Raw genomic sequence first — 144,179 nt, 5'->3', positions numbered from 1 at the left:
TGGCGAGGAGCTCCGGGTTCTACTGCAGGTACAAGACAAGCTTCACCTTCAACTCCTCCTGTAACACACACACACGTCATGTTAGAAACTTAGGGGATAGTGGTTTAAGGTTAAGGGGCAAAGTTGACAGTAAGGGATAATGGTAGGGTGTAGGGAAAAACTAATATGTCACCTTTCTGTCCAGGAACTTGGAGTGCATCTACATGTCCTCCTCCCTCACCAGATGCCTCTTCTCAAAAACTGGCTTATCATCCCTCACCTCTGACACACAACAAACATACACATGGACATGTAAATAGGGGACTATTCCTAATAGTATGTGTGTTTGTGTGTGTATCTGTGTATGTGTGTACCTGTTTGTATTTGGGGCGGGAGCAGCAGGAGCCTCATGGTGACGGAAGAGCACACTTGCATTTGGCTGGCCCAAAACAGGAACAGGATATGATATCACATGGAGAAAGAGACGGCAGGAGCAGTGGTGCCCTGTATGTCCTGGGTGTCTCTGGTGTAGGCCAGGTTACTGTAAAAGCACTATTTAACTAGGCAAGTCAGTTAAGAACAAATTCTTATTTACAATGACAGCCTACACTGGCCAAACCTGGACGACGCTGGGACGATTGTGTGCCGCCCTATGGGACTCCTAATCACGGCCGGTTGTGATACAAACTGGATGTAACTGCTGATATAAAATAAAATGCCATATATAATTGTGCTTGATTGATTGATTGTATAAGTAGAAGTGATGTCCTCTTACCCATCAGGTAGCAAGTGGCAGCAGTGTACAACTCTGAGTCCACTGTCTTCTCCTCCCCAAACACCTCCACCACCTCCACTCCCACTGTCTGCCATCTGCACCTCAGCTCCCTCTGACCACAGACCACACAACATGGTCAAGACATGGTCAAATCAAACGTAACCTCATGTCCTGTCTATTGCGCACAAATGTGGCCTTACTGGGAGTGACCATAGAATTCTATTGGGATATACTGAGTAAAGTATTTGTCATCAATACATTTTAGCCAATCACACAACTGCGTGGTGTGCCTCTGTGCTTGTGGGGTGCTAGCGTACAGGGGAGCGTTAGGGGGAAGGTGTTGTGGGAGATGATTGTTTGGTAGATTAAGCCATTTCATGTTTTGATGGATTTAATGAATTGATATATGTTGGGAGTATACATGATTATATACCCAGGACATCACGGCAGCAAAGTTATCCAAACCATATCATTACTTTCATTTATAACTTTATTCTTACTATTTTATGGGGGCATCACATCAGAGCCAAAGCAAAGTAGCAGTTACTGAAATTATTATACTCAAGGATGAAGTTCTTAACAGAAATACATTTTTTTAAATAGAACATATACAAGACATGAAACAATACGTTATTTTATTCGCACCAACTGACATAACTGTAACTCTTGCAATTACCACAAAATCAAATAAAATCTATTTATATAGCCCTTCGTACATCAGTTGATATCTCAAAGTGCTGTACAGAAACCCAGCCTAAAACCCCAAACAGCAAGCAATGCAGGTGTAGAAGCACGGTGGCTAGGAAAATCTCCCTAGAAAGGCCAAAACTTAGGAAGAAACCTAGAGAGGAACCAGGCTATGTGGGGTGGCCAGTCCTCTCCTGGCTGTGCCGGGTGGAGATTATAACAGAACATGGCCAAGATGTTCAAATGTTCATAAATGACCAGCATGGTCAAATAATAATAACAGGCAGAACAGTTGAAACTGGAGCAGCAGCACGGCCAGGTGGACTGGGGACAGCAAGGAGTCATCATGCCAGGTAGTTCTGAGGCATGGTCCTAGGGCTCAGGTCCTCCGAGAGAGAGAAAGAAAGAGAGAATTTAGAGAGAGCATACTTAAATTCACACATGACACCCGATAGGACAGGAGAAGTACTCCAGATATAACAAACTGACCCTAGCCCCCCGACACATAAACTACTGCAGCATAAATACTGGAGGCTGAGACAGGAGGGGTCAGGAGACACTGTGGCCCCATCCGATGATACCCCCGGACAGGGCCAAACAGGAAGGATATAACCCCACCCACTTTGCCAAAGCACAGCCCCCACACCACTAGAGGGATATCTTCAACCACCAACTTACCATCCTGAGACAAGGCCGAGTATAGCCCACAAAGATCTCCAGCCACGGCACAACCCAAGGGGGGGCGCAAACCCAGACAGGAAGATCACATCAGTGACTCAACCCACTCAAGTGACGCACCCCTCCTAGGGACGGCATGAAAGAGCACCAGTAAGCCAGTGACTCAGCCCCTGTAATAGGGTTAATAAGGCAATTACCAAATAACAGAGTTGATTGGAATTAGTTTTACTTTCAGTACAGTACACAGTAAAAAGAGTATCACAAAATACAATACATCCATGGAAACATGAATATTTGATGATCTCGAGGGCCTCTGTCCATACTAGTGACAAGTGATAACCAGAAGAGTATTGATCTCAGTCAAGTGCCTGTGAGAGGAAGCTAATAGACTATTGAGACGCAGCTACAGTGTGTGTCCTCACTGTGAGGAGGTGTTGAAAGTGCTCCCCGAAGTTCGGTTGAGCCCTTGGGGGCAAACATAAGACGTCGCTTATTAGTTTTTGTAGTAACAGGAACTGCAAGAAGTCGGCCACGATGGCGAGGAGCTCCGGGTTCTACTGCAGGTACAAGACAAGCTCCACCTTCAACTCCTCCTTTAACACACACACACGTCATGTTAGAAACGTTAAGGGTTAGTGGTTTAAGGTTAAGGGGCAAAGGTGATAGTAAGGGATAATGGTAGGGTGTAGGGAAAACAAATATGTCACCTTTCTGTCCAGGAACTTGGAGTGCATCTGCATGTCCTCCCACACCAGACGCCTCTACTCAAACACTGGCTTATCATCTCTCAACTCTGACACACAACAAACATACACACAAACATGTAAATAGGGGAACATTCCTAATAGTGTTTGTGTGTGTGTGTGTGTATCTGTGTACCTTTGTATTTGGGGCGGGAGCAGCATGAGCCTCATGTTGACGGGAGAGCACACCTGCATTCGGCTGGCCCTAAACAGGAACAGGATACAACATTACACAGAGAGAAAGAGATGCCAGGAGCAGTGGTGCCCTGTATGTCCTGGGTTTCTCTGGTGTAGGCCGGGTTACTGTAAAGGTTCTTTGTGATAACTGCTGAAAATAAAATGCCATATATAATTGTACTTGATTAAATGATTTATTGATTGTATAAGTGATGTCCACTTACCGGTCAGGTGAGAAGTAGCAGTGATGTCCTCTTACCCTTCAGGTAGGAAGTAGCAGTGATGTCCTCTTACCCGTCAGGTGAGACGTAGCAGTGATGTCCTCTTACCCGTCAGGTGAGAAGTAACAGTGATGTCCTCTTACCCGTCAGGTGAGAAGTAACAGTGATGTCCTCTTACCCGTCAGGTGAGAAGTAACAGTTATGTCCTCTTACCCGTCAGGTGAGAAGTAACAGTGATGTCCTCTTACCCGTCAGGTGAGAAGTAACAGTGATGTCCTCTTACCCGTCAGGTGAGAAGTAACAGTGATGTCCTCTTACCCGTCAGGTGAGAAGTAGCAGTGATGTCCTCTTACCGGTCAGGTAGGAAGTAGCAGTGATGTCCACTTACCGGGCAGGTAGGAAGTAGCAGTGATGTCCTCTTACCGGTCAGGTGAGAAGTAGCAGTGATGTCCTCTTACCCGTCAAGTGAGAAGTAACAGTGATGTCCTCGTACCCGTCAGGTAGGAAGTAGCAGTGATGTCCTCTTACCCGTCAAGGAAGGAAGTAGCAGTGATGTCCTCTTACCCGTCAGGTGAGAAGTAACAGTGATGTCCTCTTACCCGTCAGGTGAGAAGTAACAGTGATGTCCTCTTACCCGTCAGGTAGGAAGTAGCAGTGATGTCCTCTTACCCGTCAGGTAGGAAGTAGCAGTGATGTCCTCTTACCCGTCAGGTAGGAAGTAGCAGTGATGTCCTCTTACCCGTCAGGTAGGAAGTAGCAGTGATGTCCTCTTACCGGTCAGGTGAGAAGTAGCAGTGATGTCCTCTTACCCGTCAGGTGAGAAGTAGCAGTGATGTCCTCTTACCCGTCAGGTGAGAAGTAGCAGTGATGTCCTCTTACCCGTCAGGTGAGAAGTAACAGTGATGTCCACTTACCCGTCAGGTGGGAAGTAGCAGTGATGTCCACTTACCGGTCAGGTGAGAAGTAGCAGTGATGTCCACTTACCGGTCAGGTGAGAAGTAGCAGTGATGTCCACTTACCGGTCAGGTGGGAAGTAGCAGTGATGTCCACTTACCGGTCAGGTGGGAAGTAACAGTGATGTCCACTTACCCGTCAGGTGGGAAGTAGCAGTGATATCCTCTTACCGGTCAGGTGAGAAGTAGCAGTGATGTCCTCTTATCCGTCAGGTGAGAGGTAGCAGTGATGTCCTCTTACCCGTCAGGTGAGAAGTAGCAGTGATGTCCTCTTACCCGTCAGGTGAGAAGTAGCAGTGATGTCCACTTACCGGTCAGGTGAGAAGTAGCAGTGATGTCCTCTTACCCGTCAGGTGAGAAGTAGCAGTGATGTCCTCTTACCCGTCAGGTGAGAAGTAGCAGTGATGTCCTCTTACCGGTCAGGTGGGAAGTAGCAGTGATGTCCTCTTACCGGTCAGGTGGGAAGTAGCAGTGATGTCCTCTTACCCGTCAGGTGGGAAGTAGCAGTGATGTCCTCTTACCCGTCAGGTGAGAAGTAGCAGTGATGTCCTCTTACCCGTCAGGTGAGAAGTAGCAGTGATGTCCTCTTACCCGTCAGGTGAGAAGTAGCAGTGATGTCCGCTTACCCGTCAGGTGAGAAGTAGCAGTGATGTCCTCTTACCCGTCAGGTGAGAAGTAGCAGTGATGTCCTCTTACCCGTCAGGTAGGAAGTAGCAGTGATGTCCTCTTACCCGTCAGGTAGGAAGTAGCAGTGATGTCCTCTTACCCGTCAGGTAGGAAGTAGCAGTGATGTCCTCTTACCCGTCAGGTGAGAAGTAGCAGTGATTTCCTCTTATCCGTCAGGTGGGAAGTAGCAGTGATATCCTCTTACCGGTCAGGTGGGAAGTAACAGTGATGTCCTCTTACCGGTCAGGTGGGAAGTAGCAGTGATGTCCTCTTACCCGTCAGGTGAGAAGTAGCAGTGATGTCCTCTTATCCGTCAGGTGAGAAGTAGCAGTGATGTCCTCTTACCCGTCAGGTGAGAAGTAACAGTGATGTCCTCTTACCCGTCAGGTGAGAAGTAGCAGTGATGTCCACTTACCGGTCAGGTGAGAAGTAGCAGTGATGTCCACTTACCCATCAGGTGGGAAGTAGCAGTGATGTCCTCTTACCCGTCAGGTGGGAAGTAACAGTGATGTCCTCTTACCGGTCAGGTGGGAAGTAGCAGTGATGTCCTCTTACCCGTCAGGTGAGAAGTAGCAGTGATGTCCTCTTACCCGTCAGGTGAGAAGTAGCAGTGATGTCCTCTTACCCGTCAGGTGAGAAGTAACAGTGATGTCCACTTACCGGTCAGGTGAGAAGTAGCAGTGATGTCCACTTACCGGTCAGGTGAGAAGTAGCAGTGATGTCCACTTACCCGTCAGGTGGGAAGTAACAGTGATGTCCTCTTACCGGTGAGGTGGGAAGTAGCAGTGATGTCCTCTTACCCGTCAGGTGAGAAGTAGCAGTGATGTCCTCTTACCCGTCAGGTGAGAAGTAGCAGTGATGTCCTCTTACCCGTCAGGTGAGAAGTAGCAGTGATGTCCTCTTACCCGTCAGGTGAGAAGTAGCAGTGATGTCCTCTTATCCGTCAGGTGAGAAGTAGCAGTGATGTCCTCTTACCCGTCAGGTGAGAAGTAGCAGTGATGTCCTCTTACCCGTCAGGTGAGAAGTAGCAGTGATGTCCACTTACCGGTCAGGTGAGAAGTAGCAGTGATGTCCTCTTACCCGTCAGGTGAGAAGTAGCAGTGATGTCCTCTTACCCGTCAGGTGGGAAGTAGCAGTGATGTCCACTTACCGGTCAGGTGAGAAGTAGCAGTGATGTCCACTTACCGGTCAGGTGAGAAGTAGCAGTGATGTCCTCTTACCCGTCAGGTGAGAAGTAGCAGTGATGTCCTCTTACCCGTCAGGTGAGAAGTAGCAGTGATGTCCTCTTACCCGTCAGGTGAGAAGTAACAGTGATGTCCACTTACCCGTCAGGTGGGAAGTAGCAGTGATGTCCACTTACCGGTCAGGTGAGAAGTAGCAGTGATGTCCACTTACCGGTCAGGTGAGAAGTAGCAGTGATGTCCACTTACCGGTCAGGTGAGAAGTAGCAGTGATGTCCACTTACCGGTCAGGTGGGAAGTAACAGTGATGTCCACTTACCCGTCAGGTGGGAAGTAGCAGTGATGTCCTCTTACCGGTCAGGTGGGAAGTAACAGTGATGTCCTCTTACCGGTCAGGTGGGAAGTAGCAGTGATGTCCTCTTACCCGTCAGGTGAGAAGTAGCAGTGATGTCCTCTTATCCGTCAGGTGAGAAGTAGCAGTGATGTCCTCTTACCCGTCAGGTGAGAAGTAGCAGTGATGTCCACTTACCGGTCAGGTGAGAAGTAGCAGTGATGTCCACTTACCCGTCAGGTGGGAAGTAGCAGTGATGTCCACTTACCCGTCAGGTGGGAAGTAGCAGTGATGTCCTCTTACCCGTCAGGTGGGAAGTAACAGTGATGTCCTCTTACCGGTCAGGTGAGAAGTAGCAGTGATGTCCACTTACCCGTCAGGTAGGAAGTAGCAGTGATGTCCTCTTACCCGTCAGGTGGGAAGTAACAGTGATGTCCTCTTACCGGTGAGTTGGGAAGTAGCAGTGATGTCCTCTTACCCGTCAGGTGAGAAGTAGCAGTGATGTCCTCTTACCCGTCAGGTGAGAAGTAGCAGTGATGTCCTCTTACCCGTCAGGTGAGAAGTAGCAGTGATGTCCTCTTACCCGTCAGGTGAGAAGTAGCAGTGATGTCCTCTTACCCGTCAGGTGAGAAGTAGCAGTGATGTCCTCTTACCCGTCAGGTGAGAAGTAGCAGTGATGTCCTCTTACCCGTCAGGTGAGAAGTAGCAGTGATGTCCTCTTACCCGTCAGGTGAGAAGTAGCAGTGATGTCCTCTTACCCGTCAGGTGAGAAGTAGCAGTGATGTCCACTTACCGGTCAGGTGAGAAGTAGCAGTGATGTCCACTTACCCGTCAGGTGGGAAGTAGCAGTGATGTCCTCTTACCCGTCAGGTGGGAAGTAACAGTGATGTCCTCTTACCGGTCAGGTGGGAAGTAGCAGTGATGTCCTCTTACCCGTCAGGTGAGAAGTAGCAGTGATGTCCTCTTACCCGTCAGGTGAGAAGTAGCAGTGATGTCCTCTTACCCGTCAGGTGAGAAGTAACAGTGATGTCCACTTACCGGTCAGGTGAGAAGTAGCAGTGATGTCCACTTACCGGTCAGGTGAGAAGTAGCAGTGATGTCCACTTACCCGTCAGGTAGGAAGTAGCAGTGATGTCCTCTTACCCGTCAGGTGGGAAGTAACAGTGATGTCCTCTTACCGGTGAGGTGGGAAGTAGCAGTGATGTCCTCTTACCCGTCAGGTGAGAAGTAGCAGTGATGTCCTCTTACCCGTCAGGTGAGAAGTAGCAGTGATGTCCTCTTACCCGTCAGGTGAGAAGTAGCAGTGATGTCCTCTTACCCGTCAGGTGAGAAGTAGCAGTGATGTCCTCTTATCCGTCAGGTGAGAAGTAGCAGTGATGTCCTCTTACCCGTCAGGTGAGAAGTAGCAGTGATGTCCTCTTACCCGTCAGGTGGGAAGTAGCAGTGATGTCCTCTTACCCGTCAGGTGAGAAGTAGCAGTGATGTCCTCTTACCCGTCAGGTGAGAAGTAGCAGTGATGTCCTCTTACCGGTCAGGTGGGAAGTAGCAGTGATGTCCTCTTACCGGTCAGGTGGGAAGTAGCAGTGATGTCCTCTTACCGGTCAGGTGGGAAGTAGCAGTGATGTCCTCTTACCCGTCAGGTGAGAAGTAGCAGTGATGTCCTCTTACCCGTCAGGTGAGAAGTAGCAGTGATGTCCTCTTACCCGTCAGGTGAGAAGTAGCAGTGATGTCCTCTTACCCGTCAGGTGAGAAGTAGCAGTGATGTCCTCTTACCCGTCAGGTGAGAAGTAGCAGTGATGTCCTCTTACGCGTCAGGTAGGAAGTAACAGTGATGTCCTCCTACCCGTCAGGTGAGAAGTAACAGTGATGTCCTCCTACCCGTCAGGTAGGAAGTAGCAGTGATGTCCTCTTACCCGTCAGGTGAGAAGTAGCAGTGATGTCCTCTTACCCGTCAGGTGAGAAGTAGCAGTGATGTCCTCTTACCCGTCAGGTGAGAAGTAGCAGTGATGTCCTCTTACCCGTCAGGTGAGAAGTAGCAGTGATGTCCTCTTACCCGTCAGGTGAGAAGTAGCAGTGATGTCCTCTTACCCGTCAGGTGAGAAGTAGCAGTGATGTCCTCTTACCCGTCAGGTGAGAAGTAGCAGTGATGTCCTCTTACCCGTCAGGTGAGAAGTAGCAGTGATGTCCTCTTACCCGTCAGGTAGGAAGTAGCAGTGATGTCCTCTTACCCGTCAGGTGAGAAATAACAGTGATGTCCTCTTACCCGTCAGGTGAGAAGTACCAGTGATGTCCTCCTACCCGTCAGGTAGGAAGTAGCAGTGATGTCCTCTTACCCGTCAGGTGGGAAGTAACAGTGATGTCAACTTACCGGTCAAGTGAGAAGTAGCACTGATGTCCACTTACCGGTCAGGTGAGAAGTAGCAGTGATATCCACTTACCCGTCAGGTAGGAAGTAGCAGTGATGTCCTCTTACCGGTCAGGTGGGAAGTAGCACTGCCAAGTGGCTGGCTTGTCCTCTACTGACTCCAATGTCCTCTCCAAACACCTCCACCACCTCCACTCCCACTGTCTGCACGCCAGCTCCCTCTGACCACAGATAGACCATACATTAACCACACAACAGGGTCAATACACGGTCACACCAAACAGAACCTTGTCCAGGTTATCGTGCATAACACATGTAAGCCTGGGATATCAACCACTCCATGTTGGCCTTACTGGGAGTGACCATAGATATCTATGGGACTTACTGAGTAAAGTATTTGTCATCAATACATTTTTGCCAATCACACAACTGCGAGGCGTGCCTCTGTGCTTGTGGGGTGCTAGCGTACAGGGGAGCGTTAGGGGGAAGGTGTTGTGGGAGATGATTGTTTGGTAGATTAAGCCATTTCATGTTTTGATGGATTTAATGAATTGATATGTGTTTGGAGTATACATTATAATATACCTAGGAAATCACGGCAGCAAAGTTATCCAAACCATATCATTACTTTCATTTATAACTTTATTCTTACTATTTTATGGGGGCATCACATCAGAGCCAAAGCATTTCTTAACAGAAATAAAGCATGGAAAATATACAAGTTATGAAATAATACATTTTATTTTATTGACATCAACTGACATAATTGTAACTCTTGCAATTGCCATAGCAACAGAGTTTATTGGAATTCGTTTCAGTTTAGCTCATACAAACAAAAACAGTAGCATAAACAAAAACATAATCACTAAATAAAATACAAAACATCCATTAAAACAATCATGTTTAATGATCTCAAGGGCCTCTGTACATACTAGTGACAAGTGATAACAAGAACAGTATTTTCCTAAGTAAAATGCCTGTGAGAGGAAGCTAATAGACTATTGATATGCAGCCAGAATGTGTGTCCTCAAGGTAAAAATAAAATAAAATGTTATTTGTCACATACACATGGTTAGCAGATGTTAATACGAGTGTAGCGAAATGCTTGTGCTTCTAGTTCCGGCAATGCAGTAATATCCAACGAGTAATCTAACCTAACAATTACACAACAACTACCTTATACACAGAAGTGTAAAGGAATGACTAAGAATATGTACCTAAAAAAATATCTGAATGAGTGATGGTATAGAACGGCATAGGCAAGATGCAGTAGATGGTATAGAGTACAGTATATACATATGAGATGAGTAATGTAGGGTATGTAAACATTATATGAAGTGGCATTGTTTAAAGTGGCTAGTGATACATTTATTACATACATTTTTCCATTATTAAAGTGGCTCGAGTTGAGTAGGTATGTTGGCAGCAACCACTCAATGTTAGTGATGGCTGTTTAATTGTCACGTTCTGACCTTTATTTCCTTTGTTTTGTCATTATTTAGTATGGTCAGGGCGTGAATTGGGTGGGCAGTCTATGTTTATTTTTCTATGTTTTGGGGTATTTCTATGTTTCGGCCTAGTATGGTTCTCAATCAGAGGCAGGTGTCATTAGTTGTCTCTGATTGAGAATCATACTTAGGTAGCCTGGATTTCACTGTGTGTTTGTGGGTGATTGTTCCTGTCTCTGTCTTTGCACCAGATAGGACTGTTTAGGTTTTTCCATGTTTATTGTTTTGTAGTGTTCATGTGTACATTTACGTATTAAAAGAACCATGGACACTTACCACGCCGCGTATTGGTCCTCTGATCCTTTTCGCCTCTCCTCTTCAGATGAAGAAGGCGATATGAGGCAGCACGGCAGTGCGACAGGTACGAGAGGCAGCCCCACACAGACGAGGTGTGGTACTAAGCCAGGTAGCAGACCGGAGCTCACTCCTCGTGCTTATTATAAGCAGCGCATTACTGGTCAGGCACCGTGTTATGCGGTTAAGCGCACGGTGTCGCCAGTACGTGCCCATAGCCCGGTGCGCTATAGGGCAGCCCCCCGAAAGTGCCATGCGAGTGTGGGCATCGAGCCAGGGCGTATGGTGCCTGCTCAGCGGGTCTGGTCACCGGTGCGCAGTTTTGGTCCAGGGTATCCTGCGCCGGCTCTGCGTACTGTGTCTCCGGGGCGCTGGGAGGGTGCAGTGCGTCCTCTGCCTGCGCTCCGCTCATGCCGGGCAAATGTGGGAGTGGAGCCTAAGGGAGAGGTGCTTGTAGTAAGCACTAGATCTCCCGTGCTTACCCACAGCCTGGTTCAACCTGTGCCTGCACTCTGGAGGGTCCGGGCTAGAGTAGTTGTCCAGCCTGGGGAAGTGGTGCCAAGGTTGCGCACCAGAGCTCCAGTGCTCCCCCACAGCCCGGTCCTTCAGGTGCCTCCTCCTAACACCAAGCCTCCTGAAGGTCTCCCCAGCCTGGTGGTTCCTGTGGCAGCCCCACGCACCAGGCTGTCTCTCTGTCTCCTCCCTGCAGGTGGTCCCGCCTGTCCGCGCTGCTGCCGGAGTCTCCCGCCTGTCCCGGCGCTGCTGCCGGAGTCTCCCGCCTGTCCGGCGCTGCTGCCGGAGTCTCCCGCCTGTCCGGCGCTGCTGCCGGAGTCTCCCGCCTGTCCGGCGCTGCTGCCGGAGTCTCCCGCCTGTCCGGCGCTGCTCCCGGAGTCTCCCGCCTGTCCGGCGCTGCGGCCAAAGCTCCTCAGCCCAGAGGCGCCAGAGCCCCTCAGCCCAGATCCCCTCAGCCCAGAGGCGCCAGATCCCCTGCCCCTCTGTCCCGAGCTTCCGCCCCTCTGTCCAGAGCTTCCGCCCCTCTGTCCAGAGCTTCCGCCCCTCTGTCCAGAGCTTCCGCCCCTCTGTCCAGAGCCAGAGCTTCCGCCCCTCTGTCCAGAGCCAGAGCTTCCGCCCCTCTGTCCAGAGCCAGAGCTTCCGCCCCTCTGTCCAGAGCCAGAGCTTCTGCCCCTCTGTCCAGAGCCAGAGCTTCTGCCCCTCTGTCCAGAGCCAGAGCTTCTGCCCCTCTGTCCAGAGCCAGAGCTTCTGCCCCTCTGTCCAGAGCCAGAGCTTCTGCCCCTCTGTCCAGAGCCAGAGCTTCTGCCCCTCTGTCTAGTGGGGTCATTGAGAAGGGTGGCCATGGTTAGAAAGCCACGGAGGCGGACAATAAAGCGGACTAAGACAATGGTGAAGTGGGGTCCGCGTCCCGTGCCAGAGCCGCCACCGCGGACAGACGCCCACCCAGACCCTCCCCTATAGGTTAAGGTTTTGCGGCCGGAGTCCGCACCTTTGGGGGGGGTGCTGTCACATTTCTGACCTTTTTTCCTTTGTTTTGTCATTATTTAGTATGGTCAGGGCGTGAATTGGGTGGGCAGTCTATGTTTGTTTTTCTATGTTTTGGGGTATTTCTATGTTTCGGCCTAGTATGGTTCTCAGAGGCAGGTGTCATTAGTTGTCTCTGATTGAGAATCATACTTAGGTAGGCTGGGTTTCACTGTGTGTTTGTGGGTGATTGTTCCTGTCTCTGTCTTTGCACCAGATAGGACTGTTTAGGTTTTCCATGTTTATTGTTTTGTAGTGTTCTTGTGTACATTTACGTATTAAAAGATCCATGGACACTTACCACGCCGCATATTGGTCCTCTGATCCTTTTCGCCTCTCCTCTTCAGATGAAGAGGAGGACGACCGTGACATTAACAGTCTGATGGCCTTGAGATAGAAGCTGTTTTTCAGTCTCTCGGTCCCTGCTTTGATGCACCTGTACTGACCTCGCCTTCTGGATGATAGCGGGGTGAACAGGCAGTGGCTCAGGTGGTTGTTGTCCTTGATGATCTTTTTGGCCTTCCTGTGATATCGGGTGGTATATGTGTCTTGGAGGGCAGGTAGTTTGACCCCGGTGATGCATTGTGCAGACCTCACTACCCTCTGGAGAGCCTTACAGTTGTGGGCGGAGCAGTTGCCATACCAGGCGGTGATACAGCCCGACAGGTTGCAACCCTTGCTCGGATTTCGTCTACCTTGTTGTCATGAGACTGGGCATTGGCGAGTAGTATGTTAGGGAGTAGTATACTCAGGAGCGGTGCGCGATGTGCCCGTCTCTGGAGCCTGACCAGAAGACCGCTCCGTCTGCCCCTTCTACGGCGTCGTTGTTTTGGGTCGCCGGCTGGGATCCGGTCCATTGTCCTGGGTGGTGGGCAAAACAGACGATCCGCTTCGGGAAAGTCGTATTCCTGGTCGTAATGTTGGTGAGTTGACGTTGCTCTTATAGCCAATAGTTCCTCCCTACAGTATGTAATAAAACATAAGATTTCCTGGGCTAACAATGTAAGAAATAACACAAAAAATAAAATACTGCATTGTTTCCCTAAGAACGCGAAGCGAGGCGGCCATCTCTGTCGGCGCCAGAAGTAACAGTTGAGGGGGTGTTGAAGATGCCCCCAGGGTAACTAATGTTACTTGTTGGTGGCCCTTATTATAGCTAACCTGGCGAAGGCTAGCTTGCTAGCTGGTGTAATTGTCAGGTAATATTAGTCACACAGCTTTTACTTTGAAAACTGCTAGCCCATGTATCATGTTGCAGCCCCTCTTCTCCACGCCCACACAGTCTCTGTTGATTATTCATTATTGTGGAAGAAATTAGAAAAACGAATTCAAGCAGTGGAAATAGTTATCCATCGGTTTAAGTTCAGATATCAGTTGAACAACCATTACACAGATCAAATGAGTTAGCTATTTAATCTAACATGCTCAGGGAATGCATGATGGATATTTTGATGTGCAACCCTGTTTATTGACCAAAAATCCGCTATAACTGGGCAAACTAACTAGCAGGAAATAACAACAAATGTGCACACGTGTCGACATGTCTTTTTTCTGAAGCCCCAATGACTCTTGAGTCTTGAAGAAGTCTGTCTAATGTCTTAGACAGCTAGAAAAATGCTAGTTTTGTTTTAAAAGAAAATGGCTGAGATGACTCAAACACTGTAACTAGATAGCAAGCCCTTCTTGGTGACAATGTTATTGGGGTGTGGGAATGTTACATTCATCTTTTAATTGAATTTGGTGGTTACTACTGGCTTCAGATAGCAAGAGAAACTGTCTGCCATGTATGATATTCGGAGTGACGTCATACACCCAAGAAGCCTCAACCAATCACGTGACAGTTAATGACTTTGCCTCCTTAAAGGAAATTCGCAACCGGATATGCAAAAACCCTGTCTCCCAAAAATGGATGTCAAGGGAAAATAAATTATCTAAGAAATATAAAAAAGTGAATTGCTAATAGTTTCCTTGTTCTTTTAAGATATCAATGCCAAACGTAACATGGTTCATCATGGTAATGTCTTTGATTACCCTAAAAAGTTAAGTCCATAAGCCAATGGACAGGTAAAATCAGATTTCTCAATAATTCAGCCATCTCTTAACCCAAAAAATGTGACGGAGATGACTACAGTATTTCCGTTATATTGTGCTGCTGCTTAGTTGTTGCCACTGTGGAAATACATCTTTTTTTTAAATGAACATCAAATAATACTTGAGGCATGTCATGTGCGTGTGCCAGTGCGAGTCAGGCCGTTGCCAGAAGAGAGACAGGAGAGAGCACGAGGTAGCGGACCCAGTACCACGAGGGGGCAAAAGGGGGCTTAGCCTCCTCAGGTGAAACTTGTGCCCCCTCAGTTTTAATTCTATGTCCCTATATACAAATACCAAAAAAAGTTCAAATGATTGAGTGACAGTTTGGAGAAGAATCTGTATCTCTGCTGCGCTGTACGAGCACAATGGACCGAGCATGCCACAGTGTCTGTAGGGGGGCTATGGAAAGCCATTGGGGTGGTTAGGTATGACTCCTTTGAGTTTGATTTTGATTTATAAGGGCGGGGGCAAGTTTACAGTTGAAGCTCTTTCCATCAACTCTGCCTCACGTCCCACCACTACAGAGTTTAGTTAGGTTCTTAGCTAGCTGTAAAAAGCATTCGTGTTTTTAGCCTTAGCCTGAAGGGTAGGCCATCATTGTAAATACAAAATTGTTCTTAACGGACTTTCCTAGTTAATTAAATAAAGGTTAAATAAAAATATGAAATTGCTAGCTTGTACCAGCTAATCTGCCACTTCCAGAAGGAGAGCGATGAGCAGCAGCCTCAAACCACAGAGGCTAGCAGAGCCTACCCACCCTTCCACAAGCACAGCCAGGATAATCGCTCCACAGCATTTACATTTACGTCATTTAGCAGACGCTCTTATCCAGAGCGACTTACAAATTGGTGCGTTCACCTTATGACATCCAGTGGAACAGCCACTTTACAATAGTGCATCTAAATCTTTTAAGGGGGGGGGGTGAGAAGGATTACTTTATCCTATCCTAGGTATTCCTTAAAGAGGTGGGGTTTCAGGTGTCTCCGGAAGGTGGTGATTGACTCCGCTGTCCTGGCGTCGTGAGGGAGTTTGTTCCACCATTGGGGGGCCAGAGCAGCGAACAGTTTTGACTGGGCTGAGCGGGAACTGAACTTCCTCAGTGGTAGGGAGGCGAGCAGGCCAGAGGTGGATGAACGCAGTGCCCTTGTTTGGGTGTAGGGCCTGATCAGAGCCTGGAGGTACTGAGGTGCCGTTCCCCTCACAGCTCCGTAGGCAAGCACCATGGTCTTGTAGCGGATGCGAGCTTCAACTGGAAGCCAGTGGAGGGAGCGGAGGAGCGGGGTGACGTGAGAGAACTTGGGAAGGTTGAACACCAGACGGGCTGCGGCGTTCTGGATGAGTTGTAGGGGTTTAATGGCACAGGCAGGGAGCCCAGCCAACAGCAAGTTGCAGTAATCCAGACGGGAGATGACAAGTGCCTGGATTAGGACCTGCGCCGCTTCCTGTGTGAGGCAGGGTCGTACTCTGCGGATGTTGTAGAGCATGAACCTACAGGAACGGGCCACCGCCTTGATGTTAGCTGAGAACGACAGGGTGTTGTCCAGGGTCACGCTAAGCGTGGGCCGCGCCGGAGATGCCCAACTCGGAGAGGGTGGAGAGGAGGATCTGATGGTTCACAGTATCGAAGGCAGCTGATAGGTCTAGAAGGATGAGAGCAGAGGAGAGAGAGTTAGCTTTAGCAGTGCGGAGCGCCTCCGTGATACAGAGAAGAGCAGTCTCAGTTGAATGACTAGTCTTGAAACCTGACTGATTTGGATCAAGAAGGTCATTCTGAGAGAGATAGCGGGAGAGCTGGCCAAGGACGGCACGTTCAAGAGTTTTGGAGAGAAAAGAAAGAAGGGATACTGGTCTGTAGTTGTTGACATCGGAGGGATCGGGTGTAGGTTTTTTCAGAAGGGGTGCAACTCTCGCTCTCTTGAAGACGGAAGGGACGTAGCCAGCGGTCAGGGATGAGTTGATGAGCGAGGTGAGGTAAGGGAGAAGGTCTCCGGAAATGGTCTGGAGAAGAGAGGAGGGGTTAGGGTCAAGCGGGCAGGTTGTTGGGCGGCCGGCCGTCACAAGACGCGAGATTTCATCTGGAGAGAGAGGGGAGAAAGAGGTCAGAGCACAGGGTAGGGCAGTGTGAGCAGAACCAGCGGTGTCGTTTGACTTAGCAACGAGGATCGGATGTCGTCGACCTTCTTTTCAAAATGGTTGACGAAGTCATCTGCAGAGAGGGAGGAGGGGGGGAGGGGAGGAGGATTCAGGAGGGAGGAGAAGGTGGCAAAGAGCTTCCTAGGGTTAGAGGCAGATGCTTGGAATTTAGAGTGGAAGAAAGTGGCTTTAGCAGCAGAGACAGAAGAGGAAAATGTAGAGAGGAGGGAGTGAAAGGATGCCAGGTCCGCAGGGAGGCGAGTTTTCCTCCATTTCCGCTCGGCTGCCCGGAGCCTTGTTCTGTGAGCTCGCAATGAGTCGTCGAGCCACGGAGCGGGAGGGGAGGACCGAGCCGGCCTGGAGGATAGGGGACATAGAGAGTCAAAGGATGCAGAAAGGGAGGAGAGGAGGCAGAATCAGGAGATAGGTTGGAGAAGGTTTGAGCAGAGGGAAGAGATGATAGGATGGAAGAGGAGAGAGTAGCGGGGGAGAGAGAGCGAAGGTTGGGACGGCGCGATACCATCCGAGTAGGGGCAGTGTGGGAAGTGTTGGATGAGAGCGAGAGGGAAAAGGATACAAGGTAGTGGTCGGAGACTTGGAGGGGAGTTGTAATGAGGTTAGTGGAAGAACAGCATCTAGTAAAGATGAGGTCGAGCGTATTGCCTGCCTTGTGAGTAGGGGGGGAAGGTGAGAGGGTGAGGTCAAAAGAGGAGAGGAGTGGAAAGAAGGAGGCAGATAGGAATGAGTCAAAGGTAGACGTGGGGAGGTTAAAGTCGCCCAGCACTGTGAGGTGTGAGCCGTCCTCAGGAAAGGAGCTTATCAAGGCATCAAGCTCATTGATGAACTCTCCGAGGGAACCTGGAGGGCGATAAATGATAAGGATGTTAAGCTTGAAAGGGCTGGTAACTGTGACAGCATGGAATTCAAAGGAGGCGATAGACAGATGGGTAAGGGGAGAAAGAGAGAATGACCACTTGGGAGAGATGAGGATCCCGGTGCCACCACCCCGCTGACCAGAAGCTCTCGGGGTGTGCGAGAACACGTGGGCAGACGAAGAGAGAGCAGTAGGAGTAGCAGTGTTGTCTGTGGTGACACCCCTGGGTATAGCTACATATCGGTATGTTTCATCATAGAAATAGATGCATTCTATTATGGTTTTCTTGGTCGTTGGTTTTGGTTGTAAATAGAACTGTAAGTATTGGAAATGTGTTTATGGTAGGCTGGCATTGCTTAATTGATTACGTGGGTGAAATTTGATCCACAGAAGTGTATTGAGCCATATCACAACTTGTTGCTCTATTCAGGAGCAGCATGGTTTTCCTATAAGTGGGCCTATAGGCCTATTTGTTTGTCAAGACGGCTGCATCTCAGTAGTAGTTTGTAGGCGGTTTTGGTTATTTGGATCTCCATTTGCCTTTTATTTACTGCGTTTATTTACTGTTAATGTAACTAGCCTAATAATAGATTGTGTCCTGCCTTTATCCATCAGATATTGTTTACTAGGCCTACTTGATACCACTGTTTTGTTCTGTTAGCATTCATTCGTTTGCATTCGCAGTTGTGTCGGTATTCTAAGCCAAACTGCTATTCAGTATTTTTGTTTGCATGCATGAATAACTAGGTTACCACATTCAGCATTTAGTTTGTGTTTTTTTGGTAAAACAGATGTGTGTACGGCTGCATTCACATAGTGTAAATCACCTATTGCAAACAGCCTAAATATCTTGTAGCCTATATTCATTACCTAAATAGCCTTGCTTTAGTGTGTAGGGTGCTGGCCATTGTGTGGATACAGTAAACTTGAGATAGGCTACAGATTTCGTACCAACCTGTCACTTCAAAACACTCAACCAATGGTCTCAGGGTCTCTGCACTTGAACTTAATGTTTGTGATATAGCGTGATATAAGCAGAATTCAATATTATGCCAATGCAAGAACCCTCCAAAATTGTGCCCAATCACCAATTTCAACTGCCCCCTTAGTCACTTTATCTTGGCGCCTGGTCTGCAAGGTAGCCTATACAATTTGATAGATGACAACACTAACAAGAGGTGGGACGATGAACCAAAAATGACCTCCTCTTACCTCATATGAAAGCAATTTTGCTTACATCGGTAATTTCAGTGATTAGGCTACTGTAACGGCTTTCTTGTGGAGAAGGAGAGTCGGACCAAAACGCAGCGTGATGATGATTCATGATTTTTTAATGTAGGAAAAAACTATACATGAAGAAACTACAAAATAATGAAATGTGAAAAACCAAAACAGCCCTATCTGGTGAAAACACAAAGACAGGAACAATCACCCACAAAACTCAAAGAATATGGCTGAATAAATATGGTTCCCAATCAGAGACAACGATAAACACCTGCCTCTGATTGAGAACCACTCCAGACAGACATAGACTTTGCTAGATACCCCCACTAAGCCACACACCCAATACCTAACAAAACCCCAAGACAAAACACACCACAATAAACCCATGTCACACCCCGGCCTGACCAAATAAATAAAGACAAACAGAATATACTTTGACCAGGGCGTGACAGCTACAGAACATTCCTGTCGATTTTTTGGTTCTAAAACCATTATTTGGTCAACAGTAATGTACACTAACCTGCTTACTATAATGAAAGTATCTGCTCTGTCTAGCAGAGTATGTGTTTGAGATGATGCACCAGCGGAACAGAGTGGAGCGTGCCATTTGAGGTGAATACATCAAGCAGCCTATAGGCCTACCAATGGAACATATGTGTTGGACATTTAATTTACTGTTAGATCAATTGCATGGCTATCTAACAACAATATCACATTCAGAGTTAGCAATCTAGCTGTGTTTTGAGTTCCTACTTCCTCAGGTGGTAAATTATGTAGCATATAGGCTAGGACAATATACACAATAAACATGAAGGCCAATTCATCTCTAAAGAGCCAAAAAGATACCCAATTATTCTGGAATCTATTTTGACATGTTGCAAATCAAAATGTCCATCATGCATTCCCTGAACATTTTAGATGAAATAACTAACTTCTTTTATGTCTTACTTGGCACTGAAAAAAGTCAGTCTCGAGTCCTTTTGCTTAGCTACCTTTCTTCGAAGTATAGCCATTTGATACATGATTCACTGAATGAGTGCATTATTTTATTAGACGTTTTGGTTGTAGGCTATAGCCTTAGGTGAAAGAGACACCCTAAAAATACAACTTTTGCCAAAATGGGCTCATTTCTGGAGGAATATTATAAGGTGTGTGGTGTGTGCAGTCCTCAACATTTGTATTAAATTGTATTCCAAGTTGCATTAAAAAGGTCTTAAAAGGTCTTAAATTCAACTTGAAGTTACCTGCAGATACCCTGGCAAGGGGAAAAACATATTTAAGAATAACAATCTTCGCTGTGAACCCCTAATCAGAAAACGTACCTACATTCAGTGTTCAACAGTGTTGGGGTCAATTCCATTTAAATTGCAGTTAAATCAGAAAGAAAACCCATTTCCAAATTAAAAGTATGGAAGAGAATTGACTGGAATTTAAATGTAATTGACCTCAACCCTGGTGTCCAAGGGCATCTCCATCCGACTCAGGTAGGGCAAATTGAGAGAAACCGTAAGTACCCGTGGTAAGGACTGTTCAACGTTGGTCTGACCAATCAAAATATATACTTCAAGATTGTTTTGATCACTCGGACTGGGATATGTTCCGGGTTGCATCTGAGAATAACATTAACGTATATACTGACTCGGGGATTGAGTTCACCAGGAAGTGCATAGACGATGTTGTTCCCACTGTGACGATTACAACGTATCCAAACCAAAAACTGTGGATAGAGCAAAACTGAAAGCGCGAACCACCACATTTAACCATGGAAATGTGACTGGGAACATGGATGAGCACAAATAGTCCAGCTATGCTCTCCGTAAAGCAATCAAACAGGCAAAATGTCAGTGCAGAGACAAAGTGGAGTCGCAATTCAATGACTCAGACACGAGACACATGTGGCAGGGATTCCAGACAATCACAGATTATAAAGGGAACATCAGCCTTGCTCCCGGACAAGCTAAACACCTTCTTCACCTGCTTCAAGGGAAACACAGTCACGATGACTGTGAGCTCTCATTCTCCGTGGCCGACATGAGTAAGACATTTAAGCATGTCAACCCTCGCAAGGCTGCCAGCCCAGACGGCATCCCTAGCCTCGTCCTCAGAGCATGTACAGACCAGCTGGTTGGAGTGTTTATGGGCATATTCAATCTCTCCCTATCCCAATCTGTTGTGTCCACTTGCTTCAAAATGTCCACCGTTGTTCCTGTACCCAGAAAGCAAAGGTAACTTAACTAAATGACTATCGCCCCGTAGCACTCCCTTCTGTCATTATGAAGTGCTTTGAGAGGCTAGTTAAGGGTCATATCACCTCCACCTTACCTTACCTGACACCCTAGACCCACTACAATTTGCATACCGCCACAACAGATGCATGGATGACGCCATCACCATTGCACTGCACACTGCCCTATCCCATCTGGGCAAGAGGAATACTTATGTAAGAAAGTTGTTCATCGACTACAGCTCAGCCTTCAACACCATATAGTGCCCTCCAAGCTCATCACTAAGCTCGAGGCCCTGGGTCTGAACCCCACTCTGTGCAACTGGGTCCTAGACTTCCTGAAGGATCGACCCCAGGTGGTGAAGGTAGGCAACAACACCTACGCTACGCTGATTCTCGACACAGGTGCTTGCTCAGCCCACCTTAGAAACTGCTGCCTTATGTACATAGTCATTGAACACTGGTCACTTCAATAATGTTTACATAATGTTGTACCCACTTCATATGTATACTGAACAAAAATAGAACTGCAACATATAAAGACTTCATCCTATATTCCATGAGCTGAGGAGTATTTCTGTCTTTAATAAAGCCCTTTTTGTGGGGGAAATTAATTCTGATTGGCTGGGCCTGGCTCCCCAATTGGTGAGCCTGGCTCCCAAGTGGGTGGGCCTATGCTCTCCCACTGCGCCCCCCTGCCCAGTCATCTGAAATCCATACATTAGGGCCTAATGAATTTATTTCAATTGACCGATTTCCTTATATAAACTGTAACTCAGGCTCATCCTATACAGTATATAGTAACTACTGCTGTACACACCTTGTCTATTCGTATACTGTCCATAATGTCTATACCCACCATCATATAAATACTGTATAGATTTATATTCCGGACTCTGACATTGCTCGTTCTAATATTTCCAAATTCCTTTATTTTGGGGATTTGCCTGTTAGGTTTTACTGCACTGTTGGAGCTAAGAAAATATGTTACGTGAACAATACAATTTATTCGATAGACACTCCCACTCAGACTAAACCATAGAGCAGCAACACATATGTTTATCTTTTCAATATCCATCTCATATACTGTATGTTTAATCCATAAAATACATAAAAGTATGTATAAATTGGATCTCTGTGACAATATATTTTTGAAATTAATAATAATAAAATACTACATTGTTTGTCATTGCATCGCCCTCAACCTCATTGACCTCCATTCTTCATACTGAGTCAAGGAAAGTACCCAACTCATTCTCTCTCCATAGTTCATTGTTAGGTTTAGCTATAAGGATGGCAGATTCCAGTAACTTTCCCTAAATTCCCCAGTTTTCCAGAAATCCTGGTTGGAGGCTTCTGGATTTCCTGCTAATTCAGGGAATCCTCCAACCAGAAGTACTGGAAAACCTGAGAATATTTGGACATTTTGCAACCCTACCTGTACAGCATATTGACCATAGGATATTGACCCATTCATTTGTGTGTTTTGTCTACCTTTGTAAGTGGAGTGAATTATTAATTGGCAATGAACATTAAATGATTCAGTTAACCACACACACATGATGCACACACATCCCACACACATGATACACATCCCACACACACCCTCACACCTTAAGTAGAAAAGAGAAATTACTATCAACAAGAACCCGTTTCTAGGTAATGGCAGTGTCATGTTATGGTTGCTAATTTAAAATGTTCTTCAGGTGTGTCCTCTCCTGGCTCAAAGCCATATCTCCTCCCAACTTACTCTCTGCTGCAGGCTACATACAAGACAGACTGGCAGATGCTCAAACAAACAGATTAGTTCTCTGTATTAGGTTTGTTGATTGTATCCAGTATCCTAAATATGGAGGTGACACTGTAGTTCTAAGAAGGTGGAAGAAGACACAAAGATTAAATTTGAATATAACAAGTTGAAAGGTTTATTGCTGGCTGTATATTCATCAAAAAAGCAGCATATAAAGCATTACAAGTTGGCTTTAAGTAAAGTGTTATCACAATTTTTTATGCACACAAAGAGATGGATCCTTGCTTAATCTTCAAAAGGACCTTTCTAGAATGTCTTCAGTCAAACCGATCAAGGTGCCACAAAACTAACAGACAGACAGACAAAATGATACACACACACACACAACGTTGAAGAGAAAATATGTAAAGTATTTGATAAAAGTGGAACAGTTTCTTCTGTAATTTTTGGTCAGTAAAAAGTAATCTATGGTAACTTTGGAAATGAATTATTGAATAACTATATTTGTCACGTTCTGACCTTTATTTCCTGTGTTTTGTATTTAGTTAGTATGGTCAGGGCGTGAGTTGGGTGGGCAGTCTATGTTTGTTTTTCTAGGTTTTGGGTATTTCTATGTTTCGGCCTAGTATGGTTCTCAATCAGAGGCAGGTGTCATTAGTTGTCTCTGATTGAGAATCATACTTAGGTAGCCTGGGTTTCACTGTGTGTTTGTGGGTGATTGTTCCTGTCTCTGTGTTTGCAGCAGATAGGACTGTTTTTGGTTTTCCACATTTATTGGTTTGTTAGTTATTTCATGTCTAGTTCCTTTATTAAAGAACATGAATAACCACCACGCTGCATTTTGGTCCGCTTCTCCTTCAGATGAAGAAAACCGTTACAATATTTATATACACTACCGTTCAAAAGTTTGGGGTCACTTAGGAATGTCCTTGTTTTTGAAAGAAAAGCAACTTTTTTGTCCATTAACATAACATTTATCAGAAATGCAGTGTAGACATTGTTAATGTTGTAAATGACTATTGTAGCTGGAAACTGCTGATTTAAAAAAAAAAGGAATATCTACATAGGTGTACAGAGGCCCATTATCAACAACCATCACTCCTGTGTTCCAATGGCACGTTGTGTTAGCTAATCCAAGTTTATCATTTTAAAAGGCTAATTGATAAATAGAAAATCCTTTTGCAATTATGTTAGCACAGCTGAAAACTATAGTATATGTATATTTTATATCTTTGTCCATATTGTCCATTTGTTTCGAATGTATAGGCCATATGGTTCAAAAGAAAATAGCCTAATAATGAAAAAGCATCTAATTAACAATGGCATTATTATCAATTAACTCCGGCAATTTGAAAGGTGGTCTTGAGGAAGCCCTTCAAGACACTGGGCCTGCAACAAACTTCGGGCTGCGGTCTAGGCCAAGGTGGGGTGGATGAAGATTTTGAAATCTGGGCCATCACATTACCCTTTGAGGGGTGTTGATCAGAGTCCTGCACTGATCGAGTCTTCGACACCGGAAATACAGAAGTTGCGGGAGGAGAAGTTGGGCAGAGCGCTGCAGCGGGAAGCAGGTCTTTGGCTATGAGTGGAAATAAGAGATGAAAGAAAGAATTGGCAGACAATAGTTGTTGTTCGACAAAGAGCAGTCAAAACTGGGCGCCCTAATCTTAGACGGAGAGGTGAGCAGCTCGTGTAGCCTGGTCTTATAGACTAGACGTAGCATAGTAAAAATAACTCAAATTAGTATGATACAGGGGAACAACTTTCACTCGGGACGGGGGACTTAACCCCTCCACAATCTGAAATTGCATTTTTGTCCCAGCTCCAGTTTTATCATTACACTGGGGTACAAAAATAGGTATTGTGTGCTTTAGGACCATGCGGATACTTCAGAGCAGTTGGGTAGCTGTTCGGCGGTTTGGGTAGCTGTCGGCTGGATTTAGGACTGTGCGGACACCAGAGAGTGTGCGGATAAGCTGTGTGAAGGCAAAGCTGGCTTATAGGACTTTCACGGGAGAGATGAATAGAGGCAGGTGCAGTCTGTGTTGTGATTTTTCTCAGAGTTGTAAAAGCAAGCAGAGCAGAAGCTGGCTACTTTTTATTTGACTGATAAAAGGTAACTACTGTTTGACTTCAGAGGAAAAATTCACAGTGCTGAGCTAATAGTGTAGCTAACTGAACTGTAACATTAGTTAATGTTTCACAGTAGCTACTTTAGCTAGTAGCTACCACAGCCAGTTCAGCTCTAGCCTCTAGCTGTCTCAGTATCTGTCAGGTAGCAGTATCTAACTGCTGTCTTGTGAATGGAAATGTTTTGTAGCCTTTGTTTTGTCCCATTTCAACAGAAGTAAATGAACTTGGCTAGTTTTCACCAGTTGATGTACCATTAGAGCTAGCCAAAAGTTGGCTAACGTCAGCTAGCAAGCTCGCTAACTTTATCTATTATTTTTGCCCTAATTACACTAGACCTGAATCAAATGATGAAACCAGTTGCCAAATGATTAAAGACTGTTGTTTTTAAATTTTCTGACAGCACAATGTGAGTTTTTTTCATTAGAGCCAGTATAGCCAGTATAATTCCCTACTTTTCTCACTGACACAGCATTAACAGCTCTACAGGCTTCACTGTCATGACTCATTGTGCATAATCAGTACACACTACACAACACAATGCTCATCATGTCTTAGCAGCATTAGATGGTGACAGGTGTCCCAGCAGGGTCGGACAGCCAGGGAAGACCAGTTTACAGAGCTCAGGTGAGTTTTGCAGTGTATTGTAACAATCAGTGAATAGATAAAAAGTTCAATTTAGAGTTGATAGGTAGGTCTATAGTAGCTACATGACAGCAGCTTAAAGCTTCAGTCTGGGATCTGGTCATTTCAATTATTGAATCATTGATTATAGTCTTGGATAATGTAATGTACACCAAGAAGTGCAGCTTTAGGGCATTTTCATCCATATCGGGTGAACTGTTTAGAAATTACAGCACTTTTTGTACGCAGTCCCCTCATTTTAGGGGAGCAAAAGTATTGGGACGAATTCACCTGTATGTCTAAAGTAGTAGAAAGTAAACTAATTGGTCCCACATTCATAGAACCCAATGACCACATCAAGCTTGTTACTCTACACATTTGTTGGATATATTTAGTGTTTGTTTAGGTTGTGTTTCAGATTATTTTGTGTCCAATAGAAATAAATGTATGATACATTTGTTTGTTTCATTTTGGTGTGACTTTATTGTAAGTAAGAATATAATATGTTTCTAAACACTTCTACATTAATGATTACAGATAATCCTGAATGAATCATGAATAATGATGAGTGAGAAAGTTGCAGACGTACAAATATCATAACTCCAAGACATGCTAACCTCTCACCATTACAATAACAGTTTGGGGGGCATTTTGGGGGGATATGATTTTTGTGCGTCTATAAATTTCTCACTCATCAATATTCACAATTCATTCAGGATTATCCATAGTTATGGTAGTATCCACATTCATGTAGATGTGTTTAGAAACATATTCTATTCTTATTTACAATAAAGGTTGTACATCTCAATTGTCAGTAGAAACCACATTTGTTAAAGCAAGTCAGCCATATCAGCTATGTTTTTTTAAAGGCAGTTAATGAGGCTGAATGAACTGTTTCGCTGCCAGACAAGGATCTGCTGATAGCCAGGTGTAGCAGTGGGACTGCTGTTGATAATCTGCTGTTGGGACAGCTTTATGTAGGCCCTAACAGTTTGTGGGCACTGTTTGTCACCCTTAGAGTGCAATGTATTGTTTAGTGGCTTTGCTGGCATGCATCCCACTTATAATTGTTTTGCCCAACCAAGATTTACATGCTAAAATCACAACTGGATGAGGTCAGACACCTGGCAGTGTGGTGCCAGAAAAACAACCTCTCTCTCAACGTGTGCAAGACAACGGAGCTGATCGTGGACTACAGGAAAAGGAGGGCCGAACACGCTCCCATTCACATCGACAAGGCTGTAGCGGAGTGGGTCGAGATCTTCAAGTTCTTTGGTGTCCACATCACCAACAAAAAATCATGGTCCTAACACACCAAGACAGTCGTGAAGAGGGCACGACAATGCCTGTTCCTCCTCTGGAGACTGAAAAGATTTGGCATGGGTCCCCAAATCCTCATATAGTTAGAGCATCTTGACTGGTTGCATCAAATCAAATCAAATGTATTTGTCACATACACATGGTTAGCATCACCGCCTGGTATGGCAACTGCTCGGCATCTGACCGTAAGGCACTACAGAGGGGAGGGCGTACGGCCCAGTACATCACTGGGGCCAAGCTTTCTGCCATCCAGGACCTCTATACTAGGCGGTACCAGAGGAAGGCCCAAAACATTGTCAAAGACTCCAGCCACCCAAAGCATAGACTGTTCTCTCTGCTACTGCACAGTAAGCGGAACCGGGGTGCCAAGTCTAGGTCCAAAAGGCTCCTTAACAGCTTCTACCCCCAAGCCATAAGACCCCAACCCCACCCTTTTTTTACTGTCACATGCACCAGATAGGTGCAGTGAAATGTAGGCTGACCCAGTAAAACAACACATTATACTACTATGCCTGACCCTGTAAAACAATACATTATACTACTATGGCTGACCCTGTAAAATGTGACTACAGTCCCTGGTTCGAATTCAGGCTGAATCACATCCGGCTGTGATTGTAAATGACTTAAATGTAAATGTAATTGGGAGCCCCATAGGGCGGCGCACAATTGGCCTAGCGTCGTCCGGGTTTGGCCGGGGTAGGCCGTCATTGTAAATAAGAATTTGTTCTTAGCTGACTTGCCTAGTTAAATAAAGGTGAAATAAAAAAAATAATAAAAATGAAAAACAACACATACTACTATGGCTGACCCTGTAAAACAACACATTATTCTACTATGGCTGTAAAACAATACATTATACTCCAATGGCTCACTCACTTCCAAGATGGCATAGCAGTCAGACGTCTTTGTCTTGTCTCGTCCCATGTGTATATATCTTTTTCTTCGCGTTATTTTTAATATTTTTCCTAAACCTTAACTTCAAAATACTCTCCTGCAACCTGCCTCACCCAATGTGGTGTGGATTTGTTTTTTCCCCCCTAAAGTATTTATATTTACCGCCGAACTGGAATACCTCAACTGACGCTAGCTAGCTACCAGCTATCAGTCAGCTAACCACTGCTAGCGGTCATCAGCTAACCTTTAGCTCGGAAAGCTCTCACCAGTTCGTACAACGCGTTTCAAACCAGAGCATACCGGACCTATTTTTCTCTCCATATCCCCGAATTCCTACCACAAACTCTGGATCATCACAGCTAGCTAACCGCAACCAGGGTTGACTACTCCTGGCTAACATTTCCGTCCCATTTCTAGCACCAACTAGCCTGGGGATAGCCCATTCTAGAACCATCTCCCGGCTCACGCCTGGGCTACAATATCCGGACCCCTTCTACTGCCGGTATGGGGCACGGAAACCCGCCAATCCTCTACGACTGGAATACCGACATAATCTGCCCGAGGATTCCAACAGGCCCCTCAGGCGCGACGCCCACTGAAGGCCCATTCTGCTTACCTGCTAGCTACCTAGACCTACTTGGAACCCTACTAATTCCACGACTGGTCTATCGGCGTTACCTCACGAAGAGGCAAAAACAGACTTACCCCCATCGCGACGTCCCCCAAAGGCTAACTTGCTAGCCCCGGTCTACTAACTGCTAGCCCCTGCTAACTGCTTGCTTGCTAACCCGGTCTGCTAACTGCTAACTTGTTTAGCCCTGGCCTACTAACTGTTAGCGTGTTAGCCCCGGCCTGGTAACTGTCTGAATCGCCGTGTTCCCAGTCAGCCCAACCACTCACTGGACCCATATGTTCACTTGGCTACGCATGCCTCTCTCTAATGTCAATATGCCTCATCCATTACGGTCCTGGTTAGTGATTACTGTCTTATTTTACTGTAGAGCCTCTAGCCCTGCTCAATATGCCTTAACCAACCATGTTGTTCCACCTCCTACATTTGTGATGACATCACCTGGTTTAAACGTCTCTAGAGACTATATCTCTCTCATCATTACTCAATACCTAGGTTTACCTCCAATGTACTCACATCCTACTTTACCTTTGTCTGTACACTATGCCTTTAATCTATACTATCGTGCCCAGAAACCTGCTCCTTTTACTGAACGTGCTAGACGGCCTGTTTGTATAGCATTTAGCCGTACCCTTATCCTACTTCTCCTCTGTTCTTCTGGTGATGTAGAGGTTAATCTAGGTCCTGCAGTGCCTAGCTCCACTCCTACTCCCCAGGTGCTCTCATTTGTTGACTTAGGTAACCGAAAAAGCCTTGTTTTCATGCATGTTAACATTAGAAGCCTACATTAGAAGCCTTCCTCACCATCTTAAATAAGCATGCCCCATTCAAAAGAAATTGAACTAGGAATATATATAGTCCTTGGTTCACTCCAGACTTGTCTGCCCTTGACCAGCACAAAAACATCCTGTGGCGTTCTGCATTAGCATCGAATAGCCCCCGTGATATGCAACCTTTCAGGGAAGCAGCTCACAGATCACTGCACCTGTACATAGCCCATCTATCTACCTACCTCATCCCCATACAGTATTTATTTATTTATCTTGCTCCTTTGCACCCCAGTATCTCTACTTGCACATGAATCTTCTGCACATCTACCATTCCAATGTTTAATTGCTTTATTGTAATTACTTTGCCACCATGGCCTATTTATTGCCTTAACGCCCTTATCTTACCTCATTTGCACTCACTGTATATAGACTTTTTGTCTTCTTTTGTTCTACTGTATTATTGACTATGTTTTGTTTATTCCATGTGTAACTCTGTGTTGTATGTGTCGAATTGCTATGCTTAATCTTGGCCAGGTCGCTGTTGTAAATGAGAACTTGTTCTCAACTAGCCTACCTGGTTAAATAAAGGTGAAATAAAAAAAAATAAAAAAATGGCTGACCCTGTAAACCAACACATTATTCTACTATGGCTGACCCTGTAAAACAACACATTATTCTACTATGGCTGACCCTGTAAAACAACACATTATTCTACTATGGCTGACCCTGTATAACAACACATTATTCTACTATGGCTGACCATGTAAAACAACACATTATTCTACTATGGCTGACCCTGTAAAACAACACATTATTCTACTATGGCTGACCCTGTATAACAACACATTATTCTACTATGGCTGACCCTGTAAAACAACACATTATTCTACTATGGCTGACCCTGTATAACAACACATTATTCTACTATGGCTGACCCTGTAAAACAACACATTATTCTACTATGGCTGACCCTGTATAACAACATATTATTCTACTATGGCTGACCCTGTAAAACAACACATTGTTCTACTATGGCTGACCCTGTATAACAACACATTATTCTACTATGGCTGACCCTGTATAACAACACATTATTCTACTATGGCTGACCCTGTAAAACAACACATTATTCTACTATGGCTGACCCTGTAAAACAACACATTATTCTACTATGGCTGACCCTGTAAAACAACACATTATTCTACTATGGCTGACCCTGTATAACAACACATTATTCTACTATGGCTGACCCTGTATAACAACACATTATTCTACTATGGCTGACCCTGTAAAACAACACATTATTCTACTATGGCTGACCCTGTAAAACAACACATTATTCTACTATGGCTGACCCTGTAAAACAACACATTATTCTACTATGGCTGACCCTGTAAAACAACACATTATTCTACTATGGCTGACCCTGTAAAACAACACATTATTCTACTATGGCTGACCCTGTATAACAACACATTGTTCTACTATGGCTGACCCTGTAAAACAACACATTATTCTACTATGGCTGACCCTGTAAAACAACACATTATTCTACTATGGCTGACCCTGTATAACAACACATTATTCTACTATGGCTGACCCTGTAAAACAACACATTATTCTACTATGGCTGACCCTGTAAAACAACACATTATTCTACTATGGCTGACCCTGTAAAACAACACATTATTCTACTATGGCTGACCCTGTAAAACAACACATTATTCTACTATGGCTGACCCTGTAAAACAACACATTATTCTACTATGGCTGACCCTGTAAAACAACACATTATTCTACTATGGCTGACCCTGTAAAACAACACATTATTCTACTATGGCTGACCCTGTAAAACAACACATTATTCTACTATGGCTGACCCTGTATAACAACACATTATTCTACTATGGCTAACCCTGTAAAACAACACATTATTCTACTATGGCTGACCCTGTAAAACAACACATTGTTCTACTATGGCTGACCCTGTATAACAACACATTATTCTACTATGGCTGACCCTGTAAAACAACACATTATTCTACTATGGCTGACCCTGTATAACAACATATTATTCTACTATGGCTGACCCTGTAAAACAACACATTGTTCTACTATGGCTGACCCTGTATAACAACACATTATTCTACTATGGCTGACCCTGTATAACAACACATTATTCTACTATGGCTGACCCTGTAAAACAACACATTATTCTACTATGGCTGACCCTGTAAAACAACACATTATTCTACTATGGCTGACCCTGTAAAACAACACATTATTCTACTATGGCTGACCCTGTAAAACAACACATTATTCTACTATGGCTGACCCTGTAAAACAACACATTATTCTACTATGGCTGACCCTGTAAAACAACACATTATTCTACTATGGCTGACCCTGTATAACAACACATTGTTCTACTATGGCTGACCCTGTAAAACAACACATTATTCTACTATGGCTGACCCTGTAAAACAACACATTATTCTACTATGGCTGACCCTGTATAACAACACATTATTCTACTATGGCTGACCCTGTAAAACAACACATTATTCTACTATGGCTGACCCTGTATAACAACATATTATTCTACTATGGCTGACCCTGTAAAACAACACATTGTTCTACTATGGCTGACCCTGTATAACAACACATTATTCTACTATGGCTGACCCTGTATAACAACACATTATTCTACTATGGCTGACCCTGTAAAACAACACATTATTCTACTATGGCTGACCCTGTAAAACAACACATTATTCTACTATGGCTGACCCTGTAAAACAACAGATTATTCTACTATGGCTGACCCTGTAAAACAACACATTATTCTACTATGGCTGACCCTGTAAAACAACACATTATTCTACTATGGCTGACCCTGTATAACAACACATTATTCTACTATGGCTAACCCTGTAAAACAACACATTATTCTACTATGGCTGACCCTGTAAAACAACACATTGTTCTACTATGGCTGACTCTGTATAACAACACATTATTCTACTATGGCTGACCCTGTAAAACAACACATTATTCTACTATGGCTGACCCTGTAAAACAACACATTGTTCTACTATGGCTGACCCTGTATAACAACACATTGTTCTACTATGGCTGACCCTGTATAACAACACATTATTCTACTATGGCTGACCCTGTATAACAACACATTATTCTACTATGGCTGACCCTGTATAACAACACATTATTCTACTATGGCTGACCCTGTATAACAACACATTATTCTACTATGGCTGACCCTGTAAAACAACACATTATTCTACTATGGCTGACCCTGTAAAACAACACATTATTCTACTAACGCTGACCCTGTATAACAACATATTATTCTACTATGGCTGACCCTGTATAACAACACATTATTCTACTATGGCTGACCCTGTATAACAACACATTATTCTACTATGGCTGACCCTGTAAAACAACACATTATACTACTACTTTTATTATTACTATCTATATTTCTCCTATAATCCCTGCCTTGTTTCATTCTGAAATATAAAGAATAAATGTTTGTTTGATTTTAGGCCCTCTAATCCCCATTCCCTGTTTGTGACTCTAATTCTGTAGCCTATCACATTAGTACATCATTATGCAATCACAATCTCTACTATTCATTCATCCTGTACATTCAATTGCTTTACTCGGGTTATGTAAACAAAAAAATGCCTGAATATATATATAGTTGATGTTTTTTACTGATAGATTGATGCCTTCATTGTGAGTGGATGTGATGTCCAGAAAGGTATCTAAGAGTGTTTGGATTTACTGGTTGCTTTCTCGTATTTTCCTGTTTTGTTTTGGGCCCATCTGTATTTCATTTTTTTCTCTCCCCAATTTCATGGTATCCAATTGGTAGTTACAGTCTTGTCTCATCGCTGCAACTCCCGTACGGAGAGGCAAATGTCGAGAGCCGTGTGTTCTCCTAAACACAACCCAACCCCGCACTGCTTCTTGACACAATGTCCACTAAACCCGGAAGCCGGCCGCACCAATGTGTCGGAGGAGACACGGTACACCTGGCGACCGTGTCAGCATGCACTGCGCCCAGGCCCGCCACAGGAGTCGCTAGTGCGCGATGGGACAAGGACATCCTTGCCGGCTGAACCCTCCCCTAACCCGGACGACGCTGTGCCAGTTGTGCGCCGCCCCATGGATCTCCCGGTCGCGGCCAGCTGCGATAGAACCTGGACCCGAACCCAGAATCTCTAGTGGCACAGCTTTAGACCACTGCGCCACTCGGGAAGCCTTTACCCTGGTTATTTCTAAATAAATATCTACAGTCTCCAGGAATGCATTTCCTTGTCATTTTAAGAATTTAATTGCCTCAGAATTATAAATTAACTGTAGTTATAATTGTAACTATTTTATAGTTTCCTGCTGATTTGTAGCAAGTGGTTCCCCATGGATGATGTCATAGTAATAGGTGTACACAGAATTAGAGTTACAGTTGAAGTCGGAAGTTTACATACACCTTAGCCAACTACATTTAAACTCAGTTTCACAATTCCTGACATTTAATCCTCGTAAACCTTCCCTGTCTTAGGTCTGTTAGGATAACCACTTTATTTTAAGAATGTGAAATGTCACAATAATAGTAGAGGGTGATTTTTTTCAGCTTTTATTTCTTTCATCACATTTCCAGTGGGTCAGAAGTTTACATACACTCAATTAGTATTTGGTAGCATTGCCTTTAAATTGTTTAACTTGGGTCAAACATTTCGGGAAGCCTCCCACAAGCTTCTCACAATAAGTTGGGTGAATTTTGGCCCATTCCTCCTGACAGAGCTGGTGTAACTAAGTCAGGTTTGTAGGCCTCCTTGCTCACACACACACTTTGTCTGTTCTGCAAACACATTTTATATAGGATTGAGGCCAGGGCTTTGTGATGGCCAGTCCAATACCATGACGTTGTTGTCCTTAAGGCATTTACCACAACTTTGGAAGCATGCTTGGGTTCATTGTCCATTTGGAACACTCATTTGCGACCAAGCTTTAACTTCATGACTGATGTCTTGAGATGTTGCTTCAATATATCCACATAATTTTCCTTCTTCAAGATGCCATCTATTTTGTGACGTGCACCAGTCCCTCCTGCAGCAAAGCACCCCCACGACATGATGCTGCCACCTCCGTGCTTGACGGTTGGGATGGTGTTCTTCGGCTTGCAAGCCTCCCTCTTTTTCCTCCAAACATAATGATGGTCATTATAGCCAAACAGTTCTATTTTTGTTTCATCAGACCAGAGGACAATTCTCCAAAAAGTACGATCTTTGTCCCCTTGTGCAGTTGCAAACCGTAGTCTGGCTTTTTTATGGTGGTTTTGGAGCAGTGGCTTCTTCCTTGCTTAGCGGCCTTTCAGGGTATGTCGATATGCAACTTGTTTTATTGTGGATATAGATACTTTTGTACCTTCCTCCAGCATCTTCACAAGGTCATTTGCTGTTGTTCTAGGATTGATTTGCACTTTTCGCACTAAAGTACATTAATCTCTACGTGTCTCATTCCTGAGCGGTATGATGGCTTCGTGGTCCCATGGTGTTTATACTTGCATACTATTGTTTGTACAGATGAACGTGGTACCTTCAGGCATTTGGAAATTGCTCCCAAGGGTGAACCAGACGTGTGGAAGTCTACAATTTGTTTTCTGAGGTCTTGGCTGATTTCTTTTGATTGTCCCATGATGTCAAGCAAAGAGTCACTGAGTTTGAAGGTGGGCCTTGAAATACATCCACAGGTACACCTCCAATTGACTCAAATGATGTCAATTAGCAATTAGCCAAATGATGTCAATCAGAAGCTTCTAAAGCCATGACATCATTTTCTGGAATTTTCCAAGCTGTTGAATGGCACAGTCAACTTAGTGTTTAAACTTCTGACCCACTGGAATTGTGATACAGTGAATTATAAGTGAAATAATCTGTCTGTAAACAATTGTTGGAAAAATGACTTGTGTCATGCACAAAATAGATGTCCTAACTGACTTGCCAAAACTATAGTTTGTTAACTAGAAATTTGTGGAGTGGCTGAAGAACTAGTTTTAATGACTCCAACCTAAGTGTATGTAAACTTCCGACTCCAACTGTACATGAAAAGAACTGTGGTGAAGGAATGGCTCCACTTCCCACCTCTAACAGGTTGTTGTATGATAAACACTGAGGCAGGAGGCCTGGTATTGTGAAGTTGGCCCACCAGATTCCATCGATCTAGGCCAGAAAGGTCTACCGGCTGTGGCACTCAGCAGATGAGTGCACCCGGAGGATAGCTCACTGCACAGTTAATGAATCGGAGTTCAAAGAAATATGTCTGACAGACTATGGGAGCGACACAAAGATGCCCTCCCTTGACAACTGGCTTAGTGACACCGCAGTGCCCAATCCAGTACTGGTCTTGTAATTACCAAAGGCTTGCGTCCCCATACCTTGAGTTGCCAGGCTGATCCATTTCCACATTTCCTTGCTAATCCCTCCAGGCTTTGCTAATCCCTCCACAGTGCGATTCAAGCAAGGTCAGTACAGCGAAGGACTTAAGTTGAGGGCCAATGTTTATCCCACCTGGAGACTCGCAAGGGGAAGCCCGGAGCTGGATTCCTCTTGCAGGTGCTGGCAGCCCTGTATGAATCTTGCTCACACATCCTGGGTCAATGCCCGTCGATCCAAGGAGCACGCATAATTAGGCACAACAAGGTGTGTGACCTATTAGTAATGGAAGCCGAAAGAAACAGATGGAATTTTATCAAGGAGATGCGCATCTCCACACTGGATGGGGGACTTAGGAAACCAGACTAGTTATTTGTGAAAAACTGTGCAAATTTGGTTGTTGATGTTACGGTGCGATACGAAGTTACCTTTGACACTTTCGAGGTGGCTAGATCTGAAAGAATGGATGGAGCAACAGGGAGGTAGTGCTCAATCATAAACATTCTGCAAGGAGTCAATAGGAACACCTTCTTTGGGTTCCCGGTAGGGGCCAGGGGCAAGTGGCCGACTCATAACAATCAAGTATTGCGAGACATGGGAGTATCTCGGTCCCGAAGAGCGGCCTTCACAAAGCTGGTAAACTGGTGTCCTGTTCTAATCCATAAATCTGCTGAGAGAATTAAACAACCCGGGGCACACAGGCTAAGTGCATAATGATCTTCCTCCCTACTCCATAGAACGAATACCCTAACCGCGGTTGGAAGCCAATTAAGCCGGCGTCAGGGCATGGTGGAATGTGGGACTCTGGTGACGGTGCAGGCCAAAGAGACTAAACAGGAGATGCTCACAACATACATCCACCCATACTCACACACATATGCACGCTTGGTAAGAAGCGCAGAGACGGTCTGGTACCAAGTATTACACACACACTCACACTGGCAAAACTCACACATGGTCTTACACTTTCATACATCCGATTCCCAGCCAAATAATCCCTCTTGTATTGCCTTCAGGTCTTTCCGAATTCTGGCCAGAGACAAGCAGTGAAAATAAACCCAGCTGAAGGACCCTGGGTAGTAGAGTCAGTTCTTGGATTTCTCTTCTCCAGGTAAGTAAATGCATAACACATTGATGCCTAGACAAGGTGACTGACGACCAGTCTGTAAACCAGAAAAGGATTAGAACTAAACTGACATGTGGCTAAACCGAATGACATATTGATGATATTCAAAGGAGCCAAGCCCTGTTTCGCCGGTGCTCCTCATGTCAAAGTGAAGAAATGAATGAAGCGGGGTATTCGGTGGGTAGCTATGGTCCTCTTTAAGTAGCCAATTGGTCACACACTGCTCTAAAACGGCCAGAGGAGTCTCTGTCACTCCCCCATTGCTGACCAGAAATGAGCTAGGCTAATAACTCACTAACTAGCGAAGAATATGAATAAATGTGCACTCGTGGCTAAACACTTTGATCTCTAAACACCACATCTACTAACGACAGCTCATGCCTGTCAATGCAATAGAATCCTCCTCTGATACACTCTGCCTAAAACAAAATCAGACTTGTTTTGGTATGTTGCATTGAAAGGGGCTAATATTATGTTGATTCGAACACAATTCCCACAGTAGAGGGAAATGTTGATAGTGTAAACTAACGGGCAAAGTTCTAGTAAAGTTGAGTGAAGTTCAATCTCATGCGTCTCAGCACGGGCTGGTATTTCTTCTGTGTGGCAGTCCTGTGGAGAGCTGCGTGCCTGCAGGGGGCTTTAAGGAAGTATTCTTTTATGTAAAGTCAATAAACATTTGTAAGAAATCGCCAAAGTCTAAAAATACTAAACTAATTGCCGTTGATTGGAGGGATGAGGTTGCTGAGCCAATAACAGTTGGATGTACTCATAAAGGCCAAAGAAATCTCTGCTCTTCACTTCTTTAGGACTTCTGCTCCTGCTGTTGTACATGTTTTCTTCTGAGGTACCCAACTTCCAGACCAGATCACTCAACTTTGTGTGCGACGTACGCACAAGGTGAAACATGAACAACCTGGAGGTTGCCATGGTGAGAGACTTGTCAATCACACAGAAATCTACACATTGTGTCTATCTTATCTGTTTTATGTATCTTTTATGTTTACTTGATCCATACAGGTTGACTAGTGGTTCAGACCAACTCCCCTCCTCCCTTCAGCTACCCTGTGTCAGGATTCTAAAGCCATCCTGGCATCACAAATCTGTAAGTGTTTCTCTATAACACTTACATCTATAATGCTCTATAACACATAAAGTCAAAGTTGCAAATCGATTGTGTGTGACTCCCCAGCTACAGTAGAAGCGTGCTGAGGTGAGAGGGGCTCTGGGGGTGTTGTTGGACGGTGTGGGGAGAGTGAGGACATTGACAAAACTCAGCTGTCAGTCATCTTTGCTGGAGAGACTGGTGCATGGAATCACAAACTACCTGCACAGTCACCAACCTGGACATCACAGTGAGACGCACAGACATGCACGCACATACACACAAACTCACGCATGCACAGACAGAGGCACACACACACTCACTCTCTTTCATTCATGCCAGCTCTCTCTCTCTTCCTCTCTCTCAATCTCCCCTGACAAACACTTGACTGTGTGTCTGTTGGTCCACAGGGTGACAGATCCAGACCCAGGCTGTCCCAGCCAGCATTTACATTTACATTTAAGTCATTTAGCAGACGCTCTTATCCAGAGCGACTTACAAATTGGTGCGTTCACCTTAAGACATCCAGTGGAACAGCCACTTTACAATAGTGCATCTAAATCTTTTAAGGGGGGGGTGAGAAGGATTACTTTATCCTATCCTAGGTATTCCTGAAAGAGGTGGGGTTTCAGGTGTCTCCGGAAGGTGGTGATTGACTCCGCTGTCCTGGCGTCGTGAGGGAGTTTGTTCCACCATTGGGGGGCCAGAGCAGCGAACAGTTTTGACTGGGCTGCGCGGGAACTGTACTTCCTCAGTGGTAGGGAGGCGAGCAGGCCAGAGGTGGATGAACGCAGTGCCCTTGTTTGGGTGTAGGGCCTGATCAGAGCCTGGAGGTACTGAGGTGCCGTTCCCCTCACAGCTCCGTAGGCAAGCACCATGGTCTTGTAGCGGATGCGAGCTTCAACTGGAAGCCAGTGGAGAGAGAGCGGAGGAGCGGGGTGACGTGAGAGAACTTGGGAAGGTTGAACACCAGACGGGCTGCGGCGTTCTGGATGAGTTGTAGGGGTTTAATGGCACAGGCAGGGAGCCCAGCCAACAGCGAGTTGCAGTAATCCAGACGGGAGATGACAAGTGCCTGGATTAGGACCTGCGCTGCTTCCTGTGTGAGGCAGGGTCGTACTCTGCGGATGTTGTAGAGCATGAACCTACAAGAACGGGCCACCGCCTTGATGTTAGTTGAGAACGACAGGGTGTTGTCCAGGATCACGCCAAGGTTCTTAGCGCTCTGAGAGGAGGACACAATGGAGTTGTCAACCGTGATGGCGAGATCATGGAACGGGCAGTCCTTCCCCGGGAGGAAGAGCAGCTCCGTCTTGCCGAGGTTCAGCTTGAGGTGGTGATCCGTCATCCACACTGATATGTCTGCCAGACATGCAGAGATGCGATTCGCCATCTGGTCATCAGAAGGGGGAAAGGAGAAGATTAATTGTGTGTCGTCTGCATAGCAATGATAGGAGAGACCATGTGAGGTTATGACAGAGCCAAGTGACTTGGTGTATAGCGAGAATAGGAGAGGGCCTAGAACAGAGCCCTGGGGACGCCAGTGGTGAGAGCGCGTGGTGAGGAGACAGATTCTCGCCACGCCACCTGGTAGGAGCGACCTGTCAGGTAGGACGCAATCCAAGCGTGGGCCGCGCCGGAGATGCCCAACTCGGAGAGGGTGGAGAGGAGGATCTGATGGTTCACAGTATCGAAGGCAGCCGATAGGTCTAGAAGGATGAGAGCAGAGGAGAGAGAGTTAGCTTTAGCAGTGCGGAGGGCCTCCGTGATACAGAGAAGAGCAGTCTCAGTTGAATGACTAGTCTTGAAACCTGACTGATTTGGATCAAGAAGGTCATTCTGAGAGAGATAGCGGGAGAGCTGGCCAAGGACGGCACGTTCAAGAGTTTTGGAGAGAAAAGAAAGAAGGGATACTGGTCTGTAGTTGTTGACATCGGAGGGATCGAGTGTAGGTTTTTTCAGAAGGGGTGCAACTCTCGCTCTCTTGAAGACAGAAGGGACGTAGCCAGCGGTCAGGGATGAGTTGATGAGCGAGGTGAGGTAAGGGAGAAGGTCTCCGGAAATGGTCTGGAGAAGAGAGGAGGGAATAGGGTCAAGCGGGCAGGTTGTTGGGCGGCCGGCCGTCACAAGACGCGAGATTTCATCTGGAGAGAGAGGGGAGAAAGAGGTCAGAGCACAGGGTAGGGCAGTGTGAGCAGAACCAGCGGTGCCGTTTGACTTAGCAAACGAGGATCGGATGTCGTCGACCTTCTTTTCAAAATGGTTGACGAAGTCATCTGCAGAGAGGGAGGGGGGAGGGGGAGGAGGATTCAGGAGGGAGGAGAAGGTGGCAAAGAGCTTCCTAGGGTTAGAGGCAGATGCTTGGACTTTAGAGTGGTAGAAAGTGGCTTTAGCAGCAGAGACAGAAGAGGAAAATGTAGAGAGGAGGGAGTGAAAGGATGCCAGGTCCGCAGGGAGGCGAGTTTTCCTCCATTTCCGCTCGGCTGCCCGGAGCCCTGTTCTGTGAGCTCGCAATGAGTCGTCGAGCCACGGAGCAGGAGGGGAGGACCGAGCCGGCCTGGAGGATAGGGGACATAGAGAATCAAGGGATGCAGAAAGGGAGGAGAGGAGGGTTGAGGAGGCAGAATCAGGAGATAGGTTGGAGAAGGTTTGAGCAGAGGGAAGAGATGATAGGATGGAAGAGGAGAGAGTAGCGGGGAGAGAGAGCGAAGATTGGGACGGCGCGATACCATCCGAGTAGGGGCAGTGTGGGAAGTGTTGGATGAGAGCAAGAGGGAAAAGGATACAAGGTAGTGGTCGGAGACTTGGAGGGGAGTTGCAGTGAGGTTAGTGGAAGAACAGCATCTAGTAAAGATGAGGTCGAGCGTATTGCCTGCCTTGTGAGTAGAGGGGGAAGCTGAGAGGGTGAGGTCAAAAGAGGAGAGGAGTGGAAAGAAGGAGGCAGACAGGAATGAGTCAAAGGTAGACGTGGGGAGGTTAAAGTCGCCCAGAACTGTGAGAGGTGAGCCATCCTCAGGAAAGGAGCTTATCAAGGCATCAAGCTCATTGATGAACTCTCCGAGGGAACCTGGAGGGCGATAAATGATAAGGATGTTAAGCTTGAAAGGGCTGGTAACTGTGACAGCATGGAATTCAAAGGAGGCGATAGACAGATGGGTAAGGGGAGAAAGAGAGAATGACCACTTGGGAGAGATGAGGATCCCGGTGCCACCACCCCGCTGACCAGAAGCTCTCGGGGTGTGCGAGAACACGTGGGCGGACGAAGAGAGAGCAGTAGGAGTAGCAGTGTTATCTGTGGTGATCCATGTTTCCGTCAGTGCCAAGAAGTCGAGGGACTGGAGGGAGGCATAGGCTGAGATGAACTCTGCCTTGTTGGCCGCAGATCGGCAGTTCCAGAGGCTACCGGAGACCTGGAACTCCACGTGGGTCGTGCGCGCTGGGACCACCAGATTAGAGTGGCCGCGCCACGCGGTGTGGAGCGTTTGTATGGTCTGTGCAGAGAGGAGAGAACAGGGATAGACAGACACATAGTTGACAGGCTACAGAAGAGGCTACGCTAATGCAAAGAAGATTGGAATGACAAATGGACTACACGTCTCGAATGTTCAGAAAGTTAAGCTTACGTAGCAGGAATCTTATTGACTAAAATAATTCAAATGATACAGTACTGCTGAAGTAGGCTAGCTGGCAGTGGCTGCGTTGTTGTTGTTCTATCTCTCTATAGTGCTGTTTCTTGTATTATGGTCTCTTGTTTCTTTAGAGGTTTCACTTTGTTGTCCTTTTTCTTTTCCTTTTTCTTCTGTCCTTATTTTGTCTTCCTTTCTTCTGTTAACTATATATTTTTTGTTGTTATTCTTTGTAAGCTAGCTAGCTTCTAGCTAGCTTTTCAGCAGACCCAGGTTCTGCAGCTGTACGGCAGGCTGCTCCGGGGGAAGCTGGAGTGGCTCTCACTGGACCTCAGAGACAATTGCTTGGACCAAATCAAATCAAATTGCATTTGTCACATGCAATGAATACAACAGGTGTAGACCTTACCGTGAAATGCTTACTTACAAGCCCTTAACCAACAATGCCGTTTTAAGAAAATATAGTTAAGAAAAGTAACACAAAAACATAACAATAACAAGGCTATATACAGGGGATATCGGTACCGAGTGAATATGTGGGTGTTACAGGTTAGTCAAGGTAATTGAGGTAATATGTACATGTAGGGGGTGTCAATGCAAGTAGTTCTGGTGGCCATTTGATTAATTATTCAGCAATCTTATGGCTTGGGAGTAGAAGCTGTTGAGGAGCCTTTTGGACCTAGACTTGGAGCTCCGGTACCGCTTTCTATGTGGTAGCAGAGAGATATGTCTATGACTTGGGTGACTGGAGTCACTCAAGTGATGTACTGGGCCCACGGCCCTCTGTAGCGCCTTACGGTGGGATGCCGGGCAGTTGCCATACCAGGCGGTTATGCAACCAGTCAGAATCCTCTCTATGGTGCAGCTGAAGAACTTTTTGAAAATTCTGGGGACCCATGACAAATCTTTTCAGTCTTCTAAGGGGGAATAGGCATTGTCATGGCCTCTTCACAACTGTCTTTGTGTGTTTGGACCATGATAGTTTGTTGGTGATGTAGACACCAAGGAACTTGAAGCTCTCAACCCCCTCCACTGCAGCCCCCTCGATGTGAATGGGGGCGTGTTTGGCCCTCCTTTTCCTGTAGTCCACTATCAGCTCCTTTGTCTTGCTCACGTTGAGAGAGGTTGTTGTCCTGGCACCACACTGCCAGGTGTCTGACCTCCTCCTTATAGGCTGTCTTGTCGTTTTCGGTGATCAGGGATAATAGCCTGGGAGTTCTTCTAGCTCTCTCCCACTTTATCAAGGCTGAACTGGTTGAGGAATCTAGGGTGACCAGAAGACTGCACTAGCACTCCCTAGTGGAGGCTGTCTATACTACATGGCAGTGTTTCGCTGCCACCTAGATTTATTGATGGAGTTAGCTCGCCCTCTTCTGGTGATATACATTATGACATGGTGCCGTACCTGTTGACGAGTAGGTGCAATCTGTAGGCTACAACTGGCTTCTACAGAGCTCGCCAGCTTGTAGTCCTAAAAACTAGGAATGAGTTACTTCTGCTTCGTTCAACCATTCCTATGGGGGAAATGTGGAACGAATGGGGTTAACACAGGTTTAGGAGATCTTATACGTTTTGTTCTGAATTTTGAAGCCTTTATGTGCATTATGTGCTAGTTTTGATTATATAAATGCATCAAAATTCAGAAAAGGTGACGTAAGCTAATGAAAATGATCTCATAGAACAGAACGTTTATATCACCTAAACCTGTGTTTACCACAGACCTTATTTTCAGCATTTATCCAAAAACCCTACAAAAGCCCCATTAATTTCCCCATTGGCTTTGGCCAATGAGCTATGGCAGAGCTAGTGCCTATAAAAAGACTCCATTACTATTGTGCTCTATCAGAAGCAGGCACTATTCGAGAAACCAAGACTAAAGAGACTGGACCTATGCTCTTATTAGATTAGACAATTCTAAAGACTTCTTTCCCTGACTTTAAAGTCCCTCTGTGCCAAATTGGAAGAAGACGTGCTATATTATTTTCTCAAATGGGAATATCAACAGAGTAAAGGTAGTCTAACATGCATGGGATTTTCCCAGCCATGTCAGGAAGGAAAGAAACATCCACAGTGGAAGTATAGTTGGTTAAAATGGATTACTGCACTGGTTGGAAGAATGGAAGAAGAATATTTGTAAAAAGGCATACTTTTGAAGAATGAGTGGTTTGGAAAAAGTTGAGCCAAAAGACTGAATGAAAATGTGGAGAGAGGGAGAAAGAGTTTGTGTTGTATTCTATATGTATCTCTCTCTGGGTATAATGATTGATATTAAAGTGTCCTTGTCGAAAACAAATTGTTTGTCTATGTCATGTTTTATATTGAAATATTATTTGCTTCTTATTTCTGTTTTGTTTTTTTATATGCATGATACAGACTGTTACATGGAATGTTATAACAATTAGCCCACCCTTGGTTTCTATTTATAGACTACATCAGTATAAGATTAAATCTAATCCAAGAGTGTGCATTTTGGGTATCAATGTTGGTTGCAATTCCATGGTAAATAGAAGGATTAGCTAACCGCAACGGAATTACTGTAGGCAAATTTATTCCAACGATACAATGTTACTTGTTGAGTCTAAACAGGTGTCAACTTTCGTTTCGATACAAAGTTTCCAGTAATAAGGAAGTAAGACATGGAGGTTTTTACAATGTAATATTTTAAGACATAGCCAAAGTGCATTTACAAGTTGGAGAGAGTTGATTGGACGAACGGGCTGGATCATATGATCGGATGACAAACTAGAAAATCCTGGCGTCACATGATAAATCTAGTGAACTGATTGAGCTCCGTGAAATCAGCACCAATAAGCAACACCAACGGGTCCCAAATAGCGCAAATCGCTTCAAAATAAAAGTCCCTCCGTTTACTTGAAGACAATGGGCTTCAAGTAAACGGAGGCAATTGCCGACTGACTGATCTACAAATCACCTTGCATAAAAAATAACTCCTTTGTAGATCAGTCAGTCACCATTAACCCACAATACATCGTGGATTTGATGCTCACGAACACGACCAGCATCACAAAAGCTAGCGCCATTAACTTGACATTAATCATACGCTAATTTTCTAATAACAAAGTCCCCTGAAAAAATGTTACTTGACTGTTAGAGGAAGGTTTTTTTGCATTTAAAACCACAAAACATATATAGTTTAAAGTCACTTAAACATACATTTATTGAAAAGACAAAAAATATAGAGCCTGGTTCTTTAGGTTTCTTCCCACAGCAGGTTCCTGATTTCTATGGCGTTTTTCCAAGCCACTGTGCTTCTGCATCTTCATTGCTTTCTCTTTGGGGTTTTAAACTGGGTATCTGTAAAGCACTTTTTGACAACTGCTGACATAAGAAGGGCTTTATGAAATAAATGTGATCGATGATCTACAGATGTTTGATTCTATAACATTTGTTTTTCTATAAGTCATCATCATTAAAGGGGGGTATTTCAGACCCTCTACTAATAAGATCCAGTTTCATAACATGAAGATTGACCGCATAAGTATATTTTATCAGCAGAAAGCTACTGTGATCATTGACCAAAAAAATACACTGCTCAAAAAAATAAAGGGAACACTGAAATAACACATCCTAGATCTTAATGAATGAAGTATTCTTATTAAATACTTTTTTCTTTACATAGTTGAATGTGCTGACAACAAAATCACACAAATTATCAATGGAAATCAAATTTATCAACCCATGGAGGTCTGGATTTGGAGTCAAACTCAAAATTAAAGTGGAAAACCACACTACAGGCTGATCCAACTTTGATGTCATGTCCTTAAAACAAGTCAAAATGAGGCTCAGTAGTGTGTGTGGCCTCCACGTGCCTGTATGACCTCCCTACAACGCCTGGGCATGCTTCTGATGAGGTGGCGGATGGTCTCCTGAGGGATCTTCTCCCAGATCTGGACTAAAGCATCCGCCAACTCCTGGACAGTCTGTGGTGCAACTGTTGGTGCTTTGGTGGATGGAGCGAGACATGATGTCCCAGATGTGCTCAATTGGATTCAGGTCTGGGGAACGGGGCGGGCCAGTCCATAGCATCAATGCCTTCCTCTTGCAGGAACTGCTGACACACTCCAGCCACATGAGGTCCAGCATTGTCTTGCATTAGGAGGAACCCAGGGCCAACCGCACCAGCAAGGGGTCTGAGGATCTCATCTCGGTACCTAATGGCAGTCAGGCTACCTCTGGTGAGCACATGGAGGGCTGTGCGGCCCCCCAAAGAAATGCCACCCCACACCATAACTGACCCACCGCCAAACCGGTCATGCTGGAGGATGTTGCAGGCAGCATTCCGTTCTCCACGGCATCTCCAGACTCTGTCACGTCTGTCACGTGCTCAGTGTGAACCTGCTTTCATCTGTGAAGAGCACAGGGCGCCAGTGATGAATTTGCCAATCTTGATGTTCTCTGGCACAACCCCCACCTGTGGACATCGGGCCCTCATACCACCCTCATGGAGTCTGTTTCTGACCGTTTGAGCAGACACATGCACATTTGTGGCCTGCTGGAGGTCATTTTGCAGGGCTCTGGCAGTGCTCCTCCTGCTCCTCCTTGCACAAAGGCGGAGGTAGCGGTCCTGCTGCTGGGTTGTTGCCCTCCTACGGCCTCCACGTCTCCTGGTGTACTGGCCTGTCTCCTGGTAGCGCCTCCATGCACTGGACACTACGCTGACAGATACAGCAAACCTTCTTGCCACAGCTCGCATTGATGTTCCATCCTGGATGAGCTGCACTACCTGAGCCACTTGTGTGGGTTGTAGACTTCGTCTCATGCTACCACTAGAGTGAAAGCACCGCCAGCATTCAAAAGTGACCAAAGCATCAGCCAGGAAGCATAGGAACTGAGAAGTGGTCTATGGTCACCACCTGCAGAACCACTCCTTTATTGGGGGTGTCTTGCTAATTGCCTAGAATTTCCACCTGTTGTCTATTCCATTTGCACAACAGCATGTGACATTTGTCAATCAGTGTTGCTTCCTAAGTGGACAGTTTGATTTCACAGAAGTGTGATTGACTTGGGGAGTTACATTGTGTTGTTTAAGTGTTCCCTTTATTTTTTTGAGCAGTGTACATTCTCATTAGAGGCCTTCATTACAGCCCTATACAGCTGTTTGCTAATGTACTGTTAAAACTCTATAAATTATCACCAATAAAGGGGGATGTTTTAGAATCATCAGACTCTCTACTAATAAGATCCAGTGTCATACCAGGAAGATTAACTGCATTAGCTACTTTTTTGTTAGTTGACCTACTTTCACTTATTAGCAAAACATTTTTTCATTATAGCTATCCACAATCTAATTTCTACTCCACCATTTAAACTAGAGAAGTTGTCACCAATAAACATAGGTATTTTAGTATACTCAGACCCTCTACTAATGCGATCCAGTGTCATACCATGAAGATTGACCGCATAAGTTTGAAATGATCATTATTAACAGAGACCTTATTTACAGCGCTCTATAAAATACCCCAATGACACAAATCTTCATGGCATTACACAAGATCCCATTAGTAGAGGGGCTGGGGATTCCATAATACAGTAGCAAGCACATGTACAGGGCTGACAACTTCTATAGTTTAAATGATACAGTATACATTTGATGTGTAGAGCTATAATGAAAACTATTTAGAGGGTGCAACAGTTCAAAACCTCTGGAGTCAATGTCAGTTGGCTTTTCATAGCCATGCATTCAGAGAGAGAGAGAGAGAGAGAGAGAGAGAGAGAGAGAGAGAGAGAGAGAGAGAGAGAGGGACAGAGAGAGAGAGAGAGAGAGAGAGAGAGAAGGGGTCGAAACAGCAGGTCCGGGACAAGGTAGCACACCTGGTTAATTAGGTCAGGGGTCTTCAGCTGCAGGTAGAACAGTAGAATATCAGGCGTCGTCCCAGAGAGCATGCCTAAGATTACAGTACACCAGATAATAACCTGGCACATAGGCTATTGCAGCATAGATACTGTGGCCCCATCCAAAGTTACCCCTAGACAGGGTCAATGTGAAAATGTTCACTTCAAAACTTTAAAATCCTGTTCTGTCATGAGTTGATCGTAGTTAAAAAAAAACATTTACTGTTGTCCGTATTGTGTTGTTATTGTTTTTTTTTTTTTTTTACATTATAATAAATAAAAAAAATCCCGTAAATCAATGTTTGTTATTTAATTTCAATAATATATTGTTTGTATTTTCAATAATTGTATGTTTAATTAAGCAACTTTAAACTTACCCTTAACGGTGTAGGCCACAACTGGATGCATTCGGTTGTTCCTGGCGATGGTAACAACTGGATGCATTCGGTTTTTAGGGATACATTATCTTCAACCTTGGTTCCCTTCCACTGAAAACGTGGGAACTCCGCTCAGGTCTTTATTTTACCCCTGCTGCGTTAGGTTACTTGAGGGGGACTTTTATTTTGAACATTTGCTGTATGATTACGTGACCTAAATGGCACTAGCTTCATAATGGTCACGGATTGTTGGAAAGTGCCAACAAATGCGACGGGCAACTTTTACGAGAATGTGTGGTTTGTTATGTAGGCCCACTACAATATAGTGTTTTCTCTTATTTCGATTGGGGTTAGGCCACATGAGGAGAAACTGTATTTCTAATGTCGAGGTAGGCAAACTATATTGATTAGCATTCAGATTGTAACGATTGGTGCGTGCCAATGTTGGTCAGCGTCTGTTTACATGATTTGAGAAAACAATGTCGTTGTAAAGTCATGCGCACTGATTTTTGCTTCAATGTTTGAGAGTGAACTCTAGAAACTAGCTTAGTTGAGAAAGACGACAGAATTTTGATGAAAGGGTGTTTTTAAGTTCTGGTTAGTCGTAGTAGCCAACAGCAGCTTTGCCATGTCGGAGAGGACACCACTCCTGCACTATCGCCTCTCCACAAGTGTCAATGAGCAGTCGGGGGAGCATCAGCCGTGTCTTCCCAGGGAGGCTGTGGAGCAGTCCCCGGCTTTTTCCAGGCGGAAGTCGGCGCACCACAGCCGGCCCAAAAAGCTCTCCACATTCTTTGGTGTGGTGATACCCACCTTGCTGTCTATGTTCAGCGTGGTGGTCTTCCTACGAATTGGTGAGTAACGTTATAGCCTACTGTTATTTATTACAATGCCCACAAAATAGCTTTATTATAGGCCCATGTTGGTAACTTTGAGCCAGTTGTTGCCTGGAAACCCGACGTTGAATTTCATTGAATGCTACAGCGGGCAGAAATTAGCGTTGGAATCTGGAAAGTTACTGGTAACTCTCACGACTCCTACAAGCCAGAATGTTAAATAGAATGTTTTTACGTTCAAATATAATTTTATTCAACATTCTTGAATGAAAAATGTAATGACAGGCCTGGTGGAAACACGTTTCGGCAAACTTTGCAAATGTCGACAAAACAAAATACGTTAGACAAGGTGGGATATTTTTGTGTCGGTAAAATGAATTGTGCAAGATCTAGGTGGAAACGATTTTATTCGCAAATATTGCTATAATAAGCATAAAATCGAAGTAAACTTGGGAGTCACGCGATGGGCTTAATACTAATTTCCAATAAATATCCAGGGGCTTAATCTGGTGACATGATCATCGATACTTGGCTGCCATTTGATATTTTGTCACTAATAACCGTATCGTGTAGGCTATACTTGCGCTGTGCTGTTGGCTAGAACACACGTGCAAAAACCGGAGATGGCTCACTCGCTATATTATTATTATTATTATTATTTTACGTTTTTAGAAAACCATCAGTAGAGTTGAAAATGCGATGGAAACCCATTTATTTTTTATGTTTTATTCGGTAGTGATTTATTTACATCTGTCCCTCATTTTAAGGTAAATCCTGTTACGTGAATTGAACTCTCGTTTTATTATGTTGAACATATTGCTTTTTAAATAGTGTAAAGCAGTTTACCTGGTTCTACTCTCATTGGCCATTTTCTGGTGTTTTGTGATGGTCGGGCAGAGCACGTCAACCCTGTTAGTCATAGATAGACAGGTTAGACATTTACATTTTTTTGTTTGTTAAGCTTGCATTTAATTGTACCTCCCTGATGCACACAACAAGCTTCCATCCCCTCTGTCACACGGGGATTTAAGATAACCCGGTTAACCCTGTAACTTAATTTGGCACTTACTATAGTTATTTTTGTTTTTAGAGATGGGAACGTGTTGAAAGTGCTCTTTATGACAGAATTTTAAAATTTGGTGAAATCAAACACTTGGTGGAATTACCCTTTTGCCACTTAAGTCCCTTGGTGTGTTACAGTACAAGGGTATGAACTCCTGAGAGTTGCAGAGATAAAAGTAGGTTAACGGATAGAGCCTACTGTAGTGAGTGCATCCTGGGACAGATTGGGAATGGATTGTTATGGGGTCATAGTCATGATGATAAATGTGTAAATATGTACGACAATTTTCTTAAATTGAATATAATAGTTTCAAGTGGACTAACAATATGGAGTAAAATGTAGCTCTTGCAAGAAATTGATTATTTACTTGCGCTATAACTTCAGTCTCGAGCCGCTAATCACATTCACATGATGCAGAGCTCGAGGTCCAATATCTCTGATGGCAATAATGACATCCGTATCCATAGTGTATTCACAAATAATCTGAAGATATGTTTACAAACACAGTCCCCATTCGTCAATGTCTCATCTGTTTTCTTTGTTCAGAGCTGTTTTATTCTACCACAGAGTTGTCATGGTAAGTACAGTGGCCTGTCGGTGAGTGCTCTCTCTTGCCTTGGTGTGTTCCACCCTCTGTTTTGCCCCGTCTCGTGATGCCTCAGCTGCTGTGGTGTAGACACGCAAACGTTGAACAGCCACTAGTTTGAGAGACAAGAATGCCATTCCACTTAACATAAGCACTGCATTATACCTTATATGGAACAATATGGCACCTTCTGTTTCAATGCATAGGAGTGGTGTACAGTGAATTGGACGACTTCTGTTTCAATGCATAGGAGTGGTGTACAGTGAATTGGACGACTTCTGTTTCAATGCATAGGAGTGGTGTACAGTGAATTGGACGACTTCTGTTTCAATGCATAGGAGTGGTGTACAGTGAATTGGATGACTTCTGTTTCAATGCATAGGAGTGGTGTACAGTGAATTGGATGACTTCTGTTTCAATGCATAGGAGTGGTGTACAGTGAATTGGATGACTTCTGTTTCAATGCATAGGAGTGGTGTACAGTGAATTGGATGACTTCTGTTTCAATGCATAGGAGTGGTGTACAGTGAATTGGATGACTTCTGTTTCAATGCATAGGAGTGGTGTACAGTGAATTGGATGACTTCTGTTTCAATGCATAGGAGTGGTGTACAGTGAATTGGATGACTTCTGTTTCAATGCATAGGAGTGGTGTACAGTGAATTGGATGACTTCTGTTTTGGTTAAAAGCACAAAGTAACCTGTTCTGCATTTTGACCTATTGTTGAATGTTGCAAGGAAGTGGTAGCATTGTAGAAGTTTGGTATTTTGCCATAGGCTATTGTCAGTCTAAACTGATTTTACTGTGTGTGACATTGAAAAACATTTCTTAAACATAACTGGATGCCTTGGTGTTTTGATTAATAATTACTTGATTGTGTAACTTCGCATGGGGAGGAGGGTCAAACTGCTGTCTCAACTGTATAGTGAAGGTGAAAGCCAATGAGAATTCCCCACTGCATGTTCTTGTTGACAATTACTGTAAATTCCAAGTTCCAACTTGCTGTAAGATAGTTGTTAAACTACCAAACCCAGTTCCTGTTAGACTTTGAGATGATTTGAATTTGAAATGTTAAAACATAATGTGGTCCTTGTTCTCTCCTCTCCCGTCAGGTTTTGTGGTGGGCCAGTGTGGGCTGTATCAGGCCATAGCCATGTTCTTAGTGGCCTACTTCATCATCAGTATGACCGTGCTGTCTGTGTGTGCCATCTCAACCAATGGAGCTCTGGATGCAGGAGGGGCCTACTGTATCCTCCTCAGCAATACACACACAGCTCTATATGATAGATGTATAGACATGTCATTTCAGGCCCATTAGCTGCACACACACACTCCACCTTACAGTGCTCTTTCAGTTTCATTAATGTAGCATTGTATTCCTCAACGTATAGATATTTGTGTGTGTGTGTCAGTGAATGGCTGGTATTGTTTTCACTTTATCTGCAAGGCGCATTGTGAGTGTGTGAGAGGAGGATGGGAATGAGTGTCTGTGCCTGGGTCTATTTCTTTCAGTGCCTGATGACATTCACATTTTAAAGGCCTTCACTTCATTATAGTGTCCACATACACACTCTTTCTCACATTGACACTCACTCTTAACTCCTGTGTATCCCAGCCTTAACCCCCCTCCTCCCCAGACATGATAAGTCGTGCGTTGGGGCCAGAGTTTGGGGGCAGTCTAGGTGTCATGTTCTTCCTGGCTAATGTGTGTAGCAGTGCCCTCTATATCCTGGGTCTGGTCGAGGCCATAGTAGCAACCTTCGGTCTTCCAGAAGGTATACAGCCATACTCTCTACCTCTTCCTGCTCTGTTTGCGGGTCAATGTTTATTCGGGTGAATCTTGTCCTGGAGGCAGAGCTTGGGTGATTTCCATTAGATGGGCCAGCGGCAAATTCGAAATTGGCAATTATTGTATACATTTATGAAAACAAATAACTTTTTGATCTTAATAAAGGTAAGGCTTAGGCATAAGGTTGCCATTGTGGTTAAGGTTAGGTTTAAAATTTGATTCTATTACTTTTTGCTGTGCCAGCTAGTGACAACCCTGCAGAGCTGCCTCCAGTACATGAGTCATCCCAATAAATACCAACCTGTGCTCTGTTTATATTAACAGACTACTTTTTTAGTATATTGTATTTGATCTAAAACTAATCTGCTTTGACAATGTCTACACATGCATGTCATGCCCATTTTTAAAGCTTATTGAATCAAACTGAACAATTTAAATGGAATTGGATTATAACCCTTTGACCTTTTCATGGTCTGTTTCAACTATCACCTCATTCCTTCACCCCCTCATCTTCTCATCAACCGCCTCACCTTTTAATCTGCTAACCCTCTCACTTACCTCACTTCCTCTTCTCACCCCCATCTCTCCTCTCCCTCTCCAGATGGGGTGAGCCCAGCGGGTTCCCTCCAGGTGTTGCCAGCGGGGTATTGGTGGTCGTTGCTCTATGCCACCGGCATCCTCCTCCTCTGCTTGCTTGTGTGTCTGGTGGGGGCAGAGATCTACGCCAAAGCCTCCTTCATCATCTTCCTGGTGGTCATGCTGGTGCTGGCCACCATCTTTATCAGCTTCTTCGCTGTGCGCCCGCGCACCATCCTCCTGCCCGCCGCTCCACCCATCCTCAACGGCACGGGGCAACAGCCGCCGACCATGGCCAACTTCACCGGCTTTAAACTGAACACACTCCTGGGCAACCTGGATGGTGAGAAAGAGGGTCTGTCTGTGTGATGGCTGGGGTGGGGGGGTAGTAGTGTGTGTGTGTGTGTTGTGCACTAATATAAATGTGTGTGTGCTTAATGTATGTCATTCTAAATAGAATTGCACTTGATTTAAGCTGCAATATGTAACTTTTTGTGTGCCCCTACCAAATTCAAATAGAAGTGTGTGTTATAGATCTGTCATTTGCATTGAAAGCAAGTCTAAGAAGCAGTAGATGTGTGCTATTTCTATGCTTCCCGTTAAGTTTCATTCGTCTTTTGCCTTCGGTTTTGTACACCAGCTTCAAACAGCTGATAATACAATATTTTTGGTTTATGGAATGTATATTTCGCAGCAGTGTAGATGGTACAAGATTCTCTACACTATGCTTGCTTGTTTTCTCACATAAACTGTCATTTAGAATTTTAGCAACCAGGAAATGGCTGAGTGATTTCTGCATAGTGCATCTTTATGGAATGTAATATAGCGAAGCATTATTAATGTGAGCATAAGCAATGTGAGTGATGTCTCATGTTTTATTTTTTTTATTTTACCTTTATTTAACCAAGTATGCCAGTTGAGAACAAGTTCTCATTTACAATTGCGACCTGGCCAAGATAAAGCAAAGCAGTGCGACAAAAACAACAGTTACAAATGGGATAGAGATACTGGTGTGCAAAAGAGCAACAACAAAAAAATAACAATATGGGGATGAAGTAGTTGGGTAGGCTGTTTACAGATGGGCTGTGTACATGTGCAGGGATTGGTAAGCTGCTCTGAAAGCTGATGCTTATAGATAGTGAGGGAGATGTAAGTCTCCAGCTTCAGTGACTTTTGCAATTTGTTCCAGTCATTGGCAGCAGAGAACCGGAAGGAAAGGAGGTGTTTGCTTTGGGGACGACCAGTGAAATGTACCTGCTGGAGCGCGTGCTACGGGTGGGTGTTGCTATGGTGACCCGTGAGCTGAGATGAGGTGGGGCTTTACCTAGCGAAGACTTACAGATTACCTGGAGCCAGTGGGTTTGGCGACGGATATGTAGCGAAGGCCAGTCAAAGAGAGCATACAGGTCGCAGTGGTGGGTAGTGTATGGAGCTTTAGTGACAACGGATGGCACTGTGATAAGACTACATCCAATTTGCTGAGTATAGTGTTGGAGGTTATTTTGTAAATTACATTGTCAAAGTCAAGGATTGGTAGGATAGTCAGTTTTACGAGGGTATGTTTGGTAGCATGAGTGAGGGATGCTTTGTTGTGAAGTAGGAACCTGATTCTAGATTTCATTTTGGATTGGAGAATGAAAGTTTACAGTCTAATCAGACACCGAGGGAAGTCAGAACCGTCCAGAGTAGTGATGCTGGGCGGGCGGGTGAGGGTAGCGATCGGTTGCAGAGCATGCATTTAGTTTTACTTGCATGTAAGAGCAGTTGGAGGCCACGGAAGGAGTGTTGTATGGCATTGACACTCGTTTGGAGGTTTAACACAGTGTCCAAAGAAGGGCCAGATGTATACAGAATGGTGTCGTCTGCGTAGAAGTGGATCAGAGAATCACCAGCAGCAAGAGCGACATCATTGATATGAAAAGAGTCAGCCCGAGAATTGAACCCTGTGGCACCCCCATAGACTGCCAGATGTCCGGACAACAGGCCCTCCGATTTGACACACTGAACTCTGAGAAGTAGTTGGTGAACCAGGCGAGGTAAACATTTGAGAAACCAAGGCTATTGAGTCTGCTGATAAGAATGCTGTGATTGACAGAGTCGAGAGTCTTGGCCAGGTCGATGAAAACTGCTTTACAGTACTGTCTTTTATCGATGGCGGTTATGATATAGTTTAGGACCTTGAGCGTGGCTGAGGTGCACCCATGACCAGTTCGGAAACCAGATTGCATAGTGGAGAAGGGGTGGTGGGATTCGAAATAGTCGGTGATCTGTCGTTAACTTGGCTTTCAAAGACTTTAGAAAGGCAGGGCAGGATGGATATAGGTCTGTAACAATTTGAGTCAAGAGTGTCTCCCCCTTTGAAGAGGGGGATGACCGCGGAAGCTTTCCAATCTTTCGGGATCTTGAACAGGCTAGTAATGACAGTTATGCATACTTTATGGTGGCAGAATTTACTTGTTTATTATCTTAGACACACATACACCAATTATAGGTTTAAGCCTCTTGTTTTGCTGAGTGTTTACCAGGGTTGTAATTAGTGGGTATCATAAATATCCATTGGCTCCCATTTCCACCATAACCAACCAACCTCACTGAGCTGAGGGATTTATTTTCAGTGTGGAAATCAACCACATGATTACTCTGCTAATCGCCATAACTCAGTCACACTGACACACACACACACACACACACACACACACACAGCCCCTTCAAAGACCCTGTTGTCAACAAAATGACACACTTTCTTTGCCATTGTAAAGCTTACCCTCCAATGAGAAGTGGGTTAAAAGTCGATGGCTTCATATGTAACACAAACTATACTTGAACCAGCAATGGCGAGAGATGGCTTTTGTACTTTTTGAATTCTAAGAGGCATGCATGTTCATCAATTCCATTTCTTTTGTTAAATATCTGAATTTGGGGTGGATTCGGACATGGAGCTGGTTGAATTGATTTCTAAATCCGCCCCCCCCTTCCCTAGCTGACTATGCTGTGGACTACACAACAGGAACCATGATGTCCTTTGCTACGGTGTTTGCTGTCATGTTTAACGGGTGCACAGGCATCATGGCTGGATCCAACATGTCAGGTAAGAAATGGATGTTTGATCAATGGGTGGAGAGATGGGATTTCTATTTAGCTGCTCAGTTTTGAAAGGGGACGTTCAAGAGTTATCCAAGGGATCAGAGACGTGTGTGTCTGACCTGGTGTTGTGCTGTGTCCCAGGTGACCTGAAGAACCCTAGCTACTCCATACCTCGAGGAACCATCACAGCTGTGATCTTCACCTTCATAATCTACAACCTCCTCAGTCTGATGGTGGCCTGCTCCTGTGACCGGTCAGTCACACACACACACACACACACAAGTTTGGGCATAATCTATGTAGATGAACACACCTGTAACACGTACAGTGCATTCGGAAAGTATTCAGACCCCTTGACTTCTTCAGCATTTTGTTACAATACAGCCTTACATTTACAGGCTTTTACATCTTTGTTTCCCCTCATTAATCTACACAATATACCCCATAATGGCAAAGCAAAAAAATAGTTTTTTTTGTGTGCAAATGTATAAAAAATAAAAAAGATCACATTTACATAAGTATTCAGACCCATTACGCAGTACTTTGTTGAAGCACCTTTGGAAGCGATTACAGCCTCAAGTCCTCTTCGGTATGATGCTACAAGCTTGGCACACCTGTGTTTGGGGAGTTTCTCCCATTCTTCTCTGTAGATCCTCTCAAGCTCTGTCTTGTTGAATGGGGAGCGTCGCAGAACAGCTATTTTCAGGTCTCCAGAGATTTTTAGATTGGGTTCAATTCCAGGCTCTGGCTGGGCCACTGAAGGACATTGAGACTTGTCCCAAAGCCACTGTGTGTGTGTAGGGTCGTTGTCCTGTTGGAAGGTGAACCTTCGCCCCAGTCTGAAGTTCTGAGCGCTCTGGTTTTCATCAAGGATCTCTTGTACTTTTCTCTCTCTGTTCATCTTTCCCTCGATCTTGACTAGTCTCCCAGCCCCTACTGCTGAAAAACATCCCCATAGCATGATGCTGCCACCACCATGCTTCACCGTAGGGATAGTGCCAGGTTTCCTCCAGTCATGACGCTTGGCATTCAGGCCAAAGAGTTCAGTCTTGGTTTCATCAGACCAGAGAATCTTGTTTGTCATGGTCTGAGATTCCTTTAGGTGCCTTTTGGCAAACTCCAAGCTGGCTGTCATGTGCCTTTAACTGAGTGGCTTCCGTCTGGCTACTCTACCATAAAGGCCTGATGGGCGGAGTGTTGCAGAGATGGTTGTCCTTCTGGAAGGTTCTCCCATCTCCACAGAGGAACTAGGAGCTCTTTCAGAGTGACCATCGGGTTCTCGGTCACCTCCTTGACCAAGGCCCTTCATCCCCAATTGCTAATTTTGTCCAAACGGCCAGCTCTAGGAAGAGTCTTGGTGGTTCCAAACTTCTTCCATTTGGGAATGACGGAGGCCACAATGTTCTTGGGGACCTTCAATGCTTCAGAAATGTTTTGGTACCCTTCCCCAGATCGGTGACTCAAAACTGTCTGAGTTTTACAGACAATTTCCTTTGATCTCATGGCTTGGTTTTGCTCTGACATGCACAGTCAACTGTGGGACCTTTTATATAGACAGGTGTGCCTTCCCAAATCATGTCTAGGACTGTTGCTGTGACAGTATTTCCACCACACAGGCGGTCACGTGTCATGAAGGCAGTCAAATTCCATGTGTTTAGTCACGGTAATTAGGCTTCTCCAGCTGTAATGCTGCTGATGGTCATTAGTAGCCTACCAAACTTGCTAACTGCCTGGTACTCAGCACTCTATCTGTCTAATCACTCTGACATCAATGCAAATGTATTCAGAAATCTAATCACACTTCATGAGAGCCCATGAGCTCATGTTGTGCAACATTTCAATAGGCTATGCAATTGCGTGAGAAAGTGATGGCCTGTACTAAAAATAGGAGGATCAGCTTTCTATATGCTAGGCCTACTATATTTATTTCTAAGCTTTCTTAAAATGAAGCATGTTACTTATCTTTACAAAAGGAGTATAGCCTACCTGGCTGGCATGAAAATAAACCACGGCATAAGTGTCCTCAGTTCACTATTTTAAGTGCATACAGTGGCTTGCGAAGGTATTAACCCCCTTTGGCATTTGTCCTATTTTGTTGCCTAACAATCTGGAATTAAAATGGATTTGTATCATTTGATTTACACAACATGCCTACCACTTTGAAAATACAATTTTGTTATTTGTGAAACGAACAAGAAATTAAGACAAACTGAACTTGAGCGTGTATAACTATTCACCCCCACCCAAAGTCAATACTTTATAGAGCCACCTTTAGTAGCAATTACAGCTTTGAGTCTCTTGGGGTATCCCTCTATAAGCTTGGCACATCTAGCCACTGAGATTTTTGTCCCTTTTTTCAAGGCAAAACCGCTCCCGCTCCTTCAAGTTGGCTTGGTTCCGCTGGTGTACAGCAGTCTTTAAGTTATACCACAGATTCTCAATTGGATTGATATATTGGCTTTGGCTAGACTATTCCAAGACATTTAAATGTTTCCCCTTAAACCACGCGAGTGTTGCTTTAGCAGTATGCTTAGGGTCATTGTCATGCTGGAAGGTGAACCTCTAACACAGTCCCAAATCTCTGGAAGACTGAAACAGGTTTTACTCAATAATTTCCCTGTATTTAGCACCATCCATCATTCCTTCAATTCTGACCAGTTTCCCAGTACCTGCCAATGGGGAAAAACATCCCCACAGCATAATGGCGTTCTTGTGGTGGTGAGAGGTGTTGGGTTTGCGCCAGACATAGTGTTTTCCTTAATGGCCAAAAAGCTCAATTTTAGTCTCATCTGACCAGAGTACCTTCTTCCATATGTTTGGGGAGTCTCCCACATGCCTTTTGGAGAACACCAAACGTGTTTGCTTATTTCTTTCTTTAAGCAATGGCTTTTTTTTCTGGCCACTCTTCCATAAAGCCCAGCTCTGTGGAGTGTACAGCTTAAAGTGGTCCTATGGACAGATACTCCAATCTCCGCTGTGGAGCTTTGCAGCTCCTTTAGGGTTATCTTTGGTCTCTTTGTTGCCTCTGATTAATGCCCTCCTTGCCTGGTCCATGAGTTTTGGTGGGTGGCCCTCTCTTGGCAGGTTTGTTGTGCCATATTCTTTCAATTTTTTAATAATCGATTTAATGGTGCTCTGTGGGATAGTTTTGGATATTTTTTTATAACCCAACCCTGATCTGTACTTCTCCACAACTTTGTCCCTGACCTGTTTGGAGAGCTCCTTGGTCTTCATGGTGCCGCTTGCTTGGTGGTGTTGCAGACTCTGGGGCCTTTCGGAACATGTATGTGTGTGTATATATACAGTGGGGGGGGAAAGTATTTAGTCAGCCACCAATTGTGCAAGGTCTCCCACTTAAAACGATGAGGCCTGTAATTTTCATCATAGGTACACTTCAACTATGACAGACAAAATGAGAAAAAAATATCCAGAAAATCACATTGTAGGATTTTTAATGAATGTATTTGCAAATTATGATGGAAAATAAGTATTTGATCAATAACAAAAGTTTCTCAATACTTTGTTATATACCCTTTGTTGGCAATGACAGAGGTCAAACGTTTTCTGTAAGTCTTCACAAGGTTTTCACACACTGTTGCTGGTATTTTGGCCCATTCCTCCATGCAGATCTCCTCTAGAGCAGTGATGTTTTGGAGCTGTTGCTGGGCAACACGGACTTTCAACTCCCTCCAAAGATTTTCTATGGGGTTGAGATCTGGAGACTGGCTAGGCCACTCCAGGACCTTGAAATGCTTCTTACGAAGCCACTCCTTCGTTGCCCGGGCAGTGTGTTTGGGATCATTGTCATGCTGAAAGACCCAGCCACGTTTCATCTTCAATGCCCTTGCTGATGGAAGGAGGTTTTCACTCAAAATCTCACGATACATGGCCACATTCATTCTTTCCTTTACACGGATCAGTCATCCTGGTCCTTTTGCAGAAAAACAGCCCCAAAGCATGATGTTTCCACCCCCATGCTTCACAGTAAGTATGGTGTTCTTTGGATGCAACTCAGCATTCTTTGTTCTCCAAACACGAGTTGAGTTTTTACCAAAAAGTTATATTTTGGTTTCATCTGACCATATGACATTCTCCCAATCTTCTTCTGGATCATCCAAATGCTCTCTAGCAAACTTCAGACGGGCCTGGACATGTACTGGCTTAAGCAGGGGGACACGTCTGGCACTGCAGGATTTGAGTCCCTGGCGGCGTAGTGTGTTACTGATGGTAGGCTTTGTTACTTTGGTCCCAGCTCTCTGCAGGTCATTCACTAGGTCCCCCCCGTGTGGTTCTGGGATTTTTGCTCACCGTTCTTGTGATCATTTTGACCCCACGGGGTGAGATCTTGCATGGAGCCCCAGATCGAGGGAGATTAGCAGTGGTCTTGTATGTCTTCCATTTCCTAATATTTGCTCCCACAGTTGATTTCTTCAAACCAAGCTGCTTACCTATTGCAGATTCAGTCTTCCCAGCCTGGTGCAGGTCTACAATTTTGTTTCTGGTGTCCTTTGACAGCTCTTTGGTCTTGGCCATAGTGGAGTTTGGAGTGTGATTGTTTGAGGTTGTGGACAGGTGTCTTTTATACTGATAACAAGTTCAAACAGGTGCCATTAATACAGGTAACGAGTGGAGGACAGAGGGGCCTCTTAAAGAAGAAGTTACAGGTCTGTGAGAGCCAGAAATCTTGCTTGTTTGTAGGTGACCAAATACTTATTTTCCACCATAATTTGCAAATTCATTAAATCCTACAATGTGATAATCTGGATTTTTTTTTCTCATTCTGTCTGTCATAGTTGAAGTGTACCTATGATACATTTATTTTGTGTATGTCCATTACATGAAATCCAAATAATAATCAATTTAAATGACAGGTTGTAATGCAACAAAATGTAAAAAATGCCAAGGGGGATGAATACTTTTGTAAGGCCCTGTAGATGACATGTATTTTTCCCCGCTGACCCTGTGGCAATACAGGTGCATGATAATGGTCCATTCTAAATCAAATTTCACACATATATTTTTTAGTATATGTAAAGACAAGATTCAATCAAGAATAGTGGCAATATTATCCTATCACTCGTGAATTATATGTCTCTTGGGAATGATGCCCAGCATAAGAAACTATGCTCTTTTTTTTGTGTGACTTTTTAAAAATCAGTCGCACACCTCATGTAGCCTAGCCCATGGGCCTACGGCCACACAAAGGGGATGCCGCCATGAAATTCTAGGCATCAAATTGTGAATGAGTGATGTAGTGTACAGCCTGCACCAAAAAAATCTAAGCAGAGCTCATGCCTTTCAAGCAACTTTTTTCAAATCATCATTAGTTGCGCCATGCAGCCTTACAATGTATACAAAATCAAAACCTATAGCCCAACATTTGTTCGAACAACTAAAGTTACATTAATAACTCTAAATTAAGCATATAGGAATACCTATTTCTTTGTTAACCGCTCAACACAAAATAGGGGTGCGCACTTCCTCCAGTCTATTTTATTCTGTTCCATTGTATTCGACATACTATAAAATAATGCCTCGGAATTCTAAGCAAATCTTGTCAGCTAAATGAACTTGTCGCCTAAAGACATTTTGCATTGCCAGATCAGGACCGAAGGACAACTCCGAGTAGTATGCTATTCTGTTCTTCTGAAATAGACTACATTTTCTTCATATCATGCTTCGTTAGACCTGTCTAAAATAAATACTGGAAATATTGTGAAGGTGTAGATGTGCCAAAGGTCTGCATCAAAGTAAAAGTCACCCAGTAAAATACTACTTGAGTAAAAGTATTTGGTTTTAAATATACTTAAGTATCAAAGGTAAATGTAATTGCTAAAATATACTTAAGTATTAGAAGTTAAAGGTAAAGTATACATCTTTTCAAATTGCTTATATGAAGCTAACCAGGCGGCACCATTTTCTTTTTTAAATTTACAGATAGCCAGGGGCACACTCCAACACCGACATCATTAACAAATGAAACGTGTTTAGTGAGTCGATCACAGGCAGTAGGGATGACGAGGGATGTTCTCTTGATAATTGTGTGAATTAGACCATTTTTCTTTCATGCTAACCATTTAAATGTAATGAATACTTTTGGGTGTCAGGGAAAGTGTATGGAGTAAAAAGTACATTTTCTTTAGGAATGTAGTCAACAATACCCCAAAAAACTAATTAATTAGTATTTTACTAAAGTACTTTACACCACTGACAGGTGGACTCCAAGTTGTGGAAACATCTCAAGGATGATTAATAGAAACAGGATGCACCTGAGATTATAGCAAAGGGTGTGAATACTTATGTAAATCAGGTATTTCTGTTTGATATTTTTATGAATTTGCAAATATTTCTAAACCTTTCTTCACTTTGTCATTATGGGGTATTGTATAGATTGAGGAAATGTTTTTATTTAGAATAAGGCTTTAACGTAACTGTGGAAAAAGTCAAGGGGTCTGAATACTTTCCGAGTGTACTGTATTTTCACATACAGGTGCGCACACCCGATCCAATTCAAACTCGTCTCAAATTTGCACTCAATGAACGACTCACATTTACAATTCATTCTCTCTCCTACTCACACACGTTCTCTCACTCACACTCCCGTCTCTAGCTCAGTGCCAGTGTGCAGTATTGATGTGGCACTAAAGCAAGTGTTGCCAAAGTGCTAAACTGACATAAAAGGACCATAAAGGAGCATTGGAAATCAATACAGCCATAAATTATACTCCTCCCTGTCCTCCCCTCTGCCTGTTTTACTGTTTCCCCTCCTGAAATTGATGTGGTTGTAGTTGTGTGTGGTTGTAGTCATTAATGTTTTCATTTGAAACAGTGGTTAGTGGTAGTTGTAGGCTAATCTTAGTGTGTGTTTGAGTGTGAAATTGACCTTTCACCTTTTCAAATTGGGCACCACCTGCTAATCACATGACCTCACGAGAGGGCTGCTTCAATGGAGGCAATGAGACCCTGTTCCCATGAAGTGTGGGTGGGTTGGTTCTTCTATCTAAAGACCTAAAGTCCCCACAATGATAGTAAAACAAGAATAATGTCCCCTCGTGGGGACATTTCCCACATCCCCATGAGAACAAAGGCTATTTTAAGCTTAGGTTTTATGGTTAAGGTTACAATTAGGGTAAGAGGTTAGGGAAAATTGGATGTTGAATGGAAATCAATTTTAGGTCCACACGAGGATGGAATAACAAAACGTTTGTGTGTCCGGGGGCCATTCATAGTTGAGTTATGTCGAAGTAGTCATGTGACATTTTACACCACAAATAGAAACGAGAAGTGGTATGAGGAAGTAAGAGTAGATCAGACATTAGCAGCTAGAAATGTACTAATTCATTGACCATGTTTACATGCCCACCAATATCTCGTTATTCGGGATACTCAAGTATTTTGTTTTTTGAGTTAAACATCATATCCCTTTTACAATAACCCTAAAAAAGCTTTAATCCCGGTTATGAGAAACCCGGAGAAGATGCCTGGGATATGCTGATCTTAGATGGGATACTGTGGCATGGAAATATCTTATCCCGTTTACTGTTTTTCGCTGTCTGCGCAGGCTTAGTTTCACGTATCATGGGTGTTGTGATTATTCTTTCTTTTTTCATCTGATTATCAAACAAATGACTTAAAGTAGGCTATACCTGCAATGTTCCATCCACCATAATTCCAGAAGAATGTATTTTGCTGATACAACATAGTCTACTGGACGGTATAGCTCACTTTCACCCCTAATTTAGATAAGTTTCTGCTTATATCATTTTCAGCACTTGGTAGGCCATTTGTCAACTATAGCTTCTCTTCTGTCATAACTGGTTGCCCAGAAGACCAAAATAAGTATTGCTCACCAGAATGTCTTTCATCGATAGAATGAATGCAGTATAACCCAGTTAACACGGTGAAGTTGTCTGTTTCATTTAAGGACCGGGGAGAAAATGCACTAACTCCAGTATAACCCAGTTAACACGGTGAAGTTGTCTGTTTCATTTAAGGACCGGGGAGAAAATGCACTAACTCCAGTATAACCCAGTTAACACGGTGAAGTTGTCTGTTTCATTTAGGGACCGGGGAGAAAATGCACTAACTCCAGTATAACCCAGTTAACACGGTGAAGTTGTCTGTTTCATTTAAGGACCGGGGAGAAAATGCAATAACTCCAGAACAGTGGAATGATGTCCAAATGTCATCAGTTTGACTGGTTTTATGGAAATAAAAAACTGAGAAAACGATCAACTGTTTCTGATAAGACTTCAGTTCGTCTTGGGTGTATATTTTATCTGGTTGAAATACTGTCTGCTTTGCATAAGTGCAAAAGATAACTTGCACGTACATTCACATTTTCTCAAGAGATGCTGAAAGACAGAAATCCTATTTCTCAACTCCTGTTCTCAAGACACAATTAACATTTGTTATCATTTTTGGCCTGCTACAAGAAATGCATAATTATACAGGAGTTAATATTACATTACTCTACATGTGAGAGGTTATAGACCTACAGATAGTGTCTACATTTCACTTACTATTTCATTTAACCCATGTTAACGTAAATGAGGAATATTCATGGGTTCAGGGATATCAAAAGTACATGTAAACAGCTTATCCTGAATAAGACCTCAAGCAGGATAGGTGCTACTATCTGGAATACTGTGTGCATGTAAACAGCTTATCCTGAATAAGACCTCAAGCAGGATATGTGCTACTATCTGGAATACTGTGTGCATGTAAACAGCTTATCCTGAATAAGACCTCAAGCAGGATATGTGCTACTATCTGGAATACTGTGTGCATGTAAACAGCTTATCCTGAATAAGACCTCAAGCAGGATATGTGCTACTATCTGGAATACTGTGTGCATGTAAACAGCTTATCCAGAATAAGACCTCAAGCAGGATATGTGCTACTATCTGGAATACTGTGTGCATGTAAACGTGTTCAGGGATGGATAATGTAGTAGTTGATGAGACTCATCGGATCAGGATATCCTAGGTGGTTGGTTTCTACACAATCTAGATCATGAGGGAAGTGACATTCAGGACTCGTAGAGGCACATGTACGTTTTTACACTTTGAGGAAATTCAGAGTATATTTCGATCCATACTTCAGGATATGAACAAAAGGATAATAAGAATGCATTTATTTCTCCAGTAGGTTCAGTTATCTAGCTGTGCCCTTATTTGCTGTGGTTTAGTGTTGCTTTCTTTATGTTGGACAGGGCCTGGCATGCAGTGGAGCGTGACTTTATTGGTCTTAGGTAGTTCGACTGAATGGAGGAAATGTATGAATGATACTGCCTCCAAGGTCCTTTTATGATACTTGATGGGGTCTCAAAACCATATCTAAACCTTATCCTGAACTGTCTTAGTAGTTAGTGCACATGTGAAAACACGCTGACTGCTCCTCCAGTAGTACATAGAGTATAGTAACGCGTTGAAGAGGATAATGGGAACTGGCCAGGGGTAAAGCACCATTTCATCTTGCCTGTTACTGGAAACATAAAAAGTTTATTTCTGGTCAGGGAATTCCACATTGATTATAACCTCATTCACCAGAAGGGCTGTATAACATCCTTGACTAGAGGTAAACTTCATAAATGCCGATTTTACATTACGAAACAGTTACACCCTTGTCACAAGGAAGGTCACAGGTTATGTCTATCAACAATATGCCATGTTTTTTGTTGTTGAAAGTAACATGTGGCTGTCAGTTGTAGGATCCAAAAAGGGCCCAAAGTTTTTCCTATTCAAGTCAATTTTCAGGAAAAACCCATGTCGCTAGTGCATCTGTCACCAAACTAAAAACTTTTATCATATTTCTGATATTAACTTTTAAAGTAAACCTGTCACCACCGTCCCGGTTCATGTCATTAAGAGACAGACTAAATAGATTACTGAGATTAAATAGGAAGAATGTGTATTAAAGCCATCAGTCAACGTCACATGGAGACATTGCTAAATGCCAAACACCCCTATCGTCGCCAAGCATTGCCATAGCAACAGGACATCGTTGACGGAAAGCAGTTGAAGGCCGATCACGGTCTGGGTCAGTGATTCTCACTGAAGAGGAACAACTAGAAGCTTTTTGAGTTAGATGTTATTCCCCTTTTGTTAGTCAGAAATGGAGTAACATGGTAGCAGTATCCCGAAATATCCAACAGGTGGCGGTCACACCATCTCACAAGATGAGGAGCTCCCTTTGTGTTTTAGACTCTAACATGAGGTCAAGAGGTTTCTTAGGCTACATTTACCCAGGCAGCCCAATTCTGATCTTTTTCCCGCTAATTGATCTTCTTACCGCTCACATCAATCTTTTCACATCAGATTTTTTTCATATCTGATTGGTCTAAAGACCAATTAGTTGGAAAAAGATCAGAATTGGGCTGCCTAGGCCTTACTGATACAGAAACGGTATAACCTTTGAATAAAGCCAAAATAAATTGCTCTCCTCTTCAGCTAGTTATTCTGCGTTCTTGGTAAAGACATTGTGTTCACTTAAAGTGGATGTCAGGGAGATTAAGAATGGGTTTTCAGATCTACAGTAGTGATTCCTTTTGGGAGAGTGACACCTGATGCATACCTGAATAGGTTACAGGTGCATATTTACAGAGTGTGTATGTGTTCTAGATGGTTCTGAGAAGCATATAGGAGCCCAATGTAAAATATGATGATGGAGGAGGAAGGTCGAGTGCCCAGAGATGAGAAGTCTGTTAACCCTGTGTGACAGGGTAGCCAGTGGTGACATATAGCCCACTGCCAACTCTCCAACCCCTCACAGCCAAGTCCTGCCCAATCCCCCAATATACACGCAGCTTACCGTGTGTGTATCTTGGTTAGGGACCCGACTGATCTGTGTGTATCTTACTGTCATTCTCTTTCTCTGGGTAAGTGAAGAGAGAGGGTGGGTGGGTGGGTGGGTGGGTGTGTGTTCATTTCCTGAAGGAGTGTCCTTTGGTGTGTATTTGTGTATCTCTATCTCCTCTATGGATGAGTGGCATTGTAGTGTGTGTGTGTGTCTGGTTGGTGTGTGTGTGCACCTGTGTGTATTGTGTCAGTGACCTTTTGGCTAATCCCATCCTGCTATTGAAGCTTATGTATTTATTACTGACTAAATAATTAAATAAATGTATTCATTTTGTTCTGCTATCTCCTTCATGCAGCCTGTTTGTGGAAGCTGTGCTGTCCCACAAGGCTCTGCTATCTCCAACATGCAGCCTGGTGTGTATGTGGAAGCTGTGTAATCCCACAAGGCTCTGCAATCGCCAACATGCAGCCTGGTGTGTGTGGGAAGCTGTGTAGTCCCGCAAGTCTCAGCTATCTCCAACATGCAGCCTGGTGTGTGTGTGGGGAAGCCTGGTGTGTGTGGGGAAGCTGTGTAGTCCTGCAAGTCTCTGCTATCTGCAGCCTGGTGTGTGTGGGGAAGCTGTGTAGTCCCACAAGGCTCTGTTATCTCTTTGCTTTTTCTTCTGATTTTTAGCCCCCCATATGGCTTTTATTAGTGTGTGAGAGAATGTTGTACTGTGTCTCTCACACACACACACTGTCTCCCCCCCCCCCCACACACACACACTCGCTGGCTCGTAGTGCTAGTCTCTTGTCCAGACATTGTGAGGCAACAAGTCCAACATTCTCAGTCTGTCTGCTCTCCATCTGTCTCATACCTCTGTTCCCTTGCATTCACCCCACTGCAGAGTGCCTGTCCTTGGCTCTCTCTGTCCATCCTCACATTATTTGCTTGCTGTCTCTCCACCACAGAGATCTCTCTGTATCTCTTGTTCCCTCTCTCTGTCTCTTTCCATGGCAGTAGCGTGGTGAAAGCGGTCTTGTCTGCTGGTGGACTTCACCCTCTTACCCTTACTACAACTGGTCCTGTCACTGCCATCACACAGGTAGAGAGATGAAGGTTCTTATGTTGTCCATGTCCTCTGTAATCCTGTGGACCCCAGGAAGAGTAGCTGCTGCATGAGCAACAGCTAATGGAGACCCTCGTAACTTAACCACATAAACATAGTATCAGGAAGTAGAATGTAGCCAGCGAATAGGAGAGGGGTGAAGTAAAGACAGAATGAGAGGTAGTGAGTGAATGAGAGAGGGAGAGGAGCTCTGCAGGCCTTGTTAGCTATTGATCCCATTTTATACTCTTCAGCCACAGCCTAGCCCCCAGGGAGCACTTAACCATCACACATTCTCTCTCGCGCGCTCTCTCTCGCGCTCTCTCTCGCGCTCTGTATGGCCCTCTCTCTGTATGGCCCTATCTGCTTGCCTCCCCTCTGTAGTTGGTTCTGAAAAAATAAGAAATGGCAAAAGAACATGAATGTATGAATAAACAAATAAGAGTATGATTGAGGGGATCAACAAATGAGAGAAAGAGCAGATGAGGTGTGGAATGAGAATGAGCGTCCAATCTCTCCAGGCTCTTTCACTCATTTAACTGCATTCCCCTCTTAAAAAACCTATTTTCTTCTGTCAGGTGCTTTACTTCGTTCTGATCTTTATTTCCATGGCAGAGCTCATTCCAGCTTCATGATCCGATCAATAATCTACATTATGGGATGGAGGGGACGCCAGGACGGACACACTCGCACACTCAAAAACAACCGTATACACACATGCTTCTACAAATGCATAGCCTACACAGACATGTTAATAAAAATGACCATATGAAAGTACCCAACTGTGCATGAACACACACAAATGCACTTATTCTCTCCTCTGCTCTCTCTGCATGGCTGTCACCTCTTTATGATGGCTTTGTTTTGGAGTGCAGATTTGAAAATGTCAAGCCCGTTCGGATTTATACTGCACCTGCCACACGTCACAAGGATTAATAACAAGGCCATAGCACTGACCAGCTCCATTACACACACACACACACACAAAAGTCACTTTCAATGATCCAACCAACACACGAGCATACACTCAAATGGGTGTTTTTTTTTTTTTTGCTATTCTGTGTGTGTGTGTGTGTGTGTGTGTGTGTATTGCTTGTGGAAAGGACCGTTGAAAGTGAATCACTATTAAGCATATGTCAGAGAGCCTGATTAAAGCAATGGCTCAAACATTTTACTGCGGCACCCGACTCATAACACAGACGAACAATCGCACACACACATCAACTAACACGCACAAACCAATCATTGGCATTTCCTAATTTTCGGGGGAGATATTAATTTATCGTGTGTGGCTCTATCTGGGTTTCAGTGTGAAAAAATGGTGTTCAGATGTGTGGCTGGACGGAACAATATTTAATAGGGCCATGATGATAAGTATTAAAACTAGACGACCTGAAAGAACGTGACGGGAGTCTTAATTACAGTGGAGAGTGAGGGAGAATGGACACAGTAGTGGGCAGAGAGGGGGAGCGAGAGAATAGATACTTGGGTGGGGAGCGAGGGAATGGACACTGGTGGGCGGAGAGGGATAAGGGGAAGGAGAGAAGGGACACGGGTGGGCAGAGAGGGAGAAGGGGACGGCGAGCAGGGACACGAGTGGGCAGAGGGGGAGAAGGGACACTGGGGTGGGCAGAGGGAGAAGGGGATGGCGAGCAGGGACACTGGGGTGGGCAGAGGGGGAGAAGGGGACGGCGAGCAGGGACACGGGTGGGCAGAGGGGGAGAAGGGGACGGCGAGCAGGGACACGGGTGGGCAGAGGGGGAGAAGGGGACGGCGAGCAGGGACACGGGTGGGCAGAGGGGGAGAAGGGGACGGCGAGCAGGGACACGGGTGGGCAGAGGGGGAGAAGGGGACGGCGAGCAGGGACACGGGTGGGCAGAGGGGGAGAAGGGGACGGCGAGCAGGGACACTGGTGGGCAGAGGGGGAGAAGGGGACGGCGAGCAGGGACACTGGGGTGGGGAGAAGGGGATGGAGAGAAGGGACACCGGGGTGGGCAGAGGGGGAGAAGGGGACGGCGAGCAGGGACACTGGTGGGCAGAGGGGGAGAAGGGGACGGGGAGCAGGGACACTGGGGTGGGGAGAAGGGGATGGAGAGAAGGGACACTGGGGTGGGCAGAGGGGGAGAAGGGACACTGGGGTGGGGAGAAGGGGACGGGGAGAAGGGACACTGGGGTGGGGAGAAGGGGACGGGGAGAAGGGACACTGGGGTGGGGAGAAGGGGACGGGGAGAAGGGACACTGGGGTGGGCAGAGGGAGAAGGGACACTGGGGTGGGCAGAGGGAGAAGGGGACGGCGAGCAGGGACACGGGTGGGCAGCCAGGGGGAGCGAGAGAGATTGAAAGAGGGGTAGAAAGACCTGATGGAATGGGGGGGGGTAGTAGGTTGAGAAGGAGGAAATAGTGGTTGAGGGAGATATTGTGAGAGTGAAGAGCAGTGGGGAGAGGAGCAGACTTGCTTTACTGATTTTGATTTCTACAGCTCCATTGTGTGGGAAAGGGGTGGAGTTGAGGCAGGGCACAATCAGAGAGGGGTGTCCATTTTCTCTCTGATTTCTCTCCATCTCTTATTCAAGTATTAAGATAACACACAGCAAATAAAGTCGGAACATCTTTCTTTCACCCACTGTCTCACCCCTTTCCTCTTGCACCTATTCATGTCGATGTTTGTTTACATTTACATTACATTTAAGTCATTTAGCAGACGCTCTTATCCAGAGCGACTTACAAATTGGTGCATTCACCTTATGACATCCAGTGGAACAGTAGTGCATCTAAATCTTTTAAGGGGAGGGGGGGGGTGAGAGGGATTACTTTATCCTATCCTAGGTATTCCTTAAAGAGGTGGGGTTTCAGGTGTCTCCGGAAGGTGGTGATTGACTCCGCTGTCCTGGCGTCGTGAGGGAGTTTGTTCCACCATTGGGGGGCCAGAGCAGCGAACAGTTTTGACTGGGCTGAGCGGGAACTGTACTTCCTCAGTGGTAGGGAGGCGAGCAGGCCAGAGGTGGATGAACGCGGTGTTTGCGTGTTACCATTCACTCTTCATAGGTAACACGTGTTTAATTTGAATTGTGTATAATAATCTAATTTCTCTCTCAGTATTCTCCTCCAGAGGGACTACAGTTTCCTGCGGGACATTAATGTGTGGAACCCGTTGGTGACCGTTGGTGTGTACTCCTCCACCATGTCTGCTGCCATGAGTAACCTGATAGGGGCCTCTCGCATCCTCTACGCTCTGGCACGGGACGACCTGTTTGGTGGGTACACCCATGTCCTCTTCTCTCTTGTTCTCTCCCTCATTATTTTTCTCTATAGCTGCTTCTGTCGCTCCTTTCACTGGCGTTGTGTGGATAGGGGAGATGAATAGCGATATTAAGCAGGGTTCCTGTGTAGTGGGCAGCTGGAGCAGGGGAGATGAATAGCGATATTAAGCAGGGTTCCTGTGTAGTGGGCAGCTGGAGCAGGGGAGATGACTAGCGATATTAAGCAGGGTTCCTGTGTAGTGGGCAGCTGGAGCAGGGGAGATGAATAGCGATATTAAGCAGGGTTCCTGTGTAGTGGGCAGCTGGAGCAGGGGAGATGAATAGCGATATTAAGCAGGGTTCCTGTGTAGTGGGCAGCTGGAGCAGGGGAGATGAATAGCGATATTAAGCAGGGTTCCTGTGTAGTGGGCAGCTGGAGCAGGGGAGATGAATAGCGATATTAAGCAGGGTTCCTGTGTAGTGGGCAGCTGGAGCAGGGGAGATGAATAGCGATATTAAGCAGGGTTCCTGTGTAGTGGGCAGCTGGAGCAGGGGAGATGAATAGCGATATTAAGCAGGGTTCCTGTGTAGTGGGCAGCTGGAGCAGGGGAGATTACTCAAAACCATACTGAACCAAACTGACTGACTCAGCTCTGGATTGCTAGCAATGCTTTTCAGGGGTTAAAAAGAGATTTTAGTTGTTGTTTTTTTGTCTTCTTTGCCTAGTTGACTGTTTGATTAAAGGTGTCTAACTTCAAATGAAGTTCTTATCATACGGCATCACCTTGTCACTCTCCTACACTCACTGGCTAATATAGTGTAACACACATATACACACCTCATCTCACCCAGTTTAAAACTATCTGCTTTGTCTTCTGTCTTACCTTTCTTTCCTCTCTCCTATCCTCTCCTTTTATTTCCTCCCTCTCTCCATCCCCTGTTCTTGGCTGCATTGGTTTGAGTTGAAAGTCTCCTAATTTAATTAATTTCATGTATTAACTGTGAAATGTGGTCCTTAACTTTAATCCCCTCCGTTTTGCTCCTTCTCGACCTCCCTCTTGCTCTCACATATGCTCTCGCTCTCTGCAGGCACGGTGTTGTCTCCAGCTAAGAAGACATCTGGCAATGGGAACCCCTGGGTGTCTGTCCTCCTATCCTGGTTCCTAGTACAGGTAAAACAATGGGAAGTCCTGGGTGTCTGTCCTCCTATCCTGGTTCCTAGTACAGGTAAAACAATGGGAACTCCTGGGTGTCTGTCCTCCTATCCTGGTTCCTAGTACAGGTAAAACAATGGGAACTCCTGGGTGTCTGTCCTCCTATCCTGGTTCCTAGTACAGGTAAAACAATGGGAACTCCTGGGTGTCTGTCCTCCTATCCTGGTTCCTAGTACAGGTAAAACAATGGGAACTCCTGGGTGTCTGTCCTCCTATCCTGGTTCCTAGTACAGGTAAAACAATGGGAACTCCTGGGTGTCTGTCCTCCTATCCTGGTTCCTAGTACAGGTAAAACAATGGGAAGTCCTGGGTGTCTGTCCTCCTATCCTGGTTCCTAGTACAGGTAAAACAATGGGAACTCCTGGGTGTCTGTCCTCCTATCCTGGTTCCTAGTATAGGTGAGACACAGGATAGATTAGGTCTAATTTCACACGCTCAATAATCTGATCAATTCAGATGAAGGAAAGATGGATTGAGAGAGTAGAGGAGAAAGGGAAGTCATTTGAGATTACTGAGAAATGGCCAAGACTTAACAAGAAAGGGAGACCAGGGGTGAGAGTGGAGGCAGGAGATGGGAGGGTAAAGATGCAAAGAGGAGAGAGCTCTGTTAATGATTGGCTAGTCAGATACTCTTCAAGAAGTGAGAAAGGCTAAATGGCTTGTCTTTCTCTTCCTCTCTCATCCCTCACTCCGTTTCTCTGCTGGAGTGGGGGAGTAATTAGAGGAAATCGTTAGCCTGTATCAGAGCTCATTGAGTCACTAGTCCTGGCCCTCTTTCTATCCCTCTTATGCTCTCTTTCGCTCTCAGCTATTTCAATGATACACTGATGACACGAACGATAATCTAATCTCACTCCATGTTAAACAATCTCAGACGAGAGAAAGGGAGCAATGGATGGAGGGAGCGAGGGGTGAGTAGAACAAATCTGGGGAAATGTTGCAGTATCATGTACACGTTACATGGACTGGGCATACAGCATGAAGACGAGTGACCTGATCTCACACACACAGATGATTGAGTGGTGCACTGGCAGGCCCATCATTTGCCCATGCTGGCCTGTGGCTGAGGGCTCAGTTAATAGCTAATTAATGCTTTTGTAAAAGAGCCTCTCGGGTCAACTAGGTAGACTGACTTAGCATTGGGGAGGTCAGAGGAGAAACTATTCCTTCCCTCCGTCCTTTTTCTCTCTCCCGTCAATGAAACATTAATCACAGTTTTACTCTTTTCTCCATCTATAGTTGGTGTTGTTCACAGGGAAGTTGAACACCATCGCCAGCATTGTAACCATCTTCTTCCTGCTGGTCTATGCAGCTGTGGACCTGGCCTGTCTGGCTCTGGAGTGGGCCTCGGCTCCTAACTTCAGGTACTAAGTCACTGTATTTATCACATGCGCCAAATAAAAGTGGTGTAGACTTTACAGTGGAATGCTTGCTTAAGAACATTGCCCAACGATGCAGAGTTAAGAAATAATAATACAAAATGAAATGGTAATTAACGTGAGGAATAACATAAAGTACAGAAGAATTGTGCTATGTACAGGTACCAGATCAATGTGCAGGTGTACGAGGTATTTTGAGGTAGATATGTACATGAAGGCAGGGTAAAGTGACTAGGTATCATGATGGATATTCTTATTCTTATTATAAAGAGCAGAGTAGCAGCAGCAAGTGTGTGTGTGTGTGTGGGGGGGGGGGTGTTGGTGGCACCTTAATTGGGGAGGACGGGCTCATGGTAATGACTGGAGCAGGATGAGTGGAATGGTATCAAACACAGCACACATGGGTTTCCAGGTGATTGATACCATTCCAGCCATTATTATGAGCTGTTCTCCCCTTAGCAGGCTCCTGTGGCGTATGCAGTGTTTGGATCTGTGTGGGAGGGACAGTGTTTTGTGTGTGTGTGTACAGTGCGCTAAAAATATTCAGGCCCCTTGACTTATTCTAAAATTGATTAAATCGTTTTTTTCCTCATCAATCAATACACACTACCCCGTAATGACGAAGCAAAAACTGTTTTATCAACATTTTTGCAAATTGATTAAAAATTGAAAACTGATATCACATTTACATAAGTATTCAGACCCTTTGCTATGAGACTTGAAATTGAGCTCAGGTGCATCCTGTTTATATTGATCATCCTTGAGATGTTTCTACAACTTGTTTGGAGTCCACCTCTGGTATATTCAATTGATTGGACATGATTTGGAAATGCACACACCCGTCTATATAAGGTCCCACATTTGACAGTGCCAAGCCATGAGGTTAAAGGAATTTTCCATAGAGCGCCGAGACAGGATTGTGTCAAGGCACAGATCTGGGGAAGGGTGCCAAAAGATTTCTGCAGCATTGAAGGTCCCCAAGAACACAGTGGCCTCCATCATTCTTAAATGGAAGAAGTTTGGAACCACCAATACTCTAAGAAGAGCTGGCTGCCCGGCCAAACTGATCAATCGGGGGAGAAGGGCCTTGGTCAGGGAGGTGACCAAGAAACTGATGGTCACTCTGACAGAGCTCTGGAGTTCCTCTGTGGAGAAGGGAGAACCTACCAGAAGGACAACCATCTCTGCAGCACTCTACCAATCAGGCCTTTATGGTAGAGTAGCCAGACGGAAGCCACTCCTCAGTAAATGGCACATGATAGCCATCTTGGAGTTTGCCAAAAGGCACCTAAAGGACTCTCAGACAATGAGAAACAAGATTCTCTGGTCTGATGAAACCAAGATTGAACTCCTTGGCCTGATTGCCAAGCGTCACGTCTGGAGGAAACCTGGCACCATCCCTACAGTGAAGCGTGGTGGCAGTATATGGATGTTTTTCAGATGCAGGGACTGGGAGACTAGTCGGGAACGAGGGAAAGATGCAAAGTACAGAGAGATCCTTGATGAAAACCTGCTCTGGAGTGCTCACGACCTCCGACTGGGGCAAAGTTCACCTAACAGGACAAGACACTAAGCACACAGCCAAGACAAAGCAGGAGTGGCTTTGGGGCAAGTCTCTGAATGTCCTTGAGTGGCCCAGCCAGAGCTATTTGCAGATTTCACAACCTGCTACACTTATGAGAAACACATGTTTGGTACATCATACTATCATTTACGCACTCTGAGCATTGAGCATGTGTCTAGTTTCTTTGTCCTATTAATGTTGACGGAGCTTTGTGTGTGTGTGTGTGTGTGTGTGTGTGCGCGCAGAACTACCTGATTGCTAGCTAGCTAAATTTATTGCCTAGCAACAAACTTCTTAAGAAGATTCGTGAGAACATATTTGTAAGAAAATCATTCAATCTTAAGATATTCTTGAGGAATTGCACTTACACTATCTTATGAACTTATTATTTAGTGCCCAGCTTTTCGTCAACAAAGTCATTTTTTTGGTTTGTTTTACATCCATTCAAATTCTAATAGTTCCTCACAGTAAAAAGTCTTTCCAACACTCTCCCTCTGATCAGTGTCGCTGATAAATAGGCTGAGGACGTGTGTATTTGTTGCTATTTTGATGATGGCCAATTTCGTCTTCATACTATAGCATAGCTGTCCGCTTCATACTTTCCTCGTCAATTCATTATCTTATAGCCTACTTCTGGAAAGGTAGGCCAAGGTTTTTTCATATGTTTTCAGGAAAGGAGAAATATTTGCTGGTGGCTTTGATTGACGGGTGCTTTACTGGTGTGTGAGTTGGCTGATTATCTCTATAGACCTATACGGTATGTCCCTTCAGTAAGTTTCCTAAAGTAGTCTGTCTGAACACCTATTTTAATATGAATAAACTCTCCTGTCATGATTTCATCGTGTAAAAGGCCTATTTTCAGTAGCTTAGGCTACATTAGGACTCATTACTTCTTTGAAGAGAGGATGCCATGCTCTCTATCTGATGGTTGGATGGTGTGGAAAGTTAGTGTTCCACAGTGTGCACCAGCTGGGTGTTGCGGCCACATGCTAATTAAGACATAAACTGGCCACAGCTCCCAGCTGCACATCTGAGAAGGACTGAAAATAAGTGTGTGTTGAATACTGTGAATCCTCAAATGTTGATGTAATCACAATTAATCACATTTTAATTGAAGTTACGATATAGACATGCAATATCCACTGCGCAAACACACACCAAGACACACCTCCTTTCACTCAAGCAGGCAGCACAGTTCAGTTAGTCTTAGAGCTAAGAGTACCTAGATAATCATGTCGTGCAGCTCTAATGTATGCCGTTAATGATGTGTGATTGAGTTGGTGTGTGGACACGTATATCACAACACATTTTTCATTAAGGAGAAACTATCTCTAGAAGTTCCTACCTCACTACTTCTGTCCAGATCTGTGCTTGTCCATGTGTCAAGGGTATGTAAAGTTAGAAAGTTTTATGTGTATGTATGTTACCCAAACTTTTCCCTCTCTCCGTATCGCCCTCCCTATTGGTCGATGGGGTTCAGCTGGGGGCTGATAAGGCACGTGGTTGGCTAGCTGCTGTGGTGCACTTCCTTAATTATATTAGCATGTTGCTGCTGCTGTTGCAGGGCGGGTTCTGGGTGTTGTTGTTTTTGTTGTTGTTGATTGTGTTCCCTGCACCTCTTTCCAGGCGAAAATCATTTAAAGCCATTTAGCGCTGCTCTCCCCTGAGAACTGCTCTGTAATTAGCATAACTAATTTAGCAGAAATATTTCCTTTCCCCTAAATTTGGCACACGGTTGTTTAACTGATGGGAAGGGGAGGGGACTGCTGAATTATGATGTAGCGGAAGAGCTGTCTGCTTGTTAAGTGTGTGTGTCTGCGTGTGTGAAAGAATATTGTGTATAGGGGTGTGAATATTTTTTTAATTAAAAAAAAAAAACGGTGTCCCGTGAATGTGTCCACTGTGTCCAACACACTCCTCTTCATCTTTCTGAATGTGTGTGTAAAGGGGTTGGCTGCAGCTTCATCAGTGACTGGCTCCAGTTTTCCAGAGCGCTCCTCTGGGGCAGTATGTTCACTGCTGATGTGACTGACTACTGGGTTTAGAGGACCGGGCTGACTGGCTTAGACACACACAGGCTAGGTTTTTGGGTAAGACTTGAAGCCCAGGCTCTGTTATTAACTACACATGCAGTGAGTCTGACTATTCTGTCACTCTTGGCGTACATTTTGTGAAGGTTACTCTAATTACAGTGAGAGACCCTTCTGAATGATATGACTGACGTAATGTCTGAATGAGCACTCACTGACGTACTTCTAGATCTGCCAGCTTTGAGTGCACTTGAGTGTGTGTTTGCAGAGCGGGGGTGTTTTAAGGTGATGGTTGGCAGTAGCACAGTTGTGTCCTCTCTAATCATGACGTGTCTTTTGGCTGGCTGCCGGGTCCCCTCTCTCTCCCTAAGTACTTGATGGTGGACACTTTTTTTTTGTTTTCGCTGATGTCAGCAAAGTGACATCAGTCATTGGGAAATGATTGGGTTGCGGGCAAGGAGGGAGGTGGGAAGAAGGGGGAGACATGGGGAGTGCCAGCGATACACTGACACTAATGAGAGAGGGATTACAAAGAGCAAAAGAAAGGGAGGTGGAGAGGGAGCACAGGCAGGGTGAGCTTTTAAAATAATAACACTGTCAGGGAGGGAGAGAGGAGTGGAGGGATGTGAGGGGAGGAAGGGGGGGAGAGAGGAGTGGAGGGATGTGAGGGGAGGAAGGGGGGGGTTAACACTGAGAAGTAAGACATTGGGGGTGACAAATTATGTGAAATTGGCAATAAAACTAATGGAAAGTGGGGAGAGAAAGTTAGAGCAAATAGTAGGGGAAAGAAGAGCTTTTCACTCTAGTGATGGAGAGAACGGAAAAGGAGAGAAGGGTAGTCTTCTCTATCTCTCTCCCCATCACGTTTTAGTGGGGGCTATGAAGCATTTAGTGCTTGGGTGTGTTCCACTCTGTTAATGAAGCTGTCTTTTAGCGTAGCCTAGCGCTCCCAGCTGGGCCCGGGCCTGTTCATTTGGATGGAAATGACAGTAGCTATCCTTAATAGCTGTTTATCTGCTGAAGATGTTATTGCAGGAGATTAGGGTCACTACGTGATCAATGACCCTACCTTTTCTGCACCTGCCCATATGGGGGAGCTCAGACGCATTACACACGCACATCACACACACTGACACACACACACCTCCCTTGGACTTTTTCACATTTGATTGTATTACAAAGTGGGAATAAAAATGAATTTAATTGTATATTTTAACGATCTATACAAAATACTTCAAAGTGGAAGAAATCAATTTTTCTTTTAGAGATGAATGAAACATGAATATACAGTGGGGCAAAAAAGTATTTAGTCAGCCACCAATTGTGCAAGTTCTCCCACTTAAAAAGATGAGAGGCCTGTAATTTTCATCATAGGTACACTTCAACTATGACCGACAAAATGAAAAAAAAAATCCAGGTCACATTGTCGGATATTCTTTTCACTTTGACATTATGGAGTATTTTGTAAGTTGATTACAAAAAATTCCATTAATCTCTTTCAATCCCACTTTGTTAAGCAACAAAATGTTGAAAAAAGTCAAAGGGGGTATAGACTTTCTGTAAGCACTGTATATATATATATATATATATACACACGCTTACACTCACTCACAAACATAGCCCCTCTAGTAAATTAATAGGATATATGTCAAAAACCCTCAGTTCCAGAATGGGATGAAAATGGCAGACCTTTTGGTCAGGGGGAAATTCAAACCAGTCTAATTGGAATGAATGGTGGTAGAGGCATAATCCTGCTTTTATTTTGGTGGAAAATACAAGTAAGGCATGTGATACACTACCATAAGTATGTGGATGCCTGCTCGTCGAACATCTCGTTCCAAAATCATGGGATTTAAATGGAGTTGGTCCCTCGTCTGCTGTTATAACAGCCTCCACTCTTCTAGAAGGGCTTTCCACTAGATGTTGGGGCATTACTGTGCTAATTTCAGGCAGTGCTGATATGGATTTTTAAGACCAACCAAAACCTGCTTTTAGCAGGAACTCAGTTGGTTATATCATGAATTTTGACAGCAGAACCTCCTTTTTTCTGACAACAGAAACTCCGTCGCGGCCTATCCAGCCGTGACGCACACTGCACATATGGAACAAGAGTAGCATAAAGTGCTTTTGGTGCCTGTATAGTTCGTATTTATTAACATAAAAACATTTTTTCTTATTTTGTTTTATTTGGCATAGCATCCCCTCTCAATAAATGCCTTTTTTTTGTCTTACCCAATGCAATTGCCAAGTAGTCAAGACTGTCGATAAAGGGTTTGGTTCCTGAGATCGCTTGGAAATAAATCTTAATCACCGACCCTTTATTAAAATATAACATTTGAGAGGAGTTAAACAGTGTGCAGACATTCCCTTATCTATGCATTTTTGGCAGGCCCACATTATTCTGGCCATTCAGGTCAGGTATTGGACAAACGTAAAACCCAGTCCATGATGTAGATTACGTGTCCATGCCCATCCTGAAACGACAGATGAGAACCTCAGTGAACCTCGTATTTAGAAGTAACCTGTAACAATTGTTTGTTTTCCATTTCATATGTTCACAACCCAAGCCCTCCCGTAGGCCTATATAACAACGGCTGGTTCAACAGCACAACCCAAGCCCTCCCGTAGGCCTATATAACAACGGCTGGTTCAACAGCACAACCCAAGCCCTCCCGTAGGCCTATATAACAACGGCTGGTTCAACAGCAATGTATTTTTTTTATGCTGGCCATTTTTATGATGACATTACATTTTACCTTTATTGTTTATAAAAAAAGTATTTTTTCTTTTTTACAACCAATCTTATTAGAATGATTCACCTTTCTGGTTTTACGGTTACAACATATGTGGTGCGCATGCAATGCAACTTCTGGAGATGTTTGAATGCGATCTGATTGTAAAATGGTTCCGATTTTGTTCATAAAACAGACCTATTTGAGAGCACTATAACAGTGAGTAGACATTCTCTCTTTCTCTATATTGGATCTTTGTCCAGCTACTGTGAAAACCCTCCATAGTCTGTGTTTTAACATTCTCCCAGCGGGGAGCAATTGTGGTGCCTGTAAGTCTGACATCGCCAATTTAAAACAAGTTGTTTTGTTTAAAATTAGTTTTATAGGTTGTCTTTTTAGGCCTTAACAATAATGAATTTAACCTTGCTTATTGACAATGTTTGGCATGTCCATACTCGGACGCCTCTCCTTCCAGTTCTCTGCTGCCAATGACTGGAACGAACTACAAAAATCTCTGAAACTGGAAACACTTATCTCCCTCACTAGCTTTAAGCACCAACTGTCAGAGCAGCTCACAGATTACTGCACCTGTACATAGCCCACCTATAATTTAGCCCAATCAACTACCTCTTTCCCAACTGTATTTAATTAATTAATTTATTTTGCTCCTTTGCACCCCATTATTTTTATTTCTACTTTGCACGTTCTTCCATTGCAAATCTACCATTCCAGTGTTTTACTTGCTATATTGTATTTACTTTGCCACCATGGCCTTTTTTGCCTTTACCTCCCTTCTCACCTCATTTGCTCACATTGTATATAGACTTGTTTATACTGTATTATTGACTGTATGTTTGTTTTACTCCATGTGTAACTCTGTGTCGTTGTATGTGTTGAACTGCTTTGCTTTATCTTGGCCAGGTCGCAATTGTAAATGAGAACTTGTTCTCAACTTGCCTACCTGGTTAAATAAAGGTGAAAAAAATAATGCAATGTACAGTAGGCCTAGCCTCTATTTCAGTTTGAATGCTATTGAAGACATGCAATTACTTAGAACGATGTGGACTGCAAATGGGTTGAAATAGGTCTACATTTTATTTCATTTCTCTAAGCCATTTAACAAACTAACTTTACAGTTAGTCGTTCTGCCCCTGGCAGTTAACCCACTGTTCCTAGGCCGTCCATTGTAAATAAGAATGTGTTCTTAACTGACTTGCCTATTTAAATAAAAAATGTCAGAATTGGAGAAGATTCCAAGGCAATACATAAAGACATTAAGTACACAATTTGAAGCAACCACACATTTGACCATGGAGCACGTTCTGATTGGCCAGTGAGGGGGCGAGCCTTGACACACCCACAACTTGTTTATTCATCAAAACCCGGCCCTTTCGCTCCAACGCCAGCAAGTGCGCTGTTATTTGTGATGGTGAAAATGGCAAAAATATTTCTGACACCCCTGAAACTATAACACTGTTTCCTGCGCTTAGATTTACCATTGTGATAGGCTTGTTGAAATGGAGCCCTCAATGTTTGTTTTCTTGGAAAGCTGTGACTGCTATTATACGATACAAGAACAGTACTTGTTGCATTTACAACTTGTCTAAATTCTATCATTAGCTGATTTCAACCGGTGTATGGCTGTGGATTGACTGCATTGTTTGAATGGAATGTTGGCATAATATTGGCAGCCCTTTAAACTGGCTGGCTAGCTAACAAACACAAAGTGCAGATCAATTCATTATTTTCCACTATCTTATCACACCATGGTTGACCAACTCCCTGACCAAAATGGCTGACCTTTATCAAGTCAAATTGAAGTTTCTTGGTCGTGTACACAGTTCAACAGGTGTTATAGCGATGCAGCGAAATGCTTATGTTACAAGCTCCTAACAATGCAGTCAAATGTCAAACCGCTAGAATGTAAGAAAATAAATCAAGAATGGCAGACAAATTCAATTAACAACCCAAATAGCAGTATCAAAATGCTATCCATACATAAATTCAGCAAAAAAAAGAAACGTCCCATTTCAGGACCCTGTCTTTCAAAGATAATTAGTAAAAACTCATAACTTCACAGATCTTAATTGTAAAGGGTTTAAACACTGTTTCGCATGCTGGTTCAATGAACCATAAACAATTAATGAACAAGCACCTGTGGAACGGTTGTTAAGACACTAACAGCTTACAGAGGGTATGCAATTAAGGTCACAGTTATGAAAACTTAGGACACTAAAGAGGCCTTTCTACGGATTCTGAAAAACACCAAAAGATAGATGGTCCCTGCTCATCTCCGTGAATGTGCCTTGGTCATGCTGCATGAGGACTGCAGATGTGGCCAGGGCAATAAATTGCGATGTCTGTACTGTGAGATGTCTAAGACAACGCTACAGGGAGACAGGACGGACAGCTGATCGTCCTCGTAGTGGCAGACCAAGTGTAACACCTGCACAACAACTGCCAGAGTTACACCAGGAATACACAATCCCTCCATCAGTGCTCAGACTATGCAATAGGCTGAGAGGCTGGACTGAGGGCTTGTAGGCCTGTTGTAAAGGCAGGTCCTCACCAGACATCACCGGCAACATCACCCATGGGCACAAACCCACCGTCCCTGGACCAGACAGGACTGGCAAAAAGTGCTCTTCACTGACGAGTCGCGGTTTTGTCTCACCGGGGGTGATGGTCGGATTTGCGTTTATCGTCAAAGGAATGAGCAGGATCAATTTGGAGGTCCATCATGCAGTGTGTCACAGCGTCATCGGACTGAGCTTGTTGTCATGCAGGCAATCTCAACGCTGTGTGTTACAGGGAAGACATCCTCCTCCCTCATGTGGTACCCTTCCTGCAGGCTCATCCTGACGTGACCCTCCAGCATGACAATGCCACCAGCCATACTGCTCCTTCTGTGCGTGATTTCCTGCACGACAGGAATGTCAGTGTTCTGCCATGGCCAGCGAAGAGCCTGGATCTCAATCCCATTGAGCACGTCTGGGACCTGTTGGATTTGAGGGTGAGGGCTAGGGCCATTCCCCCCAGAAATGTCCGGGAACTTGCAGGTGCCTTGGTGGAAGAGTGGGGTAACATCTCACAGCAAGAACTAGCAAATCTGGTGCAGTCCATGAGGAGGAGAGGCACTGCAGTACTTAATGCAGCTGGTGGCCACACCAGATTCTGACTGTTACTTTTGATTTTGACCCCCCCCCCCTTGTTCAGGGACTCATTATTCAATTTCTGTTAGTCACATGTCTGTGGAACCTGTTCAGTTTATTTCTCAGTTGTTGAATCTTATGTTCATACAAATATTTACACATGTTAAGTTTTCTGAAATAAACGCAGTTGAGAGTGAGAGGACGTTTCTTTTTTTGCTGAGTGTAGGGGAATTAACACACGCTAAACTAAGAATATCTACAGCAGTGATGCATAAAACATTGAGTTGCACCACCCCATTTTACCCTTAGAACAGCCTCAAATCATTGAGACATGGGCTTTACTTTCGAAAGCTTTCCACAGGGATGCTGGCCCATGTTGACTCCAATGTCCCTTGGTTGGTGGCTGGATGTCCCTTGGTTGGTGGCTGGATGTCCCTTGGTGGACCGTTCTTGATACACAGAAAACTGTTGCGGGAAACCCAGCAGCGTTGCTGTTCTTGACTCAAACCGGTGCGCCTGTCAGCTACTGCCATACCCCGTTCAAAGGCACTTAAATATTTAGTCTTGACCATTCACCATCTGAATGGCACACACACACAGTCCATGTCTCAATTGTCTCACTCACTCACACATGAACTAACACACACTAATTTACTCTCGCTCAAACTCACGCACATTAACACACACACGTGCATGGACACTACACACAAACTGTACACCTTTTCTATAGATGCAGTTAGTCATTAAGACTGCTCACAAAAACACAGCAGATAAATAACCCCATCACTTTCTATATACTGACTCACCTCCAGTTGTTTATCATGCTTAGATGGAGTTTTACATTCACTTAGAATGCTCACGTGAGTGGGAAAGCGAGAGAGAAATTAAGATAATTTGCATCTCTGAAAGCAAATGCATTTACGTGTGTGTGTGTATAAACCCTCTCCCCTCTCCCTCCAGGCCCACATTCCGTTACTTCACGTGGCATACCTGTGTGCTTGGCATCGTGGGCTGTGCTGTTATGATGTTCCTGATCAACTCTATCTACGCCTCAGCCTCTATCGCCTTCATGCTGCTTCTACTGCTGCTCATCCACTACCTCAGCCCTACCAGCAGCTGGGGCTATATCAGCCAGGCTCTCATCTTCCACCAGGTACACAGTACCGTGTGTACACACACACACTTCTGCGCCACATTCACTTCCTCAGCTACATCAGTCTGCAGAACATTATGATGTCATCCAGTAGGGTTGAGCTGTGTCCAGATCGTTATACTGTACTTCTCATCTCGGGATTTACGGTATTACCGGTTTAGTACACAAAACTGCATAAAAGCCCATTGGGCGTCTATTACCAGAATGCTAACAAAATTTGCATAATTAATAGCGAATTTCAAGCTGCTAGATAAGTATTGTATGTTAACGAGCGCAAACTAAAATAAATGAATCGCAAAGACAGGCAATCTAGCTCAAAGTTAAACATATATAGGAGTTACTGAATGTCTTTTTTGGTGAGTTTAGACATCTTCAAGCGATTGTGAATGAGCAACGCTGTGCAAGTGAACCCATTTGTTATGCATCCTTCTCTGAAGGAACAACAACGGTGCTGTCGCTAGTGCAGCATCCGTACATGTGTGGAGTCTGGATTCACTAGGGCAACGGGCCTGCTTGCTCTGACTTGAGGGAGGGGGATTAGCAGACGGGCTGAGAAGAGAGAAGGGAAAAAAGCACCAGAGAATCAAGATAACAGTGGCAGTTATACAGAACTCATCCAAAGGGCTTTGACTTCTCAAACATGGCAGAAAGCTAACACAATATGATCCCCTGTCGCCTTATTAATTCAGCCTCTTAGATGTCTAGCAAATTAAACTTGAGGGTCGCATTAATGCAGAATTAGTTCATACAGGAAAACAATATAAAATGCATAAGAAATAGTGTATTTTGGCTGCGTTTTGTAAACGCAGGTCTAAAAAGCTTCTTGTTGTAATTTCTGCTCGTCATCAGACTAATTTTGTGCTTCTGTTGCACTTCTCCACTCAAATGAAAATTCACGAACAGGCATATCAGCAGACAGCGCTCTGACTGATGTGGAGCTACTTTTCTCAGTGTAACCAGCCTACTTTTCTCCAGTAAAATGCTAGATTAACTTTAAAACATAGGAAATGCAGCTGGCTACATTATTTCTATCATAAACGGAGCTGTGAGGGGAACGGCACCTCAGTACCTCCAGGCTCTGATCAGGCCCTACACCCAAACAAGGGCACTGCGTTCATCCACCTCTGGCCTGCTCGCCTCCCTACCACTGAGGAAGTACAGTTCCGCGCAGCCCAGTCAGAACTGTTCGCTGCTCTGGCCCCCCAATGGTGGAACAAACTCCCTCACGACGCCAGGACAGCACCTTCCGGAGACACCTGAAACCCCACCTCTTTCAGGAATACCTAGGATAGGATAAAGTAATCCTTCTCACCCCCCCCCCCCCCCCCCCTTACTAGATTTAGATGCACTATTGTAAAGTGGCTGTTCCACTGGATGTCTTAAGGTGAACGCACCAATTTGTAAGTCGCTCTGGATAAGAGCGTCTGCTAAATGACTTAAATGTAAATGTAATAAACATTATAAATATGATGGCCATATTTACAAACAAGTTGCTCAACTATGGTAAGCTTCATAATGTAGAATAATGTGCCAGGTGAAATTTAAGAACGCTATTTGCTTTATCTCCTAACGTATTGCACAAGTTGACTGTGGGGAATTTACTTAAGTAGCTACAAATATTACAATTTATTGAAAAACTTCAAATAAATAGTTTTGACGGTATTGGAAAAACCATCCCATGGCTATTTGGAAATACCCTGGTATAAGGTGTGTGTATATACGGTATACCGCCCAAGCCTCTTATCCAGAAGTGTTTGTGCATTTGTCCTCTATTTTACAAGCCTTTTGCTCTGCACACCATATTTTCAAGGAGGGGGGTAGTGTTGCTAGGAGGGACCGTTGCCAAGGGGACGGTTGCCAGGGCAGTAAGGTGCCAGGAGCCTGTCAAAAGCTAGGCTGCTCCAGGAGCATTATTACAGCCACTTAACTTATTGAGCCTTTCTCCTCCACTGCTCCCTCTCCTCCTCTCCTCCCCATCCCCCAGTCCCCAGGGAGAGAGGGAAACGAGGGGAACGCAGAGAGACTGGCCCACTTAGATTAAACTAAACTGTGTGTGTGCGTGTGTCTGGGGATTACGAGGGTGCATGTTTCGGCAGTGCTCAGTATGGATCGGTGCCAACTGGGTGACATTGAGGAAAGACGAAGAAGGGATTCATGTGATCCAGCCAAGGAGATGCAAGCTGATCGTATTGAAGGAGTGATAGAAATTAAGTTTATAGATTGATAAAATAATACAAGTTGGAAATGAAATGGAAGAGGGTAATGGAGAGGAGTGATTGAGAATAGAAGTGATGGATCAGAAGATGGAGATGGATCAGGAGAGAGGGTGATGGAGAGAGACGGCGTGAGGGAGAGATGGAGCGGTAGATGAGTGGAGGAGGCAGAAGCACATTGACTCCAGGACCTTTCTCTGTTTAGCAGAAACTTTGATAATGATGATTATGATTGTGTTATTATGAGTGTTTAGCGTTCTCATCATTAGCAGTATGTAAACATGAACATGCACACACTCTCACATAAACATGCATACACACACACACTAATTATTCAGATGAGGTTGTCTGGTCATAAGCATGGTTTCAGTACTTTTTATCATAGTGATTAGTTATTAAAATACTTAGTGTCTCCTGTAAAGTAAACAGTGATCTTAAGGAAACTTAGACTACACATCTTTCACATATCCAGCCATGCCCCTTCAGTGATCACTCCAAGGAAGGTGGAAGGAACAATGTTTTCAGAGGATTTTAATAGTCCCATTATCTTGAATATCTGCCATTTGGACCTAGTATTTGCTAATTATCTCTATGGTTGGCTAGGTAACAGGAATGAATATAGGAGAGGCAGGTTTATGTTCCAGACTTGGAATGTTTCAACATTAGTACTATAGATATAATTACAGCTCTGTGATTTTATGTAATGAGAATATGGCTGGAGGTCGTCGGTACTCCCTTTCCTTATTGACAACTATCTCTTCATGACCACCACACACACCCCTCCTACACACTCCCTAGTCTGCAGTCTCTGCTACAGGCTCATGTCTTAATGGGATTCTGATTGTGGATCCAATTTGTTTCTGCATTGGCGGAATCCTGACTAGACCACACAGACACTCTGCAGACAGGGAGCTTGGTGTGGGGGATGCACAAAAACGTGTGTCAGAGGAGAGTGAAAGAATGGTTTTATTCAGAGTGTTAAACTTTAGCGATATACACCATTTTTCTAGTTGCCTTTAGTAACCAGATCTGTGATTTAGCCAACTCCTCTGTGGTTTGTTGTTGTACCAAACATAATGTATATGACATGAACATGTATGGTATAACAATGAACAACTGGGGAGTTTGCCAAATCATCTGGCCACTACAGTAGTAGCAACATGCCTTGGCAACCAATGTACTCTACACATGTAGGATCTTCATTTGATCAGTCTTCTGTTGCTGAGAATTTTACTGTGCCGAAGGAAATGCAGAGGAGCTTTGATTGAAATGAATTCACTGAAAGCCCACACTAACACATGGTTATCTTAACAGTATTGCACCTTTCATGTAGCCTACGGCTAATAGCCTAACTACCGGACTAAAAGTATTTTGCTGTGACTATTGGTCAAATTAAGATTCTGCCTCTGTGTGTTACCAGTCATCCAGTCCTGATAACTATTGTGTGTGCAGTATAGAGCAGTGGTTACCAAGCATGGGTACTAGGACCCCTGGGAGTACTTGGCCTATCCATGGGGTAATTGAGAAGGCTCATGAGACCAGAGGGGGTACTCCTTCTGGCAGAGCAAAATTCAGTTGGTGGTACATTTAACCCAAAACGGTTGGGAACCACTGCTATAGAGAATACAGTATATAGCTCTGTTGTAACCGGTCTCTCTTTCTCTCCCTCCAGGTGCGTAAGTACCTGTTGATGTTGGACGTGCGTAAGGACCATGTGAAGTTCTGGAGACCCCAGGTGTTGCTGATGGTATCTAACCCCCGTAGCAGTGTAGGTCTCATCACCTTCATCAACGACATCAAGAAGAGTGGTCTCTATGTCCTGGGACATGTACAGCTAGGAGACCTGGGTAAGAGGGCATACGGAGATGTTGGCTTTTCCAGAGTAAAGAAGCCGTTCCCATTTCACTTCCATTATTCCCCAAGAGTGGCTGAATACCTCCCACTCATCTCTTTCAGTTCAGGCTTCTTGGTGAATGTCTAGGGGAATTGTTAGACTGAGTTGATGTCAACCCAATGTTTGAAGAAGTATGTCTCTGACTTGGCTAGTACAGTAACTAAAGTTATATGTGTGGTAAGCCAGGCTGCGTAACAGTGTGACTTTTATTAGATACACCACCTCGTTCACGAAAATAGTCCGCTCCTACAGACAGCGAGTCGCTGCCAGGCGCTTGTTCCAGTATCTCAGAAATGTCCGGCCTCCTGGGCTTTTCACCCACATCAGTGTCTAGGGTTTACCGAGAATGGTGCAACAAACAAAAACATCTAGTCAGATGGCAGTCCTGTGGGCGAAAACAGCTCCCTGATGAGGTCGAAGGAGAATGGCAAGAATAACAGGTAACAGGCGGGCCACAAACGGGAAAATAACGACACAGAACAGCAGTGGTGTGCGCCAGGGGTTCCCAAACGTTTTCATTCAGGACCCCCTTCCAGCATTGGAGAACATCCTGCACCGACCCGTCGCGCCGGCACAGTTTGGGAACCACTGCTGAACTGTATCTCGGGAATTCATAACTCGCCGGTCCTTGTCACACCGGGCTCCACTCCTATCAGCTAAAAACAAGAGCGCCTCCAGTGGGCACGCCATCCCCAACACAGGACAACTGAGGAGTGGAAAACATTACCTGGTCCAACGAATCCCGGTTCCTGTTGCATCATGCTGATGTCAGAGTCAGGATTTGACATAAGTAGCATGAGTCCATGGCCCCATCCTGTCTGCTGTCAACAGTAAAGGCTGGTGGTGTGTGGGGAATGGTTTCCTGGCACAGGTCATGTCCCTCGGTCAGGTCCCTTGATACCAATTTAGCAACGTTTCCATGCCCCCAAAAAATCAGACTATTCTGACCCTGCCCCCTCTATGCATCCAGAACTGGTACTGGATGGGTGTACCTAATAAATTGGCAACTTTGTGTGTGTGTGTGTAGTGCTATATGGTGTTCGGTGATCAGGCTGTTCTCTGTAGTGTAGGTGTGTGGTGCTATATGGTGTCCTGTGATCAGGCTGTTCTCTGGTGATCAGGCTGTTGTCTGTAGTGTAGGTGTGTGGTGCTATATGGTCTCTGGTGTTCAGGCTTCTCTGTAGTGTAGGTGTGTGGTGCTATATGGTGTCCTGTGATCAGACTGTTCTCTGTAGTGTAGGTGTGTGGTGCTATATGGTCTCTGGTGTTCAGGCTGTTCTGTAGTGTAGGTGTGTAGTTCTATATGGTGTCCTGTGATCAGGCTGTTCTGTAGTGTAGGTGTGTGGTGCTATATGGTCTCTGGTGATCAGGCTGTTCTCTGTAGTGTAGGTGTGTGGTGCTATATGGTGTCCTGTGATCAGGCTGTTCTCTGTAGTGTAGGTGTGTGGTGCTATATGGTGTCCTGTGATCAGGCTGTTCTGTGTAGGTGTGTGGTGCTATATGGTGTCCTGTGATCAGGCTTTTCTCTGTAGTGTAGGTGTGTGGTGCTATATGGTGTCCTGTGATCAGGCTGTTCTCTGTAGTGTAGGTGTGTAGTGCTATAGGGTGTCCTGTGATCAGACTGTTCTCTGTAGTGTAGGTGTGTGGTGCTATATGGTCTCTGGTGATCAGGCTGTTCTCTGTAGTGTAGGTGTGTGGTGCTATATGGTGTCCTGTGATCAGGCTGTTCTCTGTAGTGTAGGTGTGTGTTTCCCTATGGTCTCTGGTGATCAGGCTGTTCTCTTTAGTGTAGGTGTGTGGTGCTATATGGTGTCCTGTGATCAGGCTGTTCTCTGTAGTGTAGGTGTGTGGTGCTATATGGTGTCCTGTGATCAGGCTGTTCTCTGTAGTGTAGGTGTGTGGTTCCCTATGGTCTCTGGTGATCAGGCTGTTCTCTTTAGTGTAGGTGTGTGGTGCTATATGGTGTCCTGTGATCAGGCTGTTCTCTGTAGTGTAGGTGTGGTGCTATATGGTCTCTGGTGTTCAGGCTGTTCTGTAGTGTAGGTGTGTAGTTCTATATGGTATCCTGTGATCAGGCTGTTCTCTGTAGTGTAGGTGTGTGGTGCTATATGGTGTCCTGTGATCAGGCTGTTCTCTGTAGTGTAGGTGTGTGGTGCTATATGGTGTCCTGTGATCAGGCTGTTCTGTGTAGGTGTGTGGTGCTATATGGTGTCCTGTGATCAGGCTTTTCTCTGTAGTGTAGGTGTGTGGTGCTATATGGTGTCCTGTGATCAGGCTGTTCTCTGTAGTGTAGGTGTGTGGTGCTATATGGTGTCCTGTGATCAGGCTGTTCTCTGTAGTGTAGGTGTGGTGCTGTATGGTCTCTGGTGTTCAGGCTGTTCTGTAGTGTAGGTGTGTAGTTCTATATGGTATCCTGTGATCAGGCTGTTCTCTGTAGTGTAGGTGTGTGGTGCTATATGGTGTCCTGTGATCAGGCTGTTCTGTAGTGTAGGTGTGTGGTGCTATATGGTGTCCTGTGATCAGGCTGTTCTCTGTAGTGTAGGTGTGGTGCTATATGGTCTCTGGTGTTCAGGCTGTTCTGTAGTGTAGGTGTGTAGTTCTATATGGTATCCTGTGATCAGGCTGTTCTCTGTAGTGTAGGTGTGTGGTGCTATATGGTGTCCTGTGATCAGGCTGTTCTCTGTAGTGTAGGTGTGTGGTGCTATATGGTGTCCTGTGATCAGGCTGTTCTCTGTAGTGTAGGTGTGTGGTGCTATATGGTCTCTGGTGATCAGGCTGTTCTCCGTAGTGTAGGTGTGTGGTGCTATATGGTCTCTGGTGTTCAGGCTGTTCTGTAGTGTAGGTGTGCGGTTCTATATGGTATCCTGTGATCAGGCTGTTCTCTGTAGTGTAGGTGTGTGGTGCTATATGGTGTCCTGTGATCAGGCTGTTCTGTAGTGTAGGTGTGTGGTGCTATATGGTGTCCTGTGATCAGGCTGTTCTGTGTAGGTGTGTGGTGCTATATGGTGTCCTGTGATCAGGCTGTTCTCTGTAGTGTAGGTGTGTGGTGCTATATGGTGTTCTGTGATCAGGCTGTTCTCTGTAGTGTAGGTGTGTGGTGCTATATGGTGTCCTGTGATCAGGCTGTTCTGTGTAGGTGTGTGGTGCTATATGGTGTCCTGTGATCAGGCTGTTCTCTGTAGTGTAGGTGTGTGGTGCTATATGGTGTCCTGTGATCAGGCTTTTCTCTGTAGTGTAGGTGTGTGGTGCTATATGGTGTCCTGTGATCAGGCTGTTCTGTGTAGGTGTGTGGTGCTATATGGTGTCCTGTGATCAGGCTGTTCTCTGTAGTGTAGGTGTGTGGTCAGACTGTTCTCTGTAGTGTAGGTGTGTGGTGCTATATGGTGTCCTGTGATCAGGCTGTTTTCTGTAGTGTAGTTGTGTGGTGCTATATGGTCTCTGGTGATCAGGCTGTTCTGTGTAGGTGTGTGGTGCTATATGGTGTCCTGTGATCAGGCTGTTCTCTGTAGTGTAGGTGTGTGGTGCTATATGGTGTCCTGTGATCAGGCTGTTCTCTGTAGTGTAGGTGTGTGGTGCTATATGGTGTCCTGTGATCAGACTGTTCTCTGTAGTGTAGGTGTGCGGTGCTATATGGTGTCCTGTGATCAGACTGTTCTCTGTAGTGTAGGTGTGCGGTTCTATATGGTATCCTGTGATCAGGCTGTTCTCTGTAGTGTAGGTGTGTGGTGCTATATGGTGTCCTGTGATCAAGCTGTTCTCTGTAGTGTAGGTGTGTGGTGCTATATGGTGTCCTGTGATCAGACTGTTCTCTGTAGTGTAGGTGTGTGGTGCTATATGGTGTCCTGTGAGATCAGGCTGTTCTCTGTAGTGTAGGTGTGTGGTGCTATATGGTCTCTGGTGATCAGGCTGTTCTCCGTAGTGTAGGTGTGTGGTGCTATATGGTGTCCTGTGAGATCAGGCTGTTCTCTGTAGTGTAGGTGTGTGGTGCTATATGGTCTCTGGTGTTCAGGCTGTTATGTAGTGTAGATGTGCGGTTCTATATGGTCTCTGGTGTTCAGGCTGTTATGTAGTGTAGGTGTGTGGTGCTATATGGTGTCCCGTGATCAGGCTGTTCTCTGTAGTGTAGATGTGTGGTGCTATATGTTGTCCTGTGATCAGACTGTTCTCTGTAGTGTAGGTGTGTGGTGCTATATGGTGTCCTGTGATCAGGCTGTTCTGTGTAGGTGTGTGGTGCTATATGGTGTCCTGTGATCAGGCTGTTCTCTGTAGTGTAGGTGTGTGGTGCTATATGGTGTCCTGTGATCAGGCTGTTCTCTGTAGTGTAGGTGTGTGGTGCTATATGTTGTCCTGTGATCAGACTGTTCTCTGTAGTGTAGGTGTGTGGTGCTATATGGTGTCCTGTGATCAGGCTGTTCTCTGTAGTGTAGGTGTGTGGTGCTATATGGTGTCCTGTGATCAGGCTGTTCTCTGTAGTGTAGGTGTGTGGTGCTATATGGTGTCCTGTGATCAGGCTGTTCTCTGTAGTGTAGGTGTGTGGTGCTATATGGTGTCCTGTGATCAGGCTGTTCTCTGTAGTGTAGGTGTGTGGTTGCTATATGGTGTCCTGTGATCAGACTGTTCTCTGTAGTGTAGGTGTGTGGTGCTATATGGTGTCCTGTGATCAGGCTGTTCTGTGTAGGTGTGTGGTGCTATATGGTGTCCTGTGATCAGGCTGTTCTGTGTAGGTGTGTGGTGCTATATGGTGTCCTGTGATCAGGCTGTTCTCTGTAGTGTAGGTGTGTGGTGCTATATGGTCTCTGGTGTTCAGGCTGTTATGTAGTGTAGGTGTGTGGTGCTATATGGTCTCTGGTGTTCAGGCTGTTATGTAGTGTAGGTGTGCGGTTCTATATGGTCTCTGGTGTTCAGGCTGTTATGTAGTGTAGGTTTGTGGTGCTATATGGTGTCCTGTGATCAGGCTGTTCTCTGTAGTGTAGGTGTGTGGTGCTATATGGTGTCCTGTGATCAGGCTGTTCTCTGTAGTGTAGGTGTGTGGTGCTATATGGTGTCCTGTGATCAGGCTGTTCTCTGTAGTGTAGGTGTGTGGTGCTATATGGTGTCCTGTGATCAGGCTGTTCTGTGTAGGTGTGTGGTGCTATATGGTGTCCTGTGATCAGGCTGTTCTCTGTAGTGTAGGTGTGTGGTGCTATATGGTGTCCTGTGATCAGGCTGTTCTCTGTAGTGTAGGTGTGTAGTTCTATATGGTCTCTGGTGATCAGGCTGTTCTCTGTAGTGTAGGTGTGTGGTGCTATATGGTGTCCTGTGATCAGGCTGTTCTCTGTAGTGTAGGTGTGTAGTTCTATATGGTCTCTGGTGATCAGGCTGTTCTCTGTAGTGTAGTTCTATATGGTATCCTGTGATCAGGCTGTTCTCTGTAGTGTAGGTGTGTGGTGCTATATGGTGTCCTGTGATCAGGCTGTTCTCTGTAGTGTAGGTGTGTGGTGCTATATGGTGTCCTGTGATCAGGCTGTTCTCTGTAGTGTAGGTGTGTGGTGCTATATGGTCTCTGGTGATCAGGCTGTTCTCTGTAGTGTAGGTGTGTGGTGCTATATGGTCTCTGGTGATCAGGCTGTTCTCTGTAGTGTAGGTGTGTGGTGCTATATGTTGTCCTGTGATCAGGCTGTTCTGTGTAGGTGTGTGGTGCTATATGGTGTCCTGTGATCAGGCTGTTCTCTGTAGTGTAGGATTGTGGTGCTATATGTTGTCCTGTGATCAGGCTGTTCTGTGTAGGTGTGGTGCTATATGGTGTTCTGTGATCAGGCAGTTCTCTGTAGTGTAGGTGTGTGGTGCTATATGGTCTCTGGTGTTCAGGCTGTTCTGTAGTGTAGGTGTGCGGTTCTATATGGTATCCTGTGATCAGGCTGTTCTCTGTAGTGTAGGTTTGTGGTGCTATATGGTGTCCTGTGAGATCAGGCTGTTCTCTGTAGTGTAGGTGTGTGGTGCTATATGGTCTCTGGTGATCAGGCTGTTCTCTGTCGTGTAGGTGTGTGGTGCTATATGGTGTCCTGTGATCAGGCTGTTCTGTGTAGGTGTGTGGTGATATATGGTGTCCTGTGATCAGACTGTTCTCTGTAGTGTAGGTGTGTGGTGCTATATAGTCTCTGGTGATCAGGCTGTTCTCTGTAGTGTAGGTGTATGGTGTCCTGTGATCAGGCTGTTCTCTGTAGTGTAGGTGTGTGGTTGCTATATGGTGTCCTGTGATCAGGCTGTTCTCTGTAGTGTAGGTGTGTGGTGCTATATGTTGTCCTGTGATCAGACTGTTCTCTGTAGTGTAGGTGTGTGGTGCTATATGGTGTCCTGTGATCAGGCTGTTCTCTGTAGTGTAGGTGTGTGGTGCTATATGTTGTCCTGTGATCAGGCTGTTCTGTGTAGGTGTGTGGTGCTATATGGTGTCCTGTGATCAGGCTGTTCTCTGTAGTGTAGGATTGTGGTGCTATATGTTGTCCTGTGATCAGGCTGTTCTGTGTAGGTGTGGTGCTATATGGTGTTCTGTGATCAGGCTGTTCTCTGTAGTGTAGGTATGTGGTGCTATATGGTGTCCTGTGATCAGGCTGTTCTCCGTAGTGTAGGTGTGTGGTGCTATATGGTCTCTGGTGTTCAGGCTGTTCTGTAGTGTAGGTGTGCGGTTCTATATGGTATCCTGTGATCAGGCTGTTCTCTGTAGTGTAGGTTTGTGGTGCTATATGGTGTCCTGTGAGATCAGGCTGTTCTCTGTAGTGTAGGTGTGTGGTGCTATATGGTCTCTGGTGATCAGGCTGTTCTCTGTCGTGTAGGTGTGTGGTGCTATATGGTGTCCTGTGATCAGGCTGTTCTGTGTAGGTGTGTGGTGATATATGTTGTCCTGTGATCAGACTATTCTCTGTAGTGTAGGTGTGTGGTGCTATATGGTGTCCTGTGATCAGGCTGTTCTGTGTAGGTGTGTGGTGCTATATGGTGTCCTGTGATCAGGCTGTTCTCTGTAGTGTAGGTGTGTGGTGCTATATGGTCTCTGGTGATCAGGCTGTTCTCTGTAGTGTAGGTGTGTAGTTCTATATGGTATCCTGTGATCAGGCTGTTCTCTGTAGTGTAGGTGTGTGGTGCTATATGGTGTCCTGTGATCAGGCTGTTCTCTGTAGTGTAGGTGTGTGGTGCTATATGGTGTCCTGTGATCAGGCTGTTCTCTGTAGTGTAGGTGTGTGGTGCTATATGGTCTCTGGTGATCAGGCTGTTCTCTGTAGTGTAGGTGTGGTGCTATATGGTCTCTGGTGATCAGGCTGTTCTCTGTAGTGTAGGTGTGGTGCTATATGGTCTCTGGTGTTCAGGCTGTTCTGTAGTGTAGGTGTGTAGTTCTATATGGTGTCCTGTGATCAGACTGTTCTCTGTAGTGTAGGTGTGTGGTGCTATATGGTGTCCTGTGATCAGGCTGTTCTCTGTAGTGTAGGTGTGTGGTGCTATATGGTGTCCTGTGATCAGACTGTTCTCTGTAGTGTAGGTGTGTGGTGCTATATGGTGTCCTGTGATCAGGCTGTTCTCTGTAGTGTAGGTGTGTGGTGCTATATGGTCTCTGGTGATCAGGCTGTTCTCTGTAGTGTAGGTGTGGTGCTATATGGTCTCTGGTGTTCAGGCTGTTCTGTAGTGTAGGTGTGTGGTGCTATATGGTGTCCTGTGATCAGACTGTTCTCTGTAGTGTAGGTGTGTGGTGCTATATGGTGTTCTGTGATCAGGCTGTTCTCTGTCGTGTAGGTGTGTGGTGCTATATAGTCTCTGGTGATCAGGCTGTTCTCTGTAGTGTAGGTGTATGGTGTCCTGTGATCAGGCTGTTCTCTGTAGTGTAGGTGTGTGGTTCTCTATGGTCTCTGGTGATCAGGCTGTTCTGTGTAGGTGTGTGGTGCTATATGGTGTCCTGTGATCAGGCTGTTCTCTGTAGTGTAGGTGTGTGGTGCTATATGTTGTCCTGTGATCAGGCTGTTCTGTGTAGGTGTGTGGTGCTATATGGTATCCTGTGATCAGGCTGTTCTCTGTAGTGTAGGATTGTGGTGCTATATGTTGTCCTGTGATCAGGCTGTTCTGTGTAGGTGTGGTGCTATATGGTGTTCTGTGATCAGGCAGTTCTCTGTAGTGTAGGTATGTGGTGCTATATGGTGTCCTGTGATCAGGCTGTTCTCCGTAGTGTAGGTGTGTGGTGCTATATGGTCTCTGGTGTTCAGGCTGTTCTTTAGTGTAGGTGTGTGGTGCTATATGGTGTCCTGTGAGATCAGGCTGTTCTCTGTAGTGTAGGTGTGTGGTGCTATATGGTCTCTGGTGTTCAGGCTGTTATGTAGTGTAGGTGTGCGGTTCTATATGGTCTCTGGTGTTCAGCCTGTTCTCTGTAGTGTAGGTGTGTGGTGCTATATGGTGTCCTGTGATCAGGCTGTTCTCTGTAGTGTAGGTGTGTGGTGCTATATGGTGTCCTGTGATCAGGCTGTTCTGTGTAGGTGTTTGGTGCTATATGGTGTCCTGTGATCAGGCTGTTCTCTGTAGTGTAGGTGTGTGGTGCTATTTGGTGTCCTGTGATCAGGCTGTTCTCTGTAGTGTAGGTGTGTGGTGCTATATGGTCTCTGGTGATCAGGCTGTTCTCTGTAGTGTAGGTGTGGTGCTATATGGTGTCCTGTGATCAGACTGTTCTCTGTAGTGTAGGTGTGTGGTGCTATATGGTCTCTGGTGTTCAGGCTGTTATGTAGTGTAGGTGTGTGGTGCTATATGGTCTCTGGTGATCAGGCTGTTCTCTGTAGTGTAGGTGTGTGGTGCTATATGGTCTCTGGTGTTCAGGCTGTTATGTAGTGTAGGTGTGGTGCTATATGGTGTCCTGTGATCAGACTGTTCTCTGTAGTGTAGGTGTGTGGTGCTATATGGTATCCTGTGATCAGACTGTTCTCTGTAGTGTAGGTGTGTGGTGCTATATGGTGTCCTGTGATCAGACTGTTCTCTGTAGTGTAGGTGTGTGGTGCTATATGGTGTCCTGTGATCAGACTGTTCTCTGTAGTGTAGGTGTGGTGCTATATGGTATCCTGTGATCAGGCTGTTCTCTGTAGTGTAGGTGTGTGGTGCTATATGGTGTCCTGTGATCAGACTGTTCTCTGTAGTGTAGGTGTGTGGTGCTATATGGTGTCCTGTGATCAGGCTGTTCTCTGTAGTGTAGGTGTGTGGTGCTATATGGTGTCCTGTGATCAGACTGTTCTCTGTAGTGTAGGTGTGTAGTGCTATATGGTGTCCTGTGATCAGACTGTTCTCTGTAGTGTAGGTGTGTAGTGCTATATGGTGTCCTGTGATCAGACTGTTCTCTGTAGTGTAGGTGTGTGGTGCTATATGGTGTCCTGTGATCAGACTGTTCTCTGTAGTGTAGGTGTGTGGTGCTATATGGTGTCCTGTGATCAGACTGTTCTCTGTAGTGTAGGTGTGTGGTGCTATATGGTGTCCTGTGATCAGGCTGTTCTCTGTAGTGTAGGTGTGTGGTGCTATATGGTCTCTGGTGATCAGGCTGTTCTCTGTAGTGTAGGTGTGTAGTGCTATATGGTGTCCTGTGATCAGACTGTTCTCTGTAGTGTAGGTGTGTGGTGCTATATGGTGTCCTGTGATCAGGCTGTTCTCTGTAGGTGTGTGGTGCTATATGGTGTCCTGTGTTCAGGCTGTTCTCTGTAGTGTAGGTGTGTGGTGCTATATGGTGTCCTGTGTTCAGACTGTTCTCTGTAGTGTAGGTGTGTGGTGCTATATGGTGTCCTGTGATCAGACTGTTCTCTGTAGTGTAGGTGTGTGGTGCTATATGGTGTCCTGTGTTCAGGCTGTTCTCTGTAGTGTAGGTGTGTGGTGCTATATGGTGTCCTGTGATCAGACTGTTCTCTGTAGTGTAGGTGTGTGGTGCTATATGGTGTCCTGTGATCAGACTGTTCTCTGTAGTGTAGGTGTGTGGTGCTATATGGTGTCCTGTGATCAGGCTGTTCTCTGTAGGTGTGTGGTGCTATATGGTGTCCTGTGATCAGGCTGTTCTCTGTAGTGTAGGTGTGTGGTGCTATATGGTCTCTGGTGATCAGGCTGTTCTCTGTAGTGTAGGTGTGTAGTTCTATATGGTATCCTGTGATCAGGCTGTTCTCTGTAGTGTAGGTGTGTGGTGCTATATGGTGTCCTGTGATCAGGCTGTTCTCTGTAGTGTAGGTGTGTGGTGCTATATGGTGTCCTGTGATCAGGCTGTTCTCTGTAGTGTAGGTGTGTGGTGCTATATGGTCTCTGGTGATCAGGCTGTTCTCTGTAGTGTAGGTGTGTGGTGCTATATGGTGTCCTGTGATCAGGCTGTTCTCTGTAGTGTAGGTGTGTGGTGCTATATGGTGTCCTGTGATCAGGCTGTTCTGTGTAGGTGTGTGGTGCTATATGGTCTCTGGTGATCAGGCTGTTCTCTGTACTGTAGGTGTGTAGTGCTATAGGGTGTCCTGTGATCAGACTGTTCTCTGTAGTGTAGGTGTGTGGTGCTATATGGTCTCTGGTGATCAGGCTGTTCTCTGTAGTGTAGGTGTATGGTGTCCTTTGATCAGGCTGTTCTCTGTAGTGTAGGTGTGTGGTTCTCTATGGTCTCTGGTGATCAGGCTGTTCTCTTTAGTGTAGGTGTGTGGTGCTATATGGTGTCCTGTGATCAGGCTGTTCTCTGTAGTGTAGGTGTGTGGTGCTATATGGTGTCCTGTGATCAGGCTGTTCTCTGTAGTGTAGGTGTGTGGTGCTATATGGTGTCCTGTGATCAGGCTGTTCTCTGTAGTGTAGGTGTGTGGTGCTATATGTTGTCCTGTGATCAGGCTGTTCTGTGTAGGTGTGTGGTGCTATATGGTGTCCTGTGATCAGGCTGTTCTCTGTAGTGTAGGATTGTGGTGCTATATGTTGTCCTGTGATCAGGCTGTTCTGTGTAGGTGTGTGGTGCTATATGGTGTCCTGTGATCAGGCTGTTCTGTGTAGGTGTGGTGCTATATGGTGTTCTGTGATCAGGCAGTTCTCTGTAGTGTAGGTATGTGGTTCTATATGGTGTCCTGTGATCAGGCTGTTCTCTGTAGTGTAGGTGTGTGGTGCTATATGGTGTCCTGTGATCAGGCTGTTCTCTGTAGTGTAGGTGTGTGGTGCTATATGGTGTCCTGTGATCAGACTGTTCTCTGTAGTGTAGGTGTGTGGTGCTATATGGTGTCCTGTGATCAGGATGTTCTCTGTAGTGTAGGTGTGTGGTGCTATATGGTGTCCTGTGATCAGGCTGTTCTCTGTAGTGTAGGTGTGTGGTGCTATTTGGTGTCCTGTGATCAGACTGTTCTCTGTAGTGTAGGTGTGTGGTGCTATATGGTGTCCTGTGATCAGGATGTTCTCAGTAGTGTAGGTGTGTGGTGCTATATGGTCTCTGGTGTTCAGGCTGTTCTGTAGTGTAGGTGTGTGGTGCTATATGGTGTCCTGTGATCAGGCTGTTCTCTGTAGTGTAGGTGTGTAGTGCTATAGGGTGTCCTGTGATCAGACTGTTCTCTGTAGTGTAGGTGTGTGGTGCTATATGGTCTCTGGTGATCAGGCTGTTCTCTGTAGTGTAGGTGTATGGTGTCCTTTGATCAGGCTGTTCTCTGTAGTGTAGGTGTGTGGTGCTATATGGTGTCCTGTGATCAGGCTGTTCTCTGTAGTGTAGGTGTGTGGTTCTCTATGGTCTCTGGTGATCAGGCTGTTCTCTTTAGTGTAGGTGTGTGGTGCTATATGGTGTCCTGTGATCAGGCTGTTCTCTGTAGTGTAGGTGTGTGGTGCTATATGGTGTCCTGTGATCAGGCTGTTCTCTGTAGTGTAGGTGTGTGGTGCTATATGGTGTCCTGTGATCAGGCTGTTCTGTGTAGGTGTGTGGTGCTATATGGTCTCTGGTGATCAGGCTGTTCTCTGTACTGTAGGTGTGTGGTGCTATATGGTGTCCTGTGATCAGGCTGTTCTCTGTAGTGTAGGTGTGTAGTGCTATAGGGTGTCCTGTGATCAGACTGTTCTCTGTAGTGTAGGTGTGTGGTGCTATATGGTCTCTGGTGATCAGGCTGTTCTCTGTAGTGTAGGTGTATGGTGTCCTTTGATCAGGCTGTTCTCTGTAGTGTAGGTGTGTGGTGCTATATGGTGTCCTGTGATCAGGCTGTTCTCTGTAGTGTAGGTGTGTGGTTCTCTATGGTCTCTGGTGATCAGGCTGTTCTCTGTAGTGTAGGTGTGTGGTGCTATATGGTGTCCTGTGATCAGGCTGTTCTCTGTAGTGTAGGTGTGTGGTGCTATATGGTGTCCTGTGATCAGGCTGTTCTCTGTAGTGTAGGTGTGTGGTGCTATATGGTGTCCTGTGATCAGGCTGTTCTCTGTAGTGTAGGTGTGTGGTGCTATATGGTCTCTGGTGATCAGGCTGTTCTCTTTAGTGTAGGTGTGTGGTGCTATATGGTGTCCTGTGATCAGGCTGTTCTCTGTAGTGTAGGTGTGTGGTGCTATATGGTCTCTGGTGATCAGGCTGTTCTCTGTAGTGTAGGTGTGTGGTGCTATATGGTGTCCTGTGATCAGGCTGTTCTCTGTAGTGTAGGTGTGTGGTGCTATATGGTGTCCTGTGATCAGGCTGTTCTCTGTAGTGTAGGTGTGTGGTGCTATATGGTGTCCTGTGATCAGGCTGTTCTCTGTAGTGTAGGTGTGTGGTGCTATATGGTGTCCTGTGATCAGGCTGTTCTCTGTAGTGTAGGTGTGTGGTGCTATATGGTGTCCTGTGATCAGGCTGTTCTCTGTAGTGTAGGTGTGTGGTGCTATATGGTGTCCTGTGATCAGACTGTTCTCTGTAGTGTAGGTGTGTGGTGCTATATGGTGTCCTGTGATCAGGCTGTTCTCTGTAGTGTAGGTGTGTGGTGCTATATGGTGTCCTGTGATCAGGCTGTTCTCTGTAGTGTAGGTGTGTGGTGCTATATGGTGTCCTGTGATCAGGCTGTTCTCTGTAGTGTAGGTGTGTGGTGCTATATGGTGTCCTGTGATCAGGCTGTTCTCTGTAGTGTAGGTGTGTGGTGCTATATGGTGTCCTGTGATCAGGCTGTTCTCTGTAGTGTAGGTGTGTGGTGCTATATGGTGTCCTGTGATCAGGCTGTTCTCTGTAGTGTAGGTGTGTGGTGCTATATGGTGTCCTGTGATCAGACGGTTCTCTGTAGTGTAGGTGTGTGGTGCTATATGGTGTCCTGTGATCAGGCTGTTCTCTGTAGTGTAGGTGTGTGGTGCTATATGGTGTCCTGTGATCAGGCTGTTCTCTGTAGTGTAGGTGTGTGGTGCTATATGGTGTCCTGTGATCAGGCTGTTCTCTGTAGTGTAGGTGTGTGGTGCTATATGGTGTCCTGTGATCAGGCTGTTCTCTGTAGTGTAGGTGTGTGGTGCTATATGGTGTCCTGTGATCAGGCTGTTCTCTGTAGTGTAGGTGTGTGGTGCTATATGGTGTCCTGTGATCAGGCTGTTCTCTGTAGTGTAGGTGTGTGGTGCTATATGGTGTCCTGTGATCAGACGGTTCTCTGGTATAGTGTCACTTTTTTTTTTTTTATCTTGACAAGGCTTTCAGTGGTGACCGAGCTCCTCCAGTATTGACAAGCCCAGCCTCTGTGTCTCTCAATTCAATTCAATTCAATTCAATTCAAGGGCTTTATTGGCATGGGGAACGTATGTTAACATTGCCAAAGCAAGTGAAATACAGTTGAAGTCGGAAGTTTACGTACACCTTAGCCAAATACATTTAAACTCAGTTTTTCACAATTCCTGACATTTAATCCTAGTAAAAATCCCCCTCTTTATTTTAAGAATGTGAAATGTCACAATAATAGTAATAGTAGAGTGATTAGCTTTTATTTCTTTCATCACATTCCCAATGGGTCAGAAGTTTACATACACTCAATTAGTATTTGGTAGCATTGCCTTTAAATGTTTTAACTTGGGTCTAATGTTTTGGGTAGCCTCCCACAAGCTTCCCACAATATTTCTGGCCCATTCCTCCTGACAGAACTGGTGTATTTTTTAAAAAAAAATTAAAATTTTACCTTTATTTAACCAGGCATGTCAGTTAAGAACACATTCTTATTTTCAATGACGGCCTGGGAACAGTGGGTTAACTGCCTGTTCAAGGGCAGAACGACAGATTGTCAGCTCGGGGGTTTGAACTCGCAACCTTCCGGTTACTAGTCCAACGCTCTAACCACTAGGCTACGCTGCCGCCCCCCGTAACTGAGTCGGGTTTGTAGGATCCTTGCAACCTTCCGGTTACTAGTCCAACGCTCTAACCACTAGGCTACGCTGCCGCCCCCCGTAACTGAGTCGGGTTTGTAGGATCCTTGCTCGCGAGAGCTAGGGAGCTAGGTGCTATCCTGCTATATGGTGTCCGCACACGCTTTTTCAGTTTTGCCCACAAAATTTCTATAGGATTGAGGCCAGGGCTTTGGGATGGCCACTCCAATACCTTGACTTTGTTGTCCTTAAGTCATTTTGCCACAACTTTGTAAGTATGCTTGGGTCATTGTCCATTTGGAAGATCCATTTGCGACCAAGCTTTAACTTCCTGACTGATGTCCTGAGATGTTGCTTCAATATATCCACATAATTTTCCTAACTCATGATGCCATCTATTTTGTGAGGTGCACCAGTCCCAACTGCAGCAAAACACCCCCACAATATGATGCTGCCAGCCTTGTACTTCACGGTTGGGATGGTGTTCTTTGGCTTGCAAGCCTCCCCCTTTTTCCTCCAAACACAACTATGGTCATTATGGCCAAACAGTTATATGTTTGTTTCATCAGACCAGAGGACATTTCTCCAAAAAGTACGATCTTTGTCCTCATGTGCTGTTGCAAACCATAGTCTGGCTTTTTAATGGTGGTTTTGGAGCAGTGGCTTCTTCCTTGCTGAGCGGCCTCTCAGGTTATGTCGATATAGGACTCGTTTTACTGTGGATATAGATACTTTTGTACCTGTTTCCTCCAGCATCTTCACAAGGTCCTTTGCTGTTGTTCTGGGATTGATTTTCCCTTTTCGCACCAAAGTATTTTCATTTCTAGGAGACTGAACGGGTCTCCTTGCTGAGCATTATGACAGCTGCGTGGTCCCATGGTGTTTATACTTGCGTACTATTGTTTGTACAGATGAATGTGGTACCTTCAGGCATTTGGAAATTGCTCCCAAGGATGACCCAGACTTGTGGAGGTCTACAATTTTTTTTCTGAAGTCTTAGCTGATTTATTTTGATTTTCCCATGATGTCAAGTAAAGAGGCACTGAGTTTGAAGGTGGGCCTTGAAATACATCCAATTGGTACACCTCCAATTGACTCAAATTATGTCAATTAGCCTGTCAGAAGCTTCTAAAGCCATGACATTTAAAGGCACAGTCAACTTATTGTATGTAAACTTCTGATACACTGAATTATAAGTGATATAATCTGTCTGTAAACCAATTGTTGGAAAAATGGTTTGTCATGCACAAAGTAGATGTCCTAACCGACTTGCCAAAACTATAGTTTGTTAACAAGAAATTTGAAAAATTAGTTTTAATGACTCCAACCTAAGTGTATGTAAACTTCCAACCTCAACTGTAGATAATAAACAATAAAAATGTATAGTAAACATTACACTCGCATTGTTCCAAAAGAGTAGACATTTCAAATGTCATGTAGATATGGAAGTTTATCAAAATTGGGTTTGTTTTTGAATTCTTTGGATCTCATTAATCGGAGGGAAATGTGTCTTTCATATGGTCATACATTTGGCAGGAGGTTAGGAAGTGTAGCTCAGTTTCCACCTCATTTTGTGGGCAGTGTGCACATAGCCTGTCTTCTCTTGAGAGCTAGGTCTGCCTACTGTGGCCTTTCTCAATAGCAAGGCTATGCTCACTGAGTCTGTACATAGTCAAAGCTTTCCTTAAGTTTGGGTCAGTCACAGTGGTCAGGTATTCTGCTACTGCATACTCTCTGTTTAGGGCCAATTTGCATTCTAGTTTGCATTTTTTAAATTTTTATAAATTCTTTCCAATGTGTCAAGTAATTCTCTTTTTGTTTTCTCATGATTTGGTCGGGTCTAATTGTGTTGCTGTGCTGTCCTAGGGCTCTGTGGGGTCTGTCTGTGTTTGTGAACAGAGCCCCAGGACCAGCTTGCTTCGGGGTCTCTTCTCCAGGTTCATCTCTCTGTAGGTGATGGCTTTGTTATGGAAGGTTCGGGAATCGCTACCTTTTAGGTGGTTGTAGAATTTAACGTGTCTTTTCTGGATTTTGATCATTATTGGGTATCTGCCTAATTCTGCTCTGCATGCATTATTTGGTGTTTTACATTGTACACGGAGGATATTTTTGCAGAATTCTGCATGCAGAGTCTCAATTTGGTGTTTATCCCGTTTTGTGAATTATTGGTTGGTGAGCGGACTCCAGACCTCACAACCATAAAGTAAACTGATTCAGGTATTTTTTTGGCAGATTCTAATTGGTATGTCGAATTTATGTTCCTTTTGATGGCATAGAATGCCCTTGTCTCTCAGCTCGTTTACAGATTTGTGGAAGTTACCTGTTGCACTGATGTTGAGGTATGTATGGTTTTTGTGTGCTCTAGGGCAACGGTGTCCAGATGGAATTTGTATTTGTGGTCCTGGCGACTTGACCTTTTTTGGAACACCATTATTTTTGTCTTACTCAGATTTAATGTCAGGTCCCAGGTCTGGCTAAATCTGTGCAGAAGATTGTAGGTGCTGCTGTAGGCCCTCCTTGGTTGGTGACAGAAACATCTGATTATCAGCAAATATTAGACGTTTGACTTAAGATTCTAGTAGGGTGAGGCCTTGTGCTGCAGACTAGTTCCCTCGCCAATTCGTTTATATATATGTTGAAGAGGGTGGGGCTTCTCTCTCGTGTGTCTCTTCTGTCTGGAGCTTATGTTCTTCTGTGGCACACTGCCAAATCAGGTCACTATACATCAGGTCATCTCTTATTCTCTAAGAGCACTTGGCAGATAATGGCCCCTGGCCAAAATGTTTGCATAGATATTGATGTTTTGATTCTCTCTCACTCTTTGTCCCCCCCCTCTTTCTCAGACACATTACCGTCTGACCCTCTCCAGTGTCGTTATGACTCATGGTTGTCTCTGGTGGACCACCTCAACATCAAGGCATTTGTCAACCTCACCTTGGCTGACTCAGTACGGCACGGAGTCCAACATCTACTCTTCATCTCTGGCCTAGGTCAATGATTATATTCACTACTCTGATACCATGTTCTCTATTAGCTGTAACTGGCCCAACTGTCACTCATACACCTCTTTTACTATCATACCCATTGACTCGTCTCTCCCTCTTTCCATCCCTTTGTCTCTCTAGGTGGAATGAGGCCCAACACCTTGGTCCTGGGTTTCTATGATGACTGCACCCCCAAAGACAAACTCACTGACCCCGCCCTCGCAGATGCCACCGTCCCCACTCAGGACGCCGAGGACGAACGCCCGCCCTACCACTTTCCTGCCCTTCGCGCGTCCATTGATGGCAAGGAGGAGGGCAACGGAGAAAACGGAAAAGTCATGGGACCCCAAGAATACGTGGCGGTGATCGCAGACGCCATGAAGATGATGAAGAATGTAGCGCTAGCCCGCTACTTCCACCAGTTCGACCGGGCCTCGACCATCTCGTCCCCAGGGAAGGGTGCTCTGTACGTGGACGTGTGGCCCGTCAATCTGCTGAGACCAGACAGCTCCAGCTACGTAGACACCTGCTCCCTCTTCCTGCTCCAGCTGGCCTGCGTCCTCAACATGGTCCGCGCCTGGCGCCATGCTAGACTCCGCCTCTTTCTGTGTGTGGAGGAAGGGCGGAGCCTGCGGGGCTCTGAAGGGAAGCTGGGCCAGCTGCTAAAGGAGCTGAGGATAAAAGCCAACGTGTACACAGTGCCCTGGGACCAGCAGGTGGCGCTACATTGGCAGAGGCAGGGTGAGGCGGGCAAGCGGAGGCCCTCCCACCAATCACGGAGAGAGGAGGAGGGGCTGGGAAAGAAGGGGTTGTTTGAGGAGGAGGAAGGAGATGACGACTATGTGAATAGCTTCCCTAGCAACGCCACAAGGCTGTCGGATGAGTATCTGTCGGCAGTTAATAGGTTGATCCTGGAGCAGGCCCACCCCCCTCCGGCTGTACGTTTCCTGTATTTACCCCGCCCCCCGGCTGACACGCGCCGCTACACGGCCTACCTGCGCCAGCTGGAATTGCTCACCAAGGATCTGGGTCCTACCCTGCTCATACACGGGGTTACACCTGTCCTCACCACTGACCTCTAACCCTAAACTTTCACCAGCTAACCCCTGATTAAACCCTTATTTCAACCCCTTACCAAATTGCTGCAGGTGGAAGTGGTACTTAGACAAAGGTCAAGGATCCACTTACCTTCCTCAAAGCTGTACTAAAATACAGCCCCATCCTCCTTATGAATATGGAAGGGTTGCAATGGCCAAAAAGTAAATCCTAAATAATATATTGATTTTACTCCTTCAAGGGGACTGAAGTCTGACACTCTGCCAAGTCATTGGAGCTCAGCTAAATCTTTGCTTTTCTGTAAGCACTTTTGTAGTTTATCTACAAGATAAGAAACATGTGACCTTTTATACATTTTCAGTTCAAATATGAAAATCTATCAATCTGTTTAATGGGACTATCTGTTTATAGAAACAACAATAAAAAATCATTGAAGAAATGTATTTGGGTGCTCTTGATCTGTTTTCCCTTTTAGAAATATGTTCCTTTGTATCGTTATGACTGACCGAACTGATCAGAATGCCAAAGTGCCCTTGTGTGCCTGAGTGAAGAAGACTATACATTGCACACTCCTCATGTCAGTTTTAGGACTAGTTGTTTCCTGGACCTACTCTAGTCCTACTCTAGTCTACATGGAATCCCATGGATGTTTACTGAAAGCATATCTATTCTATATAGATCTATTTAATCTCCATGAAGCCCTTCAATTGGACACTACACTCCTATGCAAAGAATGCTGGTATATGACAGGTCCTACGCAGCTCAATTACTTTTTTTGGGTGAACACATACTGGTACATCGACACTATGTTAAATTAAAGAACAAATGACATTCTAAAAGCACCATCCAAATCATATTTTAAAGTGTGTATGTTGTAATTGAATAAAGAAGCTGTTCTGTGTATTGTCTTTTTTTCATTTCACTATGCCAGCAATCATTATGCCTGCAATTTATCTAAACCTAGTTGAAATGTTGATTGTGTCAATGTTCAGGTTTAAGTATACTAAACAAAAATATAAACGCAACATGTAAAGTGTTGGTTTCATGAGCTGAATTAAAATATCCCAGAAATGTTACATTCGCACAACAATTTTTTTTAATGATAATAAACTAAATAAATGTACGTCTGTTAGTGAGCGTTTCTCCTTTGCCTAGATAATACACCCACCTGACATCTGTGGCATATCAAAAGGTTGATTAAACAGCATGCTCATTACACAGGTGCACCTTGTGCTGGGGATAATAAAAGGCCTCTCTAAAATGTGCAGTTTTGTCAATCAACAAAATGCTACAGATGTCTGACGTTTTCAGGGAGTGCAATTGGCATGCTGACTGTGGGAAAGTCCACTAGGGCTGCTGCCAGATAAATTAATGTTCATTTTAAAACCATAATGTTTTTTAAAATTACTTGGCAGTTCGTCCAACCGGCCTCACAATCGCAAACGAGGTGTAAAAAAATGTCATACGTTTTTGTTTGGTGCTTTACGCTCTTAAGTTTAACCATTACCAAACTTTTTTTATCACTACATCACTGATAATACAGAATCGTAAGTAATATTCTAATAACTGTAATATAATGATCTGTGTGCTGCATTGATATCTGTTTGTGGTGCTTGATTAGTAATGCTTATATATATTATTTATTTAACCAGGTAGGCTAGTTGAGAACAAGTTCTCATTTACAACTGCCACCTGGCCAAGATGTGACAAACTGAGTTACACATGGAATAAACGAACATACAGTCAATAACATAATGGGGGGAAAAGTCTATATACAGTGTGTGCAAATAAGGTAAGATAAGGGAGGAAAGGCAATAAATAGGCCATAGTGGTGAAATAATTACAATTTAGCAATTTAAACACGAGCGATAGATGTGCAGAAGATGAATGTGCAAGTAGAAATACTGGTGTGCAAACAACCAAAAATAAATAAAAAACAGTATGGAGATGAGGTAGTTGGATGTTTACAGCTGGGCTATGTACAGGTGCAGTGATCTGTGAGCTGCTCTGACAGCTGGCGCTTGAAGTTAGTGAGGGAGATACGAGTCTGAACGCTATGCAATTGAGAATATAGATATCGATATAAAGAGTTGATTGATTTTATGCAATGCAGCGATACAACTGACTGCTCAGTCGCTGATGCTACGTGTCAGTCTGAATCATTTTAACTTAACCCTTGTGTAGTCTTAACATTCTGAATACTCCCCTTGTCCCAAGGTTAAAAAATGACACGCCTTCACTAAACCACTAAAATTAAGCAGCTGAATTGAATTTAGGTTTATTATTGCTATAGGTACTGCATAGGTGTAAACATACTTTTTTTTCGCAAGAGATGGCATTTATATAACCTAAGAAAGTAGCAGAAATGTGCAGAAAGTAGTTTTGAATGCATTTTATTGAAGGGAAACAATAACAGTCTTGAACTTTGGGCAACAGTGATATATTCTTATATACTGTACAATGAGGAATTCAACTACAAAATACTAGTCTTCTCCCATTTTTTGAACCATAGCCCCCACCCGCAAGGTGTATAAACAACAAAATAAGATAAAGACAAAACAAAAATATGAAGAACATAAATCAATCAACTCTAATTAGCACATGTAGGACAGTATGCAAGTGTGTGTGCATAGACTTTGCAGATATATTTCTCACATGTGCAGCACATAGTATTTGTCTTACAGTCCTCCTTTGGGGTCAGAATTGGCATCTCCTCTTGCCTGCCCCAGCTGCAGCCTCAGGTGGATCAGTACAAGATTCAGCCCCCTGAGCAGCTTTCACAAGCGCTGCAAAGGCTGCAGTGCAGGGGAGGTGCTCCCTTCTTTGAATGTGTGGGGTTACAAGTGCCTTTCCCAGCTGCTCCAGGAACACCCTCTTGTTCTGCTTGTCAGGCATCCAGGTAGGGTTCATCTTGTTCCATATCACAAAGGCATTGTATGAGGACACATCAATGATGTTTTGGAAGATGACCAGGGGCCAGCGAGCAGTCATCCCCCTGCAGCTGTAAATTCCAATCACCTTGTCCAGGTTGTCCATGCCTCCTTTGTTGTGGTTGTAGTCCAGGATAATGGCTGGATTCCTGTCCTCGCGATCACTGATCTCAGCCATTTTGTGCAGTGTGCTCAGGAGGACCACATTCTTGTTCCTCTTTGGGAGGTAAGAAACTAGAGGGGTGGTCCATCTGTCACATCAAGCCCAACCAGCATCCCCTGGTTCTCCACGTGTCGGCTTCCCTGTGAAGACTTGCATCTTCCAAGCGTAGCTGGATTGTGTGTCACAGGCCACCCATATCTTGATGCCATACTTTGCTGGCTTGCTGGGCATATACTGCTGGAAAGGACAGAGACCTTTTGACAATAGAGATTACTATCAGTAATTAGTATCAGTGTCACAGAAAACAATCACATAAATCAATGATATTACAACAATTCATAATATAATAAACAGTGAAAATCACTTACATTAACAGATATGAAAATAAAAATGTACCTCTGAATGGAACCAGTTGCTCATCCACTGTTACTGCAGGCCCAGGGTTGTAGAGGTATTGCAGATGCTCCACCCACTTCTCCCAGACCTCTCTTATGGCTGACAGTTTGTCTCTCACACGTCTTGCAGGTCTTGACTCACGGTTATCAAATCGTAGCATTCTTGAGAAAGTGTGAAAGACTTTCAATGGCATAGTGGCACGGAAAATCTCCCTTCCACTCTGCATCCCAGAGACTACATGTAGCCTTACCTCAGGACCTATACACACCTGCTAAGATTAGCAGCCCTATGTAGGCACGCAGGTCAATCTCATCCATCCTTTTCCAGTTGTCTCCATATTTACGGAAACCTCCATATTTGTCATCTCCAGGATGATTTTTTCGACGGCTGGTGTGATGAACATGTAGAATGTTGAGGCGATGTTCTGGGCATGAGCAACTGCATGTCTTGTGGGCCCTTGGGTCATCCTTATGACATATGTGCTGCCATCCTGCCTTGGTGATTTTGCTGTGCTTTGACAAAAATGTCTCTCAGCTTAGGGGATTTCTTCTTCATCTGAAGATGATGCATCGTGCTCTGTGTTGTATTCTTCCCCAACTTCTTCTTCAGAGACCTCCTCCTCTCCAGAGAGTAAGGCTCTCCAGAGGGTAGTGAGGTCTGCACAACGCATCACCGGGGGCAAACTACCTGCCCTCCAGGACACATACACCACCCGATGTCACAGGAAGGCCATAAAGATCATCAAGGACAACAACCACCCGAGCCACTGCCTGTTCACCCCGCTATCATCCAGAAGGCGATGTCAGTACAGGTGCATCAAAGTTGGGACCGAGAGACTGAAAAACAGCTTCTATCTCAAGGCCATCAGACTGTTAAACAGCCATCACTAACATTGAGTGGCTGCTGCCAACACACTGACTCAAATCTCTAGCCACTTTAACAATACAAAATTGGATGTAATACATGTATCACTAGTCACTTTAAACAATGCCACTTTATATAATGTTTACATACCCTACATTACTCATCTCATATGTATATACTGTACTCTATACCATCTACTGCATCTTGCCTATGCCGTTCGGGCCATCGCTCATCCATATATTTATATGTACATATTATTATTCATTCCTTTACACTTGTGTGTATAAGGTAGTTGTTGTGAAATTCTTGGATTACTTGTTAGATATTACTGCATTGTCGGAACTAGAAGCACAAGCATTTCGCTACACTCGCATTAACACCTGCTAACCATGTGTATGTGACCAATAACATTTGATTTGATTTGATATCATTGTTCTCTGGTTCCTCCTGGATATGTGAAAAAATCAGATCTACGACCTGTTGGGCACTGAAACTGTGGGTGCAAATATAACACATAGACAAATGCATAAGATGTATAGAATAGCTGAACACTAAAAACAGACTACATGAAGGGAAGGTGACACAGGTGCTAGGATAGCTGGACATACCAAGGCCAGAGGGATATACAAAGGAGGGGGTCAGTCAAATGACTAACTGATGACCAATAGACATAGTTCGCATATTTTTGAGCTAAGTGCAGAGCCAAAACATAGGGCTGTAAAATAGAGGAATGTATAGTATTTTTAGTATAGCTGGACACGCTAGAAACTGAGGAGACACATAGTCTGCTGATCCTAGATAATACACAAACAAAAGAGTGCATTTAGCTAAGTGCAGGAACAGCAAGGGTCTTGTCATCATTATAATCTGACGGAAAGCAGGTATGGGCGTTATTGAGCTGAACAAGCAGGCTGCACGGATTGGAATGTAACGTAATTTACATGTGGGATGGGCTCATATGCAATATGTGGATAAATACTGGAGCCAGGGCTCTGGAAAAGGTGTGTGTTCCGCGGAGCACTCCGGCTTGTTATACTCTTGTATTAAAAGTCTATAATTGAATTCAAAGTTCTTCATTGTGTCATATTTGAACCGATTTTCCACTACAAAACGTGCACTCGTGGCATCAGCAAAGAGAGAACTGGTGGGACTGTCATCTTCAGCACCTTTATAGCCTCTGACTGCACTCCCCATTAGAAAACAATGCTTTCAAGAACTCTTTATTTTGTCTGAAATTGTTTTTATTTTGTCTGTGAAGAGTCATGTGTGGGGTCATGGAGGGGAGATGCTGCACATGCACAATAACATTTTAGTTTTGTTTGAGTTCAATCAGTAGCACACAATCTCAATTTCTCATTGTGTGTGTGTGTGTGTGTGTGTGTGTGTGTGTGTGTGTGTGCGTGCGTGCGTGCGTGCGTGCGTGCGTGCGTGCGTGCGTGCGTGCGTGCGTGCGTGCGTGCGTGCGTGCGTGCGTGTGTGTGTATATATAGATATATATAAATGATTTTAGAACTGCCGGTTCAAAAATGACCCTAAGACAATCTTTGTACTCTACAAAATAGCTTCCAATACTCTACTCAGCAAACTGGATGCAGTTTATCACAGTGCCATCCGTTTTGTTACTAAAGCACCTTATACCACCCACCACTGCGACCTGTATTCTCTAGTCGGCTGGCCCGCGCTACATATTCGTCGCCAGACCCACTGGCTCCAGGTCATCTACAAGTCCATGCTAGGTAAAGCTCCGCCATATCTCAGTTCACTGGTCACGATGGCAACCCCCCCCACCCACCGTTGCATGTGCTCCAGCAGGTGTATCTCACTGATCATCCCTAAAGCCAACACCTCATTTGGCCGCCTTTCCTTCCAGTTCTCTGCTGGCTGTGACTGGAACGAATCGCAAAAATCGCTGAAGTTGGAGACTTTTATCTCCCTCACCAACTTTAAACATCTGCTATCTGAGCAGCTAACCGATTGCTGCAGCTGTACATAGTCCATCGGTAAATAGCCCACCCAATTTACCTACCTCATCCCCATACTGTTTTTATTTATTTACTTTTCTGCTCTTTTGCACACCAGTATCTCTACCTGCACATGACCATCCGATCATTTATCACTCCAGTGTTAATCTGCAAAATTGTAATTATTCGCCTACCTCCTCATGCCTTTTGCACACAATGTATATAGACTCTTTTCTTCTTTTTTTGTACTGTGTTATTGACTTGTTTATTGTTTACTCCATGTGTAACTCTGTGTTGTCTGTTCACACTGCTATGCTTTATCTTGGCCAGGTCGCAGTTGTAAATGAGAACTTGTTCTCAACTAGCCTACCTGGTTAAATAAAGGTGAAAAATATATATATATATATATTTTAAACTCTGGTGGTGTACAGCTTTCATGGAAATATGAACAAAGGCGATGTTTCACTTTTTCTAATGTTGGGGTAACTCTAGGAAAAGTCATCAAATTTTAAGTTGAAAAAAAAACTCATTTTAGACCCTTAAGACAACACAAAGGTTAAACCCTGGTTATGGCCCTGTCTATGGTAAGCTCTGGGTGTGTCAAGGTTAATTAGTTAATGTGTCTTGCAGGTTTAGGCCTTGTGGCAACTATGCTGTGTTTCTCAAATAAACTAGACTTGGATGGAGAGCTGGGGAGGCTCCAGTCTAGACAGACATTTCCAGCCAGCCAAATTGCCCTGTCCCCTAGCTGGCAAGAATAAAATAAATGGATTCCATATCGCGAGTAAGGGAGAGATTTGAAAAATAACCCAACATAACCAATATCTGGTCAGAAAATGGAGCTGAACATTTGTCATTGAGGTAAAGAGCCACACTTCGAAAATGCTGTAGAAGACATGGTATTTGGTGTAAGATTTCTCTATTTGCCCTGAGAAGGTCAGAGGAAGTGTGTAATGTGTTTGTATGATCAGAGAGCCTCAATATCCTCTGACAGTTTTCTAACCTAACATGATAAATCCTTTTGCTCTGGGATAGTAGGAATGAGGGAGAGGGAGAGGGGGAAAGAGTGCAGCCAGAAGAGACAGGGGAGGGGATGTGTCCCCCCGTGTGTGATTATGGTCCTGGCTATGTGTGGGGGTGTTGCAGTGTCCCTAGTGTGCATTAGACCCCTGACAAGTGGGCACACCACAGGGACACACTATACATTTACCTCTGATCACTTTACATGGCCACTCTCATCTGATCAGAACTCTCTCTCATCTTTCTCTTTTCTCTCTACTATCTCTCCTATGTCTCTCTCCTGTCTCTTCTCTCAGGGTATAAGTTATATCAGAATGCTTAGTGTTTAATTGGGTTCATTTTACATGAGATTCAGATTGTCTGAGTCATCAGAAGGAGGGAAGGGACTTGGGAGTGGTGTAAAGTACTTAAATAAAAAATACTTAAAAGTACTACTTAGGTAGGTTTTTGGGGTATCTGTACTTCACTACATTCCTAAAGAAAATAATAACTTTCTGCTCCATAAATGTTCCCTATCACCCAAAAGTACTTGTTACTTTTGGAATGCTTAGCAGGACAGGAAAATTGTTCAATTCACGCGCTTAAAGAGAAATTATCTGGTCATCCCTACTGCCTCTTTTCTGGCAGACTCACTAAACACAAATGCTTTCTTTGTAAATTATGTCTAAGTGTTGGAGTGTGCCCCAGGCTATCCGTAAATTAAAACAAGAAAATCGTGCTGCCTGGTTTGCTTAATATAAGGAATGTGAAATGATTTATACTTTTAGTAATTAAGTATATTTTAGCAATTACATTTACTTTTGATACTTAAGAATATTTCAAACCAAATACTTTTACTCAAGTAGTTTTAAGTGACTTTTACCTGAGTCATTTTCTATTAAGGTATCTTTACCTTTACTCAAGTATGACAATTGGGTACTTTTTCCACCACTGGGACTTAGTCACACTGACACTAGGCAGGATGAGTAATGGAGGAGAGATGTGTTTCTGTTTGAGAGGGACACAAATGTATATGTAAGGTAGAGCTATATATAGTAGTATGACACATAAGGCAGTGAATGGAAAAGCCCCAGTATGGTACAGTACAGTATTTTGAAAGAGCCAACATGCCATGATGCCCCATGAGCTGGCTTTCTTGTAGTAATGATGGAGGCTGTACCTTCAATGGCTTGAACTGTCAAACACTTCTACTGTCATCTCCAGGGGCGCACCTTTGGTTTTAGAAGTGGGTGGGACATAATTATTATTATGTATATATCTTTTTTTTATCCAGTCAGATGAACACTCCAAACATCCTACCCCACCGCTCGGAAGCATCCGCATAGTCCTAAAGCACACAAGCCTCTTTTTGCATCACATTCCAATGATAAAACTGGGTGGGACAAAAATGCAATTTCAGAATGTGGGGGGGACATGTCCCTGCTGTAAGTTGCACCCCTGGTCATCTCAAACTTATATCAGGAAGGATGTTTAAAGTACTGTGGAAGATTCAGTTACAGTTTCTGATAAAGTTAACCCTTCAACTATGTGAACAACGGATATACAGTAGGGACTTTGTATGTATTTGTATCGGGGAGATCGTTGTGTGTGTAAGTGTGTTTCAGATCAAGAGATTTTGGATATGAGATTGGGGTTGGGACATACTGTATTCCCTCCTCTATCCTGCTACATCTGTCTCTCAGATTCCAGTGCCCCTTACACGGTCAATCTGTTCTGATCTCACCCTCAATGCAACTACATTTTCAAATTGAATCAGAATTTGGAACCTCTATGTCATCGGAAAAATGACGTCTCGAAGATAAATTCCTGGGTTGATGGGAAAGACTGAATCAAGGCTTCAAGTTGAGCAGGTAACTAGTTTGAACATTTCTGTAGGGTTCTCTGTAATGACATGGCAGGCTCTCCAGTGATGAAACAGCAGGCAGCAATATGGGGTCTATTACAACCCGAGTTAAGCACATGTAAAGGGAACACAGTAATTCCCTTTGATCTACTTTTATCTCTATGCGTATTCTGACATTTCATTTAAGAATGAGCAGTGGCGACCCATCACCTGTTTTGAGCCCCCTTAAGCAAAATATAATTTTGCCATTAATACTACATTAATCAGTTTGCAAACAATGTAAAAATGTATAATAACTGAGTTAATAAAGCCACCTACAAACATGATCTCTTTTTCAGCTCCAAAATGTAGGTGTTTCAGCTTAGCTCAGTGCTTTCTGTGGTGGTGGTGCAGCCAGCGGAAAATATAGAGCGTAGGGGTTGGTAATGTTCTCTAATTGCGCTGTGATTGGCTCAGTGTTCTGTCACTCTTGGGGACACTGCGTTATCGCAAAATCTACAGGAGATATTGAACATTCAAGCCCCTTGGGTGCTGCCATAGTTACATTAGAAGTGCCCATCCAAGAAGGCTCAAGGTCATTGGCCACAGATAAAGTGATGTCAAATCAAGTTACAGTGCCTTGCAAAAGTATTCGGCCCCCTTGAACTTTGCGACCTTTTACCACATTTCAGGCTTCAAACATAAAGATATAAAACTGTATTTTTTTTGTGAAGAATTAACAACAAGTGGGACACAATCATGAAGTGGAATGACATTTATTGGATATTTCAAACTTTTTTAACAAATCAAAAACTGAAAAATTGGGCGTGCAAAATGATTCAGCCCCCTTAAGTAAATACTTTGTAGCGCCACCTTTTGCTGTGATTACAGCTGTAAGTCGCTTGGGGTATGTCTCTATCAGTTTTGCACATCGAGAGACTGCAATTTCTTCCCATTCCTCCTTGCAAAACAGCTCGAGCTCAGTGAGGTTGGATGGAGAGCATTTGTGAACAGCAGTTTTCAGTTCTTTCCACAGATTCTCGATTGGATTCAGGTCTGGACTTTGACTTGGCCATTCTAACACCTGGATATGTTTATTTTGAACCATTCCATTGTAGATTTTGCTTTATGTTTTGGATCATTGTCTTGTTGGAAGACAAATCTCCGTCCCAGTCTCAGGTCTTTTGCAGACTCCATCAGGTTTTCTTCCAGAATGGTCCTGTATTTGGCTCCATCCATCTTCCCATCAATTTTAACCATCTTCCCTGTCCCTGCTGAAAAAAAGCAGGCCCAAACCATGATGCTGCCACCACCATGTTTGACAGTGGGGATGGTGTGTTCAGGGTGATGAGCTGTGTTGCTTTTACGCCAAACATAACGTTTTGCATTGTTGCCAAAAAAGTTCAATTTTGGTTTCATCTGACCAGAGCACCTTCTTCCACATGTTTGGTGTGTCTCCCAGGTGGCTTGTGGCAAACTTTAAACGACACTTTTTATGGATATCTTTAAGAAATGGCTTTCTTCTTGCCACTCTTCCATAAAGGCCAGATTTGTGCAATATACGACTGATTGTTGTCCTATGGACAGAGTCTCACACCTCAGCTGTAGATCTCTGCAGTTCATCCAGAGTGATCATGGGCCTCTTGGCTGCATCTCTGATCAGTCTTCTCCTTGTATGAGCTGAATGTTTAGAGGGACGGCCAGGTCTTGGTAGATTTGCAGTGGTCTGATACTCCTTCCATTTCAATATTATCGCTTGCACAGTGCTCCTTGGGATGTTTAAAGCTTGGGAAATCTTTTTGTATCCAAATCCGGCTTTAAACTTCTTCACAACAGTATCTCGGACCTGCCTGGTGTGTTCCTTGTTCTTCATGATGCTCTCTGTGCTTTTAACGGACCTCTGAGACTATCACAGTGCAGGTGCATTTATATGGAGACTTGATTACACACAGGTGGATTGTATTTATCATCATTAGTCATTTAGGTCAACATTGGATCATTCAGAGATCCTCACTGAACTTCTGGAGAGAGTTTGCTGCACTGAAAGTAAAGGGGCTGAATAATTTTGCACGCCCAATTTTTCAGTTTTTTATTTGTTAAAAAAGTTTGAAATATCCAATAAATGTCGTTCCACTTCATGATTGTGTCCCACTTGTTGTTGATTCTTCACAAAAAAATACAGTTTTATATCTTTATGTTTGAAGCCTGAAATGTGGCAAAAGGTCGCAAAGTTCAAGGGGGCCGAATACTTTCGCAAGGCACTGTATATCTACAGTAGCTTTGCCTGGACTGATCATGTCAACATCACACTTTCAAAATCTTAGCTAGCTGTCATCATCATGAATCAAGTCGACAATCTACTGGCAAATCCTTTTCAATCCCTGTCATATGAAGATAAATTAAAGATAAAACATATCAGTGCTCATCAGCCATTGGACATAAACATTACACAACAAGTTGGAAATAGCAAATTCAACAATGAGTGGTTTGGAAGGAATCAGTGGCTAACTGCAAGCATTGCAAAGCAATCACTAGCCTGCTATTCAGTGGAGTGGATGTGTGGTCCAAGTCTGCATTTAAGGGTCTCTTTTCCTTTCTTAAAAGGATTAAAATTCAACATTGGCCATGCTGTCAATCCAGCCATTTCCAAAACAACTGGGAACTTGGAAATCACAGACTTCATTGAGTTCAAAACAACTGGGAACTTGGAAATCACAGACTTCATTGAGTTCAAAACAACTGGGAACTTGGAATAAAATTGTCATCCAACTCAGAATTCCAAGTAGGGAACTCTGGCCTCTTTCTAGAGCTCTGACCTGAAGATCACTGACATCATAATTAAACCTTGTTATTTTCAGAGTTCCCAGATGTCTTGAAAGCACCATAAATCCAGAGAATGCCAGACTTTGATGACAAAGTTTGATGACAAAGTTTGCCCATGAAGGACCACCTCGCCACCTTCCTGTTCAAGTGAGCACAGCGCAACAAGGTGAGTCCAAACATGTCTTGTATGCTGCTGTATAAATGATGTAATATACCAGGGAGATATGTATACTGCAGCTAAGAAAGTAATACTAAGTGTATGTTGTGTAGTAAGCTGTTTGTAGCCCTTGTGCCTCACCCTAATAATTTGGTCCCTTTTCCCCTCATATTTTAGCCAACTGTTCTGACTTGGTGGTGCACATATAGCCTATAGCCTATAGCCCATTTTAGAGAAATGTCATCATCGAATATTGTAAGAGCTTTCATTTTCTGCTTATATGCCCCCTTTATTTATCCTACCTTATTTATCTTATTACCTTATTTATCCTATCAAGCTGTTAAAAGGCACAGTCAACTTAGTGTATGTAAACTTCTGACCCACTGGAATTGTGATACAGTGAATTATAAGTGAAATAATCTGTCTGTAAACAATTGTTGGAAAAATGGTTTGTCATGCACAAAGTAGTGCATGTCCTAAACGACTGGCCAAAATTATAGTTTGTTAACAAGAAATTTGTGGAGTGGGTGAAAAATGAGTTTTAATGACTCCCACCTAAGTGTATGTAAACTTACGACTTCAACTGTATATACAATTACTAATCAGGGGGATCGGGAACCAGGTGTGCGTAATCAGACAGTTCAGTGACACCTAGAGGCCGGTGACGTAGACCTCCGGAACTGTTGCACAGAATGAGCAACGGTACCAGGGGATCCTTGACATTCATCAATATATTTTGAGCGTAAAGGCTCTCCAAACCTGTTATTGTGATTCATACATACTTTCTTTATCCTGCAATGTGCCTAAATAATCTACAAGATCAGAGTATTTTTTTAAAGATACCAGTTGGTGCTGAAACAAAGACGAATATGCATATGTTTAGATTTGTATTTTTATTGATCCCTATTCTAGTGAATCTGTCGACAGAATTCTAATTCTACCCCATATTTAAATGGATGGCTTAAGATAAATGTACTGAAAACCCTATTGAATGGGAGGGTTTTCAGCGGTTGAATCAAATGTATTCAGCCCACACAAGGGAACAGTGGCGATTCTAGCTTGTATGGCTCCCTGGGCGAACCCCCCCTTCCGACATTTGGAACAACACAAATAAATAATCATAACATTTTAAACTATATAAATATAAAAATATATACAAAAATAAGACTCATAAATATGAAAAATAAGTAAGAAAGACAAATAGAAACAAATTGTGGTATATGAAGACAAATAAAAAAGAGAATTCAAATTATTACACTATTACCCTATTGCTAACATAAAACACACAAATCAAACTAAACTGCACAAAACCTATATCACACAAATACACAAATAGAATAACACACTTAAAAAGAAGAGAACCTGATTATTACACTAATGCACTTCAAACAAGAAACACACAAATTAAATTGCACAACTAATTGCATTACTAATTACATTAGTACTGTACAAAGTTTGAGATACGCTATTTGATAGATTCCCCTGCTCCCCCTACCTCGGGCTTCCAGTGGGGAGACCTGAGGTCAACCTACCCCCGCTCCCCTCCCCATCTCATACTTCTGAGTGGGAGACCTTTCCAGGCAGTAGCCTGCCTAGCTCACAAACTAGAATCAGGGCGCCCACTCTGACAAGGTTAATTGAGCCACAGTCCCACACGGTGACATGATATCATTCATGTGATGTGCAAATGAGCGATAGAAAACCGATCGCGCAAATGTCACCATTCGGAATATTAGTATTTTTTTGTTTGTTTTGTGCGGGCGCCCCATGCAGCCCCCGGCAAGATGCCGCCCTAAAACGCCACTGCAAGGGAACCATGCCTGCACAGCCCGTTATGCACCACCATAAGGTAAGTCTGAATACCAACTACTGAGAAGTGCATAGGAAAGGCATTTCCTATGTCGGAAATTGCGCCTATGAGCACATCTGCACTGTGACATCACTGCTAGCTCCTCTATGATATCATGGCAATCATGCCTGTGATATAATCACAACTAACTCCCCTATGAAGTATTAGCTATCTTCCCTGTGACATCACTTCTAGGTCCTCTATGACATCACCACTATGACTCCTAACTCCTCTGTGACATCACCATTATCTTCTATATGACATAATCAGTTACTTCCCAGTGACATCATGGCTTCTCTCTTCTCTATTCCATTACAGTAGGCTGACTTAAAAGCACTGTGTGAGTGTGTAGTCCGATGTTAGTGGGAGCTCTGAGAGTTGTGTGTGTTAATGTGCTCAGATCAGGTAGAGCGTCACACACCTGTGTTCTCTGGCTCATGTCTGGGGCACTTTATAGTCTGGGAAAAGGATGACCTGCTGTTAATACACGCAGACAAACAGTTGAATGTCTGGCCAATGTCAAATTGTCAACAGCAGTCTTTATGAGACAGGAAATAGTTGATTTTTCTGTCTGATTCAAGGACGCATCCCAACAACTCTCTATCTATCTCTTTTTTTCTCTCTCTCTGTCTGTCTCTCACTCACTCACACACAGACACACACACACATTGCATATTGATTGGGCTGTTTGTTCTGGGGAGATAAAGAGCTTGCAGGGTGTTATTACCACAAAGAGGCGCCACTCGTCATCTTCCCGCCCGCCCGCCCGCCTGCCCGCCCGCCTGCCCGCCTGCCCGCCTGCCCACCTGCCTGCCCGCCCGCCTGCCCGCCTGCCCGCCCGCCCGCCTGCCCGCCCGCCTGCCCGCCCGCCCGCCCGCCTGCCCGCCTGCCTGCCCGCCCGCCCGCCTGCCCGCCCGCCTGCCCGCCTGCCCGCCCGCCTCCTCACCCCCTGACCAACACTAAACAACAATAACAACTCACACTGAGTTTTAGAGGTGCTGTAGAGTTCATATCTGAATCCACTGTGTGTTGTTGCTGTGGTGTGAGTTGTCTAGCTGTGCCATCATGACCCCAGGCATCAGAGGCTTCATGTGTTTGAAGGGATCTCTGGTGGCCGAATGTCCTGCTGTCTGTGCTATTCATTCCATGTGACGGAATAAAAGCTACATCTGATGTATTTCCATCATACAAGTGGATGAGATTGAGGGGCATTTCAATTAAATATATACAGAGATGCCTCAGATTAAATGGGGCGTGACTCCTCTAGTCCTTTCCTGTGTGATGTTTCATGCAGTGTTCTTACGTAAGATCCTATTCCATACCTAGCAGTTAACTGCTATGTTGGGTGACTCGGGTCTCTGCTAGGTTCTGCTCAAATTGCTCACAAATTGTGTAAATAGTTTGAGCTGAGAGAGTGTGAGAGAGAGAATGATTGCAGGCTTTCCTTGTTGATTGGGTTCAGGCTGTCTGTCTGAAAGCCTTGTCTGTCCTGTGGAAGACAGACGAGGAAGGAAGCAGGGAAATGAATGTAGTTATGAGGTTGGCAGATTTCATATATTAATTCACTGTAATTGGACCAGGCTGTGTAAACATATGGTTAGACCCATGGGGGGTTATGTTACCAAACTGTGTGTGTGTGTGTGTGTATATGTGTGTGTGCATGGGTGCGTGTCTGGGCTTGCATTAGTATAGTGCCCCTAAAAGTCCCTTCCACTCTCCTCCTTTGCCTAACTACCCTCCTTTCCCTAACTATCCCCCTCTTCTCAACATCTCTCTCTCCATGTACAACCATCTCTATTTCCCTAATTTATTATCTTCTCTTTCTCACCTTCTATTATTCTATTAACTTCCTTCTCTTCATTTCCATCTCATGTATTTTTATTTAACCTTTATTTAACGCTGGGCCAATTGTGAGCTGCCCTATGGGACTCCCAATCATGGCCGGTTGTGATACAGCCTGGAATTGAACCAGGGTCTGTAGTGAAGCCTCTAGCACTGAGATGCAGTGCCTTAGACCTCTGCGCCACTCAGCAGCCATCTTCCATCTTCATCTCTGATTTTTTCCTAATATTTTCTTGAATGTTTCTTTCCCTTTTTCTCTTCTCTCTCCTTCTCCCTCTTCCTCTCTTTTCATTCCCCTCGCCTCCTTCTCCCTCTTTCTCTCTTTTCATTCTCCTCGCCTCCTTCTCCCTCTTTCTCTCTTTTCATTCCCCTCGCCTCCTTCTCCCTCTTCCTTTCTTTTCATTCCCCTCGCCTCCTTCTCACTCTTTCTCTCTTTTCATTCTCCTCGCCTCCTTTCCCTCTTCCTCTCTTTTCCTTCCCCTCTCCTCCTTCTCCCTCTTCCTCTCTTTTCCTTCCCCTCTCCTCATTCTCCTTCTCCCTCTTCCTGTCTTTTCCTTCCCCTCTCCTCCTTCTCCCTCTTCCTGTCTTTTCCTTCCCCTCTCCTCCTTCTCCTTCTCCCTCTTCCTGTCTTTTCCTTCCCCTCTCCTCCTTCTCCTTCTCCCTCTTCCTGTCTTTTCCTTCCCCTCTCCTCCTTCTCATTCTCCCTCTTCCTGTCTTTTCCTTCCCCTCTCCTCCTTCTCCTTCTCCCTCTTCCTGTCTTTTCCTTCCCCTCTCCTCCTTCTCCTTCTCCCTCTTCCTGTCTTTTCCTTCCCCTCTCCTCCTTCTCCTTCTCCCTCTTCCTGTCTTTTCCTTCCCCTCTCCTCCTTCTCCCTCTTCCTCTCTTTTCCTTCCCCTCTCCTCCTTCTCCTTCTCCCTCTTCCTGTCTTTTCCTTCCCCTCTCCTCCTTCTCAATCTTCCTGTCTTTTCCTTCCCCTCTCCTCCTTCTCCCTCTTCCTCTCTTTTCCTTCCCCTCTCCTCCTTTTCCCTCTTCCTCTCTTTTCCTCCCCCTCTCCTCCCTCCATCTTTAAGCAGCCCAGATGTCATGACCACTCCTATGTAATGTGATTGTGTCTTTTCTCTTTTCTTCTCCCAGGTGAGTCTTTTATCGCCGTGGGAACAAACACACAGGCACCAACTTTTCAACGTCTACGGGAACAAGAGATCACAGGTTTAGAGAAAGAAAGAAAAATGGGACACAGAAGAGTGAGCATCTTAATTGTGTGTGTTTTGTTGTTGTTGGTTAGAGCGTTGGTAATTAGATCATTATGAGAGAGTGCATGAGTAAGTTTTCAGGCCCACTGGTGCAGAAGGAATGGCTGGCTGGACGGTAAATGGACTGTTACCTACCACCCGCCAACCGCACTCATTTACTGACTCACAAACACCCATGTCTGTGAGTCAGGGAGACATCACTCCCCTGCTACGCTCTAAAGCTCTGTTTGACCACTTTTTCTGGTCCAGAGTGGTTCAATGACAATCAGCGTGTGCTTCAACATGGTTCTGAGTCATTGATTGCAGTTGAGTATGGTTGAGAAGGACTGGTATGGTAATGTCTAGGTTAGAGGGACTGGTATGGTAATGTCTAGGGTTGGAAGGACTGGTATGGTAATGTCTTGGTTAGAGGGACTGGTATGGTAATGTCTAGGTTAGAGGGACTGGTATGGTAATGTCTTGGTTAGAAGGACTGGTATGGTAATGTCTAGGTTAGAGGGACTGGTATGGTAATGTCTAGGGTTGGAAGGACTGGTATGGTAATGTCTAGGTTAGAGGGACTGGTATGGTAATGTCTAGGGTTGGAAGGACTGGTATGGTAATGTCTTGGTTAGAAGGACTGGTATGGTAATGTCTAGGTTAGAGGGACTGGTATGGTAATGTCTAGGGTTGGAAGGACTGGTATGGTAATGTCTAGGTTAGAGGGACTGGTATGGTAATGTCTAGGTTAGAGGGACTGGTATGGTAATGTCTAGGGTTGGAAGGACTGGTATGGTAATGTCTTGGTTAGAAAGACTGGTATGGTAATGTCTAGGTTAGAGGGACTGGTATGGTAATGTCTAGGGTTGGAAGGACTGGTATGGTAATGTCTTGGTTAGAAAGACTGGTATGGTAATGTCTAGGTTAGAGGGACTGGTATGGTAATGTCTAGGTTAGAGGGACTGGTATGGTAATGTCTTGGTTAGAAGGACTGGTGTGGTAATGTCTAGGTTAGAGGGACTGGTATGGTAATGTCTTGGTTAGAGGGACTGGTATGGTAATGTCTAGGTTAGAGGGACTGGTATGGTAATGTCTTGGTTAGAGGGACTGGTATGGTAATGTCTTGGTTAGAGGGACTGGTATGGTAATGTCTTGGTTAGAGGGACTGGTATGGTAATGTCTAAGTTAGAGGGACTGGTATGGTAATGTCTTGGTTAGAGGGACTGGTATGGTAATGTCTTGGTTAGAGGGACTGGTATGGTAATGTCTTGGTTAGAGGGACTGGTATGGTAATGTCTTGGTTAGAGGGACTGGTATGGTAATGTCTTGGTTAGAGGGACTGGTATGGTAATGTCTAGGTTAGAGGGACTGGTATGGTAATGTCTTGGTTAGAGGGACTGGTATGGTAATGTCTTGGTTAGAGGGACTGGTATGGTAATGTCTTGGTTAGAGGGACTGGTATGGTAATGTCTTGGTTAGAGGGACTGGTATGGTAATGTCTTGGTTAGAGGGACTGGTATGGTAATGTCTTGGTTAGAGGGACTGGTATGGTAATGTCTTGGTTAGAGGGACTGGTATGGTAATGTCTTGGTTAGAGGGACTGGTATGGTAATGTCTTGGTTAGAGGGACTGGTATGGTAATGTCTTGGTTAGAGGGACTGGTATGGTAATGTCTTGGTTAGAGGGACTGGTATGGTAATGTCTTGGTTAGAGGGACTGGTATGGTAATGTCTTGGTTAGAGGGACTGGTATGGTAATGTCTTGGTTAGAGGGACTGGTATGGTAATGTCTTGGTTAGAGGGACTGGTATGGTAATGTCTAAGTTAGAGGGACTGGTATGGTAATGTCTTGGTTAGAGGGACTGGTATGGTAATGTCTAGGTTAGAGGGACTGGTATGGTAATGTCTTGGTTAGAGGGACTGGTATGGTAATGTCTTGGTTAGAGGGACTGGTATGGTAATGTCTTGGTTAGAGGGACTGGTATGTTAATGTCTTGGTTAGAGGGACTGGTATGGTAATGTCTTGGTTAGAGGGACTGGTATGGTAATGTCTTGGTTAGAGGGACTGGTAGCTGAGTTTGAGCAGTGGTGGGAAAAGCACCCAATTGTCATACTGTAGTAAAAGTAAAGATACCTTAATAGAAAATGACTCAAGTAAAAGTGAAAGTCATCCAGTAAAATACTACTTGAGCAAAAGTCTAAAAGTATTTAGTTTTAAATATACTTAAGTATTAAAAGCAAAGGTAAATGATAGATAATTTCTCTTTAAGTGCATGAATTGAACAATTTTCCTGTCCTGCTAAGCATTCAACATTTAAGAGTACTTTTGTGTGTCAGGGAAAATGTAGAAAGTACATTATTTTCATTAGAAATGTAATGAAGTAAAAGTAAAAGTTGTCAAAAATAGAAATAGTAGAGTACAGATACTCCAAAACCCTACTTAAGTAGTAGTGGTGTAGTCAAGTGTGGTTTAGGGGTACTACTGGAGAAAGAGAGAGAGAGAAAGGAGTAGAGAGAGAGAGAGATGGCTGCTGACACTTTAACTGCTCTGTGTGTTGTTCTTTAGCCCCCAGCAGAAAGTGCCACTGTCATATAAAAGTCAGAGGAGCACAGCATACTTTATGTGAGAGAGACAGAGGGAGGCAGAGACAGAAGAGAGATGGCGATAAAGACAAACAGGTAGAGAGAAAATGCCACAGGTAGAAAAGAGAGCGAGAGAAGAGAGGGGGAGAGAATAGACAGTCAGAGAATGAAAGAGAAAGCGCAACAGAGAGGGAGACATGTGGACCTAAGTGGACTTTGGGGATTTTAGTAATAAAGCTGTTTGGTCAGACTCTGAAGGATTCCCCATATGTGTCTCATTGTAAACATCACCTTGGAAACAGATAAAGACAGGTTCATACTCCATGAACACAGGCCTATTCATTGTAAGGCACATCCCAACATTAAAAATGTATGACTTTTAAGAGACTCTGGCTCTTGTCATTCAAAACCATTCTGGGGAAAAATGTATGTCAGGTTGAATTACATTTTAATGGCATACCAGTGTAGAGAGTGACAACTTTTCTCTCTCATTGTATTTGTTAGTACAACTTTTGGGGTATGGGTTACCTCATCAATTGTAATAAACGGATTCTTCCTGACATTTGTTAGTGTTTATGACAGTGAGTTGGGGCATTGTTAAGGTATCCAGACTTCAGCAGTGTGTATGGGTGTGTGTATATGTGTGTGTCTATTGAAGACATAGAGAGGAGGTTGAGGAGGTTGTGTATAAATCTCAGGGCCAGTCCAATCTGAGCACAGAGACACAACTGCAAGTCACCCACTCTGTCACCTGGACCAACACACAAACAACACACTGTAACTCACACACTCATTTCCTCCTGGACACACACACACACACAAACACACACACTCTTGTTTCACCCACATATAACCATAATCTGGTAGTTTCCCAGGCCTGTCTCTGTGTGTTGTTGCCGTGACTCCCAGGCCTGTCTCTGTGTATTGTTGCCGTGAGTCCCAGGCCTGTCTCTTTGTGTTGTTGCCATGACTCCCAGGCCTGTCTCTGTGTGTTGTTGCCGTGAGTCCCAGGCCTGTCTCTTTGTGTTGTTGCCGCGACTCCCAGGCCTGTCTCTGTGTGTTGTTGCCGTGAGTCCCAGGCCTGTCTCTTTGTGTTGTTGCCTTGACTCCCAGGCCTGTCTCTTTGTGTTGTTGCCGTGACTCCCAGGCCTGTCTCTTTATGTCGTTGCCGTGACTCCCAGGCCTGTCTCTGTGTGTTGTTGCCGTGAGTCCCAGGCCTGTCTCTTTGTGTTGTTGCCATGACTCCCAGGCCTGTCTCTTTGTGTTGTTGCCGTGACTCCCAGGCCTGTCTCTTTGTGTTAATGCCGTGACTCCCAGGCCTGTCTCTGTGTGTTGTTGCCGTGAGTCCCAGGCCTGTCTCTTTGTGTTGTTGCCGTGAGTCCCAGGCCTGTCTCTTTGTGTTGTTGCCGTGAGTCCCAGGCCTGTCTCTTTGTGTTGTTGCCGCGACTCCCAGGCCTGTCTCTGTGTGTTGTTGCCGTGAGTCCCAGGCCTGTCTCTTTGTGTTGTTGCCTTGACTCCCAGGCCTGTCTCTTTGTGTTGTTGCCGTGACTCCCAGGCCTGTCTCTTTATGTCGTTGCCGTGACTCCCAGGCCTGTCTCTGTGTGTTGTTGCCGTGAGTCCCAGGCCTGTCTCTTTGTGTTGTTGCCATGACTCCCAGGCCTGTCTCTTTGTGTTGTTGCCGTGACTCCCAGGCCTGTCTCTTTGTGTTAATGCCGTGACTCCCAGGCCTGTCTCTTTGTGTTGTTGCCGTGAGTCCCAGGCCTGTCTCTTTGTGTTGTTGCCGTGACTCCCAGGCCTGTTTCTTTGTGTTATTGCCGTGACTCCCAGGCCTGACTCTGTGTGTTGTTGCCGTGACTCCCAGGCCTGTCTCTTTGTATTGTTGCCGTGACTCCCAGGCCTGTCTCTTTGTGTTGTTGCCGTGAGTCCCAGGCCTGTCTCTGTGTGTTGTTGCCGTGTTTTTTTTTCCACAGTCAGAATTATGAACATTCAGACTGAAGTGATTTGGCTCCGGCAGGGGAAAGAGAGAGGAAAGAGAAATAAAATGGCAGAAAGGAGGACAAACAAAGGCTCCCCACTGATTGAATCTGTTGAGGCGTGGCATTGACAAAGATCACAAACAGAGGTGTGTGTGTGTGTGTGGGGGGGGCCTGGAGTGTTTGTTCAGTTATGTCTTTCTCTGGCCTGGCTGTGCTCCGCAGGTCATCCCTGTCCCTCCTGGGGTCCCCTGAGGTCCTGTCAGAGTGACAGCCGAGGCCCCCTGCTGGTGAACGGTGATACTCCGTCTACTACCACAGCCCATAACTGACCACAGGATCACTGCTCTGGGACTGATCTGGATGGAGCTGTGTGTGAGGGGGGTTTAAGAAACATACACTCCCTTAGCTGTACCCCTAAACCCCTCTCTCTTTTTACCCCTCTCCCCCTCCTTCCATCCCTCTCTCCCTCTCAGTCTGTATCCCTCAGGGCCTATGTGGTTACCTGTGAGGATGTTTTTGCCTGGGCTTCTATTGACTAGTGGAGAGGCTAGTGATGCTAGATTTATAGCCCACTCACACATGGTGAAGCCATCAAGGATCAGCCCACCTCATATCCCCTGGACTCATAAAACTAGACACACTGGGGAGAGGGAGGGAGTAGGGGGAGGGTGAGAGGGCGGCAGGAGAGAGGGGATATGGAGAGAGGGAGCAGGAGGGAGGGAGAGGGGAGGGCGAGAGAGAGGTGAAATAGGGAAACAGAGAGGTAGGGGGTGGGTGGGAGAGAGTAAAAAGAGTTAATAAAATGTTTTTTCTACATAGCAGGAAGTTAGAAAGAGAGAGAGGAGAGGAAGAGAGGAGGATGGAGTGAGTGAATATAAGATTAAAGTTTGTCTAGCCTCATGAGGCTGTAACTCATATCTTGATGAAAGAAACCTTTTTTTCCACCAGTACGTTCATGTCTAGGAGACAGAATGAATGTTGATGAAAGAAACCTTTATGTTTATAGCAGCCATCTCAGGACCCTTCTCTTCCCTCTCTCCGCTCTGTTTTTCCTCTCTGCCATCCTTTCCCCTTCGACCTGCAAGGGATCCCAGCCCATTGTTTCAACCACCCAAACATCCACACAACATCTAAAAAACTATTTTGGGTCACTATCCCACTGTGTCACGTATACTCCCACTCTAACCCTAACCCTAATCCTCTGGCGTTCGACGTCGCCGGGAAGACTACCCACCGGTCCTGGGATCCATCATTACGCACACCTGCAGATCATTATGATACTCACCTGGACTTCATTACCTTCCTGATTACCTCCCCTTCATCTGTCACTCCCTTGGGTTCCTTCCTCAGTCCGTATTGTTCCTGTGTTCATTCAATTTCGCCATTGTTATGTTGTCTTGTTTCATGTTTGTTGTTTTATTAAACGTTTCACCTGCACGTGCTCCTCGACTGACAGTGTCTCCGTTACACACTGGGCAAAAACTGGTTGAATCAATGTTATTTCCACATTATTTCAACCCCAAACTTCTGTGTGATGATGTTGAATCAACATGGGAAAATGATTGTTTTTGATAAAAGTCATCAGCGTAAGGGCATTTCGTCATTTTTTCTCCCAACTTTTAAACTAAATCCGATGACAAGGTAACATTTTTTGTGGATTTCACATTGAATTCACGTTAGCTGACTACTCAACCAAATGTACATAAAACTAGATGTAGAACTGACATCTGTGCCTAGTGAGGTGTTGGTCACTGTATCTTTACAGCTATAGATATGGACACCACCAGCCTCCCTGTAGTACCTTTATCCGACTGACAGTTGACATTAGAAATCCAAACTCTCCTCTTCGGTGGTCGCTATAGTAACAGCAGCCACCTGCGTGGGGACTTGCAAATGAACAGGTATAAATATTGGAGATTGGGTTTGTGGCTCCGGCTAGACTTCATCTGTTAGACTGGGACAGCTGTTCTCATCTAGACAGAATATTTACAATGGCTGAGCTCACATAAACACACAGGCTTGACTCATTTATACACACCACTTCAGAGGATACACGCAAGATTGTACGCACATGAACGAACACACACACACACGCATGCACGCACATCCACAAATGCACATACACACACACGCAATTATAGGAGGACACACACACATACAGATACTCCCTCCCTCCCTCGCTCTCTGACAGTTGAGATGGGGACTGAGTGATTAGTAAGGTAATATGGTGACACAGAGTCCAAGCTCCTCTAGGGAAGTTCATGCTGACCTCCACACTCCACTGACCTGGCTTCTCATTAGACAGAAACATGCTGACACTCCCTACACCACACATTACAAACCCTGACCTCTCATCACTTATTCACACTTTCTCTCTCTCTCTCATTCACTTATTATTTCTCTCCTTGATGCTTTTGGTCTTTGTAGTCACCTCATCCTTTCACATACTCTTTCACAGACTGAATGACTTTTTATTTTGTTCCTCTCCTTTTGTTTTTCTATTTTGCTGTTAATATTTTCTCTAACTCAACTTCTCTTTCATTTAGTTTCCTTTCCCCCCTTTCTATATGCCATTTTCAATTTCTCCCTCTATCTTTCTATTTTCTCCATCTCTCTATCCATCCATACCTCCCCCTCTTCTCTTTCTCTGTCCTCCATCCTTCTTCCTTCTCCCTCTATCTCTCTGGATCTACCTCCACCCCCCCTTCCTGCTCTCCTCCTCTATCTCTCCCCTCCATCCTCCTCTCTCTGACCCCTTATCCCTTCATCCTCCCCCTCCACCCTACTCTCCCTCACCCTCTCTTTCAGAGGGTAGTGTATGGGCATGGCAGCTTTGACAGTGAGTGAGGGGAGTAGAGCTGGGGCCATGTGCTTGTTCTGATAAGCCCAATGTTTTCCTCCTAGGTACCCTGGCCCACAGCCAGCCTTCCGCTTCCCTTATCCTCCCCCCCATAGTCCCTGTACGCACCCACACACACACCAAACACTGTGTGCGTACAAGCACATGCACCCACCCACATGCACGCACTTCACGTACAAGTGCACGTGTGCACACACACACCCACACACACAATCAAACACATAGGAGCACAGTTAGGGATGCAACGACCGGAGCATTACTGCAGTTACAGATTATGTCTTTGTTGATGTTGCTGTTGCTGTGTTTGTCAGTGCTCATGTTTCCTGGTGAAGAGTTGGTCTCATGCTGTCTGAGTGTTGCCTGATGCCTGACATCCATGTTAGAGAAATGAATCACAGCTAGTTAGATAATAGGCATTCATAGAGTCCATTCATGGAGTACTGAATTATTGTCCCTGATCTTGTTAGTCCATTCATAGAATACTGAATCATTTTCCCTGATCTTGTTAGTCCATTCATAGAGTACTGAATCATTGTCCCTGATCTTGTTAGTCCATTCATAGAGTACTGAATCATTGTCCCTGACCTTGTTAGTCCATTCATAGAGTACTGAATTATTGTCCCTGATCTTGTTAGTCCATTCATAGAGTACTGCATCATTATCCCTGACCTTGTTAGTCCATTCATAGAGTACTGAATCATTTTCCCTGATCGTGTTAGTCCATTCATAAGAGTACTGAATCATTGTCCCTGATCTTGTTAGTCCATTCATAGAGTACTGAATTATTGTCCCTGATCTGGTTAGTCCATTCATAGAGTACTAAATTATTGTCCCTGATCTTGTTAGTCCATTCATAGAGTACTGAATCATTGTCCCTGACCTTGTTAGTCCATTCATAGAGTACTGAATCATTTTCCCTGATCTTGTTAGTCCATTCATAGAGTACTGAATCATTGTTCCTGATCTTGTTAGTCCATTCATAGAGTACTGAATCATTGTCCCTGATCTTGTTAGTCCATTCATAGAGTACTGAATTATTGTCCCTGATCTTGTTAGTCCATTCATAGAGTACTGCATCATTATCCCTGACCTTGTTAGTCCATTCATAGAGTACTGAATAATTTTCCCTGATCTTGTTAGTCCATTCATAAGAGTACTGAATCATTGTCCCTGATCTTGTTAGTCCATTCATAGAGTACTGAATTATTGTCCCTGACCTTGTTAGTCCATTCATAGAGTACTGAATCATTGTCCCTGATCTTGTTAGTCCATTCATAGAGTACTGAATCATTGTCCCTGATCTTGTTAGTCCATTCATAGAGTACTGAATCATTGTCCCTGATCTTGTTAGTCCATTCATAACAGTACTGAATCATTGTCCCTGATCTTGTTAGTCCATTCATAAGAGTACTGAATCATTGTCCCTGATCTTGTTAGTCCATTCATAGAGTACTGAATCATTGTCCCTGATCTTGTTAGTCCATTCATAACAGTACTGAATCATTGTCCCTGATCTTGTTAGTCCATTCATAAGAGTACTGAATCATTGTCCCTGATCTTGTTAGTCCATTCATAGAGTACTGAATCATTGTCCCTGACCTTGTTAGTCCATTCATAAGAGTACTGAATCATTGTCCCTGATCTTGTTAGTCCATTCATAGAGTACTGAATCATTGTCCCTGATCTTGTTAGTCCATTCATAGAGTACTGAATCATTGTCCCTGATCTTGTTAGTCCATTCATAGAGTACTGAATCATTGTCCCTGATCTTGTTAGTCCATTCATAGAGTACTGAATCATTGTCCCTCATCTTGTTAGTCCATTCATAGAGTACTGAATCATTGTCCCTGATCTTGTTAGTCCATTCATAGAGTACTGAATCATTGTCCCTGATCTTGTTAGTCCATTCATAGAGTACTGAATCATTGTCCCTGATCTTGTTAGTCCATTCATAGAGTACTGAATCATTGTCCCTGACCTTGTTAGTCCATTCATAGAGTACTGAATCATTGTCCCTGATCTTGTTAGTCCATTCATAGAGTACTGAATCATTGTTCCTGATCTTGTTAGTCCATTCATAGAGTACTGAATCATTGTCCCTGATCTTGTTAGTCCATTCATAGAGTACTGAATCATTGTCCCTGATCTTGTTAGTCCATTCATAGAGTACTGAATCATTGTCCCTGATCTTGTTAGTCCATTCATAGAGTACTGAATCATTGTCCCTGATTTTGTTAGTCCATTCATAGAGTACTGAATCATTGTCCCTGACCTTGTTAGTCCATTCATAGAGTACTGAATCATTGTCCCTGATCTTGTTAGTCCATTCATAAGAGTACTGAATCATTGTCCCTGATCTTGTTAGTCCATTCATAGAGTACTGAATCATTGTCCCTGATCTTGTTAGTCCATTCATAGAGTACTGAATCATTGTCCCTGACCTTGTTAGTCCATTCATAGAGTACTGAATCATTGTCCCTGATCTTGTTAGTCCATTCATAAGAGTACTGAATCATTGTCCCTGATCTTGTTAGTCCATTCATAGAGTACTGAATCATTGTCCCTGATCTTGTTAGTCCATTCATAGAGTACTGAATCATTGTCCCTGATCTTGTTAGTCCATTCATAGAGTACTGAATCATTGTCCCTGATCTTGTTAGTCCATTCATAGAGTACTGAATCATTGTCCCTGATCTTGTTAGTCCATTCATAGAGTACTGAATCATTATCCCTGATCTTGTTAGTCCATTCATAGAGTACTGAATCATTGTCCCTGATCTTGTTAGTCCATTCATAGAGTACTGAATCATTGTCCCTGATCTTGTTAGTCCATTCATAGAGTACTGAATCATTGTCCAGACATGGCCACGAGGAAACTAAAATCTCTATTACACACACACGCAAGCATGCACGCACGCACACTTACTTACTTACTTACTTACTTACTTACTTACTTACTCTAATGAATAGGGGCATTTTGTTTGTGTGTGTGTGTGACTTGGCCAATGTGTTATGTATTTTTCTGTGAGTAAGTGACTGAGTATGTTCTCTCCCTTGTGTGTTTTATGGACACGATTTATCGGTCTCAGACTCCACAGTGAACAATAGCTAGCTCCATCTGAACTATGAAAGAGAGGAAGAGAGAGTGGAGGGAGAGAGAAGGAGATAGATGAAGTGAAAGTTAATCTATCGGAACTTTGAAAGATGGAGAGAGGGAGAGAAAGAGATCAGATCCATTTAAACTATTAGGCTACAGGAAGACGAGAGTTGGTTTCAAGAAGAAGCAAGATAGAGGGGAGCATGAGGGTTTGGGAAGATGGAATGGGTAAAACAGATGTAGAAGGAGAAATTAGCAAATGGGTGGGGGGGAGTAGGTAAGTGATGGAGAGAGAAAGAAAGGGGAATTTAGTGGATTGATGATGTAGGTGTTTCCTCGTTCCTGAACACCTTACTATCAACAAAGTATTATTCACATGCTCAACCTACAGCATACTTAACATTTCAACAATTGTAAAAAGCTTTCCAGTGGGCTTATCACTTTGCTTTTCAAGTGATTTTGTGATTGGTGGACATATGCAGCTTTGGAGCCAGTTGTGCTGTGTGGTTGGCTCTCAGCTCTTAATCACTCTTTCATTGATTGAGAGTGCACGACGAGCCAATGAGGTCAGTGTGTGTGTGAGGGAATGTGAGGATGGGAGTGGTAGAGAGACAGTGTGTGTGTGAGTGAGTGTGAGGATGGGAGTGGTAGAGAGACCGTGTGTGTGTGAGGGAATGTGAGGATGGGAGTGGTAGAGAGACAGTGTGTGTGTGAGTGAGTGTGAGGATGGGAGTGGTAGAGAGACCGTGTGTGTGTGAGTGAGTGTGAGGATGGGAGTGGTAGAGAGACAGTGTGTGTGTGAGTGAGTGTGAGGATGGGAGTGGTAGAGAGACCGTGTGTGTGTGAGTGAGTGTGAGGATGGGAGTGGTAGAGAGACAGTGTGTGTGTGAGTGAGTGTGAGGATGGGAGTGGTAGAGAGACAGTGTGTGTGTGAGTGAGTGTGAGGATGGGAGTGGTAGAGAGACAGTGTGTGTGTGAGTGAGTGTGAGGATGGGAGTGGTAGAGAGACCGTGTGTGTGTGAGTGAGTGTGAGGATGGGAGTGGTAGAGAGACCGTGTGTGTGTGAGTGAGTGTGAGGATGTGAGTGGTAGAGAGACCGTGTGTGTGTGAGTGAGTGTGAGGATGGGAGTGGTAGAGAGACAGTGTGTGTGTGAGTGAGTGTGAGGATGGGAGTGGTAGAGAGACAGTGTGTGTGTGAGTGAGTGTGAGGATGGGAGTGGTAGAGAGACCGTGTGTGTGTGAGTGAGTGTGAGGATGGGAGTGGTAGAGAGACCGTGTGTGTGTGAGTGAGTGTGAGGATGGGAGTGGTAGAGAGACCATGTGTGTGTGTGAGTGAGTGTGAGGATGGGAGTGGTAGAGAGACAGTGTGTGTGTGAGTGAGTGTGAGGATGGGAGTGGTAGAGAGACAGTGTGTGTGCATACAAGAGAGATGGCTCTTTAGGCACCATTAGCAAGGTTTTTTATAGGGAATCTAATTGAGTGAAGGTTGTTGGAAGGATATGGCTGTTTTTAAACGTTGGTTCCTGCCCCGTCTTAAAGGAATCCAATACCTATTTTTGCATGTGCTAAAAGCATAAATAAAAAATGATTTGTTGGCTTGAGCTTTGTGCCAGAGTCTGGAGAGAAAAGAAAGGAGAGAGAAAAGGGGAAAAATGAAAGACAGAACAGAGTAAAAGAGGATGAAAGCTGAAACCTGCAGGAAGGGCTTTAGTTCTATTAGAGAACTAGGATCATGGCTACATGCCCTTAATTGGTTGATTGATATTCTGCTTAGCCATCAGCTGTGACAATGTGTGTGACTGAGTGAAGTGTGAGTCATATAATATGATGTCATGATAATAGCGGCCACGATTGTCAACAGTTTGATAATGGTGACTATGCTGGTTGTTCTCACATCTGTGTTGTCATCTTGATATCCGTTGTGATGTCATAATGGTATCCATGACAGATTCTTACTTGTTTGTGATGTCATAATGGTATCCATAATTTGTGATGTTATAACAATTACTGGCGCTTTTCTCTAATCAGTGTTGATGTCATGGCCGCAATCAATGCCATTAGGTAAGCCATTGGCAGCTCTCTCTCTCTCTCTTTCACACAATCTCTCATTAATTAACAAGCATTAAAGAGGGCTTCAGAGGCTGAGAACATCTGAATGCTACTGTTTCATAATAGTCCACGGTAGAATTGAAATGAGTACAGTAACTTGTATTGTTGTACAGAGTACTATACTTGATTTGGCTGCTGGCCTTGGTTTGGTCAGGTCTGTAATTGATTTGGCTGCTGGCCTTGGTTTGGTCAGGTCTGTAATTGATTTGGCTGCTGGCCTTGGTTTGGTCAGGTCTGTAATTGATTTGGTTTGATTTGGCTGCTGGCATTGGTTTGATCAGGTCTGTAATTGATTTGGTTTGATTTGGCTGCTGGCATTGGTTTGGTCAGGTCTGTAATTGATTTGGTTTGATTTGGCTGCTGGCATTGGTTTGGTCAGGTCTGTAATTGATTTGGCTGCTGGCCTTGGTTTGGTCAGGTCTGTAATTGATTTGGCTGCTGGCCTTGGTTTGGTCAGGTCTGTAATTGATTTGGCTGCTGGCCTTGGTTTGGTCAGGTCTGTAATTGATTTGGTTTGATTTGGCTGCTGGCCTTGGTTTGGTCAGGTCTGTAATTGATTTGGCTGCTGGCCTTGGTTTGGTCAGGTCTTTAAGGTGGTAACACTGAGAGACATGTTGTTAGGCCATCTTACCTCAGCTCTCCACTCCTGCTGAGATAAGACACTAGAAACACTGAAATCCATTCTGCAGTTTAAGCTCGCACATCCTGCTGTGTGTGCGTGAGAGCATGTGAATAGAACGAAACCAGACCTGTAAAAGGCTGTCTGCTAAAGTGAGTACATCACTCAAGCTCACATCACTTCTGTAGTAGTTTGTCAGTGGAGAGAATGTATGGACTTGATTGACTCCAGATGAACACACACACACACATACAGTGGGGCAAAAAATAATTTAGTCAGCCACTAATTGTGCAAGTTCCCCCACTTAAAAAGATGAGAGAGGTCTGTAATTTTCATCATAGGTACACTTCAACTATGACAAAATGAGGGAAAAAAATCCAGAAAATCACATTGTAGGATTTTTAATGAATTTATTTGCAAATTATGGTGGAAAATAAGTATTTGGTCACCTACAAACAAGCAAGATTTCTGGCTCTCACAGACCTGTAACTTCTTCTTTAAGAGGCTCCTCTGTCCTCCACTCGTTACCTGTATTAATGGCACCTGTTTGAACTTGTTATCAGTATAAAAGACACCTGTCCACAACCTCAAACAATCACACTCCAAACTCCACTATGGCCAAGACCAAAGAGCTGTCAAAGGACACCAGAAACAAAATTGTAGACCTGCACCAGGCTGGGAAGACTGAATCTGCAATAGGTAAGCAGCTTGGTTTGAAGAAATCAACTGTGGGAGCAAATATTAGGAAATGGAAGACATACAAGACCACTGGTAATCTCCCTCGATCTGGGGCTCCACGCAAGATCTCACCCGTGGGGTCAAAATGATCACAAGAACGGTGAGCAAAAATCCCAGAACCACACGGGGGGACCTAGTGAATGACCTGCAGGGAGCTGGGACCAAAGTAACAAAGCCTACCATCAGTAACACACTACGCCGCCAGGGACTCAAATCCTGCAGTGCCAGACGTGTCCCCCTGCTTAAGCCAGTACATGTCCAGGCCCGTCTGAAGTTTGCTAGAGAGCATTTGGATGATCCAGAAGAAGATTGGGAGAATGTCATATGGTCAGATGAAACCAAAATATAACTTTTTGGTAAAAACTCAACTCGTCGTGTTTGGAGGACAAAGAATACTGAGTTGCATCCAAAGAACACCATACCTACTGTGAAGCATGGGGGTGGAAACATCATGCTTTGGGGCTGTTTTTCTGCAAAGGGACCAGGACGACTGATCTGTGTAAAGGAAAGAATGAATGGGGCCATGCATCGTGAGATTTTGAGTGAAAACCTCCTTCCATCAGCAAGGGCATTGTAGGTGAAACGTGGCTGGGTCTTTCAGCATGACAATGATCCCAAACACACCGCCCGGGCAACGAAGGAGTGGCTTCGTATGAAGCATTTCAAGGTCCTGGAGTGGCCTAGCCAGTCTCCAGATCTCAATCCCAAAGAAAATCTTTGGAGGGAGTTGAAAGTCCGTGTTGCCCAGCAACAGCCCCAAAACATCACTGCTCTAGAGGAGATCTGCATGGCGGAATGGGCCAAAATACCAGCAACAGTGTGTGAAAACCTTGTGAAGACTTGCAGAAAACATTTGACCTCTGTCATTGCCAACAAAGGGTATATAACAAAGTATTGAGATCAACTTTTTTTTTGACCAAATACTTATTTTCCACCATAATTTGCAAATCAATTCATAAAAAATCCTACAATGTGATTTTCTGGATTTTTTAAATAATTTTGTCTGTCATAGTTGAAGTGTACCTATGATGAAAATTACAGGCCTCTCTCATCTTTTTAAGTGGGAGAACATGCACAATTGGTGGCTGACTAAATACTTTTTTGCCCCACTGTATGACTTAAGGTATTGTGAATATCAAACACTGATTAATGTTAACATGGGATCCTCATGGCTGTTTATATTTGTAATCAAACGTGTGTTTGTGTGTGTTTTTTTTTGGTTTTACTATCCTTGTGGGGACCTTACAAGGATATTAAAATAAGGAAAATTCAGAACAAGTGGGGACATTTCACCGGTCCTCACAAGGAAAAAGGCTATTTTAGGCTTAGGGGGTAGGTTTAGGGTTAAGAATTAGGGTTAGGGGTTAGGGTTAGGGTTGGGTATAGGGTTTGGGGTTAAGGTTAAAGCAAACATGTGTGTGTCTGTATGTCTGTGTGTGTCTGCATGTAGGTGCGTGTTTGTGTGGTCGAGGAGTGTTTGTGCCTGACTGCTTGTGTGTGTGTGTGTGTGTGTGTGTGTGTGTGTGTGTGTGTGTGTGTGTGTGTGTGTGTGTGTGTGTGTGTGTGTGTGTGTGGGTGTGTGCCAAGATCAGAGAGTGGTGTGATGTCATCATGGGACCTCCTCTGCTGTCTCTCATTACCGTCCACTATGGAGGAAACCAAGCCTTATGAAAGACATGTATATAACAGATTTGATTTCAGGAGAACAGGATATTTGATTTCATGCTTATATATCAGCATTTTAATGATGTGTTATTTTGAGCTAGTGTGTGCAGCATGTGTGTGCATGACCAGCAGCAGTAGTCAGACTCCAGGCGTGTATGAGAGTTAAAGGGGGCAGTGGGTTGGGGAGGAGCTCCTTTAGTTCCAGCAGATTGCTGAGCACTAGCAGGTCCTTAACAACAATTAGGCTGTCGGGAGGGAGGGAGGGATAGATAGATAGATGGAGGGATAGAGAGAAGGAGGGATAGAGAGAAGGAGGGATAGAGAGAAGGATAGAAGGAGAAGGTTTATCCTGGCCAGAGTGTATTTCCTTCCTGGTCACTTTGGGAGAGGAGACTTCAGCTCCTTACACAAATGTGAAAATAAGCAGCTATCTGCTTGTCCCCATACAGAGACACGTGATGTAGATAAGCAGCTATCTGCTGGTCCCCATACAGAGACACATGATGTAGATAAGCAGCTATCTGCTGGTCCCCATACAGAGACACGTGATGTAGATAAGCAGCTATCTGCTGGTCCCCATACAGAGACACGTGATGTAGATAAGCAGCTATCTGCTGGTCCCCATACAGAGACACATGATGTAGATAAGCAGCTATCTGCTGGTCCCCATGCAGAGACACGTGATGTAGATAAGCAGCTATCTGCTGGTCCCCATACAGAGACACGTGATGTAGATAAGCAGCTATCTGCTGGTCCCCATACAGAGACACGTGATGTAGATAAGCAGCTATCTGCTGGTCCCCATACAGAGACATGTGATGTAGATAAGCAGCTATCTGCTGGTCCCCATGCAGAGACACGTGATGTAGATAAGCAGCTATCTGCTGGTCCCCATACAGAGACACGTGATGTAGATAAGCAGCTATCTGCTGGTCCCCATACAGAGACACGTGATGTAGATAAGCAGCTATCTGCTGGTCCCCATGCAGAGACACGTGATGTAGATAAGCAGCTATCTGCTGGTCCCCATGCAGAGACACGTGATGTAGATAAGCAGCTATCTGCTGGTCCCCATACAGAGACACGTGATGTAGATAAGCAGCTATCTGCTGGTCCCCATGCAGAGACACGTGATGTAGATAAGCAGCTATCTGCTGGTCCCCATACAGAGACACGTGATGTAGATAAGCAGCTATCTGCTGGTCCCCATACAGAGACACGTGATGTAGATAAGCAGCTATCTGCTGGTCCCCATACAGAGACACGTGATGTAGATAAGCAGCTATCTGCTGGTCCCCATACAGAGACACGTGATGTAGATAAGCAGCTATCTGCTGGTCCCCATGCAGAGACACGTGATGTAGATAAGCAGCTATCTGCTGGTCCCCATACAGAGACACGTGATGTAGATAAGCAGCTATCTGCTGGTCCCCATGCAGAGACACGTGATGTAGATAAGCAGCTATCTGCTGGTCCCCATACAGAGACACGTGATGTAGATAAGTAGCTATCTGCTGGTCCCCATACAGAGACACGTGATGTAGATAAGCAGCTATCTGCTGGTCCCCATACAGAGACATGTGATGTAGATAAGCAGCTATCTGCTGGTCCCCATGCAGAGACACGTGATGTAGATAAGCAGCTATCTGCTGGTCCCCATACAGAGACACGTGATGTAGATAAGCAGCTATCTGCTGGTCCCCATACAGAGACACGTGATGTAGATAAGCAGCTATCTGCTGGTCCCCATACAGAGACACGTGGTGTAGATAAGCAGCTATCTGCTGATCCCCATGCAGAGACACGTGATGTAGATAAGCAGCTATCTGCTGGTCCCCATGCAGAGACACGTGATGTAGATAAGCAGCTATCTACTGGTCCCCATGCAGAGACACATGATGTAGATAAGCAGCTATCTGCTGGTCCCCATACAGAGACACGTGATGTAGATAAGCAGCTATCTGCTGGTCCCCATGCAGAGACACGTGATGTAGATAAGCAGCTATCTACTGGTCCCCATGCAGAGACACGTGATGTAGATAAGCAGCTATCTGCTGGTCCCCATACAGAGACACGTGATGTAGATAAGCAGCTATCTGCTGGTCCCCATGCAGAGACACGTGATGTAGATAAGCAGCTATCTGCTGGTCCCCATACAGAGACACGTGATGTAGATAAGCAGCTATCTGCTGGTCCCCATGCAGAGACACGTGATGTAGATAAGCAGCTATCTGCTGGTCCCCATGCAGAGACACGTGATGTAGATAAGCAGCTATCTGCTGGTCCCCATGCAGAGACACGTGATGTAGATAAGCAGCTATCTGCTGGTCCCCATGCAGAGACACGTGATGTAGATAAGCAGCTATCTACTGGTCCCCATACAGAGACACGTGATGTAGATAAGCAGCTATCTGCTGGTCCCCATACAGAGACATGTGATGTAGATAAGCAGCTATCTGCTGGTCCCCATACAGAGACACGTGATGTAGATAAGCAGCTATCTGCTGGTCCCCATGCAGAGACACGTGATGTAGATAAGCAGCTATCTGCTGGTCCCCATGCAGAGACACGTGATGTAGATAAGCAGCTATCTGCTGATCCCCATGCAGAGACACGTGATGTAGATAAGCAGCTATCTGCTGGTCCCCATGCAGAGACACGTGATGTAGATAAGCAGCTATCTGCTGGTCCCCATACAGAGACACGTGATGTAGATAAGCAGCTATCTGCTGATCCCCATGCAGAGACACGTGATGTAGATAAGCAGCTATCTACTGGTCCCCATGCAGAGACACGTGATGTAGATAAGCAGCTATCTGCTGGTCCCCATGCAGAGACACGTGATGTAGATAAGCAGCTATCTGCTGGTCCCCATACAGAGACACGTGATGTAGATAAGCAGCTATCTGCTGGTCCCCATGCAGAGACACGTGATGTAGATAAGCAGCTATCTGCTGGTCCCCATGCAGAGACACGTGATGTAGATAAGCAGCTATCTGCTGGTCCCCATACAGAGACACGTGATGTAGATAAGCAGCTATCTGCTGGTCCCCATGCAGAGACACGTGATGTAGATAAGCAGCTATCTGCTGGTCCCCATGCAGAGACACGTGATGTAGATAAGCAGCTATCTGCTGGTCCCCATACAGAGACACGTGATGTAGATAAGCAGCTATCTGCTGGTCCCCATGCAGAGACACGTGATGTAGATAAGCAGCTATCTGCTGATCCCCATGCAGAGACACGTGATGTAGATAAGCAGCTATCTGCTGGTCCCCATACAGAGACACGTGATGTAGATAAGCAGCTATGCTATCTGCTGGTCCCCATACAGAGACACGTGATGTAGATAAGCAGCTATCTGCTGGTCCCCATGCAGAGACACGTGATGTAGATAAGCAGCTATCTGCTGGTCCCCATACAGAGACACGTGATGTAGATAAGCAGCTATCTGCTGGTCCCCATACAGAGACACGTGATGTAGATAAGCAGCTATCTGCTGGTCCCCATACAGAGACACGTGATGTAGATAAGCAGCTATCTGCTGATCCCCATGCAGAGACACGTGATGTAGATAAGCAGCTATCTGCTGGTCCCCATGCAGAGACACGTGATGTAGATAAGCAGCTATCTGCTGATCCCCATGCAGAGACACGTGATGTAGATAAGCAGCTATCTGCTGATCCCCATGCAGAGACACGTGATGTAGATAAGCAGCTATCTGCTGGTCCCCATGCAGAGACACGTGATGTAGATAAGCAGCTATCTGCTGGTCCCCATACAGAGACACGTGATGTAGATAAGCAGCTATCTGCTGGTCCCCATACAGAGACACGTGATGTAGATAAGCAGCTATCTGCTGGTCCCCATGCAGAGACACGTGATGTAGATAAGCAGCTATCTGCTGGTCCCCATGCAGAGACACGTGATGTAGATAAGCAGCTATCTGCTGATCCCCATGCAGAGACACGTGATGTAGATAAGCAGCTATCTGCTGGTCCCCATACAGAGACACGTGATGTAGATAAGCAGCTATCTGCTGATCCCCATGCAGAGACACATGATGTAGATAAGCAGCTATCTGCTGGTCCCCATACAGAGACACGTGATGTAGATAAGCAGCTATCTGCTGGTTCCCATGCAGAGACACGTGATGTAGATAAGCAGCTATCTGCTGGTCCCCATACAGAGACACGTGATGTAGATAAGCAGCTATCTGCTGGTCCCCATACAGAGACACGTGATGTAGATAAGCAGCTATCTGCTGGTCCCCATACAGAGACACGTGATGTAGATAAGCAGCTATCTGCTGGTCCCCATACAGAGACACGTGATGTAGATAAGCAGCTATCTGCTGGTCCCCATACAGAGACACGTGATGTAGATAAGCAGCTATCTGCTGGTCCCCATGCAGAGACACGTGATGTGTGGGATATTTGCGTGGCTTTGTAAGGCTGGCAGATGCAGTGTGGACTGGGGGGTACTGGGGAGGAGGGTCAAAGGTTAGATACTGGAAGAGGCCAGAGGAGTTTTTCAAAAAATGACTACAAGTTATCATCATTGTTGAACCCCCCTCTTTAAAGTCACATCCTTTACACATATCAATATATCAATATATCAATATATATAATATAACTTTAACACAGTATCTATTATCTCATTTGGCCTCTAATAATTTAGTACAATAAGGTTGTTGACTGTAAAGTAAGTTTAAGTAGGTTAAGTCAGTGCCAAACCATCCCAGTTCCCACAGCATGACAACCACTTCCTTAGCACAGCAGTCCTCCATGTTGGAGTCACAACAGATAAAGAGCTCAGAACGGGCCTTACCCTGTCATTCCTACACTAATAGTTCTGTCAGATGGTCCCTGTTGGTCTAATAAGATGTGTTGCCATGGCTCTGTCTCTGCAGTGATGGGTCATCTGTTGCCGTGGGCGTCCCATGTTGGAGACACAAGCAGACAGGCACTCCCCTACCCACCGCCCCTCACTCACGGCCCGCTAGTCTGACGCACGCCATGGGAGATGCCATTTGATTTCCATTAACCACTGGGCCAAAAGACAGAGAGAGGGAAGGGGAGGAGACGGGGAGAGAGGCTAAAGGGAGAGAAAGAGAAGGAGATGAAGTGAGGAAAAGAGAGAGAGTAGGAGAGAGGAGGGAGGGAGAAAATGAGAGGTAAATGAAAACAGAGAGAGAGAGAGAGGGGTGGGGATGAAGAGAGGGAGATAAGGAGTGAGAGCATGTTTCCGTCCTCTCAGACTGCACTTCACTACCCCAAGTGTAAATGCCCGTTGGGAGATGGCCAAATATTGCCTGTTCACACAGAGTGAAGGACCCGTTGAGAGGCGGCCAGACATCGCCTGTTCACACAGAGTGAAGGACCCGTTGAGAGGCGGCCAGACATCGCCTGTTCACACAGAGTGAAGGACCCGTTGAGAGGCGACCAGACATCGCCTGTTCACACAGAGTGAAGGACCCGTTGAGAG

The 144,179-nt window shown here is 44.7% G+C and overlaps 2 protein-coding genes across 2 annotated transcripts; one reads left to right on the top strand and one right to left on the bottom strand.

Moving 5' to 3' along the window:
• The first annotated feature begins 47,496 nt into the window (after positions 1-47,496).
• On the top strand, positions 47,497-106,890 carry LOC115119511 (solute carrier family 12 member 9-like). The gene is made up of 13 exons (XM_065000475.1): positions 47,497-48,158; positions 50,903-51,037; positions 51,428-51,565; positions 52,181-52,498; positions 55,136-55,243; positions 55,381-55,492; positions 70,223-70,380; positions 71,455-71,537; positions 72,819-72,943; positions 83,397-83,589; positions 87,475-87,649; positions 104,793-104,939; positions 105,075-106,890. Exons 1-13 carry the CDS (start codon positions 47,933-47,935, stop codon positions 106,013-106,015), a joined length of 2,859 nt encoding a protein of 952 aa, XP_064856547.1. The 5' UTR covers positions 47,497-47,932; the 3' UTR covers positions 106,016-106,890.
• Positions 106,891-141,999: 35,109 nt separating this feature from the next.
• On the bottom strand, positions 142,000-143,250 carry LOC135575065 (histidine-rich glycoprotein-like). The gene has a single exon (XM_065027221.1). The coding sequence runs from the start codon at positions 143,248-143,250 to the stop codon at positions 142,000-142,002; it is 1,251 nt and encodes a 416-aa protein (XP_064883293.1).
• Between the last annotated feature and the right edge of the window lie 929 nt (positions 143,251-144,179).

Source organism: Oncorhynchus nerka, linkage group LG14 (assembly GCF_034236695.1).
Source record: "Oncorhynchus nerka isolate Pitt River linkage group LG14, Oner_Uvic_2.0, whole genome shotgun sequence".
Classification (NCBI taxonomy): Eukaryota; Metazoa; Chordata; class Actinopteri; order Salmoniformes; family Salmonidae; genus Oncorhynchus; species Oncorhynchus nerka.
This window is presented reverse-complemented; position numbering and strand designations above follow the sequence as displayed.

What these genes read in the sequence shown, in the direction of transcription:
- LOC115119511 (XM_065000475.1), top strand. Translation starts at nt 47,933, where the DNA reads ATGTCGGAGAGGACACCACTCCTGCACTATCGCCTCTCCACAAGTGTC. An exon ending in GTGGCCTGCTCCTGTGACCG is followed by an intron (nt 55,493 to 70,222) that starts GTCAGTCACACA and finishes TTTCTCTCTCAG; the next exon opens with TATTCTCCTCCAGAGGGACT. An exon ending in ACTCTTCATCTCTGGCCTAG is followed by an intron (nt 104,940 to 105,074) that starts GTCAATGATTAT and finishes TTGTCTCTCTAG; the next exon opens with GTGGAATGAGGCCCAACACC.
- LOC135575065 (XM_065027221.1), bottom strand. Translation starts at nt 143,250, where the DNA reads ATGATAACTTGTAGTCATTTTTTGAAAAACTCCTCTGGCCTCTTCCAG.